Source organism: Cinclus cinclus, chromosome 1 (genome assembly GCF_963662255.1).
Source record: "Cinclus cinclus chromosome 1, bCinCin1.1, whole genome shotgun sequence".
NCBI classification, from domain to species: domain Eukaryota; kingdom Metazoa; phylum Chordata; class Aves; order Passeriformes; family Cinclidae; genus Cinclus; species Cinclus cinclus.
Window position 1 is genome coordinate 144,828,530 of NC_085046.1, and position 144,179 is coordinate 144,972,708.

The 144,179-nt window shown below is 39.0% G+C and overlaps 1 protein-coding gene across 1 annotated transcript; it reads right to left on the bottom strand.

The window, feature by feature from the left end:
* Positions 1-10,742: 10,742 nt before the first annotated feature.
* ZFAT (zinc finger and AT-hook domain containing) lies at positions 10,743-88,181 on the bottom strand. The gene is made up of 16 exons (XM_062491874.1): positions 87,725-88,181; positions 77,194-77,364; positions 71,232-71,492; positions 62,000-62,173; positions 54,419-54,569; positions 52,670-54,138; positions 51,166-51,398; positions 44,965-45,052; positions 41,057-41,206; positions 39,069-39,242; positions 35,841-35,929; positions 33,347-33,485; positions 26,915-27,033; positions 25,383-25,509; positions 23,076-23,206; positions 10,743-11,958 (listed from the first exon to the last, which is right to left on the bottom strand). The coding sequence occupies exons 1-16, from the start codon at positions 87,741-87,743 to the stop codon at positions 11,719-11,721; spliced, it is 3,735 nt and encodes a 1,244-aa protein (XP_062347858.1). The 5' UTR covers positions 87,744-88,181; the 3' UTR covers positions 10,743-11,718.
* Positions 88,182-144,179: the final 55,998 nt, after the last annotated feature.

Here is a 144,179-nt window from a genome sequence, read left to right on the forward strand (position 1 = left end):
GTCTTTTCTACATCTTGTTTACCTCTGTAGAATGATTGAAATAAACTGCCACCTGTGCTCAGCAGGAAGGCTACAAGAATGTTGTCAAGAGAGCTCCAGTTCTGGGCCACTTGCCTGAAGCAGTCACAGCTCTGCCAGTGGCCCTGTCCATCTGAAGGTCACACAAAAATGGGTAAGTTTCACATCAAGGGATGCCTTCCCTGTTTCTCTTAAAACCAGATAAGATAATAGCAGCACTCAGAGTGATTATCATCATTCTGTTAGTGACAGCCATGGAATAAAGACTCCACCTCAATGAGCTCTGACATGGAAATAGACTTTGCAAAAAGATACACACAAAAAAACCCCCAAAACAATAAATGGGAGAATGTGAAACCCAAATCCAAAAGTTATTTACTGTAGTGATGTGTGGACTGTGTAATCCTAAAGCAAAGTGGAGTTCAAGCCTGTAAAGAGAGATTTCTGCCACATGAATATGGCTGGTGCATCCCCAGCACATGAGGCTGTGTCCACCAGACCTGCTGCCCTCCCATCAGCAGAATGGCTCCACCTCGGGTTCACTTCACAGGATGGTCAATTAAATCAAGCTGATGAAGCAGGCAAATCCAGCCAAAGGACAAATTAAACTGCACAGAATGTCTCGTTGCCAAGGCAGAAATGTAACCCAGGGAACAGATGCAGAGGGGTTGCTGGACTCCCAGCACCAGGAAACACCACCAGGAATTAATGGCAATGTGGTTTCTGTGCTGAACAGGAAAGCCATGCCCTGAGAGGCATGATCCAAACACTGTGGCTGATAAAAACAATAATTAGAGAGAGAGATTATTCAAATAATGGTCCACCAGGTAAGAGTTTACCATCTTTTATGAAAAGTGGATCAATATAAGAATATTCCCAATGAGAGAATAAATTAATTGCAGTCAGTGTTGCTGGTGTATGAACAGAAAGGTCACCGAGGGTCTGGAGCAGGATCTGAACAGATTGAAGTTTGTATTACACAGTGTTCAACGGCAATGCAGAATAATTACTTTTGGAAGCTTGCAAAGGATTAAACTGATCTAAATGGGATGAATCTAGCTGCAGCCCACTCCATCAGCTGTGTGACAGGAATTAATATGCAGATTAGGAAAAAAAACCCAAAACCCAGACATTTACTCTGCACTAAGGCAACATCCTTCCTTCAAAACTTCAGTGACACCTCAGGCTTTACCACAATAGTGCCCAGATGTCTTCCAATGCACAAAGATATTAATGTACATATCAATTTTCAAGGCTTTTTTGAATGCTGAACAACTTAATTTGGGACTATAAATTGAAGTTGTAGTTTCAGACCACAGATTTTAGAATTATTTAGGAAAACAAAATTCAATTTACTTAAAAACATACATAATGTGATTCATAGAATCGTAGATTGGTTTGGGTTTGGAAATGGCCTTAAAGATCATCCAGTTCCAATGTTCCTGCTACGGGCAGGGACACCTTCCAGTAGACCATGTTGCTCAGAGCCCCTGCCCAGCCTGGCCTTGAACACATCCAGGGATGGGCCAGCCACAGCTTCTCTGGGAAGCCTTTGCCAGGGCCTTACCACCCTCACAGGGAAGAATTTTTTTCCTAAGATCCAATATAACCCCTTCATCTTTCAGCTCAGTGCCATTGTCCCTTGTCCTATCACCCCATGCTCTTTTAAAAAGTCCCTCTCCAGCTTTCTTACATCACCTTTAGGAACCTGAACATGCTATAAGGTATCCACAGAGCCTTCTCTTTTCCAGGTTGAACAATCTCAGTACTCTGAGCCTGTCTTCACAGAAAAGGTGCTCCAGCTCATTGATCATGTCTGTGGACTTGCTCCAACAGGTCCATGAATGACAAAGGATGGCAAGAATAACTCAGTAGGATTGTGACTCCATTTGCACTCAGCAGACAACTTCATTATAGACAGCCTCACGAGTTTTGTGTAGCCAGACGTAAGAGAGAATTGCAGCTAGGGAGAAATGCTTTATTAGTAGTTGTCCACTTCTGCTAGGATGAGCTATGTAGTGCAGGGTCAAGTTTTAAACTTGCAAAAATTTTACAACACCTGGATGTGCCTCTTTCTCTGGACTGCCTTCTTCAATGCTCCCCTGCTGCCTGCAACACCACAACCCAAGGGCTCTTGGCTCAGACACACCACAGTGGGCTGGGATCTTTGTGGGCCATTACCTGCCCAAAGAGTTGTTGCAATGCTCTGGTTTGTGCAAGTCAGACTTGACCTTTGGATGCCGTGGATTGCTGGTGCAGCTCTTGAGCAAGTCCTGAGCAACTCTTGTGTGCCTGATTTCACAGCAGTTTCATCTCCTGTTCCAGGTATTGCAGAAGTTCCCAGTGTGTCACCCCACCCAGCTCCCACCTCCATCCACATGCAGCTGGATGCTCATTTAGTGGCAATGAACTCCCAGCCATTAGCAGAGGAGAATTAGTTCTGTTGTTCGTCTTTTGATGCTTTATAATCTCTACATATGCACAGCTAATTTTGTTTTTAACTGTACATGCTGTTCCTCTCAATCTCTAAAACCTCCTGAGAAGTGCTATAATCCCATTGGTTCCCATTTCCATGACACATGCTCCTAAGCACATCCAATTACTGCATACATAATGGCCGGCTCACATAGGCTCAATTATTAGTTTCTAAATCATGTATTTAACTAACCCTTTTAAATCACTGGGAGCGTGATTTAAGCACAAATTCATATACCCTCGTGGTGTCAGGCTCAGTGAAATGGTTTGGGTTTGCAGTAAATCACACAGTATCCAAGTCTTAGTGCTTTCTGTTTTATAGGCAGGATCTAGAACAAGCACAATTCTCTAATACACATAATCCTGTTATGTTTCTGAAAATGGGGATAAGGCAAACTGCTTGAACAGCTGCAGAAAAATGGACCAACTAAAGCATTCAGCATAGCAAAGGAGAATGAAGGGATCTGAAAGCAGAGCGAGAGAGGCAAGGCATTCTTCTGAATATAGAGCATAAGGGAATAAGCATGAATGTCCAATTCAGATGGATCTGGGCTGCACTGGGGAATATGAAATTAAACAACAATCTGGCTTCATGCTGAACTGTGACATGGGACATCCTGACATCCCACCTAGAAACTTCAGTGGTGCCTCACAGCACCCAGCACCCTAAAGTCTTTGTGAACAAACATGAGCATAAAGTACAGACTCTAACAGCTGGTGAGCAAGGGTGTGGAAAGAGAGAGGAAAGTCAAAACCACAAGTTTGTAGCCTAATACAAAACTTTGTCTGCTTTTAGGTGTGGCCAGGAAGAAAGAAGTACTGGTGGCTTCCCTATTTATAAATATAGAATTTTGCTGATAAACACATTAATATTGTTAATTCAAGACAGACAAACCTCTAGTTGGAAGCACTACCAAATCAGACTTTTCAGGAATATCCTTGTGTGTGGTTTTGCTTGCGTCACACTGGTCCCTGCTAAAGCATCTACAAATGTCAGGGCTGGACAGCAGTTATTTGACAAGATACCAAAAATCAGTGTATCTACAGTTCAAAGCTGGTCCCATGCAGATTCCTACACTGAAAATACTAACCAAAACCATAACTGCTTGAAAAAGAGCATAATTGAAATCATACTGCCATCACTCACCCAGCATCTGTCCTTTTGTGCTTCCACTGCCAAGGAAATATCGGCTTCTAGAATTTCTGAAACTTTTTTTTTTTTTCAAGAGGAAAGACAACACAAAGCTACCTAGCTGGCTGTGTCACAGATTTGCAGCTACCCCCTACTCTAGTTCTCCATTTACACACATGAAAAATCCCTGTATTTTAAGAATTCATATCAATTCTACCTAGTTGGAGGTGAGAAAAATTAAGACCTTTGGGGTATGGATTTTTGTTGAGATTTTACAGCACCTTCTACAACCACTGACTAAATTTTGAATTCTATCACATACAAATAGTAAAATAAAAAGAACAGAATGTGACATAGCAAAATATTTATTTTTCTATAAATGTTTGTAAGAACTTCTGTTACACTTGGCTTTCTTCTGTAACAGTTTTTAAGGTGATGGTTAAAAAAACCCCATACCAAACCAACCAACCAACCAACCAAAAAAACCAAATTAAAAACAAACCAAAACAACAAAAAAATGCAAACCAAACCAATGAAAAATACCCAAAACCCTCAAACCCTTAATAAGCTTTATTCATAGTGCATCCTCCATTCTCCTAAGTATAAAATACCGTGGAGTGGATTCTATGCTGAGTTCCTGTTTCAAGTAAGACTACAGAAATATTAGGTTTACTCAAAAGTAACAGCAACTTTGCACAAAATTCTAAGGTTTACTTGCTTCCCTTGTTTTCTCACTTCAGACAGGGCTGTGGAAAGGCTCTGTAGTTAAAAAGCATCACATGGAAAGTTGGAAGTTCTTCAGGTAAAGTAAAAATAAAAATGATTAGACTAATCTCCAAAAGATGTAGCACAATCATTTTGGCAGTCCCTCTATTTTCTGCTAAAACACATAGAAATTTAAAATTTCTGTCAGCTTGTTGGTTGGGTTATATTTTCATTCTGACACAGGAAAATTAAAGCATGAGGGTGGCTAAAGCATACCATCTACAGCTTTGAGCATGTCTTCAATTTAAACACACCTTAAGAGGCAGAGAGAGAACTACAGCAGGCCACATTTCTAATGTAGATGTATTATGTTAGCAAAGACCTTTTGCCAGAAAAAAAAAAAAATCTACTCAGGCAAGTGGGAAAAGAATTTATTCTAAAGAAATATATTCAAGTAATACAAAATTAACACATAAAATCAGGATAGTCCCAGCATTAGCCATACCAGTGTAAGGAGTTTTTATCCTGTCACCACTATGGTTTTTTTTCCAAAGCTGTAAATTTTATATTGGCTGACATCAGTGAAGTCCCCAAAAATCTCAAGCTGTGTCCTTGAGCTTGCCCAAGCCCTCTCTGAGCAGAAGGCTCAGGTGAAACTCCTCACTATGCTTCAAGGGAAGTGTAGGGATTAAGTTAATGTTCCAGCTCCCTCGGGGTATATTAGGAAGCTCCTGCATGAGTTCTTGTTGTGGTTTGACCCTGACTGGACACCAGGAGTCCCCCAAAGCTGTTCTGTCACTTCCGAGATGGACGGGAGAGAGAAAATGTAACAAGAGGGCCACTGAGCTGAAACAAAGGCAGGGAAAGATCACTCACCACTTACTATCACAAACAGACCAAACTTGGGGAAATTAATTAAATTTATTACTGAAGGTAATGAGAAGTAAAACAAAACACCTCCTCTTTCATGTCTCCCTCCTTGCTGGCTCTACCTCCTCCCGCTCAGGGGGATGGGGAATGGGGGCTGAGGTGAGTTCATCACACCTGCTTTTGTCTCTGCTGCTGCTTCCTTCTCCAGCTCAGCCCCAGCACAGGGTCCCTCCCACGGAAAGTCTTCCATGGACTTCTATAGCCCGAGTCCCACCCATGGGCCACAGCCCTGCACAAACTGCTCCATCCTGGGCTCCTCTTTCCACAGAACACAGGTCCTGCCAGGACGGCTCTAGGCATGGCTTCCCGTGGGGTCACAGCCTCCTTTGGGCATCTCCCTGCTGTGGTGTGGGGTCCTGCAGGTGGATCTCTGCTCCCCCGTGGATCCCCATGGGCTGCACCAGGGCAATCTCAGCTCTGGCACTGGCACCCCTCCTCCCCCTCCTTCTTCACTGACCGTGGTGCCCGTAGAGGTTTCTCTTACATATTCTCACTCTTTCAGCCCGCAATTCCTTCTGCAATACAGAATAACTTTGTTTCCCCCTTATTAAATAGGTTGTCCCAGAGGAGTTACAGCCATCACTGCTGGGCTCAGCCTTGGCCAGCGCTGGGTCTGTCTTGGAGCTGGCTGGCACTGGTTCCATCAGACAGAGGGAGAAGTTCCTGGCAGCTTCTCTCAGAAGCCAAATAGTAGCTCCCCTGCTAGCAAAACCTGGCCAAGCAAACCCAACACACCCGTTCTGGCAAAGCTATTGAGTCAACGCTGCAAATGGAGAGAGCAGCTCCTGAGGACCACACAACCCTGGCAAACACTTCTGCGTTCAGAAGTGCACAACGTTGCTCTAGCACTTCAACAGGTAATTTTTGTAGCTTCATGTGTTCTCAGCTCACAAAACAGCACAATTTTGCCATGAGAATTTTTAAGTACTAGAGCTGGGAGTAAAAAGCTCTTGTGCTGTGGCACTACCCAGGAGTTCAGGTCAACACCCAGTGCACGGGAATCACCTGAACAGAAATGGAAAACATCTCCGTGTGAGCAGGAATACACTCTGAATAGACACGAGTCTTTAGAGACAAGGCTTCACGTGCAATTCATTTAAGGTTTGGAAAAGCAACCTGAATAGCTAAACCCAAACTCTAAATAGAATGTCACTGTCTAGACAAACTCTGTGGCAAGTGAAGGGTGGTTGTTGCTGCTGGAGAAACTTATTAGCCTTTGACCAAGAGGTAAGAGGTATGCACAAAGCATAGATTCTCTGATTTGGACCTTTTTTATCATATCTTGGATTTGAACTCTCTCACTCATTCAGCCACCATTAGATGAAAGGAATATTTGACTAATACTATCTGAACATGCATTTGAACAAGCAATCCATCCCTAAAAGATTCTGTACTCTACTTTTAATACCCAAGGTCCATTCAGCTCCCAGAATGTATTTCCAGTCCTAATGGCAGTAGCCAAATAAATGCTATAAAGGCTAATCACAAAGGGAAAGCATTTCCAGAACAAAGTGTAAAAACATTTCTGGCTCTGTAATCCACTGTGAAATTTTGTCCCTTATTTCACTGCATGCTCATAAAGACTATTACCAATGCAGAGCTTCTGTGGTCTCATTCTCATATATCTTTATGTGTTCCTGTAAAACACACTTGCAGTGTGTTTCATTTGGGTGCACAACACAAAATGATCCTTTATTTTCCAGAAGATAATATTCCTTGAACTGAAGAAAAACCCATAGCAAGGCTTGCTCTATAAATTCCCATTGCTTGTTTTCATTCCAAGACAGTGAAGACTTTTGGATCCCTTTTAATTTACCTAGACTGATAGTTATTTTCACTTTCAGGAAAATTTGCAACATTTCAAAAACCAAGAAGAGCTCTGTGCAACATATTGACTGTGATTTCTTTCTTTATCCCCCTTTAGCAAACAAGCCTGTAAAAAATACTTTTATAGGGAATAAAAAGATCACTTATAGTGTTGTCAGAGACATTTGTTTTCCTACTTTACTGGCAGCCACTACTCACTTCAAGCCTGGCACTGAACTTTTTATGAAGAATATGTGACATAAGAATAAGGAAATGTAAGTGATGATTTTGCTCTTATTTAACTTCCCATCAATGCCCATCCCATCAATTCCTTCAGAGTGGGATTGGACAAGCATCCTTGTTAGGTGTGGTTCTGAATATAAAAGTGGTCTTTTGTCACGTTGTCCTCTTTGGTTGCCACTAAATGCCCAAAAAACTGAGGTGTCAAAGAAACCTTTGAGGTCAGCTGCCTTGTTCTTCCCACTGGGCTCATTCCTAATGTCTGGCTGTATTTTACTCAGAGCAAAACCAGGCAACTCAAGATGAGCTTTAGCTTCTAAGCTAATAGAACTTCCCAACAGGATGTTACTTCTGTTTTTTGACCTAATACTTCTTTTCCTTGATGATTTTATTCCATGTTTTTGTTTCATACTGAGGTATTCTCCTTCTCCTTAAGTGAAATCCTTAAACATTGCAGATCAGGGTACACAGGGGATCCTTCATAGAATCCCAGAATGGGTCAGGTTGGAAAAGACCACATTGGGTTACCATTGGTTTATCCCAGCTCCAGCAGGGTCATCCCAGAGCACGTGGCATGGAATTGGACCAGACAGTATCCACACCTGGTATTAATCACAAACACAGCATTTTTGTCCATCAGTATTTATCAAGAGAGGAACATGTTGGTTTCCTTTCTCTGCTTCAGCCACCTCAAAGGTTGATGGAATGGGGAACACAATGGACTTGATCAGAGTACTTTGCTAGGCAGATATGGGAGATCTGAAACTTGCACTGTCCTTTCAAATGTGCAGCACTATCCTTAATCACTTAAAGTACAATATGGGCAAGTTGAGAATAGGAACACATAAAAGATCACCTTAATCAATTACCTGGTGGAACTATAGCAGGGATGGATATGATACTGCATATTTATGTTCTAATAGCAAGTGCGATCCTCAGGATGAGCTAAAACACATCTGTTAATGAGTGAACATGAAAGTCTTCCCAGATTAAAGGTTGCCCTCATTTCAAGGAAGAAAAAAAGACAAATGGAGTTGCTGCTATTGATGGAAATTATGTCTGCTATGAGGGGAAAACTGGAAATGCAAATTGAGAAGCTGTAAAGCCACGTGCAGCACCACTCAGTAACCTCACTGTCATTGTATCACAAAAGGGAACAGAACATCTGCAGTACACTGCAGCATTAGCATCACCTAAACAAGCCACACTTTTGTAAATGATGCCATCTGTAAATGAGCTCATGTCAGTCCCTGTTCAAACTTTCAGATACAGCTCAAACATACCTACAAATAGCAAAAACTGTAACCTGGTGTAAAGAAATCCAACTATAAACCACAAATCCAAATATAACCATCCATGAGCTATGACTTTGTGCACACCATCTGTTTCACAAAGCTCTGCGAGTGCTGATAGCAGTCATTCTTATTTACAAATCAAAAGAATCACAAAATAAAAACAAATCTTATTTTTATTCCATACTAGTAGCAGAGTCCTCAATTGCATCTCACTGCTCTTACATAAATACAACTCTATGTACAGGCAAGACAAGAGAGGCTTGCAGTTTTTTAGGGCATAAGATGGGTTGATAATTCTACCTCCATAAAAGATTAGGTGGGACTTAGGAAAGAAGTTATCCCTGAGTGATCAGTCTCAAACATTCAGTATGTTTTTATCCCAAGAGTTAAGATTTTCACAAGGGCCAGAAATATAAAGCTTCCTCACTGGGTCAATTTTCACATTTCCACTGACACTTCACTGAACCTTCTGTGATCAGACTCCTCCACAGGCAGTTGTGAAGAGTTCAAGTCAAAAATCAAGTCCTGATCATGCAAGGTGAACACAGCTCCAAAAGATTCACTCACATGCCAGATTTTCTACCCACTTGCATCTTCAATCATTTGAACAATTAAATATCTTGCAGTATGATTTTTGCTGCTTTCTTCCTTTCTCTACTAACAGTGCTAACAGGACTACTCATTCTTGAGATGCAAGAGGGTTTCTCATGTGTCCTGGCTTATTCTTTTTTTAAATTTGTAAAGCATATGTCCACGTTGTGAGCAAATGATTGGAATGTGAAATAATTTTCCTTTATTAATACTGAATGGTTGTAGTTCATATTCTATACATCAGTGCTAAGACGCTGTGCAGACTAAGAAATTGATAACTTTAGAAGAATTAAAAATACTAAAATGTTTTGAAAATCTGAATTGCATCAATGTCACTCCTGCAATCTTTTTGGAAAACATGTCATTAAAAGCAACAATTTCTGCTATTTAGGTCATGGCAGAGCTGGGGGAAAAAAAAAAAGAATTGAAAAATATTTAAAAAATAATAATACAAAAGGAAGCAGAAAATTCACATAAGTGTTTATAATTTAGTATAGGGAAAATGTGATATAATTAATCAATTATATATCGAGCCTTAAATTACATAGGTATGCATGGCTGTGATATACTGGAATTAAAACAAAACAAAACAAAATAAACAACAAACCCCCCCCCCCCCCCCCAAAAAAAAAAAAAAAAACTATTTGTCCAAATACAGCCACACCTCTTCCAGACAGAATTACTCAGTCTATCTGAAACAATGTACTTCAGAATTCTTGACTGATGCATAGAAACATATTTTTCTGTCCCTGTTTCAGGGAGGTTTTACACTAAGTTCACCTGTTATCACATGTGATCATGAGGCTCTTCCAAATGGCTTTAACAACAAACGGGCTTGTTCAGTAAATTTTTTGAGACTGCTTTCTTCTCTTCTAGGTAACAGAAAGCATTGCTCTTGTAAATAAACACTGAATTTCAACCAGTAATTACAAAACCACAGTTTCTTATGCAGAGCAATCATGCTGATACATTTGATCAGCTTCTATTGCATTACAAAGGTTACAAAACATTTCATGGCTCACTCTTGCCCAGTTCACTGAACACAACACAGAATCACCCTGACACTTGTGACCAGCTCCAGCCAGTGACACAAAATGGCAACAAGGTCTCCACCCTACAAACTTCACATCCCTGGGGCTCCTGGTGTTCTGCCAAGATGAAACCAGAGGAAACAAAGCTGCCACCCGAATGAAGCAATTCTCACTTCTTTTCCATTAAAAACTTTAAACTCTCCATTGCCACAGCTAAGGGAGGAACTGCCACTACAGGTTTGCACTCTGATTTTATCCAGCATCAAGAGAACCCAGCACACTCAAGATGCTGACAACCAACTCACTACATTACATCCACTTAGTCAAAAGCTTTTTTACCCAGGACACCCACAAATAAGTTCAATCACATAGAAAGGTCTGCCTTTATTTCATGGTGGTACTTTCTGGATAAGAGACTACTAACTGGAGGAAAAATTAATCAGAGTCAATGCACACCAGCATTTTTTTAATTAGCTATGAAAGGGAAACAAACACTTAAGAAATTAAAGCATTAGAAGAAAACCATACAGTTTTTTTATTAATTTATTAATAATTTTTATAGCTCAAATTTAAAAATATTAAGCAAGAAACAATTCAAGATTCATGAAGAAAAATCTGGAACTATATACATGCATAATTAAGAATATCTTGATTCTCGTCAATATTTACTTAAGCTTTTTGTACAAATTTTTTCACACAGTCATATTTACAAGCATGTCTGCTTAAAACATATTAACATACACCTCTTATAGCATTTAAAAATCTTTTGAATATATTTTTTCTTAAAAACAAAAGAATATTTCCTTGATTTGACAGTTTTGGTTTCACCTCATGATACCAGACAGGTATTATTCAGAGGGATAGAAACAGTTATCATTATTCAGATAGCTAAATAACAGTCATCCTACTGATACCCAGAATTATCACATATGGCTTTAAACACCTCCCAAACTCAAAGGATCATCTCACAGGTATAAACTACAGTCCATCTGTGGTGTGTTTCTAATTAAACTTAAGCCTTTGTTTGGATTAGATCCACAACCCGGCAGATACTTTCTAAGCATGTACTCAGAGCTAAGAGGCCCTTTTAATTATAGAAAAAACAACTTTGCTTCCAGCCAGGTCAAGAATATATGAAGCATGTATAAAAATGGGATGTATGGGCTTTTCCAGACACTCTAGCTAACTTTATAGATGGTTTTTATGATGGGATACCACAGTTTTGTGCAGACAATATTTGGGCGAATTTACAGGAATCAAGTGAGAGATCTTCTTAGAAGGGGAAGAATACCTTTTCCTTAGAAACATTTTTTAGAAACAAAAACATCTGAGAAGGTTTTCATATAATATGTCTCAGTTACTGATACAATCCAACCAGTCAGATCATAAATCAACTGCAAATCCATCAGCTTGATTGGTTTTGGTTGGGACAAAAAAAACCCCAAAACCTCTGGCTTTGGCAAATCAAGAAATCATCTCCTTTGAGCATTGCTCTCTAGAGCTCCTGCACCGATTCTTCCACAGTTTGCTCCTCCACAGGCTGCACAGCCTCCTGGACATACACGATGAATTCTGAAGCCTCCCCACCCTGGGTGTAGACGGTGACAGTCTCGATGCCCTCCACCTCATCCGAGGACACCACCAGGTGATGCTGCTCCGACAGCTCCACCGACGCCTGCTGCAGCGTCTCCTGGATCATCAGCGTGTGGTTGGCTGACTGCTCCTCTTCTTTCACCTGAGGAGACATTGCAGAGCTTACAGAAATTTCACCTGCCCGAGGAGTACCGGGCATTGCGGTGATTAATGGAAATACAGCAAGCAAATGAGCAATCACAGAGTTTTGAAAGAAAATGTCAGTTTTGCAAAAAATGCGAGCGCTATTGATTAATGAGTGTGTAGCTAGGCAGAATACTGAAAGCACCAACACAGCATCTCAGCTCCGTGCACAGAGAGCTGCAAAGTTTCAGGAACACTGGTCTTTAGAGACAGCTTTAACCTCTCAGCAGTCACTCATTCAAAACTGCTTTTATTTAAATAAATCTGAAATCAATTCCTCTAGTAGCACTGAGTTGAGAACCCATCCAAAACCATGTGAGAAAACATCTACTGTACCCACCTTTATTTTTCTCCCTAGTCAATGGCTGCTCACAGAAGTGGAAATTTCACAATAAACCTTAAGGGATTTTATTAGAAAAATGTGAAATATAAATATCACTGAAATAGGTTCCTAAGGTCTACTGTTTGTGAGGCAGCAATGTTTACATTATTGAAAGGAGAGTGACAGAAACAAGTGAAAAGACTTTTTACTATTTACTTTTTCTATTTCACTTCTTGTCAAAATTTTAAAAAGCAACATAATCTGGTATTGAATTCCAAATTCATACAGGTGCCTGTCAGTTACTGAAATACAGTACATACTAGAATGTAAAACCAAATCTTAATCCTCTACTAGACCCATATAAAATTCCTATGCAAAGTACTACAGACAAGTATAAATAAATCAGAAAACCGTAAGTCGTGTGAAAGAAATGCATTCTCTCAAGTGTTAGTTATAAAATGATCTACTTTTAAGGAGAGAATGGAACAGCAATTTTTTTCAGCATGGAAGCCATATACAAAAAGCATCAGTCAGGGGAAGGTGTCCCTACCCATGGCAGGAAGGTTAGAATGAGATGATCTTTACGATCCTTTCCAATCCAAACCATTCTAGAAATCTATGGATCTGTTTACTGGAGCACAGTGTGCTCTTGCAGCACAGAACTCTCAAGCAATCTTCAAAAGAAGAGGTCAGACATGGTAGATTCTACAAAATGCAGAATCTAAGTTACAAAAGTTAGAAAGGGCTACTTATTTTTTTTTTTTAATTAGAAACTGGCTCAAAAGTAAACTGCAGCAGCACAATCAAATTCAAGTAAATATAATTAAGATCATTAATGCTGTTTAAGAGGGGAGTGGGAACAGAAGGGAAGAACCAGAGTGAAGATTCCAAGGATGTGTTTGGTCCCTTAGTGATCAGCAAGGAGAAAATTAGGCCCTATATGTTTGTTTTCCTGATGCTCTTTTCTCATTTAATTTTTTTCCCCCTAAGCCACCATTCTCTTTGTTATACAGTGACTTTGCTTCTGACTTTTCTATTTTGTGTTTAAAATATCTGTCATAAGAAGATTTCAGAGATTCACAAGCCCCTTAGGACTTCACTTCTGAATGTTCACTCAATTAATAAGGCTATAGAAAGCTTTTTCTTGAACAGTAACAAGTATGGCCAGGTGTTAAATTATTCAGAGGGCCCCAAGTCAGTATGGCTGTAATATACTAATGAAATATAGGTGGATTTTATCTGGTGAAAGATTTAACATCTAAAGGGAATCTGGCCATTGTCACTGACCTTAATTGTAACACCAATGCCCACTCTGACTTCGTCACACAGGATTCAGTTTATAGGGATAAAAAATACAGGAATAGAATGAAATCCTTTTCACATTCTCTTTCTCTTATAAAACACATCTGAATGTTTTATTTGAAATATAATTTAAATATCTCTGATCAAGTTCAAGCTCAATACCCTACAAAAGTAGATGATGCTGGATGTTTTTCTTGACACAGTAGAATTTACAACCAGCCTCAGAAAAAACAATTTATGTTGTCTCAAAATGCTGGTATCATAAATCAACGAGTCACAGGCTCACAGAATGGTTTGGATTGACAGAGAACTTGGAGATGATCTAGTTCCAACCCCTCTGCCATGGGCAGGGACACCTCCCACTAGGCCCATCCAGCATGGCCTCCCAGGGATGGGGCATCCACAGCTTCTCTGGGCAATCTGTTCCCATGCCTCACTACCCTCTAAGTGAAGAATTTCTTCCTAACATCTTTGAGTTTTTAAACAATCCCCCTTGTCCTTTCCTTATCTGTCAAAAAAATCACTGCCTCTCTTGTTATAAGCCCCTTTCACCAACATACCCCTCATTAATGGAAGCTTGAGGCTCTCTTTGAAAAGCAAAAAGCTAAATCATGAAAAAAACCCCAAAAACATAGCACTGCAAACTTGTGTCTCTTGCTGCTCCTAATGGACCCTTTTTTCTTTTCTAATTATTAAAGATACCCTAAATCCTACTGAAAGCAACGTAGCTTTAGTGAATTCATACACCAAACCCCTTTTTTTTAAACTATCCTCTCCTATTTCCTGAGGATACTTGCTCCACTGTCAGCTCCTCTGTGGAAGTCAAGGACATACATAAGATCTACTAATGAATATTGCAACAGGCCATGAAAAGTCTAATCACCATTGAATTCAGATAGGAAGCTGCAGTTAAAAATGTTAGATAATTAGAATCTCACAGCTTGTTATGAATCAGCTCACAATTACAGCCCTTGATGCTACAGATGCTCAAACAAATACAGAAATAGGGGTGTATAAAATGTGGCCCTATAATTATGCAATATACTAATCCCTCTTGTTTTAGTGCACTACACATAACCCCCTGACAACATGCCTCAGGCCAGAAAAATTACACTACATTTGCTAAGAGCTGCAAGAATGCACAGCACAGTATGAGATGGATCTCACTGTTGTCACTCTAAATCAAAAGCCATAAATAATTTCAAATATAGCTTTGTGAATGTACATAAATAACGAAGAGAGGAAAATAAATAAAGCATAGTTGACACAAAAATGAAATTAAAGCAGAATCTCATTCAATTCAATAGAAGCAATCTAATACTTATTCAGTTTGATATCCTTTTGAAATGAAAATGGCCAATAGAGAAAGTTAATTTAAACTCCCAACCTGACTTTATCAATGTGGGTTTATTACCCTTGTCATGCAGGGTAAAGAAAACTAATGCCTTTATTTCTGGTGTTTCTAGCTTCCAGTATCTTTTTTTGGACAGCTATCTGTAATCCTTTTAGTTTGACAAATCACCACATTATTTGGGGTATTTACATTTCAAATCAATTCAATGTTTACATGCTTCTGCTTGGTTCCCATTAGATTGTTCCACAGGGAATAATCTCAGAATGTTAATTTACATCCCTCAAATTGATGAAACAGTGGGACAGCTGCCATCTGAATGAACGAAGTCACCACACTCAATTCTCTTTATTGGCTTCTGAAATCTTTTGAAGAGCAGCATCCAAGACCTCTTTTATGTTTGAGAGTCAGCTGAAAAGCATCTGTCTGCTTATCCTTCATTAAAGAATGACAGCAAGGAGCTGAAGCCACACACAGCTGGCACATAAAATCAAGTCAGTACCTGCATAAATATTCTTTATTGACTAAATCTGTCTCTTGCAAAAGCCAATAGGACTTCCACCACCATGTTTTCATAAGAAGCTCAACACCTCTAAATTCCAAATGTTCTTAATTTACATATCCACAGACCATCCAAATACATGGAACTGTTCATTGCAAATGCATCTGTCTTAGAGGAATCTCTTCCTCTCTAAACAAGAAAGTTTTTTAAAATTTGAAATAAATTAATTTAAGCCATTAAGGAAAATATACTTCTTACCTTTCCTGAAAAGGAGTAAAAAAAACCAAAACATTTGCAGTAAGATGCTAAAGCCTTTTCCTTACTCTACAGCTCATTTTGTGAAATACTGTGATATCTTCAATTTTATTCTAAGTCAGTAGGAGTTCCTGGTCCACTGTGCTTAAAACAGTTTTGGTGGGCCTGTCCCCAAATCCTCAGTGGAATCTCTCCCTTGATTTCAGATGAAATGCTGCTTTTCAATTTGCCATGAAGCAGAAAAGTTAATCACAGAGATCTTTCAGATTTTCAAAACCTTACACTAGGCTGCAGATGCTATCTATATCATAGAACATCAGTAAGAAAATACACAAAATATCTGCAGAAAGGATTAAAATGAAAGCACTTTAGATCACAGAGAGCACCTGGATATGTGATGTGTCAGTTTACATTCGTGCCTGCAAGTTTTGTTCAGTATCATTTGAATAATTTCAACACTTTCTCAGTTCTGGTTTACATACAGTTATATTATGTGCAAAGTACACACAGAAAACACTTGAATTTGATCATTTGAATCTCTATAATGAGCTACAAAACAAAGACAATCTGGTGCACAATGGTTTTGGAACAATAAGAGGGTTGAGTATGAAAGAGTTGCTTTGCATAAAATAAAAACAGCAAAGAGACAAACAAATCTTTGTACTGTTGCATATTTTAAAAAAGTTTTAGGAATTGTTTGGTTGAATATACCCTGACAAAGGGACTGTGGCTGGACATGGCACTCATCTGGCAAAATGCTGGATCACCCCACCTCCTTTAGAGACAGAAGGGCAACACTGCCATTGTTTGAGGAGCTCTACCAGGACAGTGATCTTGACTGAGATTTTATCTGTGTGTTACAGAGATGAGGAGAACCTCAAAGGCTGAGGAAACAGGGCCTCAGCCCTATCTGCCCCATTTAAAACTTTCCATTGCTGTTACTGTCACAAGAATCATCAGACTGCTGTGTTGAAAAGCAACTACAAAATTGACAATCAACATGTATATAAATCCATATACTGGTAAATTTTCTAGATTACCACCAGCACCCATCACCAGGTCAGGACCAATCCGAGTCAGACTGAAATACAAGGTGTGCTCCTGAAGTACAGTGCTCAGTACCCTCTGATGTGACAGACATGCTAATAATAGGTATTTATTTTTGAAGATGTACTACACTATAAAATTCTTTTCTGTGATCTGCTTAGAGCTGATGTAAAATCTTTGCTCTGCCTTCCTACTGCTGTCACTTTGAAAAAAGTGACTTCCCATGGTAGGTTTTTACTGGAGCCTGAAGAGATTACAGAATAAAAGGATGAAAGGAACTAAAATAAAGGGTGAAACACATGGAAATGAAATATTTTCTTGGTTATCTTCTGAAAAAGATCTGTTTAGTTATTGTAATAGCTGATACTCTCCAGAACACATTATGTCTAGGTTAAAAATAGGTTACTGTCCTTTTCAGGAATAGATTTAACCTTTCACTTCAGTCTAGAGAAATAGTAAAAGCATCAGTCCTGTCTCATCTTTGAGTGGAAGGAAAAGAAAGAGAATTCAGCAGCCAACTACTGCTCTTTACTGTTAATATTTATGCAGTGCTTTGGATCAGGACCTGGATTGTATCAGCTATGCTATATGAAAAGAGTAGTTCATGCCCCAAAGGACATATAATTTCACTATAATTTCAGCATAAAACAAGAGAAAGTAAGCAGACATAGAAAAAGGGAAGTGAGACAGTAAAACCTAAATGAGGAAGTGGTGGTTCAGTGTGACAGGCATTAGTGTCAATATTCAACAGTCTATATTCACAGATAACTGCTGTCATCATATTTTTGACAAGTGACTAAGAGGAGACCATGAGGTGCAAATTGCTCCTCATTAAAAATTTACACAACTAAGCACAATATGGAAAAAGGCATTAGAAACTTGTTTGAAAAAAGAAACTAAATCCTCATGGACTGAGCAAAGGTAGGAGACAAAATCTTACAGCCAATGAGAAATGGGACAGTTGGAAAGGAGTAAAAAAAAAAAACCCAGGAAAGGAAAACAAGATTTTGTTTAATGTAGCAAAAAAATGGGAATATCAAGTGAACAGAACAAGAGAGCGTGATGACAAGAAGAGGAGAAAAAGTGATCTTTGAGATTTTTTCTGAAAGAATACAGAAGGGATAAAACATAAACTGTGAATGTCAGAAAAAAGATTATCAGAGTTAACTGTAGCATAAAATAGCAATGGCTTGGGCAACCATTGTAACTAAAAGGTTGAAAGGAGAAACCATACAGGAATCATTATTCAGAACAAATTGTCACCACTTAGACATTCACCTGCAGGCAAATCCCAAGAATGGTCCTGAGGAGGAAATCAGTTTTCTGGCTTGAAAAACAGGAAAGACATCCCACAGAGTTGAGAAATAAAGTGGACTTCTGATGAACAACTGTGCAGAAAGGCTGATATAATCAGCTAGTGATTAATAATAATGACTTGAGATTAACACAAACTTCTCAGCCATCTTCAGAGTGAGCTAAAACTGATGGTTCTAGAGCACACAAACCCAGTGCAGTATCACAGGCCTAAAATAGCAAATCACCAGCAAATTTGCCCATCACATTCTAAATGAAAAGAAATCCTGAAAAATAGATAACATGCAACCAAATTTAACTGGTTACTATAGTGCACAACAATGTGAACCTTTGGTTTGCAATTAAAAAGTCTACTTTTATATGTATATATTTATAGTAGTATTTTGATGCAAAAATAAAAACTTGTATTTGGACAAAGAACACTACGTGCTTTCTACTCTGTGTCAAAGACATCTGATACAAGAAATAAACGACATTTATGAAAAAATAAATGAATTAAATCAGGCAGTAACTTTCTGCCATTAAACATTCCTACTAACAAACATTGGAAATGGAAAAGCAACAACTAGAAGAGAAACTATAGCTGATGGACACAGACCAAGAAGAGGAAACACTTCTGATGTTCTGCTCAACACAGTGAGAGACTCAGGAACTAAGCTTTCAAGGATGTTCTTTGTATATTGTGAAGCCAAAAACATGCACTTTTAATATTGTTTCCTTGGAGAGTTCCTTACAACACTATACACTGAAGGAATCTCTGCAAAAAATAACATATAAGGGGTGTTCATTTCTGAGGGTAATGTTTCCTCACAAGAAACTCAGAATTTAAATCAAACAAATGTTTAACTTGGAAGGAACTTTTTATGGAGCAATTAGTGCAATTAAATTAGCAATTAGCAATTATTTAGAGTGTACATTCTTGTTTGATGTACACTCTAACTGAAACAACTAAACATCAAGGCAGTGTGTAGTGAAACACTATCTCTGTTTGAGTTAATACACAGATTTTGTGTGAAAAACAAGTCTTTGAACACAGGCCTGCAGAGACTGTAAATCAGGGGTGTGTGTGATACTGGCCTGACTGTTTATGTTAGGCATGTGAGCCAGGAAAATAGTCCATCCCAATAAATAATGGATTGAGCAGCCTCTTCTAGCAAGATAAACAAAAAAAACTAATGAATCAATCTCCACCTTAAGGCACAAGGGCAAAAGTACATCTGTAATAGGACACAGAGAGTGGAATGTTCAGAATGGAAAGTGCCTTGTTTTACCCTTCCAGGCCCTTCATCCTCATGTGCTGAGGATGTGCTCCCCTCCCATGTGCTGTTCCCACAAAACTCTTTTCTCCCCAGTCTCTTGCCTATATTTACCATCCACTATGAAGAGTATTTCCTGCCTTTTCTAAGCATTTGGTAGTCTCTTTCCTAGTCGTTCTTCAAACTTAGCAATCTTTCCTCTCTCCTTTTTCCCACCTTGCTACTTTTTCCATCTTTAAGCAGAGCAGAACAACTCAAAGTGCCAAGCTATGAAGAAGTATCTTCATTAGCTCTTTTAAAAGAGATCCAGAGTGGACCCCTAGTAACTGAACAAGGATGGACTTCTGCTATGCTGTGATCAAAGCTTCAAAGGGGATTTTTGCCAGTCTCAGATCATATTGGTAAAACTTCACATAACTAACTTTTTTTTTCTCAGGCATTTGGTGAGAAATATATATTACACTACTTAGCAGCTGCATATTTTCAGAGCTCACACAACTGGATTTATCCCAAATTAGAAAAAAAGTAACTTTAGTAACAGACTAGTATACTGACTCACAGACAAGATTAAGATAATATCATTTCAGCCTCCAGACATAACCTTCTCAAAGAAAGGTCTCATACATGTGACAGTAACAGAGCCAAACAATGATTCCTATTTACCAAGCAGAATCCAAGTGAAGCAGGGCTAACTTTGTATTTTTGGGTTTAAAATCATAAGGTGAATTGTGTCTGGGATTGGTTAGTGCTATGTTGTCAAAAACTTTTCTTTAATATAATCATTAATATAAACAAGAAATATGAAGTTTCCTAAGTCAGAACTGAATTTTTTTTCTCAACCTGCCAATTCAGGAGCTGTGTAGAGACAATCTGATCTTGATTTCACCTCCACTATGTATACTTACAATTTAGCATACTTGCAGTAGGACTACAAGCTAAACAATAATTTAACAGAAGACCCCCCCCAAACACAGTATCCTTTATGTCCTGTGACCTAGTAGGAAACCATTTTAAAATTACACCAGTTAGATGTAATTAATACACCAGATATCTTCCAAGATGCTGAAAAGGACTTAGGGATAAATACAGAGTTTGTTTCTGGAAGCAAATTCTTGCATTAACCTGAAGCTCTACAAACACAGCACTCTGAAGGTATGTAAGCACACAGGTTAGGGAAGTGCTAAAGCATGAGCAGAGCAGCATTACTGATAGATACAGCTGGATTTAAACAAGATTTTAAGGATCAACTGTAAATGGGACTTTTATGAGTGAAAAGTAAAACAAGGGCAGCTGTGGGAGAAAGAAATTTCAAGGGAGGAAAGAGGAGACAAAAATAGGAACACTATAGTGTAATGTTTGCAGAAAAAAAATCCTTTAAAACATTCTATTAATTTAGAATTAGAAGAAATTTCTTGGTGCAGAGAGAGAAATATGAAGGAAACTTGCAAGGGCTAGCTAAAAATGAGATATGAAAGTAAGGATTGATATAAGAAATGGGTAACATATGTCCTTAGAGACAGAGAAAACAAGAAACAGCATAAAAATCAGGACAACTACAATAAATGTTGTTAAGGAAAAAAAAAAAAATGGACCCAAGCTGTGAAGCAAGGACTGGGTGAGGCCATTAAAGAACAGGAGTGGAAATTCAGTGACAGATGACATCGATATACTGCTGACACCCTGAATGAATTCTTTGTCTCACAATCCACAAGAGAAGCTGAAGGTCACAGAAGAAAGTGTGGAATATGTTTTCCAGTAGGAAAGTGAAATATGAACGTATCTAAAGGTCACTTCAAGGTCAACAATCAGGAACCTATTATAATTAAAACCCAACCAAGACATAGGTACAAATGAGGGATATCCCACAGAAAGCAACTTAGTATTAGTAGACAGTTTCTAATAGGGGAGGATTAAAGTCAAGTTAATAACATCTAAAGACTTTTTTCCCTCAGATTAAAATTGGGTGTGCTTGTAACTCAGGAGCAATATTCTGGTGAGAAGAAAAGAGCTGGAAAGTAACTACAGCTGTATAACAGAACAGACTATGATAAAAAAATTTCTAAAGAAAAATAGAAGAAAAAGAGAAAAATGAAAAGAAAAATTTTAAAAAGGTAAAATATTCTGAATGGAGGGGTAAAGGGGGCATTAATAGAAAAGCAGAAGAGATTCTGTGCTCTGAGAATTCAGTATTTCATTTGATATAGAAGTGGTGCTTGTAAGAGTTTGATATCAGACCAGTGAGAGTCATTGATGTATACAGGGAAAAAGAAGTGATTAAGGCTTGGCAGTCTGCAAAGTCAAAAGGCTAGAAATATGGATTGAAAAATGAAGACGAAAATTAATTTGGAATATAATTATTTACTTAGATAAAATTAATGGTAAATTCAGAGGGTCCAACAAGGAAGTTAAGAGATTTTATGATGACTCAGATATTGATCAGAGTTAACACCTGTATATTTAAAGTTTAACACTCAGATATCAAAACATTCTCTAGGGAGCTCTATTTCAGCAGCCACCTTCTCCTATACATTTAGTACAACAGCCTCAAAAAATTAATTTCTTTAGGGAAGAACTAATTTCAGTAACATTGACAAACACCAACTGCTAATACTGCATTCAACCCCTAAACAGGTCACCTCTTTAGCACAGCATTCGTGTTGGCAGTGGCTACATCATAAAAGTAGTTTTGAAACTTGCACATAATTGGACCACACTGTCTCTTCTCTTTAATGATCAGATTTGTTTTCCAATTTGGATATGTTATTCTATAAAAAGCCCTAAACTCTTACATAGTTTCTAGTCAAAAACACCTGTTAAGTATTGCAAAGGAACACTTGAAAATACTCTGACTTCAAATTCTTCCTTGTCTTAGTGACATTTGAGCAGCAAGCTTTGGAATTATCCAAGTACTTCACAGACCATGAACTTCACACTTCTGTGGAGCACTCATGAATGTTCAAAATCAATGTTCAAAACACTACAAAAATGCTGAACTCAAAAGTTAGTTTTAGCACTCAGAATAATCAGTTCTGATTAATTTAAATAAAAGGAGTTGCTTAAACTCCTTGGGAAGTTAAAACTTATGTAGTTTCCTTCCCCCATCTGTCAACCACTGAGTGCAGAGACCCCAGTGAATCAGTGGGGAAAGGGATAAGCAAAGAGCTATGCTGAAAGAGAAGGAACAAGCAGAGTTTCTCCTTCTCACTGAGAGAAGAATGAAAAATGGCAGCAACAAAGTTAGCTGACACCTGTGAGGAGGAAATACTGAGCAAAAGTATTGAAGTTTGAACCCAGCAGGCACCTCAAATTGAAAATTATTTCCTTTTGGTTGCTGCATACCAAGGATCACCTGAACCTTTTAGATGACAATGGCATTAAGTATCTGCACAAAGTTTAAGTATGTTATTTTATAAAGCCTGAAAACACCTGCTAGAAAAAAAAGCTGTATTTTCGCACACATACAGGTCTATTTTATTCATTCATATTTTATATACATACAAAACTATATGCATTTTTAGATGTATAAAGATATATGTGTATATATGTATAAACATGTACATGTGTGGGCATGTAAACACACACACAATACCCAGTGAAAAATTAGGAAAATTTCTCTGTGTGTCTTGAATAATCATTTAAAATTTGTCCCTTGCAAAGTTAACACCTGTTTCACAATAAATGTATGAAAATTAACTGTGGCTGGTCTAGAGAGGAAAAGAGCTCTTACCTGCTTCACCACTGTCACTGTGCCAGGTGCCATGGTAACAACAGAAGCCACTGCAGTGGCATCATGGGATTCTGAACCCAACTCAATAATCTGCTGCAGGATGTTTACAGCTGTTGGATCCAGCCTTTCACCTTATTAGAAAGACAGCAACCATAAGATCATCACAGTAAAAAAAAAATTAAAAAGAAATAGAAAGTTCTGAAGCTATGTGAATCCAAATAGCATAGCCCTGACTCACAGCACTGTTGGTACAATTCAAAAATCTCAATAATGTCACTCTTTAATAACAGATCTATGGCAGGGAAGTAGTCACAAAACAAATATGCCCAGGGAATGCATGAATCAGCAAGTGAGGCCACACTGATCACTTCTATGCCTATTTGAAAGAGACCTACAAGAATACATTGAATAAAGAAACAACAGCCACAAGTCATAGCAGGAACTGCAAATTAGGAAGCTGCAAGACTTTACAAATCCAAATGTGTATTTACCAGACATTCATCTTCACAGAACCTGCCTGTATACCCATAACCATAACAGCCATTTGGTATTTTAGAAATCTGTGTTTACTATCTGTCTGGTCCTCTGCAATACCCCTCAATCTAAATTAAGTAGTTTAATCACTAACCTGCTGAAGGGAAAGGTTAATTGCTTGGGAAAATTCATACTGATCATTTTATAAACACTGGATCAGAACATGTCTGTCGTTTTTTAAAAATTCTCTGATGTGTGTATCCCTGCCAAAGGAAAGGGATGTTTACAAAAAAACCCAAACAAAACATTTATAGTTGTACTCTCACTTCTCACAAGGTGTGAAAGACCTGAATGCAGAAAAATGTTTTTTTTGCCATGCAGGAATACAAATTTTCAACAATGGCCCACCATTCCTACATGCCCATTGTCAGCATGAGGGAGATGTCAGAGAAACTGCCAGGGTCATGTAAAGCTGCCTTATATTTGCTTTAATCACTGTCAGAGATAGAAAAGAGACAGCAAATAGAATAAAACTAATTTCCTAACTTAAACTCTTTCAAACTGAGGTTGATATTGTGATAGTAGCCTAGGTCAAATAATTTAATTTCAAATAGAAATTAGTTATGTTTTGTTATTTATGTAAGAAACAAGTGTAGCTGAGTACTGAAAAAGGTTTGCTTGCTTTGAGGTGTTTTTTTTAAACTATAAACTGCCTTTAACAAGATACTACTGTTTTCATACTAAGACAGAATATGCTGGAAGACTATCTGAAGTTGGATGTTCTAAAAAGAAGATTACTCCAAAAACTATAGCCTCATGCTTAAAATGAAGACTGCTATGTACAGTGCATTCCATGACAATATTTATTTTAATTTAGATACACAGAAGTTTAAGAAAAGCTCTCGAGAAGTTTTTGCCTATTCAGAATTTTCACTCATTAACATAATATACAGAAACTGGTAGCAAGTTCATTGCAACATGTTTGGAAAATCCATAAAAACAGAGTTTTTGATATGTATCTATATTGTGAACTATAAAGACCATGATGGTAAACAACTGTAAAATGCTGTCTCTTCTGATAACCAGGGCATTTATTTATAGGTATTAAAAAAAACCCAAAAAACAAAACAAAACAAAAAAAAACCCAAACAAACAAAAAACCCCCAAAAAACAACAAAAAAACAAAACAAAACAAAAAAAACCCACCAAAAACACCATAGGAACCCTACTCTATTCTTTGGTGTTTTAACACTCTAAGAAATATGGGTATTTTTTCTTTTCTCCTGGCTTTTATTATCTCCCACTTAGCAGACATTATCTAATGCTACTCTTTTCCTCCTCAAACTGATACAGAATAGCTCACTTGGTTTTGGGCACCATCAAAATTGAGATTGTTAGTGCTGTCTTGGGAACGTGGTAAATGAGCTATTCCACCATGTAACTCCTGCAGTCTTGCTGACTAAAGCCAGAGAGGGAGAAAAATAATAGCCAGAGAATTGCCATTAGATACACACCATCTATTCTGCCAAGATAGCTAATTTCACAGTGTATTTGATAATAAAGGCAGGAAATTCCACAGAGCTAATAAAAACATACAAAACAGGCAGCGATAAGTATTAATGACTTCAGGATAGAGAAATTAATAATGAATTATAATTTCTCATTTATACCTAAAGAAAATATAACGCCCCACAATTAAGTTCTGAATGTCTTATTTCATCATTTTTAATAGGAGATCACAGGAGGTCATATACTGCCCAGTACACTCAAAAAAATTAGGTAGTTTGGAAAAAAAGGTGTATTTGTGTCCCAACCCAGAAAAAGGTAACTTACTGTTCTCAGAAGTGTATCTGAGGTTCTGTAATGCAGCCACAGCAGCCTGAGTGCCTTGAACATCTTCTCCAGCCTCTGTGATATGGAGATACTGAGTGGATGCTTCTTCAGAAACTTCAGCAGTTAACTTGGAAACAAAACCCAGCCAAGGCATGAACAATCTCATTTCAGTGATTTAACAACAATAAGGAATGAGTTTGGACAACAAATACTTTAACAAGAGCTATACTGGGTGAAACAGAATTCAAGAAGAGTATTATATAGGAGACAGGATAATCATCCCACAGTGTTCTTCTAGATTCTACTTCAAAAGTTGTTTTAAGGATGCTAAATCATCCTGACCTTATTTTTGTTGCACAGTTATCTTAGAACTAACAACAGACTTGTACCAGGATTTAGCAAAGACTTTAAAGCAAAATGGATTTATAATGCAGATCTGCTATAATACCTTGGAAGCTTGAAAAAAATGTCATTGTTTCAGAAAAGTTATCCTTTCTATAAACTATGCTATTTTTCAAGACAAGCTGTCAGTACATATTCCTGCTCTGATGGGACTCTGTAGCCAGTTCAGCAACAGAGACATTCTTGCATCCAGGATGTTCCCTTATTTTCAGCTTTGGGCAGCTACAGGGGAATACAGAGAATCATTTGGAATATGAATACAAGACTTTGAAGGGCTACATTTTAAAATAATTGTCCTGTCTTCTTTGAACAGCTGTCCAAACAGAACCTACTCCATTGTTTTTCAAGGGCTTATCCTTCTGTGTGTGGATACTCAATAAATGTTAGACAACACCTGCAGGTCAGCTCCTCCAAGTCAGGCATCAGATTTGTGATGGGGGCCAGACTGAAATTTAGCAGAAGTGGCCTAGAACTGTGGGGGGGTCAGCCAGCTGCAGATGACTCCTGGCTTTTCTGTCTCACTGGACCTCAGAGCCAGCCTGCTCAGGCAGTGGAAGACACTCTGCTGGCCAACCATAGTTTGTTAATAAAAGTGTCTAAATCTGTGGTTTTCCCATCGATTCTGCATCTCTAGGACTGAAGCCGAAAACATGGAACATATCGCAGAAGACTTACTCTGCATAACATTTTAATTTTTTCAGCAGATCAATTAAAAAAAAATATCAGTTTTCTAGATTCTAGCCTTCTCTGGATCAAGACATAAGCTTTTTTTCTGCAGCTTTGTTCATTTTACAGTTAACACCAGTGAATATTCAGCACATTACAAAATGCAGGAAGGTTTTCAATTTAACATTTTTTTGCTAAAGCTTTCACCCTTTCTGCTGCAAATAGAGGACTAGAAGCCTAAAATGCAAAAAAAGAAAAGCATTTACAAGGTTGTTAACATGGCCATATATTAAAATTTAACAGGCAGATAAGGCATGCATTCAAGCAAAGATAAGATCCCATGACCTTCTGATCTTTATATAAAGTCAGAACCACATTTTTTTGCACTTATTATTTTTATCCTTAATTTTCTCCCCAGAATTTTAAAAAATCTTTGGGTCAAAGCCCTTGTTATTTTGTTTTACCTCCCATTTGGTCTCCCCATCATTCTCCACTAACTTCATTCCATGCTTGTTTTTAAGATGTCTGTTGAACTCCCATTTTGTACCATACACGAAGCTGCAAACAGGACACTTAATGCCACCTACAAGAAAACCCAAATAAATTATTTGAGTTATTTTCATATAAATTCTTTTTGATGCAGTTTAATTTGACCCCATCTCAATCAAGCCATGTCACTGTAAAATGTTTTCCTTTAGCCATTTGTCCAACATGAAATATGTTAATATTTAACTTATACATCAATGGCATACTTTAGTAATATTTTTTAAAATGTGTATTCTCTAAGATAGGTGCTCTAGCATTCTCAAGTTTCAAAAGAATTTTTTTACATTAACAAAGTAAGCTAGGAAGAGTTAACAATATTATATGCTCTTCACCCAAATATCTTTGCTCTTGAGTTTTATGTTAACATGCAAACTGTAAATCAAGCTTTCTGTCTACAAAATTATGCACAGCATGAAGTCAGCACAATTTTTGATGTGTGAGTGTGCAGCATTACAGGTAAAAATCTAAGCATGATGAAATCATGAGAACCCAATTTTTCATATGAGATTAAAGAGCTTGAACTTCTTTTGATTATGAAGGTCATTTGGTCAAATGTCAAATCTCATTTGCTTGTAATTGTGCAAATAAGTGTTCCTGCTTTTTCCCTCTTTATTGACTAAAGAAAACAAGAACAACCTGCACGTGATAAATTGTTGCATTAGGTGACCAGAACTCACTGTAACAAATCTAGTGGCTGGGGAAGTGCCTTATGCCACTGCAGAACTGTGCTACCACACCTCTGACTCCACATCACCACGGCTAAAGATGATCCTCCCCCATCATGTTCAAGGGCTTCAAACAGACTCACAGAAGATGGGTATAAGCCAAGACCTGGTGGCACTGTCCTTTATGAGCAAGGCAATTAGAAAAAAACATCCCATTTCACATTAATGGAAAGCGACCACATGGTAACCAGGTGAAAAGAAACAAAATATTTATTTTGATAAAACAATGTAACTACACCCGGTCTCTAGGGTATTTCACTGGCACTTACTATTCCCATAGTAACCTTCCTCTTTGCCAAGTTTTTACCAAACTTCACTGTTAGAGCAGATGCTCAATATTCCATCTCTAAGCAAAAGTGAAGCAGTTTTACTAAGGGAAACCCAAACAGTTCTGACTAGAACAGATTAGATGAGATAATATTATCAGTTACAGAAAATGAAATTACTCATTAATTTCACACCAATCTGTAGTATTAGGAAAAATACATTGCTGTGAAACAGTGAACACTTTTCTGCATTACTTTGATATCAAAACTATTGTAAAAACACACCAGATCAATTAAATCTGCAACTTTTGTCATTATGACTTGAATTAAATAACAAGTAATAGAAGCATAGAATTTAACTGTTGATATATAACTCTATATCAGTGACTTGATCAGGAAACTCAGAAAAATTAATTTCTAGACAATTCTTTAGAGTAATGGGTAACATATAGAAAAAGGCAATGAATTCCACATCTTTACTGCTTTCAATAACAAAACTGAAGTTTGTAACAAAATACTCCAGGCAGATCTTAGATAGCTCCACAACTTTCTTCCACTAATATGTGCTCTTTTTTATTAATTGGCCTAAAACCTCCACAAGAGAATTGTCATTTTTGAATTAAACAAGCACATGCTGGCAGCTATAAAACAGAACCCAGAGGCCACAACTGGATCCTCATATATGGCCTGCACAAATAGCTGCACAAACACAAATGAAAATCTGTCTCAGACACATAAACAAAATGTTTATGCATGGGAGGGAGTATCAGTGAGGAGAAAATAAACAAATTTGGGAAAAATTGTATGTGACTTGCCCAGCACAAAGCAAATGAAACTAAAAAATAAGCCATCAAATGAGCACATAGACAGGGCTTGCAGAAAAACTAGTGGGTAATACATAATATTCTTGCCCCCTTTGCAGAATATATCAACTTCTTATGCTATTTATTTTCCTTTTTACTTTACAACAGTAAAATAAATGTCAGATCATAGGCTTCTACTTAAACAAAGAAACACACACACATACCCTGCAAAATCCCAAGCATTTCTCTATTTCAATTTCTACCACAAGCCCAGAAATTAAATACTGCTGTCTATCCTTGGCAATGCAGTTGCTCCAATGAACAGAGTCCCTCTTCTATGAATCATTCATTTATTTACAAGCTTATTCTAGGAATCTTGAGTATAGTCCAGCAGTCTACATTCATATAAGTATTTCCAATTAAGTTTATTTGCAGTTCCTGCAATGCAGTCAGAAACCAACTGAGAGCAGAGGAGATAAGTAAGCATGAGGCAATTCACTCTGGGCTCCTTGGGTAACCTAGAACAAGCTCAATACAATACAAATAGATATAGACAGCTTTTATTAGATATTAATCTTTGTTACTTTCCCCTCTCAATTTCTTTTCAAGCCTTTTTGCTTGCTGGTTACTCTCTCATTTTCATCTACAGCCCCTTCATTTCAAAGGATTTTTTTAGTATCAGACCTGAAAGGTCTTCTTCCTTTACATGAATACATGAATAATTTTCCAAAATTGCTTTTCAGATCTATGAATACAGTAAATTGAAACGAAATAGAAGCTAGTCAGACAGCAAGGTGCAACTTCTGGCCCAAGCAGCTCAGAAACACACAGAGTCATCCAAAGATCATCTAGTTCTGATCCCCCTGCCAATTGGCAGGGACAGCTTCCACCACTCCGGGTTGCTCAGAGCCCCATCCAACCTGGCCTTGGACGCTTCCAGGCATGGGGCATCCACAATTTACCTGGGTAACTTGTTCCAGTACCTCACAGTGAAGTATTTCTTCCTAACATCTATTACCTTGTATGACACCCAAGTGTCATATATCACAAATATGACTTACTTGTCATACTGCATAACGTGTCCACAGTAATCTGTTTGTGCTTTGTGACCCAAATACAGAAGGCATTCTGATTTCCACGTCAGGAAAACTTTTATTAACTTCAATAGGATTCATGTTTATCATTTCCAAATGCAGATATTTCCTACATAGAAAAATTCTTCCCCCAGTGAGATACCGAAGTACTGGGAAAAACGGATGTTTCTATAGCATGATAAGGAATTTCTGGTCTTATTTGTAGCCCAGGTGCAAGATCCATCTGATGCATCACAGATCAGGAAAATGAGCTGGCAAAGGAAGCTGTATGTGGGAAAACTATACCTATTAATACATCTTTCTTCATTACAGAGTCCTGAGAAGAGATGCTGACTTCATAACTCCTACATGGATTTGATGCCTCATTACTACCCTAAAATGTCTGACTTTTCCACAGGTGAATGTGGAAAACAGGCACAGCACTACTGTCAGCACAGGAAATATAAATTCTGTGTAAGGAGAGGAGAGGAGAGGAGAGGAGAGGAGAGGAGAGGAGAGGAGAGGAGAGGAGAGGAGAGGAGAGGAGAGGAGAGGAGAGGAGAGGAGAGGAGAGGAGAGGAGAGGAGAGGAGAGGAGAGGAGAGGAGAGGAGAGGAGAGGAGAGGAGAGGAGAGGAGAGGAGAGGAGAGGAGAGGAGAGGAGAGGAGAGGAGAGGAGAGGAGAGGAGAGGAGAGGAGAGGAGAGGAGAGGAGAGGAGAGGAGAGGAGAGGAGAGGAGAGGAGAGGAGAGGAGAGGAGAGGAGAGGAGAGGAGAGGAGAGGAGAGGAGAGGAGAGGAGAGGAGAGGAGAGGAGAGGAGAGGAGAGGAGAGGAGAGGAGAGGAGAAGAGAAGAGAAGAGAAGAGAAGAGAAGAGAAGAGAAGAGAAGAGAAGAGAAGAGAAGAGAAGAGAAGAGAAGAGAAGAGAAGAGAAGAGAAAAGAGAAGAGAAAAGAGAAGAGAAGAGAAGGATGCAAAGTCAGAGATGGAAAGAAGAGAACAGGCTGTTTCAGTTGTAAGGGACCTACCAGGACCATCCAGTCCAACTGCCTGACCAGTTCAGAAATGACCAAAGTTAAAGCTGCTGTTCAGGGCATTGCCCAAATGCCCCTTAAGCCCTGACAGCCTTCAGGCATCGATCAACTCTCTGGGAAGCCTGTTCCACTCTTTGATCTCCCTCTCAGTAAAGAAATGCTTCCAAATGGCCAGTCTAAACCTCCCAAGAGTGGTTTTGAACCATTCCAATGTGTTCTATCACTGGATCCCAAGGAGAAGAGCTCAGCACCTCCTTTTCCCCATCCCCTCTCAGGAAGCTGTTCTAGAGCAATGAGGTCACCTCTCAGCCTCCTCCTCTCCAAACCAGACAGACCCAGAGCCCTCAGGTGCTCCTCACAGGACATGACTTCCAGCCCCATCACCATCTTTGTTACCCTCTGGATACAGCCATGAGCCTTCACATCCTCACCTGGTGGGTCCCAGCCCTGCACTCGGGGCTCCAGCTCTGAGCACAGCAGGATAATCCTCTCTTTCTCCTGCAGCTCATGCTGTGTTTAATGCACCCCAGGATGGGATTTGCCCTCTGGGCTGCCAGGGCTCATTGCTTGATCCTGCAGAGCTGCTGCCAACCAGATCCCTGTCTGCTGGGCTGACCTCCCCACTTAGACTAATGCCAGACATTACTCCATCCCAGGGGCAGAATCTGACATTAGAACTTGTTAAATTTCATTGTGTCCAATGTTCCAGTGTGGAGAAAAAGAAGGATTTCCACCACAGAAGAAAGTTATACTCTTCTCTCTCATCTCACTCCAGTGTCTTCATTTTAAGGCTATTCTTGCATCTCAGCAACTTTACATTTCTTTGTTTCAGTGGAAAAGAATTTTTTCCAAAAGTGTGTTTATCTGGCTCCCAAGGGGAAAGGAAAGCCTAATCAGCATAAGATTAATGTTCTTTGTTCCAAACATTGCAAATATGATCCTTAATTTATACCAGGAGAATTCAATCTCTCATATCTATTCCTGAGTGGCTACAGACAAATAATTCTTTGCAGTGCTCAGATATTTGGCAAGTTAAACAAAGCTCCCCACAGTGAGGAGCTCTTCCTTCACCTGGGTGAGTACAAAATAGAGGCTCTGAGTACTGACCGAGCAAATATTAAATATTACTTCCTTAAAACAACAGCAGGCTCCCCGTGGACTTGTACTTTCTGTGAAAATAATTGTAAAATTATGCTACATATTAATATCCTGTTATAGATATTTACTTTTAAAATTATTTGTTGGTTTTTTTGAAAGAAACAAAGAAATGTTACATACAACCAACACAGACTGAGATCACTTATTGTAGTTATACACTTTCCCCTTACAGAGCAAGTTTAAAGAGAGGGTCTCAGACTGAATTATCTTTCTCTGTGTCATGATTTCAGTATTTAACCATGGATTAATACCTTCAAAAGATAAATGTTGTGTTAGATGACTGATTTGGAAATAGCATTTAGAAACAATGTAACCTTAGTATAATTACATTTAATTCATTATCTAATACAACAGCATTATTTAGGTCTCTATTCCTCTTCTACACAATCAGAAATGGAAGATTCCAAAACACGAAACTCTTGGTAGTTTCTATTAAAAAACTGGAAAAACATTCTAAAATTATGAGTAACAAAGAAGGAAACTTAATTTTACCAAGAATTAAAATATTTTCCACAAAATTTAATACTTAATCTGGCTTTCTTCTCTTCCTGCTCCACATTCCTCACACCAGGCACCAGAACTGAAGGAGCGTTACAGCCAAAAATGTACCTGATTGTATAATCAGTTGTTTGCTTTAGTTCATCAACCCAGTGTGTAACAGCAAAACTACTTATGGGAGTCAGACAAATCTTAAATTAGACTGTTAAGATTTCTGTTATACTACTAACAAATTCTTGACTTACTTACACAGAACAAGGTGTGCTTCCTTTGCCCATAAACAAGATTCTTCACATAACAATTCCTAACCTGTTTCACCTGTACTCTTGTTTTCTCACCAAATTTTTCCAGTGGGGGAATAATTTGCTACTATCTACTCTTCAGTCTATTTCCTTATGTTTGCTCAATCTTACCTTGAGTTCAACCTTGCAGAATTGTCACAGAAATTTATCACCAGAATGGTAGAAATCTATCATTCATTTCAACATACAGTGATACATGTCTTGCAAAAAGACAAACAGGTGTAAATGATAAATGTATGCAACAACAAATAGTACAAGCAAGGTCAAACAAAACTTTGGTTCCCACACCCTTAAAAACCAAGAACAAAGGACACTGAATGAAGGGTAAAAGGTGGCCATTTCAGAATTACTAAGAAGGAATAATGATTTCTCAAATAACACCCAATAAACTGGAGAATAACACAGCACACAAATGTTTATCTTCACACCAAGTTTGCTTCAGGAAAAAAAAAACAAAAACAAAAAAACCCAACAAATTTTATATGGTGGAGATGTACCTTGCTGGATAAGAGCTTCAGCTGCAGGTTCCCCAGACCCTGCATTGACATACTCTTCATTAGGATGCTTCCTGTTGTAATGCCTCTTCAGGGAACCAGATATATTGCAGGAATAGTGGCAATGTGCACAGCGGAAGGGCTGGGAGCAAAAAGGAAAATGTTGGACTATATTTCCTCACCTCTTCAGGATACAGGTCTAAGCTGCAATTTTTTGATCCCAAGAAACCATTACTGGCCTGGGCATCTTTCAAGGAAAGCCTCAAAAATTCAAAATATATTGAAGTTGTAACTAAACATTACCTAAATTTGGTGCTTTTTATTATGTTCAAGACAACAAGTATTCTCACTATTTTAAGATTATTATCCAGTTTCTTTAATTCAGTAAGTTGTGTGTTTTCATAATTGATGGCAACCGGTCTGACTATGTGGAGACTCTGTGCTATGAAATTACTCAGTTGCTGTGAGCTTTGGTCTGAAAAAGGACAGCAAGACAACTAAAATAACTGAAAGCACAACATGACTATACAGCCCATCTAATTCAAAAGGCTTCCTTTATTTTCCTTTTTTACTTTTCTTTCCTTTTTCCCTTTTTTTAATCTTTCCCTGGAATTTGCATTTCTCTCACCATTTGGTGAGCTGATTTTGGCAACAAAATTAATTTTTTTTGTCTCTCTTCAACTGACAAAGAGACAAGTTCCTAAAGAAAAAAAAACAGTAAAACAAATATTTGAGCCTAAAGTTAATGTTTGATAATAACTTTCTGACTGAGATATATGACAGTTATAGGATGCTTGACACAACCATTAGGTACTGTAAAAGCATGCAGACGTTGACCTAAGTCCTCAGGGAAAAGTCAAGTACCCCAGAATAGGATGGAAAATGTTCAATGCACAGCAGCCCCATCTAAAGCTCCTCAGCAGAAAATGGCTGGTACAGAAATGTTCATCTGGGAGCTGAATTTAAAGCAGGGAAATGTCTGCAGTCAGGGTACATTGATTAGAACACTCTCCTAAGCTCACTGCTCATGATCTTCCTTCAGGCTCCAAACAGCAAAAATAAGGAAGAAAAGTGATATTCAGGCTCCCTTAACCTTATGCTTCAGAGGGTACTGTAACATTCAGCTACTCAATATTTCAGAGATGGGTATTCTCTTTCTATTGCTGAAACTGTCATTTTTTAGAGAAGATAATCCAGACTGCTGTGCTCCTGTCACACTCACTTGTGCAAGTCATGACTGCTGCCTGCTACTGGATAGCAGGATTGCAAACTCATGGAGCTAGATACGATGGATTAAAGGATCATTAGGTCACATAAGTAGTGACATCTCCCTGAGTCTGATAAGCATGCAAACAACTGTCACAGAAGGAGGCAAACATTTTTTGAACTCCTTTAAACAAATACTCCTGACTGATCTAATCCAGTGTTTGGTTCTCTTGGGCAGATCCCAAGGTCAGAACCAGCTACATTTCAAGAACTGCACTGTGAATACATTCATCACTTTAGCCATCAACGAGGAAAAAAAAAATGTATTTTTATTTGCAAAAAATCTTTTAAAAATTTAAGTCCAGAGCAAAACCACACACTTAAGACAGAAAAATTATTTGTTCAAAGTGTATCATCTCTTTAAATGACTTGTTTTGTCTTCCAAAACTTAAACCATCACTGAAAAGACAATGCTTGCCTTGCTGCTTTATGGTACTTGTTAAGAATGCTAGCAGTGTACTCTTTATAGAAGAAAAATTATCTGTTAGATAATGAAAGATGTTACATATGAAAATAGTATGATGTTTTCAATAAGAAATACGCTCACTGTTAAGATAAAGCCTCACATTAACATGAACATCTTCATAAATAAAAAATACCATCTTTTCTGGAAAAGGAACCAGTATAATTCCTATTTACAGAATGTAACTTTTCACAATACATTACAGTAGGACCTATCACACTGAGAATTAATGTGAAATTTAGAAATAAAAACATACCACTATTTATTGACATAAACTCTATAATCTAAATACTTCATAGAAACAGTAACAATTTTCAAAATTCTTTCCGATGCATGCTTCAGGTAAATGGGGTGTTTTAAAATTAATTATCTTCTGATTTCTTGAAGTATATGAACTCATCTACAGTACAAGAGACTGGCAAATTTCAGGGAAAATTAAGGTGGGCAATGAACACTGATATACAGGATTTGCTTTCATACCTTCCTAGGACATTTTAGGATTCAGTCACTCAAGGATTGACAATCAAACCAAATAAATTTGTTTCATATTGCAACATACAGATATTTTTGTCAAGTAAAACTACTAATTACAAATTAGTCATGAACAGAATAACCGTCTCAAAAGTCTGAGTATAAAGTCAAAATTTCCAGATTATTAAAATGTTTGTATACTGTTAATTGTCATCAAACAAGGAAACGTGCCAGTTTTATACTGTTGTCTAAAGTTCTATTTCCTAGTAACTTTAAGCATGATTTATGTTATCTTACCTTGAAAGAGACGTGTTGCTCCATATGTCGTAGGAGCTGTGGTTTCTGGGCAGCTGTATAATCACATACTGTGCATTTAAACTGCTTTCCTGCAATGGGAATAGGAAATGAAATATTTTTTTCTATTTAAGTACAGAAAACTACTGATTCTATTTCCTTATACAGACAAATTCCAAAATGCCAAGAATGAACAATGAACAATATGAGAAGTCCAGCACCTGCTCTGCAAAATTTTGGTTAAATAGAATGAAAAGAACAATAAGGGAGGAAAAAAGGCTCAAGTGTAGTCTTTAAATTTATAAACAATAAATGCTGTGGATTCTTTTGGGACAGTCACTTGGAGAAGAAGAAAAAGAATTGTTATAGTGCATTCTAAATGGAAGAAGGAAATCCATTATTTACAACTGCAGGCACAGCTACTTTGCTAATTGTAAAGCACACTTGGAAATCCTTAAAACACCCATGTTTGATCATGTTCACATGGGTTTAGTTATTTCTGTCCCAAGCACTGAATTGCTGTGATTCAAATACATTTTCCCCTGGAAGCAGTCTCTCTCACTAATCTATTTTTTCCCTTATTATTTACATGAACACAATTTCCTTCCTTTTATTCTCTGGGTTTCACACTCTTTTTCTCCTTATTTTGCCTCTAAGATTCTATCAGTCCTTCTGCCTCCAGCCAAATTACAAGGTATATTAAATGCAGAAGGACTTCATTCCTGAATTAAATGTGCACAGCTGACAAATTGTATTTGACTGATGTGGAGTAAGGATACACTAAAAACTACTCCAAAAGTAAAAGAACTAAAAGGCAATGTAGAAGTCGAATAGATAATATTCTGTATTATCACAAAGAGATTGGGTTTCTTTAGATTCCATACAGTGATGAAAAAGGTAAAAGCATTTTATACTAAGTGTGAAAGTTTCTATAAAACATGACTAAGAAGAACCTTCTGGTATCTAAATAAAATAATGAAAATCAGGCTGTGTGGTTTACTTCTAACCACAAACAGTAATGACCCTGCACTACAGAATTGCTTTCTATCATGTCACTCTTGAGAAATCTGTCTTCTGGAAAAGAAAAAAATCAGACACAAAACTACTTTATATTCCACGACTTAAACTGACCTTGCAGGGCTCTGATATTTGAACAAAAATTGCTTGGATTCATAAGTCAGGAAGACAAGACTCAAAAACAGCTTTCAAATTCACTTATTTGTGAAATAACTGAAGAACACTAGATGTGTACTGCTAAGAACTTCTGCAGTGCTGTCACTATAGGAAGGGACACTGGGCAAAGAGAAACTGTCACTCAAGAGGATGAAAGTGCCTTGACAAACCACATTCCTGATGACAAATGTCCTCTTATTAGTTCACAGGTGTTTGAAATGCATAAAAAGTTTGTTGGGGTTGACATAGTGAGGAAAATTAATTAAGAGTCCACAGACTCTTAAGACTCTCACAGTGAGATCCTGCTTCTGCTGGATCCAGTGGTAAAACTCACCTTCCAAAGGTAGTGGGAATTTCCTAGAACAGTTTTGGAAGTGTGAAATGCAAGGCAAAAGACCCAAGTCTTGGATTTATTTGTACCAGTCAAAAATAGAGGTTCACCAAAAAGGAACACACAGTCATGGAATGATTTGGGTTGTAAGGGACCATAAAGGTCATCTTGTTCCAACCCCCATCACCCCTGTGATGGACTGAGACAGCTTCCACTAGAAATGACTATTCCAGAAACTGATGAGTTTAAACCAGATAAAGAAGGATCCTGGTAATAACAATGCCTCTAGAGCCAAGGTTTCAGCCTGACCTAACAGTAACTTAAAAAAGAACACAGTTCCTCACAAGAATTGAAATGTTTAAAGCTAACTTTATGCTTTTAAACCCAATCCAGACATGGCAAGATCCTGCTCAACTATAGTGCTATTCTTAACAACACCAAATTTCAAAGCAGCCTCAGATGAATTGCAGTAATGACTTACACACATATAGATTTGTTCAAGAAATCTAACACACAGGTGAAAACAAATACAACTTTCATTACTGAATTTCACTATTTGATCATGACAGATGATGGAAACAAAACAGAAAGGTTTTGAAATGGAACACCATGAAGTGATTATTTTTTCTTACAAGGCCATAGAAAGAGGCCTTTTCATTTTTCTTTATAGACTGGTCATCCTTGAAATTTTTTTTGCATTCAAACACAACGACTTGCCTCCTTCTCCTAGCCAGGAATCAGCTGAGGTTTGCATTTGGTTAAGTAAAATCTTGATTCTTGCACGTGAAGTTTAGATGCACGTGGCAGACCTACTTATTACTGATCAAGTTAGTTCAAAATACTGGAAAGAACTTTTTGAATGACAAGTGATTTACTACCAACTATAATCTTCCTGTAAGATGTAGCATATTGATGTAAAAGGAATTGTCTCTTTCACTTGAACATACAGATATAAGCATTAAAAATATCTCTGACACAAAAACTTCAAATATATCCTAAAAATATATCAGCATTGTCTGCTTTCTCTGAAGATGTAATTCGAAAAGAAAAAAAAGAATTAAAATGAAATGGTAAATAAAAAGTGGAATGAGGTTTCACACAATTGCATGAGTAACAAAGGTCAAGCTACTAAGTCATAATGAAGGTCTGTACTACTTATCCTGCTAAATAATGTACTTCATTATGAAAATCTCAGAATAATAAAGTATTGTTGTGCTCTAAACTTTGATATAAAATGGGATGCTTTTCTGGATGTGCATCTTGCTTTTTTCAGCTAACATCACAGAAATATTAAAATTGCAGGGCAAATGAGGTGCTGCATGTGAGACTGTAGAGCTTAAATGCCCAGGTTTGCCACTGGTTGATTAAGATCCTCAGGATCCTCATAATATTCTCACAGATTAAAACAGTAAGATACTTATATTTAAGAAACTTAAAGAACCATTGGCAGTTTCAAATTTCTATTGAGATAAACCACTTTCTGTAAGAACAAAGAAGGCATACAAAGCCAATACAAATTTCAGAGAAATCTAGTATTTCAGAGACAGCTGTCTTTCACAGAAATTAATTTCACAAAGTTCTGAATTATTTCCTGAACGGTGTCTCCTGGGAAGAAACAAAATCTGTAAATCACACTTAAGCACTCAACTGAAAAGCATTTGTTAATAAAACCTATAGTACAGACTATATTTATTGTCCTAAAATAGATTTAATAAACATGCACTTACCATCAGCAGTATGAAGGAGTTTATGGCTCTTCAAAGTGCCTTTTGATTTGAACTTTTTCCCACACATATCACAAAGGTGGGTTTTCTCTGTGCTGTGACGATTCATGTGAGCTTTCAAGTTGCTCTTGCTGCGAGTGGCGTACTCACAGAGGGAACATTTGAAGGGTTTGACACCTTAACATAAAAAATATACCATGAAACTATCAGGCTCTGCCTTTCCATGAGAGGGTGGACACTTGATTGAAAGAAATTTCAGATCACACGAGCAACATGGACAAAGAGAAACACTTCAAAATTTGGAGCTCTACAAATAAGAAATTTCATCTCTAGCTTCTGTGTAAATGATGCTAAGCTCATGATTGTATCATTTAACTTGCTAAGAGAAAGAAGTGCTTTCACAATTGAATATTGCCCTACTGAAGCTAGGTACTGAGTTTAGCCAGGAAAATACTGATATATGGGCCTTGCTATGCCTACCCTCCATTTAGAAGTAAAGTCCAGACTGCCTACATTGATGTGAAGCTGGTGGACATGTCTCCCCCTAGAAGTCCTCAGGTTCAAACCATTCTCCATTTACTACAATCATCAATGAGGAAACTTGTTGTAAGGAGGACTACTTCGTTATGCAGCTAACATGGAAGCATAAGTTAAATGTGCAAGCTGTGTTTTATTGTTAATTAGTGTCAGATTTGTTAATGGTTCAGGCAGGTACAAGTGCTTAAAACTTCACTTCCCTCAAACTGTCCAAAGCGCACAGAGAGATAGAAACCCAGTGCATCATCTAACAGAAGTCTATAAGAACAAAGTAAAGCCTTCAAAGAAAAACTGAATAAATCAGAACTGGCAGAGTAGGTCAACAGTCTCATGAGGGTGTGCACATTTTAGATTGATACTCGTGACCTTAAAATTAGATTTACAATCATGAGGAATTACAGTCTGCTTTAAGCAGACTTGATTGCACACTTTGATTTGGGAAAAAATTTTGCCTCTTTCTCCTGGTAGTTAGATGACACAGGCTCCCAGTTCCACTCAGAAGAACTCTGTCTATGGAATATACAAGGAATTTCTCTAACCTACATTCTGCCTTACCTAAACACCTTAATGGAGGAAAGGCCACTGGAGAGGAGCCCTGCTCTGCTACACAGGCAGGAAAGCTCACAGAGCACTCAAACAAAAATGCTGAACCACCTAAACAGGAACACTTTGGAAACAAGATTCCAGTTTAAGAGCACCAAATCCCATTATCCACTTTATGCAGAGGGATGGCTAAAGAACCTAAAATCATAGGCAAGATGTCTTAGATCTTTTATAAATATACACCAACTGGATAGACAGAAGATTGTACTTTCTAGAGATTTTTAACTCAACGCATTTTTAATCTATTTTTTAACCTATGTGTTGCCATATTACTGGAATTTCTCCCTAAAAAAATCATAAATATGATGAGCATTATCTTAGGGTATTTTGATCAATGTCTGTGTCTGTGGGAGCTAGCTGCCAAGCTCTGCAGGATTTAACTAAAATACTCACAGAATTCATATGTATGCATCAAAGCAATTGGAATTTAAACTGGTTTACTAACAGATTTCTAGACCAAGGATACTTGGACAAAAGTAAAAGGAGCAGCAGAAACTCATAGGAAGATACAGAAAAATCACTTGTTTTAAAATACTGAGCATGTATTTAATTCACTGCTCCTTACTCGCACAGAATACTTTATAAAAGTTTATGAATGAGTTTTGGAAAATAATTGCATTAGAATTTTATTATTTTTTTATAAAACATTTAAACTGTCTGTTCAAGTTGTGAGTGTGAAGTTCCATATGTGATCCAGAATCCATTAAACCAATTAATTAAGCTACATAACCTCTTATGTAGCTTAAAGTTTTGCATTAGAGTATAGAACTAAATTTGAATCTGTTTTTTTATGTCAGCAAAGCTCAAGTGAGACTCATTATATGCCCAAAAGCTTAAAACCAAAGTTTTACCTTCATGAGCCCAAATATGACGTTGAAGGTCTGATCCATTCTTCATAAAATAAAAATCACAGTGGGGACATTTCACAGCTCGTTTTCCAATAAGTCCTTTCAGCTGAACTCTTCTGCCAAGAATCTCAGAAATAGTAGTCATTGAAACCTCTGAGAGAAATACAAAAGGTAGTAAGAACCAGAACAACATGAGGGAATTTATTTTGTAAGTAATATTGAAGACCTAGATCCTGATTCAATCCAACTTTTTAAAATCTGTATTTCTCCTAGTCCCACTCAAAACTGACTTGAGCAAAGAGCACAAGGACCTTTTTTATCTTTAGGCCTTCTAGGATGCTCTGTCCATTGTCTCCTGATCCGTGAGCTCACTGTACTCACTACCTGTTTAACAAAATAAAAACATTTTCCATATTAAAAAAATTGGTTGGGTCACTGGCACAGAATATAATTTTATTACTGTGACCCTACCCCATAAGGTAAATTGGCACTTTTTATAATCAATATTTTCAAAAGCTTCATTCAAGATTTCACCCCAGATGTCAAGGATCTGAAGACAATTCACTTCAGCCACAGCTACAATGGTCAGAATGCTGATAATCAGGCACTTTAAAGGAAAAAAAAGGCTCATGGAATAAATGTGACTGGCAGGGACCTCTAAGGTCACCTACTCCAAGCAGGATCAACTTTACAGTTCTATTTTTAAAGTTACATCAAGTTGCTTGGGGTCATATCCAGTCCTGTTCTGAACATATCCAAGAATGCAGATTCTACAGCCTCTCTTGGCCCATTCCAGTGCTTAACCATCTTTACAGTCAAAACTATTTTCCTAGTTCTAGACAGAAACTCCTTGTTTCAGCTGACATCCCTTCACTGTACAGCTCCAAGAAAAATCTCACTCTGTCTTCTTTTTAATTAGATTGCTGAAGACAGCAATTAAGATTCCTCTCCTGGCCTTTTCTTATTCAAGCTAGACACACTCAATTCTGTGTATTTCCTTCATATGAGGTAATGTTTTGGTTGTCACAGTGAAAAAGTTCAAAATAATGAAGTTTAAATTAAAGTGGCCCAGACACAAAATGAAAACATTGCCAGATGCTTTTAAAAATAAATCAAATTGCTCAATGCACGTCAGATGAATGAAATGCTATCTCTTGACTTAATGCAAGTACAACACTCATGAAATCTAAACCTTAAGACATGAAAGCTGGTGATGTATTAAACCCCAAATGTTATAAATTTGAAAGTTCCTGTCTAAACTCAGATATTTACCAAAATCACCTTGTCTCCTGATGATCAGTCCCAGAATGGAATCACAAAAATCCTGCCTGAACTCATGTGCACAGGGAAAATAACCTCTAGCTATAAAAGCCCATGAACTGAGCATAGAGAAGTTCAAAGGTACCAAAAAAAGAAAAACACAGCCATAAGTCTGAACCCTCATCTGCTTTTCATGGCTTAGATTCTTCATTCATGACTGCAGGCCAGGATGTCTGCTCAGTGGGCAGCTATGGAAGCTGATGCCTCTCACGCTTCAGAACTATTAAGAAATATCATATTAAATAACCCGGTGGATGAAAGGTAGATAATTCTGAGAGCTGGGACCAGAACCCAAGACTCCTCCTTCACTCCTGAGTACAAAAATCATTGGGCAATCAAACCAAGCTCCCTTACTCTTTGATTCCAAATACTGCTCTGCCAAAGACTACGGAGATTTCTGTCTCACTGACTTCACCGGACCAAAATTCAACTCCTCTGCAAATACAGAAGAGGAAGGAGTACTTTTTGATTTCACAGAAGAGACAAAGGGTGGGGCATGCTGAATAATACTAAGAAAGGAAGGAAAGAGGAAGTTCTAGAAATAAATATGAAAGTGTTTCAGTTTAAATTAATTTTGATATGCCATTTTAAAATTAAATTCCTGTTAACAGTACCTGTCTTTCCTTTCATCTTCATTCATTTTCATTTACGTTTTTGAAAACAACTGCACTCATGCCACTGCAGTATTCAATAGCTTATACCATCAGACCCTTCACACTTATTTGGCTTGTAATTAAGTATGGTGTACAAATAAAGGATTTCTTCCTAATTGCAAGGAGGAAATTCACAGAAATTAAAAAAAAAAAGTGCATTAATTCTCCTCCATATATTAAAACAGGGTTGTTGTATAACTATTGCACAGGCATATCTTAGATGTAGTATTTCTTTACTACCACTGAGCTACATCTAATAAATCTGCTACTCTGCCTTTAAGCTCTATGTGCCTGTGATACATTAATGAAAAATGAAAACACAAAATAACAGCACAGATTTTCTTTTTTCATCTTACTTCTATTGTAAGAGTTTAAAAGACCCACCTGAATAAAAAAAGAATTACACTACACTTTTTTTAGAGGGATTAAGATACCAAATGAATTGTCCAGGAGTAAGTCCATGAGTTTAGTACTTTAGGGCTCCAGAGTTAACTGGTATTGCTGGACTCAGGCACAGCAAACACTGATCATTCAGCAGTCACTGGACCAGTCCAGGCTAATGGCAACATGTTAGGGCACAGAACATCATGTCCTGCCAGCTCACAGGTCCTGTTATTTAGGGAAGCCTCCTATGCTCCCTGCCTGAGGAAGCAGGAAGGCTTTAAAGGCACATTTATTGAGATTCAATTTCTATGCTTACAGGTGTTATACCTCCTGACTACAGTATAGCTCAGAAGCCTTTGCTCATCTCAATTTCCTGCATCAGACATGTCCTCTGACGTACGACAAGCCCTCCAACCACACTGCTCTGGAGTGGTCTGCAAATAAAGAGGTTTAGTAACTAAAGAGCTGAAGTGGGAGTTAAGGATGAAATTAAAGCGAAGGAAAATGTTTAAAACACGGGTCTAGCACTATCTAGTGGCAATAGGAAGATAAACTGCTGCTTTACCTATTATGCTGTACATCTGACAAGAAAGACAAGGAAAGTTACATTATTTTAATTGGATTTTTCTTCCTCAGACTTAGTCTGAGCATGACCAGTGTTTTCCTTCTTTGTATCCAATTATGTCGGGTGATAAGGAGCACTGTAGATGAATTAATGAAAGTGTCACCTCTCCCTCCTGTGCTGTAGCAGGAAGGCTTTCTATCCAATGTAACACCAATCCTGAGAAGCAGGAAATCAGGGATACACCAGTGTGGCTCTGCTGAGTTCACATCAGTGAGGTTTAAATCGTCCCCACACCAGCATTTTGGCATCAAATTCCCAAGAACTGAGAAAGGAATGTTTACTCAAGCACAGCACATTGACTCACTGCATTCCTATTATCTTGTACTTGCCCTGATAAATCAGGGCACCACAATGCAAGGTATAAACAGAGTTGGGAGCAGTTTGCTGTATCCAGCCAGGCTTGCCAGCTCCATTAGTACTGGCCATACCACATCCCAGCTGGTCCTAGCAGGAGCCCTGCTGCAGACTCCAGCTGGTCCTGGGGGTCCAGCCCAGCCCACAGGACCTGGGCACACACAGGGTCAGCTCTGCATTCATATCAGCCACCCAGAGAGAAATCACAAGCCCTAGATGCATTCCTGTCAGTTCATGCAAGGCCAGTGGGAATTTTACATCTCCTGGGGCAGCTACAGGATGCCTATATGCCTGATCCCAATCTTTCCAGTTTTTAATTTGAATTCACCCTTTGCCAGATGAAGACAGATTTCTTAGCACAATTACTTGACATACTCCACAACATACATGATCAAACAGTAAGACTTTTCACTCTAAATTCTAACATCTACAAAACCAACACAGTTCTTACTCTAAAGCAGTTGAATTAGAAATAGACTCTTTCTTAGGAATATAACCACATTACACTGCTCATTCTAAACCCTTATCCATTTATTGAAACAGACTGAGAAATCTTCCTTGATTTTTTTTCTTACCAGGGTGATTTGTCTTGATGTGAGATTTTATAAGTCGATCTTCAGAAAATGACTTCTCACACACAGGACAGGAATAACTCTTTTTATCCTTAAGTGAGAAAGAGATTGCATTTTCAGTCTACTGGTATAATCACTGCAGTCATTATTCAGTAATACATGGTTCTCAACAAAGTTATAATTCAAGGTTCGGTTTTTATGGAAAAAATTAATGTATTTATAGTGAAATAAGTGAAGGAGAAATATTAAAAGACTCTAAGCACATCATTAATCCTCATGAATACAGGGCTCCAAGTTACAGCAGATGAGAATATGCACAATAAATGTAAGCACTATCTTCTGAGTGACTCTGTAGAAAATCAGGAGTCAAAAGATCAAGTCATGTAACAGAAGAATATGTATTTGATGTAAGCAGTAATATTTAGGGTTTTTTCTTCATTTTTTTTCCACAAGTCCACCCTTCTGAAACCTAAGGATTAGATCTTACCCTTCTGAAGACAACCACCATGTGGATTTATAAAATGGCCTGAAATTAAGCAGCAGAGTTAACAATGACAGATGCCATTACTTATTCAGTGTCTACATTTCTAATGATTTTATAAATATTCAGCAATTTATGCATTACCGATAAAGTCTTATTCTACTATTTTGATTTAAAGATTTACAGACTACTGTTGATTTTCTCAGTGTCACTGATGTTATAACAGATTTAACACTACCAATTAAGTTCAACTGGAGAGTTTTGATGTAATTTCTTCCTATATGCAATTTTAGTCTAATTGCAATTTTCATGTTTTTACAAATGCATCTAACTTTGTGTAAAAATGTAGGAATTTTCTCCATTACACTTCAAATTAAACCTTGACAGTCATAATATTGCAGAGTTTGATCTTTCCAGAAGTAACTGATGGCACTGGATGCTCATTTAAATGAGTGGGGTGATAGTCACCGCTGCATTGAGTAGAATAATTTATGAGTGGATTATCAAAACCACAGATGGAGCGAGTCTAGTTAGTCCTGACAGCTGGGCAGGTGCTCAGGTAACACATGACCTGGTTGGAGAGGTGCAGCTGCCCACCTACTAGAGACCTCTGAAAAGGTGAGCTGAAGCCACAGAACAGACACTTCACTACTTATTCCAGGAGGACAGAAATACTTCCTGAAGAGTATGGAAGGAAAATTATTGATCAAAATGAGACAAAGCCCTGTGTTATGAGTGAGAAATTGTGAGATCACAGGAGGCTAAGGGTCCTAGACTCCCTACCAGTTTCTGACCTTTGACCAAAAAGCACCTCTGAATAGAGAGGAGGGCTGTACAAGGAGGCCATTATTGTTCAGATGCTGCAGTTGTACAGCTGTAAATGGACACCTCTCTTGAAAGGAAAGCAAAAATTGATGGGTTTTCATGGCAGACAGGTTTTGGCATATGATGCAGCATTTGCAATCAGTCCCATGTACCTCTGGGAAACAAATCCCTGTGTTGAAGTACCTACAAGTTAAAAGCAGCAGTAGCCCTAGAACATCTGGGCTGAAATAACAATAAATATTCCCACAGCTGTAGGATATGGAGCTGTCACTGCCATGGCAGTGACACAAGGAGAATTCTGCCTGAGCTGACAGTCATTTGCTCCTGTGAGAACCTGCACCAGGGACTGGGGATGGCAGCTACACAAGGATTACCAACCCGAGGGCAGTTCCTTGCTATGAGGGAGTTGGGGCTGTCATCATTTTGAGCCATAAGATCATAAGAGAAAAAAAGGAACATCAGAGAATACTAGCTGAGTTTTGGAAGAGATTCAAGGAGCCTACAAAGCTGACGACACCTTGAAAAAGAGCTGTTAATTTGTGGAATTAGGGTATCTCAAATTATATAACTTAGATCTGCTACTGATGATTTTAGATTTCTACCTGAACACATTACTCCAACAAAGATTGGTAGATTAATTGATACAAAACTGTACAGCAATGTTTGCACCTTTTCAAAAATGTAGTGGCATGATCACATTCATAATCTGGCACATCTCAGAAAAACAGCACAAAATCATTTAGGGACTCTTGATCTGAAATGTGTTGACAGATCTCAATCTGTTCCTCAAACTTGCTATATATCTGATTTCAAAATATACAATAAATAAAGGAAAAAAATAGTATACTTTTAATGTACCCTTGGGTGTTGCTGGTCTCTAATACTCACTGAATTAAGTATTTCTCTGCATGACCAGAACATTGAGACAAATGTTAAATAAGAAAAAAAAAATTAACACTCCACAACACACACTACTTCAATTGAAGTACTGTTAACAGTGACAACTTTACATTCTCATTAATATTCTTGAGGAAGGCAAGGCTGTAAGCCTATGTATTAGAGGAAAAACCAAAATAATCAGTAAATGCATCAAGAGCTATAGAACAACATGAATGGATAGATGCTGAGAACACATCTTTCCACAGGACAACGATAACAATAATGAAATAATGCTAAAAGCTTTTTTCAAGCTGTTAGAAAGTTATCTATACCAAGTTCTGCAGAAGTGATCTTCAAAAGGGTTATCTTTTGTAGTCTAACAGTGTGCCTAGGAGCACTGAGTCCCTTCAAAGTGTGTCACAGAGAGCACCCAGCTGAAGCCAAGCTTTTCCTTGCTGGGTATCCAGGGCAGTGCCAGAGTACTTTAGCTTATACTGTCAGCTTGGAATGCTGAAGTGTTCTTCTGCTGCTGCCCTGAGAGCTTGTGCAAGTCCTTCAGTGCAATCCCATCACTCTCACAACAGCCTTCAAAAATCCTCTGTTGCAAATTTCAGTATTTCAGAGCACCCAGACCACAACACAGAGCCCCAGAGAAGGTCCTCTTCACCACAGTTCCAGCTCTTCATGTGGCCTGGCCATAGGTGGTGACAGAAACCCTTTGAAGGCTGAGGTTGCAATAATACCTGAATCACATTCTCAGCTTGCAAGCTTTCCTCTGCTAAGAATAAGTTATTTTTCCTATGCCTTATTGGAATACTTGCCTTTTAAATTCCCTTGAAGTTTTTTTTGAGGGACATGAACAGAAGCAAAGCATGGAGAGAACTGCATCTACCTCTGTTAGAGACCAGCTGCATAGTCCAATCAGCTATTTAAACTTCAAAGGCAATCATTTCCTGATATTTGCTCAGCATCCCTATTAGCTAATCTGAGAAAATATAAGAAACTTAAAATAATTCCTAAATAAACGTAGGTTTTTGTCTGAAAGTGTTGTTTACATTCCACAAAACAAGAATTCAATTAGGTATGTAAGTATTCTTAAACCTAGTAAAAATAAATTAGTATAATATCACAAATTTTCTTGTTTATGCTGTTTTGTTATTAAATAAGGCCACTTACATAATAAACACAATGCATTTCTCTTTATATAAATGAATTAAAATTGTGCTAAGAAAGCATCAGCTATATTGCATTATCCATTTACAGTGCTCTGAAGAGAATTTCATTTCTCTGAGGCATGTATTTCAAGATAATTCAAGGGGTAGGTAGACAAGTATACAGTCACAAAAAGAAAAATTGAAACCCTCTACTAAATATTGGCACTCACAGAACATTTCCAGGAAAAGTTCCCACAACTCAATTAACACAACATTTGATTGCATAATTGTGTAGAGGAATAGAGGGCCAAAGCCTGCTCCTACATTTATTCAGATCAACAGAAATTTAATTTCTAACATCCATGGGATCAGAATTAGACTCAAGAAGCAGAACTCAGCTCACAAAATGACAAGCACCTGCATGCAATACTTAAGCATTTTTTTGTGAAATTACTATTAGTAAAATCAAATGCCACGCTGACATTCATTATGGAAGTGAGACTAAGAACAAAAGCTGTTTTCCAAATGAGTGCCCAATCATTAGATCAGAGATGTTTTTGTTAATTGCTTCCCTTTGCAGTACCTTGCATTCTTGGCTACACAGAAGCACTGCTCCAGAGGCAGAGGTAACACAGCCAGACCAGTGACCATGTGAAAATTTACTCTTCTCAGGAAGGGCAAATAAGCAATCAGAGCTTGAGCATCTCACATCCTACCAACAGCTATGCTATTACAAGGAAGGTCAACAGCATAATGGAATTTCTAAGCACCCTTCCAAAGACAAGAATAATTTAATCCCAAAATGTGCATGAAAGCAGATGTAGGCACCTAATAATGAGCGGTGGTTCTGGGTCTGAACTGCAGTTTTAGAGAGGTGCTAATGTTGCAGTGTCAATTAAATACATAGACTTAAAATATTTTCAGAGACAAACCTCTCTATTATGTTCATCTGTTCAGCACAGTATGGGGAATGCCGCTGGGAGTTGTAAACAAACTCTGGTACCTACATCAGCATTGTTTAATTCCACACCCTGCCCTTTAATGTTACCGTGAGCTCATTCATAATATAAATTGTACAAATGCAATTTGAAACTGCCCAGCCCTTTCCTAGGTCCCATGACATTGAAGTGATCGGTCACGTCACAGTTTGAAATTTGGAAGAGCTCAATAAATGCCAATCAACATAAGAATCTACAATAAAAGCCCTAGGAGGAAAATATGAGTACTGACAATCAGAAAATATATACAAAGTTTTGGTTTTGAATCAAGCCACGCCTCAATTCCCAGGCTTCAAAAGTAAAAATCTTCCCTGTAACAACAATATGTAGCAAATAGAGAAGGCAAGAGGCAGCACATTCACACTCCCCATCATCATCTGGCAGTACAAGAACTGGGTGCTGCACACAGGTTAAGGGGGGTGCCTAGACAGATACATACCAGTATGAAGGGAAAACTGCTTTTTGATACCCATCATTTATCTTCTACAAATAATGCAGGGATCCAGCTGAAATGCAGCCAGCTATGAGGTGATGAAGGATATGCATCCACACAAAAAACTGAACTGAGATTTCAGTATCTTCTGTCTCCAGAGAAATTTTAATTTTAGTATTTATTAAGAATTGATTTTTCAAATTTAAACTAAAGTAGATTTCCACATATAACTGTGCCTAGATACATATTTGAAGTGGTCCTTTTCAGTGAGATATGCATGGAGTAAATATACCAAGCAGTAGGCACAAAGACCAATATGAGAATTGCCAAATTCAGTTACCAAGTAAATTCTAATACATTAATTTTCCAATCCATTTAAATAAATATATTTGACAGTAAGCATCAGTAAGCATGGTTCCAAAAGATCGTGCTGTCACAATGGTTTTAATGATGAAATCCATTTCTTCAGTTCTATTTAGAATTATGAAAATTATCTTCCTGGCGGGAGCTGTTGGACATTTATCACACTTGAAAAACAGGTACTTAGGAAGGATCTAGGAGAGTAATTGTAGACTCTTTTTTCTTAAGTGTTCTTAGACACCAATTACACAGATTTTTGCTATCAGATGGGCATTGTAAACATCATGAATTCCAAAACATCCAAAAATAATGCCTATTATGTGAATTTTCTGCACCTTTCAAAACAAATTCAGATTCCATTTCAAATATTTACAGAAGGGGAGGACACAAGGGGGGAAATTTTCTTTTTTGTGTCATCTCTTCTGTTTGGTCTTAAAGTTCTCCAGAAGTAACTGCTTAAGAAGAGTAGGAGGTTTTTCTGTTCCACATACCTTTAAAGTAAATTCAGCTGTTGGAAATACTGACCAATAGCCTACCAAGACCTGGTTTTAGCACATGGCACTCTGTGCTGGAGGGCTTTGTGAACAAGAAAGGAATCTTTAAAATGTGATCTGTCTTTGTCAACACAACAAAAAATGGTAGAGGTTCAACTGCAACTAGGTGGAGATACTAGGAAAAAAATCCTTTTCAACAACTTAAATATCTTTTGCCTGTAGTAATTAGGAAGAACATATTTTCATTTTACCCAAGTCATCTATTTATGAAGGTAGGGAATTCAGATTTACAGAACTAAGTAATGTGACAATACTACCAGCTTGATTCTACTCACTTAAACTCCAAAGGATCTGAAAATACTGGGAAAACCAAAGAGAGGAAATGGATACAGACATACTCTCCTAGAAACAGCTCTGAGAAGGTCCAAATATCCAGTTGTTCTAAGCCAGATATTCCCAGAAGAGTGCAGAGAACACATAAGTAAGAAGCCTGAACTACTTCTTGAAGTATTACCACAGAATTGCAAACAATGAAGAAGACACTGAATTCAGACAAACACATATTTGGTTTGCTACTCACCAGATCTGTGTGAACTTTAAGGTGTGCCTGGAGCTTGTATTTATCTGGAGTGGAGTAGTCACAGTGTTCTGTGGGACATTTCAGCAGAATATTGCTGTGTTTCTGAATGACGTGACGCTTAAGGCAGTTCTTGGTGATGGAAGAATAATTGCACTGGGAGCAGTAATATAAATGTTCTCGAGTGTGTGTACGGACATGCATGTCATAGTGCACCTGGTACCAAAACAACTTGCCTGAAAATTAAATTAGACATGAAGAAAGTAATTCTTAAACAATTGTTCATGAAAATTCAAAAAAATAACCAATTTTCTTTCAGGACAAAACAGAGTGTTTGAATACTGTCCCCCTTTTGTCTTTAATGAAAATTTGTCTAAAGACCCTTTGCTACTGAAAATATATTTAAAAATTCACCTTTGCCCAAAGAGATTATGTTATATATCCTGAAACAGCCTAACAAGAACAATTTGTTACCAACCATCATATCAATGATAACATATCAATGATCTTTTTCTTAAAGGAAAAGTCCTTTATATCTGTTCTCTTATGCAAAGAATCTGAATGCAACTGTACACCAAAAGAGACTGTCAAAATATTTTTTGTTACTTTCTTTCATGTTACTCCTTCTCAAAAGCCTTTTTGGCATAATGGCATCAAAAAGCTCAGAGCAATTAATCTAAATGTTATGGTGTTTCAAAAACGAGTTTTGACAAAACAAGTGTTTTCAGACTTTGATTCCTTTCTCTTTTCAAGAATGAAAACTACAAAATATATCCCAAACTGCTTCCTTTCTTACTTTTTTCTTCCTTTTACTTACATAAATACAAACATTTTCAGTTAGAACAAGTGGGAATGGTGTGTTATTCCCACTTCCATAAATTAAAAAACCCCAAACAATTACAATCAGGACAGTCTTGATCTGATAATGTACAAATAAAATTTTAATCTCAAAGAACCTGGCTCAGAACAAGACACAAAATTATGCCAGTATATATGTTTCTATTGTACAGAATGTATATTACTATACATTCCTCCATGTATTATACATTACTGTACATATCCTCGCACACTACATGAAAAGAAAAAAGAATTTTATACTAAGCTGATAATGAAGCTCAAGCATTAAAGCATGGACTGAAATAATGCTGATCACATGCCTAAATCTGCTGTGCTTGACCCCAGTGAAAGTTGTGACTTGAGGAGACGCATATAGACAGAAATAATCCAATTCTATTGAATTTCACATCAACAGAAAATTGAGCCTTGCAAGGCACTGCTTTGCTATATTCCACTAGTGGGTTTTTTTGAGGAGATTTGACTCATTTCACATTATTTGTACAGCAAAAAGTAAATCTCACTGGACCCCAGAATCCATAGTGAACTACAAAACTAATGCTGCTGCAAAGACACACAAATATTTCAAACACTGTAAACCAGAGGAGCAGGACAAAGATAGCTCAATGGGTAAGACTTAAAAAAACCCAAACGTAATTCCACTGCTCCTTACCGCAGTATTCACATTCCAGGTCTCCATAAACCTTCCTTATCCTCTCACGTAACTCAGTGCTCATTTGTCTCTTCTGCAAGCTGTCCAGGATCTGCATGAATGCAACAGATCCCTTCCCCCCGTTGGCTGTAGCTGTGTCAGAAGAGGCTGCCTGTGGGCTGGTGGCTGCACCAGCTTCTGCTGCTGCCAAAGGGTCTGTGGGTTCTGCCGAATTCTGAATGGGTGGATTGCTTGTTTCTGAGTCACCAGCAGGAACAGACTGGATTCTCTCTTCAAGGACTGGAAGGTTCTCAGTCATTGCATTGTTCTGACTCACATTTAAACTTTTGTCTTCAGATAGTAAAATATGAATTTCTTCACCCTGCTCATTTACAGGACTGCATTGATTAAGTTCCTCTTCACTTGGAGGAGAACCTTTTAACTCCTCAGGGCCAGCAGTACCATTTTTCAGCAGGAAGCAATCTGATGCTACACAGGGCTGAATGTCTGGGACTGCTACATCTGCTGTCTGACACAGCGTCTCTGCAACATTCTTCACCAGAGGGTTTTCCAATTCTAAGGAAAGGACTGCATCAATTTTTCCATCACCATTATGCTGACCATCACGGTTTAGATCTGCATCTGCTGATTCACCTTTAGAAGCAGATGGCTGTGGGGTGTTAACAGCACCAGTACTTGTGACAGTCGATTCACCTGCAGTTTGTGTCTGCTGCTCACCAAGAGCTTCTGGCTGGATGTCACCTCCTGGCTCCAGCAGGCAGAAGCTTTGGTTGATAGAACTGTTAAAAACGGAATCCTCCTGCAGATTCCCATGCACATCTTTGATGTGAGCACGGAGCCTCACAGAACTGACAAACTTCTTCAGGCACACAGAACACACGTATACAAAAGGGTGCTTTCGAACGTGAAGCTCAAGGGCCTGGTATTTAGTGGCTCCATGACCACAAAGCTCACAAGCAAAGGGTCTTTCATCACCATGAACAAGCATGTGACGGTCTCGGTCCAGCTCATTTTTGAATTTGCGCTCACAAATATGGCAGTCATAGAGAAGTTGTCTTTTGCCCTCTCGTGTCATCAAGCGAAGCTCATCAAAAACATCTTTCACCTTTTTATCTTGAAGGTCGTGAGTTTCCTTCATATGCTTGATCAAATTTTTAACATCTGAGTATTTCTTTTTGCAGAAACGACAGTGCTGCTTAATTTTCTTATGAACCCTTTCAATATGGACTTTGAGATGGCCTTTGCTAAGACAAGTGAAGGTGCAATAATCACAGCTGAACTTCTCCCCGGTGTGCTTCCGCAGGTGAACATTCAGGTTGGCTTTGATGGCACTGGCATAACTGCAGTAAGAACACTTGTAAGGCTTCTCATTTGTGTGAATCCTCAGATGTGCTTGGAGGGAGTGTTTAAATTTGAACACCTTGTTACAGTATTCACATGTAAAAATTTTCAGTTGAGTTGGACCCAACCTAAAAAAACCCAAGCAAACAGTTATATTTACAGTAGTGAATCTTGGTAAGATAATGTGTTGAAATTTCCCTAGACATTCATAATGGACAGAAATGCTTCACTTTTAAAAAAATATATGTATTCTCCAATGGCATTTTAAATTATACAACTTATTAACAGTTAATTTTCAGCTGTTCCTTTATTTAAAGGTCTCAGAAAAATACCCGTTTCATGAAAATGGATGAGGAAGCACTTCATTCATATTCTGCATGAATACAAATATAAGTACTTCAAAACTACCTGCTTGTTTTCATTGCCTGTTCATATGGGATTTGCTGAATGGCATATTCCTGATATCCTTTTCGTTGTGATGGGTCTTGGGCTGCAGTGTCTGGAGTTGTGGGTTCACTTTCATGAGGAGAAGCCTCAAGAGGAACAATTTTTCTGGCTCCTAAAGGAAGAATGAAAAGAATGCTCATTAAAAATCTCACACTAGAAATGTGTATTGTCTATAATACAAAAGTATAAATTAAACAATAATCTCTAATCATTAGTTTGACTGTTTTAGTTTCTGTTGTTGATGATGGATACACTTCCAGAAGCCATCAGTACTTACACCACAGTTCTGTTTAAATAACTTGCCAGGACTGATAGTTCAGAGCATTATTCATTGTGCTTGAAGCCTGCTACAAGGAGATCCTACATCCAAATATTTCCATCTTTAAAAGATTGTATATCCTCTAAATAAAATTTGAATTTTTCTGCTTTATACCACATCCTTTGAAAAACTGCACCAAGCTATTTAATCAGTTCCACAAATAAGGCTGGGGAAGAGTTTAGTATAAAAGACAGTTTAGTCTATATTTAAAACTCTGCACATTTTTTTTCTTAAACTCCTTATATTTTGGAGCATATTGCCATTCCTCAGAATAAAAGAATATGTTTGGAACAGGCTTCCCAGGGCAGTGGTCACAGCTCCAAGCCTGAAAGAGCTCAAAAAGTGTTTGGACAATGCTCTCAAGCACATTGTGTGATTGTTGGGGCCATTCTGTACTGGGACAGGAGCTGGACTCAATCTTTGTACAGCCTTTCCAACTCAGGATATAACTGATTCTATGTTCCTTGTGCACTTCTCAATCTCCACTGGGAGCAGAAGGGGCTCTACTGAATGCATTAAGCCCAGATTCCTGAAGATATTATTTATAAAATACAGGTAGTATTAATATTAACATAAAGTCTCTGAAATCATGCTGGGGGTTACCCAACAACAGGTGTGAAAGACTTAGTGACATTACTTGGAGGAAAGAAGTGCTGCAGACAACAAGGAGAAAACAGATTCTGTGGGTCCTTCAGAGTGATTTTAAGTGGGAAATTGAAATATTTTACAAAGAGGTGATTTGGGAGTATGTAAAGCTACTGAAGCTTTTCCTATCTGGCTGGACATCAGCCAGCTCTGTAAACAGAGCAACTAAACTGTAATAGCTCCGTTTCTCATTAAACTGGTTGAATCTAAAATCAGATTTTTTGCACTACTCTTATTTAATAATGCTTTCAGTTCTGTACTAAAGATTCTGCAGGTTCAACAGAACTGATCTTCCAAGTCTTCACCCTAAATGTCACCAGACCATCATAACTTCTATTTTTCCTGTTCCTCCCTCTCCCAGAAATGCCACGTTGTCCACAGGACTGCATCTCCCAAACTGCATTGTGGTAGCCCAGAGAGATGGGATCTTGTCATCACAGCACAGGAGCCATGGCACAGTCTGTGGCTCCAGTACAAAGGTAACAGAACAGACATCAGACACCAGGAAAAGTGTTCTAAAACTTAAAATAGAAGCAAATTCTATATTTAGAGTGACTCAATTAAAAGAAAATAGGTCTTAAACTGTTTTATATGCATGAGTGTCTCTTCCAGGCCTCCCATTTCCTGACTGTGAGACAAAGACCCTCATTAAATGCTCCACACTAACTCTCCTCTGTGTCCTTCTGCATTTCAGGATGTTTGAGCATTTCCTAAAAGGATTGCTGAACTGTTTAATAGACTTTTGTACTACCACTATAAAAATTTAATCACCTAAATTGGGTGAACTAAATATATACTCACTAGATAAATACTAACTCACCAGTATTTTGCATACTTTGAGTGGGCAGAATGCTCCAAGGTTATCCTCATGTTCCTGCCTCTAAATTACCTATGCAGTTCACTGAGAGAAGTCTTTAAAAACTTGAAGAGGGAGATTCACATTTTCAGATATGCTGATTAAGTACCTGCACACAAAAGGCAATCATGTCCCCTAGTGGGAGGTTCTGCTTCCCACCCTTAGAAGATGGGGAAGCATTAAGAAACTTTAGATGTCTCCATCCACTTGGCATGCTGACTGAGGGTGCCAACAGACCAGCAGCTACAGCTGCCACAACTAGATCAAACTGATGACTACAACATATGCCCAGGAAGTGAGAAAATTGGTTTCTAGGCTCTACCCAGCCTAATCCATTATGTCCCAAATGCCAAAAGAATTCCCTCAATATTCAGGCTAGGGAAATGCCTAACAAAAAGGCAAACACATACAAGGTCTTATTTTTCAATAAAAACATCACATGCCAGTAAAGAAGATAAAGGTTCTCCTGTTTCCCTAGGCAATCATTTCAAGAAGTCAAAGCATATAAATATCAGAGGAAGAAAAAGAAGTTTACTGTACTGATAATTTCTTTCAGAGAAATCCTTCCTCCAGCACTATCACATCTCTATTTTAAAGGCAGAATCTACTTTAGTTTACTAGATTTTATTTATGCCTTTTGCTTTCCTCTTTTCAGTCACTATCATCTAAGTAAATCTGCCTTCAGAAGAATGAGATTTGAGTTCTTCATGACATACTGACAGCAGCTTTTACAGATAAGCATGACCCAGTGAGCCTCATCTGTGGCTCAAACTCAGAGATGACCTCCAGTCTCTTACAGTGTGCCCCTTGGAAAAGCAGCCTGTCCTTCACTACAGAGCTCTCCAATACTCAACAACAGTCTAGCAGAATTAGACTATTAGTAAGAGAATTATTAGGAATGGATCACAAATTAACCAGGAAAGAACATCAGCCTAATTCCTATTAATTCAACTAAATTCTGCAGATGTCGTAAAGCTTCAAGTACACATCACAAAAAAAGGATAAGAAAGAACCAGTAAACAGTAACAAAGATAAAATCAGAACTATTTTGTTTGGAAGAGGGATACAGAATTCAGCTCGGAAAACAGGCAACTGAAAGTGAAATATCAGAAAAAAACTCTGTAATTAGTAATACTGTGAAAAAAAAAAGTGTGAATAATCATTACCTCACAACCCACAAAAAAGAGCTCAATACAAACATAAAACAAAATAAAAGAATATGCAATTTCACCCCACATGTAACTAAGATGCAGAACAATTACTGCCTAATGTCACAGAGACTTAAAATATAAATGTATTCAAGATGGGATTTAGACAAATTAAGTGATATATATTAAATATGCTAATCTAGATGCAAACAATTGTCAGAATCTACGAGACTTTACACAATAAGTGTCTTTTTTCTTTCCTTCAGAGATGCTGCAAGCTAGACCTTTAGACCAAGCTGCCTTTAGACCAACTTGTTTTGTTTTAAAAAAGGACTTTAACTAAAGTTTAAGTATGAAAAAATATCTTCATAATGCAGGTACTCTGGTCTGTAGAGTTAAAATAACATGTTATGGGTATGAAGTGAATATTTGTTTCTTACAATCTCTTTTTGAAGTAATGTGTTTTTCCAGCTTCCACAATACCCTGTGAAATGTGTTTCAAATGTGTGGGATCCATAGTAAGGCAGTTCTAAAAGTCAAATCATCAGAAACCAACCCTACCCATAATCCCAAAGCTCTCCATGCAAACCTATCTCTAACCCTCAAAATAAATTAAAAAAAAAAAAAAAAAGGAAAAGAACCATTTAATACTTGTGTAGGTTAGTTCACCCTGAGGTTGAACACATTTTAATTTAGACAAAAATAGAAACACAGACCCATGCATGGGAAGGTGAAGATTCCCCCTTTCACCAGAGCTGGAAGTTAGACTGGCTGAACTAAATCAATCTGTAAACCCACAATAACACAAACACCTGCTGACATTCAGAGGGAAAAGGTTTCATTTTCCTAAACTGGCTCAATTAAACATTTCCTTTAAGTCAGCATAGGGATGGCACCTTTGGCCCTCCATTCAACTACATGCTGAATGTACTACAGGTTGAATGAAAAGTACCAGCACAGGAGTTCATGAAGAGGATTAGAGAGGGGATTTGCCTAAATTCTGCATCATATCTCTCCTTCTAGAAATACATTATTAATTTTCTAGTGTGTTTTCCTTCAGAAGGCATCAACAGGCACAGTGATCCAAAGGACAGAAAGCTGGGGTTGGAGAACAGGACTGTCTTGTGACAAGAGTCTGTACTTACTGACCAAGATACCTTGAAAAGGGGTAGTCCCAGTCCTCCTCCTTTCCCCAGGAGGCTCATTTTGCCTGATATTAAATCCATTTAGATGTGTGATAAACCCACAACTGTCATTCCATGAGCTACAGAACAGAAATTATCTTAAACAAAAAAGACTATTATCAGTTTAAAAGACTGCCACCAGTTAAACTAAGTCAGTCCCAAAATAGTAAGTAAAATTACAAATAGTAAGCAAACTGACATTCTTTCACTCTTCCTCACTGCCCAAAAATTTCAATGGAAGAAGGAACTAAGTGTTCATAGATTACAGATAGAATCCTCTCACATAGTAGCATGAGAACTCAGCTGGACTTTTGTGGACAGTGGAAACCAGGGAGAGAAAAGCCTTCACAGTGTTGCATTAAGAATTTGTAGTTGAAAAAAATCCAACTCCTTTAGAAAACAAAAATTATTTATTCTCAAGAAAATGAGTACTATTACATGCTATTTTTGTATTCTTGAAAACAAAGTATCTACCACTGACCATCTTCATAGGAACTTAAAACGAATCTCCTCGTAACAAGCTGAGTCCTTAAAATATTTCAGAATTTACATAAAACAGTAATTTAAATGTTCACATCTCTCCTGAATCAAAGTAACTGAGCATGAATAATGAAGTGGTTTTGGACACCTTGATAACTTACAGAATTTAAACATGGGACATAAAATACATTCAAAAACCCAGAAGATGGAATATTCGACCAAGTTACTCACTTGTTCTTAAAAACAGACTGTGAAAAAAAGTGTCTGCCATTCAAAGCAATTTTCAGAAGTGCATATGATTGCAGTTATCCCCTCTCTTAATTGTGATGCTTACGAAAAACCGTCCTGAGTTTGATCTGATTCCTTGGTGTGCTCATTAACTCAGCCCTCCTTCTCTTCAAGTTCTCCACATCCCTCCAGTTACAGAACCATGGAATGGTTTGGGTAGGAAGGGACCTTAAAGGTCATCTAATTCCAACCTGTCTGCTGTGAGCAGAGCCACCTTCCACTAGGCCTGGTTGCTCAAAGCCCCATCCAACCTGGCCTTATCACTCCATGTCCAGGTGCAGGACCCTGTGCTTGGCCTTGCCCTGCAAGAGCTTTGCCCAGGCTCACCTCTCAAGCCTTCCAAAGAACTTCAAGACCTGCACTAAAAAAATCTACAACTTTTATTCAAACTGTATTTACTCTGTGGGTTAATGTCAGCTTTCATATTTCTATAGCTGTAAGTCTATTACCTTTTATATGCCAAGAAAACATTACAGAAAAGGAACCGGGGAAAATCCAAGTTGCCCAAATGTCCTTTCTGGGAAGATAAAAACTGACCAATCCTGTTTGTTCAAAGGGATATTGAAGACAGCAATTTAGTCATAAACTAAATGACATAAAGCATTGTCCCAAACCTCATTAGTGTTCAGCAAAGTTACAGCAAAGTGTTAATGCAATACTTCTAAAAGAATCTTTTATTTTCAGATGGGAAAAATACAGTCTAAGTAGTTCCTTAATACTGGGGATGAAATACAGCTAATTCTTAAGGCCTTCTCTATTTTTCGAATTTTTATCTGAAATCTTCCAACAGAATTTTATTGTAATAGACACAAAAAGGGATATTTCCACAAACCCTCAAAACTAGGCAACAGGTGGGTACAGACTGTTAATGCTTGCAGAGGAAGGACTAAGTTTATATAGTGCTTAAGGAATTTACACTTTATTTTCAATTTCACTTTACATATGGTCTAGTACACAGAAAGCAGAAGAGAAAGGAGAACTATTTTATCTATTTATATTCTTCATCAGAAGTCTACAGCAGCAACTCAACTCTTCAGCACATGATAAATCTCTAGAAAAATGACTATGAAAAAGACTGTGAAAGATCTTTATTAAAAACTCCAGACATTTAAGTATTACTGAGAAAGGGGAACTGTTTAAGAATTGCCAGTGTCATTAGGATATAGTTAGATTGTGGAAATTAATGGGAAGAAGGAAAATCAATGAAAAAAAAATCAAACCATAATTGCATTAAATATTTTTCTTTTGAATCTTTAGAGTTAATCACTTATATCATATCTTCTAGAAATTCCAAATTCTGAAAATTTGGATGACAATTCATAACTTTTTGAAGAGTACTGACTTTTTTATTGCACATAATTTAGGTGGGAACTTGAATGCAATAGGATTATTAATTGTCAGTCAAATAGATGACAGTACCTTCAAAAACTGCTGCAGATTCATACTTGACCATACATCCTTTTGGCTCATTAAAGCATTCTGAATATTTGATGTACTATGCCCAAGTACCTCCAAAGTTTAAGTTAATTTACTATTTTGAGTACCACAAAAAGCATATGTGCAAGAAACCCCAGCAACTAGGCTGTCCGAAGAAAAAATTTACTAGGTAATAATTAAGGCAACAATATCCACTAGATTTACATTTCCTCTCCTGCATTACATCCTTCCTACATGTGTTTCATCATCTATATTTACTATTACTTCATTTGCCTTTTAGGCCAGTTTTGTAAGGAAATGGATCCTTGATTGAATTATCCACCACACCTTTCCTTCACCTCTTGGAAATTATTCTAGTCCTTGACAGAAATGTTAAGATCTAAGATAAAAACTCTGACATGTGGCATAAAATTTAGCACCAGGAGGGGGCAATCTCCAGTTATGGCTCCTTCCAAAAGCCCTGAAGGGAGCTTTGTCTGTATCCATAAACTAACACCTAAAGGACCCCACTTACACCTCCATGAGCCCCTGAACCACAGGAGCATACCACAGATCTCAATATCAAAAGATATTAACAACACAAAGAATCCTGCTAACTTCCAACCCACAACAACAAAATGAAAACCTTAAAGTTGTTCTGACAGTTATAAGAAAAACAAATACTCAGAAATGTTAGCAATAATGGAGAACAATAAAATTGCAAAGCTGAAAATAATGCACAAAACTATTAAAAATGGATTCTGACAGTCAGTCAGAATAGCTAATGTTTTACAACCACTTAATGTTTTATATAAACTATCAAATGCAAATCTAGTTTTGACTAAATTGTTTGAAACCTCTAAACATTATGTAGAACTTGGTTTTCATATGCATTTACACTTTTCTCTAGTCAGTGTTTTATCATTTTCTTTTTTAAAACTATTCACAGACAAAACATAAGTGATGTTAATGAAGTAACTGAGGTTAACTACAGCCAGGTCCAGCACTTCTTGTACCTATGTAGAAATGTGAATGAAGTTCTACAATTACGTAGCTGCCAGATGTGGAGACTGTACCAAGATAATCAAATAATGCTAAATATTTTTCATACACTAAATATTCTAAGCAACTTCATCTTAGAGCAATGAATATTTTATACAGTGTCAGCATAATTAAAAAAATTGTAAAACTGGTGACTTTGAATACCTGGAATAGTTTCATGGGCTGTCAAAACGACACTTATAATAGGATTTTTAGTTCCTGAAACCTGTTCAGTCTCCTTAGTTGATGCTGTTTTCTCTGTTTTCTGAACTTTTGACCTCTTGGGAGTTTTTTCTCTCTCATCGTCCTTCCTGTCAAGGTCAACGTCAGAATCATTACCTAAAGAGCAAACATCAAAAAGAAGGTAACTATGTACAAAAGCAATGCAGGTAACAGAGTCACTAACACTGCAAAAACAAATGGGGAGAAAATTTATGATACAACAGAAAGAAAGATGTTACCAAAACAAGACATACTGCCTGATCCTTAAAGGGGAAGTTTCTCCCTTCTATTTAACAAAACTATTATGATTCTTATACAAACAAAAAAAAAAAAGAGAGAAAAAATAACAAAATTTAAAAAAATAACTCTCAGAAACCTGTGTTTTTCTAAATTCATTCACATTATTGTGAATTTCTGTGAAAATGCTACAAACTTCACCGAAGTTCTCATGATTTTGCAATTCATGAACAATGTATTTTTCTTTTCCACATTTAGCTGTTCTGATAATCTTAGGATTGTATTTTAGTACTGGTGTCATTATCAATCTTATTTAACGGAAAGTCTTTTGACAATCCCTTTGGATTAGGCATTATTCATCTCCTGTTATTGTAAATCAACAGCCAGAAACATAATTTTCTTTTTAGTGTTGATTCAAGAATAATTCAGGTTCAAAATAGTTCTTTGGTTCAACGTAACTCCCGACATGTTACTCCTCATTTTTAAGTCCTGTACTTCCAAATCATTCCCTGTTGCTGTTCAGAATGTTGCTGTTCAACCTCTTAAATTGGATACATTTTCAACCTGTTAACTAGAAAGCCACACAATTGCATGCAAAACACTCTTCTGAGATAAAAATGAATAGCCAGTAATCAGCTGATTTCTTTCTTAAAGCAAATAAGGAATTCCTTTATTGAAATTCTAAAAAATAAAAATAAGTAAAGAAAAAAAAAAAAACCCATCAAGTGTCTTTATAGATAAATAATTATTGGCATAGATAAAAAAATCAGAGAAGTCTTGAGTTTATACCAATAAAATTTCTTATATTGAATGAAGTGGTAGAAGAAGATGCAAGAAAAAACAAAGATGGCAAATTAAGGCATTATGCAAATGTTCCAGAGGCAACGAACAAGGAAAGAAGAAAATAACGGAAGAAGATTATAAATAAACCCAGGGAAATTTTCGTTTTTTTTTCCTCTCTCAATCTACATCAGATGATTCAATCTCCAGAGTAAGTAATTCCATGTATGTACAAAATATGCTGTAGCTACTGTAATGAGATAGGGAAGCAAAATATATATAAATAAATAAATAAATAAATAAAACCAGTAAGAGAAAAGCTGTAGTGTGTCCAGACTTGTTTCTGAAATGCAAACAGCAGGAGTGAAAAGATAAAAACCATGGAAGTGGCTGTTTTAATTCCAGTAATATTTTGTAAATACTCAGATGAGACTGAAACAAAGACTCTCTCTGTGGCCTGACTGTAATGGAACAAAGGTTAAAGTGTCCTGGCTGTTGCTTACAAAAATGAAGGACACAAGCAGAAGTCAAAGCAGCATGGGTAGGGCTGATCATGTAACCTGTATAAACCACAATTTCCTTACTAGACACAGAAGCAGAAGGAAACAAGTTGTGCAGGAAGATGTTTTGCTCTCTTGGGCATGCAGAGACAGAAATCTGTACAGTGACAACTGGCAGTGATTTAATACTAAACTGTAAGTCTGAAATTCATGTTTAGAATCTCCAGAATGAGGAACAACCAAAAAGCCAACTGAATTCAAATACAGCCAGACATGATTCTGCCCAGCTTCCAGCTCCTCTGCCCAGAGAGCCCCCAGCTTTTCAGCACCTACTAATGATTTCTTCAATTTCATTACAAAAATCCCTTGATCTATTCCTCTTCTCAACTAGGCTCTTCTCTGTGGACTTCTATAATTTTGGAAAATATTGCTGCATTATAGGTACAAAGAGTTTCATAATGTCCCCATTTAACTCCTTAATATAGTTGTAAATTATTTATTTATACTAAAAGCACATAGTTCTAACACTGATATTTTTCTGCAATACTTGAAAGGGATATTTGAAGATCAAGAAAAATCCTCTTCAAACAGAACCTGCTTGTGCACTGGTTTCTTCTGGTGTGCTGAGCAGGGGTGGAAGGAAAGAATCAGACTATCTTACAGGTCTTTTCCAACCTTAGTGATTCTGTGAAACAAACACATATTTTCACATTTGCTTCATTAAACAGCCTCTGTTAGTTTATTAGCAACAATAAAATGAATTATAACAAATTTTTCAGCAGGACTGGACTAACAACACAAGAAAGTGTTCTCATAAAGAATCAGAATACACAGAATCACAGAATAAACTGAGTTGGAAGGGACCCACAAGGATCATGGTGTCCAACTCTTGGCCCTGTACAGGACCATCCCCGTGAGCCACACCATGTCCCTGAGAAAGTAATCTGCTTATTGAACTGCTTTTCTGAGGGTACTTCACATACTGGGTTAACTACTGTGCTTTTGTTCAGTGGGCAGTAAGCAAAACTGAAAAGCATTAGAAAAAAGCTCCAAAAGACTTTACATAGCTATGGACAAAAGATACTTTAGCTAAGAAACCCAGAAATGTATATTGGAATGAAAGTTCTGGTGAGGAAAACAGAAGTTTCTCCACTTCACTAGGGATCATGCAGTTCCTAGTAGTTATACGAATAGAATCCAAGCACCTTACTCCTAAAGTCTCCTTTCTAACCATTAGAAATATTCTCACCATTAATCAGTTTAATGAGGAAGTAAAGTGGTTGAAGACAAATAGCAAAACCATTTATTACCTTTTCATGTTAATACACAACTCTATTAACTTTTGAGTACTGGAATTCTACTAAAAAAAGGAGAAGCACAGATTTGAGTTTGTTTTTTGATCCATGCTAGTGAATAGCTACAACCACAGTAATAAGCCAACAAATGTTTCACATTGTTTTTCTTCCCTGACATGCCTCTGTCAGGCAGATCAGTTTGGCAGTTCTTTCAGTCCAACAAAGGGCAAGGTGAAGAGCTGTATTACAATAAATATTGCTGTCTCCCTGCTTTCAAAACAGACCACAAATGCTATTTTAAAAGATTTAAAAGCAACATATAGAATTGCATTATAAAAATATTTCTTTGTTAAAATGGTGCTGTTTCATATGCATAGAATATTTTTGCACATATGCTAAGCACTGAAAATTATGGCCATACAAAAAAATTTTCATACAAAACCGAAAGCTGGTAAGTAATTCAAACAAAGAACTGACTCTCAACTGCCTATATGACTCAAACATCTCAACTTTCTCAGTATGAGCTGGGAACACTCAACCCCTAACAAAAGGACTACATTCAGCAAGAGCAAAGGTGTGAGGAAGCTATTGAGTGCTGTGCAATCTCAGTGAACACAAAAAAAAGCACACACATAGATTGGTGAGAAACAGCAGTGAGAATACTCCACTGCTTTCCAGATCATATATCTTCTACTCGTGCTGAGGATCTGTAAGAGCATTCTCACCATCACCTGTTGATGGCAGTACCCTATTCTAACCCTGTCTGAGAGGAAGAAACATTTTCCAGAAACAATTTGTTGATAAGGAGCTGGAGTGCACACATTGCCAAAACTTTTTGCCAAAAAGAGAACTATTTTGTGGTCTGCGTGTAACCTGAGACTTAAAAATCCTTCAAACCAACACTCCCTATCAAATTGCCAAATAAACAAACACCTTAACTCTCGGTAACAGCTGCTTTGTTCCTGAACTCCCTCTACACCAAAAAAACAACCTGAAGTGGAAGGTGTGCTTTGAGGAAAAGATTAAAAGGCAAACTAAACAAAAGTATGTTTTAAGTTTTAATTAAAAAGAGCTTCAACTTTGACCACAGGGCTCAAACAGCCTTTTTATAGTATGCGGCCATCTTGTCAGAATTTAGCTGCCTTCCTGGAAAAGTCCTTCACCGTTAGAATCATTGATTGGTGTGTCAAATAAATGCTTTGTCCATCTCAACTAGGAGAGTTCTGCTGTATAATAACTACCATGGGTTATAAAGGAACACCCTTGAATGATTTTAAGATGACTTGTGAGAAAATGGAGTATATGCCACTTGAATAGCTAAGCTGAGTTTCTCCAGGCAGCAAGAGTCTTTGCTTGCTCCTGAACAGGTTTGTTTAGACAAACTGTCTCACTCTGCACCTCCCTTGCTAAGCAGTGAGCTCAGCACTGTCAGCTGGCACCTGGGTCCAACACATGCACAAAGTGACCTCCCCTCCCCAGCATCAGGCGCTCCAGACGCCAGCTCGTGTTCGTGCAAAACACAACGCTGAGCTGCTCCTAACACAATAAAGAAATGGTCATGTCTGATGATCAGCAAAGCTACTGCCAGCTCGGAATTAATCAGGGCTTCCAGCATCCCAATGAACTGCATCGTTCATCTGTCCCATGGTTCTGCTGGAGTCACTAACTGGAGGGACTGCCCTCAACATTTGTAATTGGATGTACGGCATTTCACAGGCATAGCTATACAGCCTTAATTGGCATGTTTTTAAACTACTCTTCATTCAAATCACCATTTTTTAACCTCTAAAAGGTGGTATTTTGTAGCAGCAGGAGAGCAGCTTGGAAAAAAAGGAAGTGAACTGGCCATTTAAAATTAACACAGCCAATTGTTTCTCCTGCAGAGAATGACATCCTACTTGCAGGAAGAATTAATTTAAATTGGAATCCAGCTGATGGCAAAACCACTTTAAACTAACACCAAGAGTGACATCTTTAAGATACAAGCAGCCTCCCACTTCAGGAGGATTGAATGGCTCACTCCAGAGAAGGGACTGTAATCTGTCTTCCACCCAAATGCCATTCCTCAGCCATTAAATGTTCTCTCCTCTATCTTGCCAGACAGATCCAAACCATTAGCCATAACTTAACTTTGTTTAACCAAAAAGAAAGAGAAATAGGTGTACACATAGTTTGGTTTACAAAATAGCAACTTGCTTAGGCAAATAAGCTCTCTATGAAAAAATGTATTTGCTAAGCATGTGCATGGGGAAATTGAGAATACAGTGGACATTTTTCAACCCTGTGCTGTATTGGCTTTGTGTGGCCATGTTTTGGTAGCAGGAAGGGACTACACTTCATCTTCTCTGATGGAGATTTAGGTTTATTCCTTATTATCCTGCTCTGATTTGATTGGCAATAAATTAATTCCCCCAGGTTGTGTCTGTTTCTCCAATGATGATAACTGGTGAGTGATCTCTCCCCACAAAACTTTTGCTATATTTTCTCTTTCCAGTCCAGTTGAGGAGCTGCTTTCTGGACACCCTGGAGTCTAGGAAGGATCAACCCTCCGGATTTGAAAGAAATCAATTTTTTTCTCCTGTTTAAGTGAATGGACCCACAAGGTGAAGGCAATCATGCTTTAAAGGATCAAATTAGATGCACAGAGGATGTCAGTGACCAGTAAGGTCTGGTGACTCTGGACAGAGCAGGAGAACTATCAGTGAGTCACTGACCCCAGAGATCAATGCAGATCACTAACTACAGAAGCAAAGAAACAGCAGAGGCCCACTGCATTACCAGTTATTCCTCTGACCAATACATGTGCAGTTTCAATGAAGTTTCAACTCTAGTCTCAACAAGAGTTTTCTAGTGATTTATTTATTTTAAATGTCTGTTATGTTAGAGATTTCAACACTTTTCTTGTCGACCTATAAAAGCAAAACACTTTATTATTTGGAAACTTCTATGAATATTTAACCTCCAGCTCAAAACATGTATTAGATTTCTCTGAATAGAGAATATCACACAGAATAACTACATATATATATATTATACACACACACACACACACATTTTCAATATTTTCATGCTTAGCATATTTTAGCAATAGCCAAAATATTATTTTGGTCACAATTATAAAACATTGCATCATATGAACTGCTATGAAGAAAGTTAACTCCCTTGTAGCAGGACACAGTGCAAAGTGAAAACATGAAAACATCTGATTATTAACCAGATATCCATAGAGTGATAAGCTTTGCAAGAAATTAAAAACGTGAGAAAGTTATATAAACTTTAAAAGTATAGAAAAATCTCAGAAGCATTAAAAGATCAGATAAAAGTGATTTCAAGTTGGAAATTCACTAATTCATTAATAAAATTATAAGTTCTATATTGACTCTTAAGAGTACAAGAAAGATCTGTCTGTATTTCTAAATACTTCCCTGAAAACATAAGTTTAATAGTAAGCAGGAGGCAGAAAAATCAACTGTAATATTAAGGAAACATTAAGAAAAGAGCAGAATAGCAAAAAAACACTTCATGCCACAGTATGAACCAGGAGGGCTCTGCAGAGGGATCTGGGCAGGCTGGATCAATGGACTGAGGCCAACTGTGTGAGGTTCAACAAGGCAAAGTGCCAGGTCCTGCCCTTGGGTCACAACTGCCCCATGCTGTGCTCCAGGCTGGTGGCAGAGGGGCTGGAAAACTGCCTGGCAGAAAAGGATCTGGAGCTGTGGGTGAACAATAGCTGAACATGAGCCAGCAAGTGCCCAGGTGGGCAAGAAGGTAAAGGTTACCTTGGCTTTTATCAAAACTAATGTGGCCAGCAGGACCAGAGCAGAAACTGTCTCCCCTGTACTCAGCACTGGTGAGGTCACACCTCAAATCCTGTGCTCAGTTTTGGGCCCTTCACTACAAGAAGGACATTGAGGGGCTGGAGCGGGTCCAGAGAAGGGCAATGGAGCTGGGGAAGGGTCTGGAACACAAGATGAGGAGCAGCTGAGGAAGTTGGGGGTGTTCAGCCTGGAGAACAGGAGGCTCAGGGGGGAACCTTACCAGTCTCCACAGTTGCCTGAAAGGAGGCTGTAGCCAGGTGAGGGTCAGCTCCTATACCTCTTCTCCCATGTAACAAATGAGAGGATGAGAGGAAATGGCTTCCAATTGTGCCAGAGGAGGTTTAGATTGGATATTAGGAAAATCTCTTAGTTGAAAAGATGATCAACCATCAGAATAGGCTGTGCACAGAAGTGGTGGACTCAGCATCCCTGGAAGTATCCACAAGGTCTGTACAGGATGTGACACTTGGGGACATGGTTTAGTGGTGAACATGGTCATGCTGAGTTAACAGTTGGACTCTATGACCTTGGATGTCTTTTCCAAACTTAGTGACTCTGTGATTATGCCAATGTTTATGGAGAATATCATAGACACCATTATAGAGAACTCTAGACAGAGAACATAGTGTTCTTGCTCATTCCACAGAGTTTTGAGCTACTGACTACATCCACACTTTCTTAGAGGAAAATCATAATGCACATACTACTTTCATCTACATATTCTGAAACTGAAAAGTTGTCTCAAACCAGTTCATACGGTAAAGCCACAAGTGAAAAGTTTTCGTGTGATGGGACAGTAATCAGGAGACAACTGAAAACTGAATTTCCCAGATGTATTCCAAGGAAGAATTATGTCTTCAGGATAAAACCAGCCCCACATACCTTCGCAGTTTGCAGTCAAGATAGAAAGCTTCCAAAAAATGGAACCCCTTGTTTTGGTGACTTCAAGTCATTTATTGTTTGACTGTTTAACTTTGGCTTGACTGTTTTGCTCTTATTATGGAATAAGAAAAAAAAAAAAGTTTCACCTGCCCAAAACTGAGGCTATTTTCTTTATGAAGAAAGAAAATTTAGTTTGGAAAATCTGCCCAGTGTGTTTTGTAGACTAATGACAATAAGATTAAGAAGCTCTAATGAGCCAACAGGTCAAGAACAGGTAACTTGGGTTTGACTCAAATACTTTTACCAGAGAATTTATTTTAAAAGGACATTAGAAAAGGTGACATTTCTAGAATAATGCAAATAGTAACATTGGACCTAGCAAACACAAACAGCAGAGGGCATGAACACTTGGGATGTCAAAGGTGAGACAGCTCTCACCTGAGGAGTAACTCTCATTTTGTGTAGCTGAAAATCTGTACCACTGATGACAGTAAAATATAACCAGGTACTTTATCAAAGCAAGAGTTTCTCTGCTCTGACAAAATACTCTATGTTTATTTTAATTAAGCTTTGCCACAGAAGTTGAACTCCACATTTCAATGAAAGTAAAATAGTCATACTAGTTGTGTATAATCACGACAGACTGGAAAGAGTAACAGAAAACTGGAAAAAAATCAATAGTATATTTTGTCTAGAAGCAGAATCCACAATATCATACTGAGCAACTGTAGCAAAAGCAAAACCTAAATTTTACCATCAACACAAAACTCACTTAAAGTTAAGGTAATTGGGACTGAGACATTGCTTTGTATGTATGTATGTGATACTCACCTTAGAGAAAAGTTAAATAGGCAGAAGAGATAGATTAGAGAATAGAAGAAGGGAGAGGATTACTGTACATGCCTTCAACTACTCTATTCTGAACAAATATTCCCTGTTGTTTTTTTTTAATTGACTGGGGTGCAATGCCCCAGGCCAATGAGGGTCTAGGAAACCATTTGGACAGTGTCCTTAGCAGCACCTTTAACTGCTAGTCAGTCCTGAACTGGTCAGGCAGTTGGATAAGATGGTCATTGTAGGTTCCTTACAACTGAAAATAACTCCATACTGCTCTGTTCTGTACTAAAAATTTGAGAGGCTGAATATATCCAAATCAAACTTAAAGCTGAATTTTAACACTGGACTCTCCTATGCCAAAGACTATCACTCACATAAAGCTTTGTTTATGAGTTTGACGTTATTTTTTACACAGGAAAAGAAGCCATCCAGAATAGCAAACTCTATCAAAAGAAGAGAACAGAATTCATGTCTGTCCAAGTCACAGGACAGAAACACTTGTAGAGGACTATCCTTCCTCATCTACATGGCTTATACCACTTCTCACTGAAAAACTCCAATCCACTTTGTGAGAAACAGAACAGTTGCTAATGCAAAACAGGCACACCTGGGAGTTGTAAGACAATCATTACTGCAATAAACATTTTGACCACTTCGAAAGAAGTTTAAATACCTCGTCTAAGTTCAGTTTTGCTTTCCTGTATTACAAGGAACAGACAACTCCACTCCATTTAAAGCCAGCACTGGGGATTCTGAGCCAGGTCTTGTGATGGGAACACACTGTCCTACAACCTGCTTCAGATATTTTTCCTGGATGTTTTCTTACCTCCATCTCCTTCTTCTTCTCCTTCATTTAGAACAATAATGCAGATGTGTTTAGTCAGCTGTCGTGTGTTGGAGAATTTCCTATTGCATTTCCTGCATTCCAGGCTGCCTGGTGAGACTTCAGAGGGTTCTGAGGCCTCTTCTGTCCCAGCTGGAGTCCCTTTGCTGGGAACAGGGTTATTTTCTGCCACATCTTCATCCACACAAAACTTTTTCGTGGACCCTTTTGGTCTACCCCTTTTCCTCTTCGCTATGAGAAGCTCTAGAAAAGAAAATTAAAGTTTAAAGTAAACTATAATTAAATTCCACGGCTAATTAGCTAACATTCCTCTGATCTTTGAAAAATAGGTGCCTTAAATGAAGTTTGAGGGGAGTTATCCCAAAAGCTTAAAAAAAGGTTAGCATCACACAAACTTATTTCAAGCAGTGGTATTTGTTGGCATTTCTGATAGCTGCAAAGCAGTAACTTTGTGTTACTGAGATCAGCAGATGTCAAAGTGCCACAGTTTTACTTAATTACACTGCAGTCTTCTAGACTACACTGTGACTCTATCAACACATGTATTCTACAAAATTGCTCTACTGTGTTTCAACACTACAAAAAGCCTTTTAAATTAAATAATTTTCAAATAAATTATCCAGGTATTAAGATGTAATCAGAGAAAACAATGGTTAAGAATGACAATCTCATTGTCCTTTTAATACAGGGAACATTTACTCCCTAATATTTTCTATGGTTCGTGATCACCAGCCCTTTCTAGTCAAAAGCTGGCATTAAAAACTGTTGGTAACAAATAAATTTCAGGAGTCATGCAAAAAAGTTTCCTTAATTAAAATCAGAAATAATCCACAACTCCTAATAAATACAATATAATTTTACATTTCCATAATTCTGTAGAGAAAATATTGATGAAACCCATGAACATGCAGTAACATGGATGTCACTGCACAGAAATGCATGACAACATAAATTGTATTTCCTGCTTAAGATTTCTCTCATCACTGCTGTAGAATTACAGATATTGATAAATTGAGACTGACAGTGTCTGAAAAACCATGAAAAGAGAGAATAGTAAAAAAAATCCAAACCACCAAAAATTTTTCAAGCACAGGTGCCGAAAGACCTTACTGAACTGGTTGACTTAGAGGATATGGAAAAATAAATTACTTAATGAATCTGAAAGGAAGATGATGCAGGAGAACAGAAGGTAGCATCATATTATTCCTATCTATTCATCATTTCCCTAAAACATACAGGCAAACAAAACTCTACATTCAGAGACGACAGCTTTAAGTTAAACATGTAGTTACTATCAAATGAAAAAGAAAGCATTCTGTCTTCTTACAGGAGTGGCTGAATACCTGTCTGCCTAAATAAATATAATAAAATTGCCAAAAAAATCTTACTGTAAATAGAAAAAATGGAACTGTTTCCCATAACCTTTTGCAACCATCCACCAGTGTCCTGAATTTTCATGCTAATCAAGAGCAAAAGTAGTTTGGTCAACTATCAGCCAAAAAGAAAAGGGTGGCTTCAGTGCTCTCAAAACTTGTCTTTGCTACCATTCATGTTATTTTGATATCCACCCACCACAGCAAACAGTACTTGAGTTGAAGAAATTAACAAACAGTTAAACCCAACAACAATTATCTATACATCAACCCATCAAAAGCCCACAGTTTGCTAACTCTCCAACATGAGGCATACAGATGTGGATGCTGTGGACACAGATTACTACAAAACAGTTAAATCCAAGAACTGGAAGAATGAATGAAACCACCATATTCTCTGTGTATGATATTCTCATTCCTTTACTATGTAATCATAAGATTACCCAACAAAAAGAAATGAAGAAAAATCAGGTCAAAGAGATGCTTCTTCCTGACTGTTTTAGTGCAGATTTAATGAAAAACAGAACAGCACTTCCACATTAGGACAGAAACAGAAACAAAATCTCTCATGTAAGTGGACATGTGAAAACTGCTCCTTTAATAGCTGGTGATAGAACCTCTGCTATGGCTTTAAACATTGTGGGTCTTAGCACCATGACTACTGATGGTGTGGCAAAGAAACAAAGAATGTGCAAATTTTAGAAATGCTTGTAAAGGTGTCTACCAGTAGGAGAGTTTACAGCAGCTCTCAACCATTTAAAAGGTTTGGTGGCAAGAGGCAGGCAGCAACAAACACAGGAACAGGAGGGCTCACATGAGCAAATGATACATCACCAGAACTTCCAAGGCTTATCACAATAATTTCTTTTCCTTGCTCCTTGGTTTCCTTTTTCTGGGACAGAACTTATGTCAAGCTACTTTGTGTTAACAATGTCAGAATTAAATTTTTAATGAGGCACATAACCACAAATTCCAGCTGTCTCTTTGCCCAGCTTGTCCCCAGTGAGCTCTTCACACTGCAGTATACAAATTCCAGCTCCAACCACCTCAGATCAACAGCACACAGTAATTCAACAGCAGAACATTGTCATTCATCTGCCAGTACATAACCAAGTTAATCAAATATTGCTTGTTAGAAAAAAGAATCTAAATGCTAAAAATAAAGTAGTATATTACATAAATAATAAAACTTCCTTGTCACTTATTTCAAGGATGCTTAGTCATAAATAGAATTTTTAAATTGGTCATTAAAAAGATTTTTAATTAAGATCTTGTTCCCTCAAGAACAACTTAGTTGTTTCTGGGGATTTTTCACTCATTACAGACTGACTGAAACCAATCTATACTGGCTGCGATTGGATGAACAATAGCAATATCCAGGGAAGACATTCTGTGCTATGCTCTATAATTATGTACTCAAAGACATAAAAAAGACACTTCAAAAAGAGAGCAATGAAGTAAACCATGTGTCTATTTTTATACCATTCCTTTACAGGAACTGCTCACATAAGCTTCTCCAAATCAATCTAATTAATACAAAAAGTTTGTCAGAAGTCACAAAATGCTTGTGCAAATGTGACTTAAAACTCCTGACTATATGTTAACAGGTTAAGGCATTATACAACATGAATCCTTCCTCAAATGTCAGTATAAAAAGTTTACATGTCATCAGTTACAATAGTACATGGCCATATTCAGAATCTTCTGCACACGGTGTCACACAAACGCATGCAATATACATCTCACCCCCAACCTTATTTTGTTACTGCTCTGTTTTTGTACCACCTCCTGTCCCTCAGGTGTGAATGCAGGCTCTGGCTGCACCCGGTGTTCAGGCAAGGATGAGGCTCATGCACACACACACTGTGGGTTTAACTGACCTTAATGAACTGCATTCCTTGGAGGAAATTATGACACTCAGACTGTAACCTCCTTCAAGATTTCATAACTGACAGACACACACATCCCATAATCCAGATACAGCCCAAAATAAACAACAATCCATCACGTAATAACAGTATGAACAGATGAAGCCAGTGCTGTCCCACAAATCCTCACCAATCTGGCTAAGCAGAAGCAAAAGAAAGCCGAGTTTTGACAAGCACCGTGAAGGAAATGGAGATCAGTGTGAAGAATTATAAAAAGCCTTAGGCTAAACTGGAGTATGAATGACTACAGTTACCAGGTAAATACCTGCCATTTCCCCAAACAATGATGTCACACTACAGTGCTGGACAAAATGTGACCTATGCACAGATGTATAATAGCAACATCTCCCTGGTACTCTTGGTTCCAGTTGATTAAAAAAAAAAAAAAAAAAAATTAACATCACTGTGCCAAAATATTTAGGAAAAATCAACTCTAAATAGATCATGGCTTAATGACGGGAAAGTGGCATGACTAAACAAAATTCAACAGAGAGCACTGTAAATAAAGTAACAGTAGAGTAATAAACACCTATTACATGCCTAGCACTTTACTTGTCCCCAGTACTTATAAAATCAGGCAGAACAAAGAGCTCCATTCACAACTCAGCATTCACTCTTCTATACCAATTGTGGGGTAGCTACAGTATTTACCAACACTTGGAAGAGAAATTACATTTCAAAGGACAAAAATATGTTCATCTGTTAGTCACCAAATACTAAAAGTTGCAATTTCTAAGACCATCATTCACCAATTACTTCTTCTTTCAGTGACAATGCTGAATTACTACAAAGACTGGTTCACTGACAAATAATTGTACACCACAAACTTTCTAAGTTTTATCTGCTGCAGATTCCATAGCAGGAGGGAATAATTGATGCTTTGAAAGAAGAACTCTTTCCAAATGCTATGTTGAACTATAGAACACCATGTATTTTTAAAGAGAACACAGAAAATAATTCAATGGGACTTCAGAACCCTCTTTTCCACTCAATCTGCCTGATGGGAAAGATGGAATGCTAAAGAATGCCTAGAATATTAATAGAGAACTATGGAAAAGTAATCTACCTTGACATTCTTACTGACAGCAAATGGCAAAGAGCTGGGCTACATAACCTGAAAAAGGTGGCACCACAGGAGCACATCAGATGAACAAAACTATTCACTGAGAATAATGAGAAAAGTTATATATTAATAATTTACCTAAGAATGTTGTAGTTTACATAAGATTTGCAGAGTTGTTTTCTAAAAGTCAATTATTTCTAATTTCTACTGCTTCAGATCATAATGGTAATTACAAACTATCCTCATAAATGCACAATGCATGCTGAACACATACAATACAGAAACTGCAGAAACTCCTGACAAAAACATCAGGAGAAGTTTACAGCAGAGCCTTTTTATTAAAATTAATAAAACAAGCTGCCAGTCTCACTGTGCTCAGAAACATATGCAGTGAAGGGATAACTGGAAAAAAGATTTGAAAAAGGAAAATGCATTCTGCATTTTCTGCATGTCCGAGGAATTAATTCTGTGCTGTGGAAAAAAAAAAAAATAAAGATTGGAATGACATTTTGAAAACTGATTTGAAATTTATTTATCATCTTCTGATACACTGGTAATTCTGGGCATTGTGTGAAATTATATTCTGGTGAGATTTTTTTCTCACCAGCCACATGAGAAGACAGCAGTTCTAGAGGAATACTACGTGACCATTATTAGAAATATATTCTTACGTTGATTAAGTTAATATAATTACTGAATTATATTATTATTATTACTGGTAAATAAGTGAAGAAACATCTCATATATATATATATATATATATATATATATATATATATATATATATATATGTTAAAACCAAAAAAATTCTTAGATGTATGACATTAAAGGGCAGTTGATCCATAAGCATATAGTTCTTAAAATCCAGAAATTATGATTGAAAAATCCTAGTGCTTGTGTTAAATATGAGGTTTGCCAACAATATAAATCTATTACTCAGTAAAGGCATAAAAGCAGATAAAAAGTCTCAATTATTTTGAACCCATTGCTAACATTCCAAAGAATGGCAATTATGATCAGTTAAAAATGGAATAGAATGAATGTAACTTCTTCCATTGCACAGTAAAATTTTTATGTGTAATTAATTCAACCTCTGATTGTTTTATTTACTAGCATCACTATCAAAACACAGTTAAAAATTATGAATTGTGTCACTTCCTTTTTGGAACAGAACTATTAAGATTACCTGAATCACAAGAAACAAGCTAGACAACTCAAAAAGGACACCTAAGCCTCAAGAGACACTCTCACCCATGGTGTCTTTTTCACTGCTGCTAGACAATCTTCCTACTGCTACTACAGAGCTCAAATTAAAGATGCAGGAAGCAAACTTAGCTAAACTTGACATTGAAAATTAATGAATCAGTGTCATCATTCCCTAAGACACACAGAGTTTATCCATATCTGTCATGCTACGTATTCCATGCTGAATGAAATTTGGGGTGGCAGTTGTGCACTGCATATTACAAAAACAAACTATGGAAACCATTCTACACACAACGTACAGTCATCACACCACAGGTTTTATTAAAAAAATATGACACACTGAAAATTACGTTCCTCTCAATTTATGAATGTACCTTCTCCATCCTTGCTTGTGTTTGTGGGTACTGTTAGAGGTTGGAGAGGAATAATGATGTCATCCACACTGGTCCCTTCTTCTGTGTGTTTCTCGGAGACATGGGACAACAGCTCGGACTTATTTGGTGAAAATAAGTTACAAAGCTTACACATGAAGATGGAAGCAATCCCTGAAAAAACAAGTTTAAAAACAAGGAATTAGTGTTTTCAAATGTAAGTCATTTATGTTACCATCAGTTACTGGAATTTTGGTTCAGTCAACATAGTAACTACAATTTACTTAAGACACACAACGGGCAGCAATGAGGTGAAACAACGAATGTTGTATCACCAAATGAACACATTCATAAAACATCCCCAAATGAATTAACTGAAGAAATGGGTAAACTCCTAGCTAGATCCACAAAGAGCAAAAAATTTCTTCTGGCTGAAATCTTAGAAATGTTTTAACACAACACAAAAGGAAGAACAACAAATTAAGACCTTTTTCCCTTTCCAGACTCAAACATCATTGTAATTTTATATATTTTCAAACACACGGTAAAATGATATGCAAGACATGACATCCTTATAAAGTTTCATGAGAAGTTCCCGCTGATTTAAGAAAAAACAAACAAACAAAAAACAAACCCCAAAACAAACTAAAAACCTTCAAAGCAGCAGGAGCAAATGAAGAATGCCATTAAAACTCCCTCTGGTCAATGCTTTAAACAGAAATTTGACACAACTTTTTAGGCAAAGCTTTATGTTTATTTTTAAGTCATAGGTACTTTAAGTGTGATGCGATAGCAAAGCCTCAATAAATTAAATTACAATAAAGAAAAATTAATATAATCCCAGATATTAAAAAAAGCTTAAAAATTTTGGCCAGAGAAATTCAGAGGACTTTATTTTCTAACACTTCAGTCTTTTAGTTTAGTGGTTGATTTTTGAAGAATCCCTACTCTCTTTAGGGTCCAATGAAACCAAAAAACAACCAGGAACCAATTTTAACAGCACACTTGTTCTCCACTGACATTTATAAAGTTCTGGCCCAGAGACTGGTTTCAACTGCTACTCTCCCTCCACCTCCCTATGAAAAATTAGGAACATAAACCCACTGACACCAAACTGGAACAAGCAGCACTTCTGAGGTACAAGTCAAACCACAGATCACTGGGTTAGTACAGAAATAAAGTGATAGTGAATTTTGGGATGAATATGGGGGTAAGAGAACAGGGAAGCTGTATTTTGGGAGCTATTTTTAAAACCAACTTAAGCACCCCCCTATTGAACATTATTCCACTTCCTTCACAACACACTATTTATACAGTTCACCCCACTGAAAAAATTCTTTAAATTATTTAAAGTGTCCTGAAAGTTAAGAAGAGCAGAGGTCTCTCTTTTAGAGGTGTTTCCACTTGAAACATAACAAAAGCAGAGCTCAAAACCTAACGGACAGGCTATGCCTTCATCTCTTTCAAAACATCTCTGAGAAAAACAACTCCAATACTGCTCCTGTTCGAAATATCCTTATTACACACAAGCAGCTACCTAAGTACAATCAACGTGTTCTCTCTCAGGAGCTCGGCTGGGTTCCTTCTCAGGCATTCTGCTGTCTTGAGCACACAGATATTTCTGTTTGGATTGCAGTATGTTGAAATGTTCCTTTGAACTAGTTCTGCTCTAGTTAGCATTATTAGTTTTTGGTTTTTTGGTTTTGTTTTTTTTTTTTTTTTTAAGGACATGAAGCCTGTTATTGACCCAGCAGATAACAACTCTTCTTTTTAAATGTAAATGCAAAATAAAACCTATGAACATTTACCTAGACATTTAACTGCACGATTTAGCTGACATTTCTGTTTTGAGGCTCTATTTGTCACTGTTTCCTGACATGCTGGCTGCTGTTTTCCCTAGAAGTTCAGGCTCAGTGTTTTGTCTCTTGTCTCCTCCCTCAGCTGCTGCAATCAGTACTCACACACCACTTTATCTCTCACTCCTCCCAGCGACGACTTGGGGAGGGGCAGAAGGGTAAGAAGAATGGGCAGAAGCTTCTGTGGGTGTTTGAAGTGTTACATTACCAAATCCAGATGTGAACAGCCCAGGTGGCAGAACACAGTGAGTGCCAGTGAAGGTGCAGGAAGCATCAGAACACACAGAAGATGCACGAGATTTACTCAGAGGTGAGATGGAAACCCAACAAAGTAAAGAAATTATTTTGGGAAGAATGACTGGAAAAGGAGGTCAGAGAGCAGAGGATAAACTCTGCTGATCACCAGACTAAACAAGTACGGAATAAGCAAACAATAATTGATTACACAGTAGCTAATTAGGCAGTGCAGCAATAAAGCAATGAATTATAGTCAATTAAGTGCAAAAATCAAATAAGGAATAAGTTAATTAACTATGCATGGAATCAATGACTAATTAGTGAACAATTAATTTATGTAGGAAATCAACGGAGCAATTAATTAGGCAGCAATTAAATATTCAGAGAAAGAAAGGAACAGTAATCAAGTATGCAGGTACACAAACATCAGGAAATTCAGCCAAAACCAATCTGGGACATTCTGTTCACTAAACATGCTTTGTGGCAATTCATTATCTCCAGTTTGCCCCTATAAACTGTGCTAAATATACACTGAAATAAATAATACCAATAATTTTCTCCTTGACTACGTGTAAAATTGAGTTAGAATGTAAGTAAAGCCTTTTTTTTTTCTAATTCTTCCAAAACCCTCAGCATATTGCTTAACTAGTAGGGTAACTTTTTTCACACTAACCACATCTACAGCAAAAGGAGTTCAGCAAATGGATTACTAAAACAAAGAGCAAGCTACAGACTAGGAAGCAGATTCCCTGATTCTCAATCCCCTTCACAAAGCATAAACCAGTATCTGTCCTGTTTTCCTTTTCACCTTTCTTTTCAAAGAAGCAAGAGTTAACTTCTGTAAGTGCCTTCGAAGTTCTGAAGGCATTAAAAAGAATTAGAACTCCACAATTAAATACAAAAATAAAAAGTCACTGGGTAGTTGTTGGCCTGTGGAAAAAAGTTGATGTGATCAATAATTATACATCTGGTCAACCTTCCTAAAATACACAGCAATGAAGTTCAGAATATGAATAATTACTTATTTCCTTCTAAACTTATTACACAACTGAAACAAACTTTGAGACCTCATCACCATCAAATTCTTAGCAGGAACTTTCTGCAATTAAAAATCTTATTCCTCAGACTGCAACTTGGTCTTGTTGGGCTTTTTGGGCTTTTTTTCCCTCTTTCTGCACAGGTATCAAGTACAATAAAAAGTGGGCACAACTATTCCAATCAAAAATTATTTGTTTTGTGAAAGAACTTTTCATATACAAATGTTGAGCATGTAAGATATTGAAGTGTATAAGAACAATAAACAAGACTTTTTCTGTTTAGGTAGAAGCAATGAAATGTGAGGTAGCAGTTAATATGAAAGCAGCATGTAAAAAGCCAGTAACTTTTGTTTAAGACAAGCAACGCTATTTCTTAGCAATGAAACAGTTTAAACTGAACATAAAAGAATGGGCAAATACAGTAGAAGAAATTATGACATCCTGTACTACTGTGAGATACTATCAAAATACTTTACTTGTAAGATTTTACTACTCCTCTGAGCATGTTACAGGCTTTTCATTTTCAAAGCCATCTCAGGCACCCAAAATTTTCACAAACATGTTACAGTGTATCTCTGATTTTTATTACTTCACCTCCAGGACACTTGTTTGCTGGTTTCCTGATTTTGGTATTTTTTTTTCTTTTTTTATTTTTTTTTCTCCTGTTGTTTACTTAAAATCTACTTTTTATAGACCACATAACATTTTAAGGACTATTTTAATAACGACGATTATAAACTGATTTTATTTCTCTTCATTTCTTAAGGAAAAAAATCAAATAAATCAATACTGGTTTCTGGCTATTTTTTGTATTTTGATTCATCAAGAAATTAATACCCAGTATTACAGCACAGCTCCAAATCAAAAGCATTATCTTTGATAAGTGTTAAAGGGAAAAAAAAGTATATAAAGTCTATAAAACAAACTCTTTGCTACCATTAGAACAACAGCACCACAAGACCCTGTGCTCAAAATTAACAAATTAACAGTACTAGAAGCAGCAGGTGGAGAATCAAAAACTATTTTAAGGCTTCCTTCATCTGAATTTGGGCAATTCCAAACAGTAAGCAACAGTTTGTTAATTCACCAGCACAAAATGACTGCTGAGACAAAACCAGCTGTGCAGAAAGCATTCAGTCAAAGAAAAGGTGCCCCTGACCATGACTGTTCTTGCTCTTAGCTGCTAACTAAAATCAGGACAATTTAATTATCATTAGTTAAGTACCACAACCTTTATTTTAACATTAAGGAACACCACTTCAGCAGTGTCAGAAGAGGATGCATTCCTGCAAACACTAAAAGATGATACTAAAATCAATACCATTTAATATGGTTTTATGGAAAACCCAGTCATAATACATCCACCATTTTTAATAGCCAGGCCATAAGTGAGTTTTACTCAATGATCTACATCTGTTGAGGCTCTCAGACATTGCGTACAAGACTAAATTGCAGTGATGTTTCTGAATGTTTATGAGTAAGAAATAATCTATTTTAAAATCTCTCTTTCCTGTGAGGGAGGTGAGACACTGGCATAGGTTGCCCAGAGAAGCTGTGGATGGCTCCATCCCTGGAAATGTTCAGGGTCAAGCTGGATGGGGCCCTGAGCAAACTGGTCTAGTGGAAGGTGTCCCTGCCCATGGGCAGTGGAACTGAGTGATGTTCAAGGTCCCTTCCTACCCTAACCACTCTGTGATTCTATGATCTATACAATACAAATATACTAGGACTGAAAAACAAACACACACTCATTAAGGTGCCTGGGGTATGAATTCAACACCATGCCATTGTGAGCAGAACGAAGCTGGCAGTTCTGTATATAACTATTAGAAAATTACAAGTTGAGAAATAAAAATGGAGGAGCATCAGGCTTTGCCTAAGCAAAAATTTAAAGAAGTATGAAAATGGTTTTAAAATTAGACTGAAGGGTAGGTAACAAGTGCAAAAGACCACAAAGATGAAGTTGATTCACCTTGCAACAGGAAAAATCAGAGACTACTTTCAAATGAAGGATAACACAGAAAATCGTATTTTTTGACAGGAAAGAACAAAACAATTTCTTAGGTTTGTTTTTCTAGTTGCTTTTTAAAAAATATAATTAACTACTACTATAGTAATGCAAGAAGCCTAATGAAATGGCAGAGTTGGAATGTCTAGTTGTAAACAAGGATTACTGACATTCATACACTCAACCAATTACCCATTGTTGTAATGCCAGTGGGTTACTACCACTACCAAAATATTGAGGACAAAGTAGGATATATTCCTTTTTTTAAAAAAAAATAAGGCCTTTCAGAAGCAGCTTAGGGTAAAATCTGATTAACAGGCTATTTTAACAACCTGAGGAATTTAAATACACTGCAGAGAAAAGTAAAGTGTAAGGACTACACACCAGCAACAATCTGACCACAGGGGTACCAATGACTACAGCACACTGGAGAGGATAAAAGACACAACAAAGAGAGAGACAATATATTGTAGGTTTTAATTAGCCTTGTGCAGAGTCATTAAATGTCAGGTCAGGACAGGATGCCAAGAGTAAATGGACACCATTTGGACACCATTAATGACTTTTTCACCATGCAAGAAGACAGGGAAACCATATGAGGAGAAACAGTTCTTGAATTTACCAGAAGTAAAACACAGGGCCCTTTTCAAAGTGACATTATTTGAGAGTTACTCTGTAACCATGATTAAAGTACTACTCAAAAGCCCTCTTAAAAGTGATAAAAGAGCCAAATATTTGTGTTTTAATTCAACAATGGAAACTATATAAAGATAAAAAGCATCTTTAACAAAACAAACCACAAAAAAAAATGTTCCAAGACAAGTTAAAGCCTTGAAAGCAGCATGAAGGCTATTTAAAGGCATCATATTTGATGCTAATCATCAAAGAAAGTTTTAGAAATGGGAAGGAAAAATCCAGCACAGCTAAATAGCAGTGAAATGAACTTTCAGTAGCAGAACACATCTTCATAGAAGTTTCGTAAAATGAGGAATGCAAAAGAAGATTTGAATTGTGTCAAATTTAATGTAAAAACACAGTGAGGTGGGTAATTAAGCAACATTTTAAAAGCATCTGAACAGTAACAGGCCTGTTCAAGAGCCTGTGTAATGAAAAGTAATCTATATAGGAAAAAGACCCTTCAAAGAAGGTAAGCCCATAGCAAAGTAAGTTTTTCAATTTGCTGTCATTTTATAATGGCTTGGAGAGGTTTTCTGAGAAAGATGTCACTTATAGCAAACATTTTAAAGACAGTCTCAAAACAAGGTTAGGAACTGTACTCCTCAGAAACAAAACCTTAGAGCTAAAACAGACAGACCTATAAAAGAGATGGTCCTACAATACAAAGGCCTATTAAAAATGAGAAAAGATCCATACTGGTCTTACATTTTGGATACTGTTCCTCTACTGAAATAATAATAATAATAATCACAATTGTTATAAATAACTATGTAGCTGCTGGCTTTCACTATTATGTATTGCTTTTGCAAATTATTATTAATCACAACAACTTTGATATAGTACAGTTTGTAATCACTTTTAACTGCTTTAATACAGTGTAATTTGTCAGGTTTTGTGACCAATGCCCTGGCCCTTTGTAGCATACATATTAATGTGATAAATATACATTATAACTTAAGCTTTCACAAAAATATTAAAATAGAGACTACGTGTTGTGCATTCTAATGTTAACCTTTGCAGAAATAGCTAATGCCTTTATTTTCATAACTGACCATGGTAAGAATAACTCAGGCAATTTTGTGAAATGGCTAATGTTGATTTAATGTACTTGTGGATTATCTTATGTATATGATAACATTGGAAAGAACCAGGTAAATAAACATCGAAGAAAGAATGCAAGGAGGAATTAACTACTGACCCTTCAGCTATCAAGAACTGTCAAACCACAGAACGGGGGGGTTTGTGAGGAAATAAAATACATAAATTCCATCTGTAGTATGACACAGACTTGCAGAAGACAGGTCAAGGGTTGAACCACGGAAAAGAATTCCTGGAACATGTAAACTCAAAGGAGTATTTCAATACGTATAAGCTTCACAAATATGCATTTGACCAATGTAATGAAAAATATATAAAAAAAATTGTTTTAAGTTGACTGGTGTGCCTCTGGTTCCAAAGCACCCAGTGCCGTTTACTGTCCCTTTTATCCCTTATTAAACTAGTAAAAATTTTAAAGGGCAAGTCTTGTTTCTCACAATAATTATTATCCTTAAAAAGCAGAGAAATAAGGAAGATCAACAGCACAGCAGAGTTCCATACATGAGCAGTTAAATAAATTCCAGGGGGAGGGGGGGGAAGTGGTTGTTTTGGTTGTTTTGTTTTTTTTGTTTTTTCCTGGAAGGATGTAACTGAAGACTGGAGAAAGGGCAAAGTGTAAAATTAAGAACTACCATACCAGGTGTCATGAAGGACATGACCTCTCTGAAACTACTTTCTGCCCTGCAGCTGATCTCTCCCTGCTGCTGCAACTCCAAGGTGGGTACACATCCACTTGGTGCCCAGAATTCTTAGAAGCTGCCCAGGAAGCACCAAGTTGACATTGACTGGTTGGGGCTCAGCAAAGCCCATAAGAACGGCTAAGTCCATATTGTGGACAAGTATCACTATGTGCATACCCTGTTCTTACACTTCTCTATTTAAACACCCACTGTGTGCTGTTAGGCACGTGAAATGTCAGAAGTGTAACAAAATTAGGATCCAAATAATTCAATAATTTCCAACATTATATTTTGCACCTCACAATACAAACACTGCATGGCGTAGACCTTAACATAGCTCAGTTGCTCCAGCATTCAAACATCATCATTTCCATGTGTGGGGTCCCAGAGGTGGGCACAGCACCATAGGTGGGGTCTCACCAGGGTAGAGCAGAGGGGCAGAATCCCCTCCCTCCACCTGCTTTGGATGCAGTCCAGGACACGTTTGGTTTCTGGGCTGCCAGAGCACATTGCTGGGTCATGTCCAGCTTCCCATCCACCAACATCCCAAGTCCTCGTCAGGGCTGCTCCAATCCATTCCCTGCCCAGTCTGTGTTTGTGCTTGGGACCGCCCCAGCCCAGGTGCAGGACCTGCAACTTGGCCTTGCTGAGCTCCCCAAGTTTCACCCAGGCCTTCACCCACCCTCACCTAAACCAAACACATTGTATTTAACCAGTCTGATACTTTATTTGTGTAAAGAAACTTGCATTTGAAACTACTGGAGTTTAACTGGTGGTAGTAAATAAAAGCACATAGATTCTTCTGTTTTATACACACCATCTTCACAAATGATCCTGGAAAAAATGTTAAATAGAGTTCTTTAAAAGAAGACAACTGTCTCCACATATTTATGTTGGCTAAAATATATAAAATTCATGAGTTGGATATAACATGGATTTAATAGGATATTCAAATAACTAGGAAACTATTTTCAGTTTAGAATAATCACTTTATCAAACATATCAACAGGATAGCTTTTCCATCGTTAAGGAAAAAAATAAAAGCCATAGTAAATATGTTTATGGCAAGACATTTTTCTTTTCATGTTCTAAGAACTCCCTCGTGTGGCTAAACACAACACTGCTTAAGGTTTCACTGAAATACACTAATGCACAATATCAAAATGTGTAAGGTACACTACCAGACATCAAAACCCCTCAGAACCCCCCACAGTAGAAGCATAAACTACATATCAGTCACCGATTTCAGGATGCACTGTATGAAACACTCTGAACCTGATTTTTTGAAGCAGTCATATTGGAAATCCATCTGGGGTCAGACACACCTCTGCAGCAGCAATACCAAAAATACTGAACACTCAACAGTTCTGGGTTCAACCACACTAAGAACGCATTTTATTAAGACAAATGTACTTGAATAAACATGACTTTATTAGTAGCACCAGTAGTAAGAGAATTATTTCTCAATGAAATTTGGATCCCAGAACATAAAGCAGTACTGGAATGTTTTAACAATAGTCTATAAGTAACACAGCACCTGTTAGCTATTATGATAATGCAATTCTCCTCGGCATAAAATCCTATTTCACAGAATAGATGAGGTTAGAAGGGCCCTCTGGAGATCACCTAGTCCAACCCTCCTGCCAAAGCTGGATCACCTGGAGCAGGGGACACAGGAATGCATCCAGGTGGGTTTTGAACGTCTCCAGAAAAGGAGACTCCACTGGGCAGCCTGTTCCAGTGCCACCCTCAACAAAAAGAGGTTCTTCTTCATGCTGCAGTTGAACTTTCTGGGTTTTAGAGTATGGCTATTACCCCTTAGTGGTGGTTTGAGTTGTAAACTATCCATCAACACCTCTAAGGACAGGTAGAAATAACTCAGGATTCTAAAATTTAAGGAGTCAACTCGGGCAATGACAACCAGAAGCCAAGTTTGTGTACACAGGGTAATGAACAGGCATTAAGTTACTGCAACATCACAAACTTGTACTGCAACAGCACACAAGGCTTGTGAAAGGCAGAAGGCACATAAACAGCACTCCTGAGGCTGCCATCACCGTGTAACTTCATTAACTGCTCCAATGAAAGCCAGACCAACACAAGGCACACCAAGGCCTGAGATGACAGTGCAGTGGAAACATCTTTTAACACATTTTAAACATCTGCCTTCTGCAGCTGAACTGTGGGGACCTTGAGCTGTTAACACTATTTAGATCAGCTGCCAGAGGAGCTCACCGGTGTTTCAAACCCAGGTGAGCATGTAATCACGGAATCAGAAGATGGAAAGGGGTGACCTCGAAGATCACCCATTCCCAACCTCCCTGCCGCGGCCAGGACAACTAGACCAGGTTGCTCAAGGCTTTATCCCGTCTGGTTTTGAACACTGCCAGGTTCGGGGCAGCCACAACTTTCCTCGTCAACCTGTTCCAGCGTCTCACCACCCTCACAGTAAAGAATTTCTTCCTAATATCCAGACTGAAATTTCCCTCTTTCAGTTCGCACCCATTCCTCCCGGTCCTATCACTACATTCCTGACGAAGAGTCCCTCTCCTGCTTCCCTGCAGGCCCCCTTCCCATCCTGTGAGGCTGCTATGGGGTCTCCACGCTTCCATTCGACGCCAGCAGCAGCTCCAGCTGCTCGTTCCCATCTGCTCCCGACTCGCTGCTAAAGCGGCGGTCCCGGGACGGGTAGCCGGGGCATAGCAGGACTCCCAGGCTCGGGCTGCCCGAGCCCTCCGGCGGCTTTCGGAGCCCCGCCCGACCCCGGAACCCCCGAGGCCGCCGGGCAGCGCGGGGCGACGGACGCTGGGACGGCCGCCACTGTGGGAACTACTTGTCGTGCGGAAGGAGCGTCACACACCCCTCCGGAACTAGTTCCCCCCTCCCGCCGCGCGGGGATCCGTGCGCGCTCCCCCGCCCGCCCGGCCCGGCCCCGCTCACCTGCAGCCGCCGGCTCCATCGCCGCGGGGGCTCAGCGGAACAGCGCGCCTGGGGCCGAGCGCAGCCCGCTTGGAAAACAGAGTGACGGAAAAGGAGGAAAAAAAAAAAAAAAAAAAAAAAAAAAAAAAAACAAACGCCGAAAATCAGGTCCCCGTGCGGCGCCTTATGGCGAATCTGCCGACACGGCAGTGGCAGCTCGGTTCGGCGGGGCGGGGCGGCGCCTGCGCAGTGGCGGCTGCGCGGGGCCGCGTCCCCTGAGGCGCCGCCCGCGGGCTGAGGGAGCGGCAGGAGGAGGATCGTGGGCCGGGGGACATCGTGACGGGAGACACCTAGGACAGCCCCGCCGCCAGCTCCCCGTGCCCCTCTGAGCACCCGCCGCCCGTCCCAGGACCCGGGAGGCCGGGGCTGCACAGCTCAGGCTGACACAGCCTCGGGATGTCAAAGGCGTTTTACTTCACCACCTGTGGGTAAAAAGTGTTTTAATGAGCTTGGTACTTTAGCACATACGAGATAGTCGAGATACAGAATTAAGTGGGTGGAAGGGACCTCAAAGACCATCTCATTCCAACCCCTTTAGCACGGGCAAGAAGACCTTCCACTAAACCAGGTTTTTCTGAGCCCCTTCCTGCCCGGCCTTGAGCACTTCCAGGAATGGGGCATCCACAGCTTCCCTGTGAATCTTGAGTTTAACTGACTCAATTTTATCTGCAGTCTTGCCACTTTCGCAGTAAAGGATTTCTTCCTAATTTAAACCTCGCCTTCGAGGTAAGAGCTGAGATCATGGTGACCCAGGCTGTGTGTCCGGTGTCCTCCGTGTCACCACAGGTAACTGGCAGGACTGTCTGAACAAAAACCTTTTGTGCTTATGGGCATGAAAAGGCAAGTGTGAGGAGGCAGGGTCATTTGTGTGTAAAAGTCACCTCTTCTCGCTGGTGTCACAACTTCTACCAGCTTTACACAGAGCTTTGCTCCACCAGTCCCTACAGGTGTAGGAAGACTAGTGAGGGCCAGGTGGGGCCCTAGCCCCCTGCAGACAGATTGGGCAGCTGTATTTCACCAGTGTTCACCCCATCAATGCTCCTCTTACTCAGAATTACTTGGGAGACAAAAAACATATTCTTTAGAATTTATGTCAGAGACCCAAGCAGAAGGCAGAAGGGAAAGACCAGACCTTTCCAGAGGCTGTGGTTGCTCCTCTGACCAGGTGGAAATAACAGAGCGGTATTACAGCAGAGTCATCACAGGGTGGTCTGACCTCCTGAGAAGCAACATTGGGAGCCTGTCTTAGCCTGCTGCCTCGACCTGCCCTCTTTACCTTCTGGACTCCTTGTGCCCATTTCTGCCCCTCCTCCCACCCACTGCACATATCTTCTGGAGAACATTTCATACTTCTAGGAGCAATAAAGATGAAAGCACACTTGTGCTCAGGCACACACTGCCCATGAAAGGAAGGGACTGTGCTCTTTTTTGGACACGAATAATATTCATCCTTACCTTGGCATTAAAAGAACATTCTCCGTTCCTTGAGTCACTGAGTCTCGCTACAGCAAGTAGGGTAGATTGTCCTGCCAAGAAAAGCACTTGTCTTCACACAGAACTTCTGGTTGAGCATCCATGCATTATTCTGTCACAATTTTAATAATAATAACAACAACATCTACCAACTGCTAGAGAATGCAAAGTTCAAATACAGAGCAAGTTCAGTATTGCACTGGGCTTCAGTCTGCATCTGGAGCTGGAATCCATGAACAGTGTGGATGCCCTTATTGAGGGCACAGCAGATGCTAACTTCTCCTTTTCCCAGTTATATGGTTTTATTCACAAATAGGAAAAGCACTTCACTGAAGATGTGTATTCCCAAGTGTGAAATGAGAGTGCAGCTTGCTTAGCTGTTCTATAAGAGCAGCCCAACAGAATTAAGGTGGTAAAATCAATCAAAAGTTAGAATTAGTACTGCTTTGTGCAGTTTTTCATTTGCATAAGCTATTTCTGGGAATCTTTTACATCTCACAGTCATACGCTGCATTTGTTTAGAATCTCTGACTCATTCAGCATTGCTTACGTACCTGACCTAGATATGAATGAGGGCTACACAGCACAGAGGCTCATCTGTAACACAAGACTCTGCTTCATTTGTTACAGAAGCTGAAAAACGTTGAGGAGTAAACATGAGGAGTAAACATGAGGTTTTATGAAGAGAAACTAGGAACAGATTTTTCTCTCAGAGTTAATTTATGACACAAAAACAGCATTCATTAATTGCATCTTCCTCCTTTCCTGCTTCCTCACTGTGGCATTTGCAGTGTGCTTTATCTGTTTCTTTAGTTGAAAATTTGAGCATCTGTGCTTAAATGTGATAATTACTTTTAAATCCCCTTATCCTAGATGTCTTAAATTTAAGCTATCCAGTTAGGGAAACTTTACCCTAAACTTCAGTGCGTCACTTTCCTTTTCCTGTGAGCATTTCAGAAAGTAAAGTCATTTCTGCTGAAATAGCAAATCAGTAACTGTGCCATAAACACCCAAAACAAAATGAGGCAAAGCTCTGTAGAGGGAAGATAACTGGCTAAATGAGGCAGTTGTCTGGTGAGAGAAAGCAGTAAATTGTGTGTTTGTGACCTAAGGATCTGCAACAAAAAATACCAAGAGAATAAAAGCAGACATATGCCAACAGCCCTGAATGAGTCACTTAATGACCTTCTGGTGCTTGAATTTCCAACCGGATTTTTATTGTAATACCAATATTTTAAGACAAAAATCCTTTAGCATTTTATGAAGAAGAGTGCATAAAGCATTCTAACAAGAGAGCAGAACTCATATGTATAACAAACTAAACTATTGTAAGAAACAGTGTAAATTAAAAATCTTCAACTTTGTGTGCACTTGCTATAGAAGGGAAAAAGCCCAAAACATCTGTCTGTACTTGCTTGTAAACAATTCCCTCGGCAGCTTGTTCCAGTGCCTGACAATCCTTTCTGTGAATATCCAATAATATATAACCTAAACTTTCCCTGGTTCAACTTGAGGCCTTCACCTCCTTGTTTCTTGGGAGGCCAGCTCTCATCTGGATACACCCTCCTTTCAGGCAGCTGTGGAGAGCAATTAAGTGCCCCCAAGCTTTCTTTTCTCCAGGCTGAACACTCCCAGCTCCCTCCGCTGCTCCTCATCAGACCTGTGCTCCAGCCCCTTCCACAGCTCCTACACATGGGTCACCATTCACCACCACTCTCTGGGCTCAGCCATTCAGCCAGTTTTTAAGCCAGCAAAGAGTGCACCTTCCCAAGCTATGGGAAGCCAGTTTCTCCAGGAGAATTCTGTGGGAAGAGGTGTCAAATGTTTTGCTGAAGTCCAGGTAGACAACATCCACAGCCTTTCCCTCATCCACTACATTGTCACCTGGTCATAGAAGGTCAGGTTGGTCAAGCAGGACCTGCCATTCATCATCCCATGGGGGCTGGGATGATCCCCTGGTTGTTCTGTATGTGGTGACACTCACACTGATTTGCACCATCATCAGGCTGTGGTTCCCCACATCCTCCTTCCAGCCCTTCACGTAGGTGGGTGTTGCATTTGCCGCCCTCAAGTCATCTGGGACCTCCCCAGTTAGCCAGGACTGCTGACAAAAATGGACAGTGGCAGGGTGAGCTCCTCTTCCATTCTGTCACTACCCTGGGCTGGATCCCATCCGGCCCTGTGGACGTACTGCATTATTTTTAAAAGAAAAGGGAGTATTGTTTAGTGAGAGCAGACACTAAACTTTGTGAAGTAATTAAGCAGCTCTTCCTGGGTTTTGTAAACTGTTTTTCCACTAAGGAAAAACTTGAGTCATATTTCCAGCTGTGGAGGTAATCAACAGTATCCATTTAATATAGATTCTGGGGAAGGACACAGAAGAGAGCATTCTCAAAAGCTGCACAGGTTTAAGATAACTTTTTAAAGCTAATTAGCACATATATTTTTATCACATTTTTATTTTCTCATTGATTCAAAAGGGAAAACAATTTGAGCTTATGCTCTGCACTTCTGGAAGTTCTACTTGAAAATCCAAAGATGAATGCTCAGAAATTATAGGGGGTTGTTTGGCAACCAGCTTTATGCTTAAGGAAGAAAAGTTGCCATTTCCTTCCTGTAAATGCTGTAAATTATTTTTTTCCCCACATTATCTATCTGCACTAACTGTATCTGCTTGTTATTTTTATCTGCCATGTTTAATGTTGAGTTCTTGTTTAGGACTGCATAATTGCTGTTTTCTTGTTACAGTACATTAACTTTATGCTTCCAGTAACAACTTTATAATGAAAATCCTAATAAAAATGGGGCAGTGCAAACTACACAGTTACAAATCTCTCCAGAACTTAGTATGAGGCATATCATAATTCCTGACATGTCAAGATTGTGTAGTCTACTGATACTGATTACACTGCACAGTTAATTTAAAAATTATCTCCTGCAGGCCTGAGAGAAAGGCAACAATTATAAATAACTTCAGCAATACATATACATACTGAAAATGCTTCTAATAAACATTCTGTTTTTCTCAGTGTAGCAATATAGTCACTGCAGGACTCAGAAACTACCCTGTATTAATCACATTTCTGCTTGCAGGTTGATATTGTATAATCCTATTACAACTGTACAGCATGCTTTTCCTTTGGTAGGTGATGTCAGACTAGTTGGAGACAGCAGCACAGGCTGGAACACTTGTGCAGGTTTAAGTGGCAGTTTTTCTTGTCCTTTTAAGTACTTTTGGACTGGGGGTTGTTTTTTTACACAGGGACCTATAAGAGAAGGAATTATATTAGAAAAATGAAAATCAAGAAATGCTATTATGTGTTGTTTCTTCAATCTAGTACAAAATGAACACTGTTCAGCTGGACTGAGATAGAAATCTGTGTGAGAAAGCAAAACTTTGCCTTAAGCTTTTCAAAATGTAGCACTGTCAAAACAGAAGATTATTTTTATTTGTGATTATGTAGAAAAGGTGCAGCACAGTATAAAACCAGTACCCTGATTTCATCCTCTTCACATTTACTGTAATTCAGGGCAAGAGGAAATATATATGTACACACCAAATACGAAAGGTAAATTCATAGTACAGATGGCATATTCTTCACATCACTAAGTGGTACTGGAAAAGGCACAAAGAGAGGCATAGAAGATAGACAACTTTGTTATCGTATTCCTGCTGGGAAAGTTGCCACTGCTGTCATGGAACAGGGAGCTATTTATAGGATAGTGGAACAGAGAGGAAAAAAAGCACCAGTCATGCTGGGTTTGATTTATTAACTCTACGGGAGGAATTTGACAACCATGATACACCCAAACAATACAAACTGACAGTTCCTCCATGACTTGTATGATGGTAATTTGATTAGACATTGCATCATATGTTTGACTTCAGCAAATTGCTGTACAATTCTCAATGTTCACCAATTTTCTACAAGCTTATCATGTCATTAAATACTTCATACCTTAAGCTCCCTCCCAGGAAAAAGAGAACCACCACCACCACTACCTACTGACATAATTTACCTGGATTTATGGAAAGCATATGAGACTGTCCCACACAACAACCTTGTCTCCAAATTGAAGAGACATGGATTGGATTGGATTGGATTGATGAAAACAGGAGGCTGGGAACTAGATGACCTTTAAGGTCCCTTCCAACCCAAACCCTTCTGTGATGCCATGATCTAGGCATATCTGCCTATAACTTCCAGAGGGCCACAGAAGCGTCCAGAATTCCCCACTGACTATAGGAAGAGGCTGATGGGACCACTGTGACCATATAAACAAGACTCTAAAGGAGCACATTCCTACTTATAAAAAAACCTAAGGGATCTGTATTATATTGATACCATTGATTAGTCTTTGCATTTTCCACAATTATCACAGCCTGATACTTCCCTCTTTGACATAATAAATAGTGATGATAGAGCATCTTTGACATAATAAATAGTGATGATAGAATGAAAATCCATTAACAGGGAAAAGCTGTAAATACGTCCTTTTTCAGAGTAATTGCTTGACTGACAACATTTTCAGTCACCACCTAGTCATTCTTTGCACCTTACAAGGAGGAAAACACATGCACTGCACAGTGTTTGTGGGTATTTAAACTAACCCCTCCTTCCCCTCTCTCTTACAGAGGAATTTTGAAAGTAGTACAGAGATTAGACAACAAAATTTTTTAAGGAACATTTACAGTTTTTCTAAAAATCACTAACACTGCTCATCTTTTGAATAACTCCAGCTACTGAAATGTGATGACAACAACACTCAACTGTATAGTCTACAGGCAGTCTGTGTAAGAGAAGGTAACTTCACTCTCTAAATACCATTTCCTAGGGCTGACAGAGGCTCCAGTTATACTCCTTAATTGGAGGAAACTGTTTGAATTTCTTTTTTTATTACTCCTCCAGTGTAAACTTGCATCCTCAGGTTTCATTGGGCAGTATCTCAAACCCAAGCAACTCTGTCCTCTGTCTGGCATTGTTCTCTTGGCCATGCAACAAGGTTTTTCCTCATTCAAAAAACAATTTATTATTCCTTTTCCCTTCCTTCTTGATAAAAATATACCGTGTATGCCTAATTTGTAATTCCGCTGCTCTAATGAGATAATTGTTCAAATTGGAGGGTACAAATACATTTTGTAGCTTGCACACCTGAATACTCTATTTTTGGAGTTTTCTTCAGTCATTTTCTGTGTCAAAAACAAGTGAAAGTTTAAGCATTAAAGGTTTAGCTAGACTTCTTTCTGCTTCACTTCTCTTTCTCTGGAAGAACAGCACAGTTGCATAATGTGAAATGCAGTCTCCAAAAACCATCTGCTCAGTCTCCTTTCGTTAGTACACCATGGCAAGGGTTTGGGTTTGTTTATTTCTGTAACACAGACACCACTACTTAAACATCCAGCAAAACTACATGAGTTCTGGTTTTATGTTCATACAAGGAAACTCTGCTGAGGAATTACTTATCCCTGTCACAGCTCAGCTGTCAATTTTGCAAAACTCATTTATGATTAAACCCATGTACGTACTGTGGACACTTCAAGTGCTTTACGACTGTTTACATTTGCTCATATTTATCTCCTGATGTATTCTGAACCATAATGTTGTAATGCCATGAAGCATTACATGTTGAAGCCTGATTATAATCTCATTCATATTAATGAAAGCCAGAAAAAAACACCTTAGAGATCAGTGAAGTCACTCAGATGTTATGGAATATAATGGAGTCAGAATCTGGCCTTCAGTCACAACAATTGTAGACAGATTACACGGTCCCACATCAGCAGCACTACTCTGCCAATAAAATAACCATCAAATGTATTTAATAGATGTGAGCTGTCACTGAGATCAAGCCCTTGGAAGCTGTTACTTTAGTGTGACCTTACTTACCTATTTTTCTAGCAGAAATTCTGCAGCTCAAACAAAAATTCAGGAAACTCTGATATTCTAGGATTTCCCAATATCTCATCTGGATACACTGGAGGACATCCAGCCAAGGACCAGCAGAACCTTCACATCCCTTGTGGCTCCCATGCATGCAGGCCATGTCTGCAAGAGCTCCAGAACCAGAGCTGCCAGTGAATGGTCAGAGCCTGGCACAGTACAATGCTCCACATGGTCACTGTCAAACAGCAGCACACATGGATGTTTAATTAAAACAGTGTTTGCATCAAAAAGGATGTTTTTGATGGAAGGAATTGCAGCTTTCATTTTGCATCTCACAATATTAACTATTGCCTTATCAGTTGAAGCATTAATAAGCAGACATTCTTATCAGCATTGTCCTGTGAAAAACTTCACTAGATCCTGATTGTTCTTACCATTACTATATATATATATATATGTATATATACACACACACACACAGAGTTTTTATGGTACAATATCTTAAATCTGCACTTTAAGCAGTCTAAATAAATAGAAAAAAAAACAGTTTTAAGATGAGCATCTTTATGGAGTTTATTTCTGATTGTTCAATATGCAATTGTTTTTTCTAGTATTAAAAAATATGAAAAACTATCAAAAGCTTTACTCTTACCATGAAACACCATCCAAGATAATTTAAATATTTATTTTCTCCTACTGAGCATGTGAAATAGCTAAATTTTCCGTTTCCTGAATTCACTGATTCCAAATAGGAAAAACTTTATGTAGCAAAACCTCAAAAAGTTCAGAAAGAAGAGATCTAGGAAATTTGTGCTCCAAAAACCTATAAAACACCCATCAATTTAGTTGACCAAGAAGCATCACAGCATAAAGAACATAGATAGAAGAGATTCCTCACAACTTCTTAACTTAGTTTTCACTAAGTTTTCTAATGTGAGGATGCCTGAGCTAAACACAGATATAAATACATTTACTAGTGGGAGATGTGACATCACTGTTCAAATTCCTGCAGAACAGAAAGAATCAACATACACACTAATACCTCTGATCTGAAAACTCTACTAAATTATCTTCCCTCTCCTTTTCCCCTCAAAGATTCCATCTTTTGATAAGATAGAGTTTGCATATTGCTTTCCTGCCTCTATCCTATAACAACTTTTTTCTAAGATTAATTTAAGCAGGAAGTGGTCAGGGGTATTTCTTTGTTTTATAGCAGAAACCAGATTTCGTTAACACTTCTCTGAAGGTACAAAGTTTGTGTCTCCAGCTGACAGAGACAGACCAATGTCTGCATCCAAGAAGTGCCTCTGCCTGGAGAACCAGAGCAGCTGTGACAGTGGAAATCCTGGGTATGTTATGTCTCCATTACAGGCAGGAAGCAGCCCACAGTAGCTATGGCAGACAGTTCACAGGATGAACAAGACTTCATGTCTAGTGGGACATCACACACAGTTAAAGAGCTTTTGTGGACTGCAGTCCAGGGTAGAGATTTGCTATCTTATAAATTCCTTAGAATAAGTGTGAAACACCTCCAGAAGAAGATGGTTAACAGATCTCATTTTCCATTAGATGGTAGTTAGTCAATTCAACTGATTTAATAATATGTGGGGGAATGTGTTTATTAAAAAATGCATTAAGCTATGCACTTAACGTATATGCTTTCAGCATGTTTTCCATAGCCTTAAGTAAACAGAGCTCAGTTCACAAAGCATCTTTCATCCCTGCCACTTCCCTTTTTCCTGTCAGACAAAGATAAGGCTTGTGTGAAGCTTGGAAAAATAATTTTTCGTTTTATTAAAATGACAGATTTTTCAGATAAAACCATATTGTTTACAGGAAATTACTTCCCTGCTGAGACAGTGATGTTATCAGACAACAAACAATTCTGACTGACATAGACTGCATTTCCTTTGCTCTGCTTCCAGGGCCCATGCACTGTTCCATGGATCAGGCTTTCCTTGGCTGCAAAGGGGAACAAGTGAGGGATCTGCTGTTCCTTAACAGAAAGAGAAAACCCAATGCCAGAGGTAAGACACTCACTACTCATACCCACCTACTATAAAATAATGTTTTAAGTTCAAGTTTTAAGCAGTTTTAACTTTGTCTGTATTCTCCCCAGACACAGAACCTCTATAAAACATGAATTAAGCTGGTCAGAACTGGCATAGCTGTTTAAAAGGAAGCGAGATGAATTTTGGAAGAGTCTTAGTGAACACAACAGACAAGTAAAGCAAATATCAATGAACAGCTATTGAAATACTTGTATTTTTAGCAGAAAGAAAAATCAAACATATGAATAAATGTATATTTTCAGAACTGCTGTGAAAAAAATCCACATTAAGTATACCTCTATATTTTTCAAGATAAATTTAATTTTTGACTGTTAAGTGACTTGCCATTGATGTCATATCTATAAAAAAAACTTCTAGACAATCTTATAAATCATTCACACTCTATCTTTGCCCAAAATATTTATCCCATCTAGGTTTAGGCCATCACTGGCACTATGGGATTATCACTGTTTATCTAAAAAGTACCAACAAAATGCAAGAAAAAAGTGAACTGCACTATTTAAAACAGTTTTGAATTCTGCAGGGTTATTTTATGCTTGGAATCCTCGAACACATATTCTAGAAGTTTAGTTTTAGTTTAGCACAAACCAGAATGCCAAACATTACCTCAACAAGGAGGAACAAAACCAAAATCAGTCTGTTTGATTCTCAAATGAAGATTTTCACAGAATTGAAAACATGTCAGCACTCACAACACGCAGAAGTGCAGCCAAGCCCATGGAAGGGTACACACAGGCATATTACTCATTCTCCTTTCAAATGCTGACTTAAAAAAAAAAAAAAACAAAAACAAACAATCCCTTCCCTCTGCCTCCACCCCCCCAAAAATATTGGTCCTGACATTCTTCAGTGTGTTTTCACCCTTAGAAGCCAAACTATTTGGAATTATTTGATACAGTATAATTATAACCTACTCTGCTGCCTATGTATCCAAGGAGCAGCCAAACAAAATCCCCAAATCTGGAACCACAAAGAACTCAAACTCTTGAAAACCCCAACTATTCAAATACTTACATTAATTAAAAGCTTCAACAGGTTCATTGGATTACTATATTTACATTTTACTCCTAATGAATTTTCAAGGGCTGTATCAAAAGCAGTAAGAACTGCTCTTTAATAAAACAGTGTCTAGTTGGATCACACTGGAGTTTCTGCAATACAAATTCTAGTTTTCAAATGCATTTAAAAAAAAAACAAAAAAAACCCCAAACCTGCTGAAACACCAAATATGCCTCCACATCTGATCTGCTAAGATTGTTTACTCACTGTCAGTGCTGCCAGTGAAATTAGCTCCACATAGAGGCACTGACTGAAAAGATGCATCTTAGACATTTTGGTTGGCAGTAATTGTTGACTTGGAGATTCCTTCTTGCCATCAATTTTTCTTTTCTTTTTTTGTCACAGCACTATGGCATAGCTTCACAAGTTTGTGGTGCACACAATACACCAAGCGAGGGCATGGATGGAGTCTGAGGAAGGACAGCAAGAGCATTTCATTGTTCCCCTGGCACCAGAGAGCTGTGCTGATTACAGAGTGTGTTCCTTCCTGTGAGCAAGGGCAGGAATCACAGTGGGATGGGTCAAGAGTGTGCATCAGCATTCACCATCACATAACAACTGACAGCAAAGCTGCAAGATGTTACAGCCGCACAGGGAAATACTTCTGTCTTAGCACTTTCCTCATCCTTCAGCACAGCTGTCAAAACCCAGCATTCCCAGAGCATGGCAACCCACAGCAGGATGGGTGAAGCAAAGAGCAGAATTTGAGAGAAGTTCTCTCAGGCAGAGTCAGGGACACCATGAGGCACCTGATTCTGGGTAATGGAATAGAACAGAACAGACAGACATGCAGATTGTTTCTGGAGATAAGCTTTCAATGTTTTTAATTACATCATCTCTCCCGAGGAAGAGAGCTTGCATCCCTCATACTTCCCTAGTTGATCCCAACTGGAGATCTGTGTTTTGTACCAGTTAAACAAATGCACTGAATAAAAATCTAAAAGAACAGTTTTGTACATGCAGAAGTGCACGCACAGCAAGCATGTGGCTGCTGTGTTCAACACAGACACGGGTGATCTTCAGATACAGAATTTGATGTGGTTTCTTCCATGCAGTAGCCTCCAGTACTATATATTGCATAACACCTGCCCACAAGGACTTCTACATATTAAAAAGAACTCAGTTTTTAAGCAAAAATAGAAGCACAACAAAAAGTTCATTTTTAGCAAAATGGGACCCATGTGTGTGAATTTAAATGAGGAAAAACCCTCTCACTAGTTTTTATAATGTATTTGGCCTTGTAAGTAGAAGATACTACATTTTAGAGTCTGAGCCTTTCAAATATTACCAAGGATACCAGATTGTAAAAGTGATCCTAAAGAAGCCAGTTTGTGCACTCTATAAAGATAAGGAATTCTATGTCCCCCATTCTTCAATTTGAATAAAAATATTCAAGTTATTTTAAAAATTTTTTTTTGGTACTTAATAATGCCCAAATGCTGAAGCCGTACATCCCAATTGGAATGTGATTCTAAGACATGATTGAAGAGCTGCTAGGAAAACAAGAGATGCTTGTCTTCTTTTTTCTCCTATCCAGATTACCCTTATCAATGATATTTGTCATTTTTTTTAAGATATAAGGGGCAACAAACATTGTTAAAGCTTAGTACTTTTACTACTTTAACGATCACTTGGTTTGGGAATTGTTTTTTGCAGTACCCTGTAAATCTAATCCTCCTTTGACAATGATTAAATAGATAATAAGCAATAAATCACTGCTGGAAGTGAGAACTGAACATTCAGTATAAGGTTTCAGATTATTTCTATCATAGGGTATGAGATGTTGATTTTCAAAGATATATTGTCACCGTTTATTTGCAATTAGAAAGATATAGATCCCATCAGTTAAAGTCTGTTTCCCAACAAACATGTAGGCCTTTATACAGCAAGAATCATGATTTGAGCATGAAGAAATATCTGGAAATACATATTGCTTCCACAGAAATTAGTGTTTACAATACTAAATACTACTAAAGAATAGGATTCCCTGCTTGCCAATGTTACTTGGTCATTGAGGAAAGCTGCCTTTCCAAGTCAGTTGAAGTAAACATCCACCCACCAGCCCCACCACTTGTTATAGCTGAGTATAGGATGTTTACAGGAACTAAAAATTAGCTGAACTATACAAATACAGCAGTGCCTTTCAAGATGTCAGTAAATCTGCACAGACATACTTTGGCACATTTGTACCACTCATACGGTACCTGCAACTCTTTTTAATCTTCAGTAACATTATGAAGTCAATGCATTTTACATTAAATCTTCTGAATATCAGACACAGCAATATCCATGAACAGTCCCTGATGTTGTGGAGGTCCAAAAGCAAAAATGTTTCTCTCACAGAGTCTCTGTAGAAGAGCATGCTATTGCATTTACCTGCCAAGGCCCTTGATGTTCAGTGCAGGCACCATCCAGAAATCCCAAACAGTTTTGAAAACTGAAACTCAATTCTAAAATAGATCTAGGAGATTAATGGGGTGGTACAAACCAAGAGTCCTCAAAAATGTCCATCTCAAATTATTTAAAAGAACAACCCTTTGTTTATATTCACAGACTTTCCTTAGTGTGCTAAGCTTTACAGCATTTGTAGCAATATTTGTACATCTTATTTTTATGTTCTTAAAATAATTCCTGTTTCTCCTCTAGAACTTTAAGGAACTTCCACTATTTCAACTATTTTCATTCTTATTTTCACCTCCAGTTTTGGCTACTCAGAAATACAAGTCATTATAATAGCAAAAGAGCAAAACCAGCCCTCAGCTTCAGCATCTTATCTTCTATTTTACAGGTGTGTTCAATTTCATGTCCAGCCCTGAACAAAAAAAATGCAGTGCAAGAAGAGAAAATGTCAATGAACCCAAATCAGTCAAGAGCCTGAGCCTCAGCCTTCTTGAAGCTCCTCTCTGAACAGGTGTTTGCAGCTTCAGTGGGTAAAAGGAATCACAGATGCAGATTATTTCAAGCATAGAGGAGAGGAGAAGCCCTCCAAATGTTTTAACAGGTGTTCTTTGTATGAAGGAAAACATGAGCTCAAGCAATTCTGCTGAACACAGCTGCGAGTTCCAAGCAAGGGAAGATGGTGCTTGACCAGGCCAGTGCAAAGTCACCCAGGACTTTGGGGTATTGCTCGTAAGTGGTCACAAGAAGTGTTCAGAGGAATACCACAGGCAAGCCAAACAGTGGACTTCACAGACACTCCACACTCCACCTGCTCAGCAAGGGTCAATCTGGTACTAATCACAACCTTTTATCACCAAAGGCAGCAGTACCTTGCACCTAGACATACATCTAATGCCAGCCACACAAAAGCAGTAGCTGTGTGGCCACTGTGGCACTCTGGGTCCCCAGCCTGCTTTTCATCCAGGTATTTCCCTCTGCTGCAAAACACCAGGACCTGATCCATGTCACACAAGCCATGGTCACTGGCTTCACATGAACAAGATGAGGTCATTTGCTTGCTGGGCATCAGGCTGACTTGTCAAATCTGCCTCTTCTGTTCCCAAACTTCACTGCTGTGTTTGTGAGCCTGTCCTGTGCCTTACTCTGCAACAGTTGCTTCAGCTCCTCATCCCCACCAGAACTGCACAGATACGATGCCAAATCTCCATCACCCCTTCCCAGATATCCCAGTACTGCAAGATCACCTGAGATTATGGCATAAATATATATTCAGACAACACTACAACACTCACATTCCTCAGCTGCAAACAATAGCCACATTTGAGCCATGTTAAGATGTTCAGGACTTGGTATTTCATGAATAGAGAAAGCAGATCCTTTCATTTCAAACACTTGGCCAAAAAAAAACCCCTCAAGCAAAAACAGAGTATGGATTTTAAAATTTATTTATTTCCTGCAGTTACAAGCCACTTGAAATTATTTTCATGTGTTGACATGTAACAGCTGTGTTTGAGTACATGAATTAGACACCAGCACAATATAAGGTATGCCAAGTTCAATTCCACAGGACTGGACTGACAAACTACATGCAAACTAAGCTTATACTGGAAAAAAAAAAAGGCAGCACTTATCTGGCATGTGAAATGGCTAAGATAGCACTAACCAAAATGAACACTAGATTAATTATAAGACATTTACTTTGAACAAAGAAGTTTGTTAACAAAAAACACTTCCTTTCTTCTAAGTCCAAATACTGTCTAGAACTATGAAATGCTAAATATTTACAGCAAAGCAGACTTGGAAAACAACTACCAGCTTTGTTTTTGTTTTTTTAAGAAATCAAGCTCTGTAGTTTCTGCATCAAAGTCCTTTTTATAAATATACAGCCATGATTTATCAAACCAAATAGACAGTTATTTTTAAAAAAGCAATTTTAACTGAGGTTGTATTAGGTGTGCAAGTTGCTTTAAAAATCTTTGTAGAGGTGCTAGCAATTAATTGGATCAGTAAATAAGGTCAAAACCTTCTATCACCACACATGCTCCTATGTCACTAGACAGAACTCAGGGTAATAAACAAAATGGTTACAGCAATGGGACCATCAAAGAATAATGGCTGTCCTTGGTTCACCTTTGGTCATTCACTGATAGCTTCAAAATCATCACCTTTCCAATACTTATTAGTCCAGCTTTCCCAGGACTAAGAAATCCTCCTAGTTTTATTTATGTTGAGGAGAAAATATTTTACTTATTAAAAGTACCTGTATTTTTGGTCATAATCACCTTTTACAGAAACACTACAGTCAAGCTGAACAAATAAATACCTAGGTTTGGTGTACTATCACTCACAGAGTCTTTCATTTAAGTGTCAGGGAATGAAAAAAAAAATGTGAGGCAAAATACTAGAGAGCTAAATTATTGGAAGAATATTTTTTGTATTAGCAGCAGTTACTCTCATTGGCCATTCATTTAGAAATAGAAGACTATAGTGAAACAAAAAAGGAAAGAAATCCTAGGCAAGATCCAGGCAACAGCACATATAGATCCCACTGAAGAAAAGTGGAAAGTTGAAGCTTTTCTGCAGATACTGTTCCTGATGGCATGACTGTTTTAAGTTGTTCAGGAACTGAAACAGTGAAGACTTACTTCTGAAGGAATACCTTCAAAAGCTGTTACTGCCATGAAAAGCAAACCACGGTCAGGGCTGCACAAACCACACCACAGACAAGGACATACACTGTGGATTGGGACAAAAGCAAAGACAGACTGGGCAATGTGTTTTTAACCTTTAATTTGGTCTTGGGTTATGCCCAACTAACAAACAATTAGGAGCACAACCTTCTCACAAGAAGACTCAGAGTACAGAACTCCAGAGAAAACAACAAAAAGCAAGGCACAGCAGATACACACAGAGGCCTGCTAAATATTTGCCAGTATTGATGATAATTTGTCCTCACAGCCCTAAGTAACATAAGCTTCTAAAACAGATAGTTCATAAAGCAATGAAGGGTTCATGGGTAACTTACAGAAGTTCATCACCACGTTTGTCATTCCAAGGAAGCCTAATCCTGTAGTGCATGCCACAAAGCAGCAAAGACCTTGGCTTTGAGCAACTCATGCACCAGCTTTGGATTTCCATTTCATACTAGATTTCAGGAGATCACACCTATCAGCCAGGACGATTCATGGGGAGGCAATTCATCTCTGTCTATAGAAACACTGCTTGACAAATATAAATGCACCTGTGTTCATGACAGCTCCTCCTCCTGCTGTTGTCCAAGCATAGCCAGGTGCAGCAAACATCTGACTGAAAGCTGGAGCTGGTACAGCTTCCAGTCGGGGATGTTTACAGCAACAGACTACAATACATCACTGCAAGGGCCTTGGTGCAGAGCAGCTGGTCACCTCTAGGAGAGGAAAATAAAAAAGGAAAGGATTTAAGATAAACTTCTGTAGCATCCCAGCCAATTAATGTTCAGCTAATACCAAAGAAATATTTCTACATTCAGTAGCAAAAATACAGTTTTAAATTCACACACAGCTTACATTAAATTGATATTTTGAAATGTAATAGCTATATTAAATTCTCAATTTCAATATACATTTTAAGATGTCTTTAGGTTCAAATAGATTCATTCTTATTTTTATATTATTTTATATTTATAAATATATATTTCATTTATACATTTAAAACAGACAAAAAAATAACTTATTTTAAAGAGACATTGACTTTACTTCTCTTTAGGCTCATTCCTGGAGCTCTCAAAAACCAACTTCCACTTTGAACTTTCCCATAAATTTTGAAAATGGCCATCCTCTGATAAATATTTATATTTTTAAATACAGCTCTATGCAAAAATTAAAGACAGAAGCAAAAACAATCCATTTTCATAATGAAGAAATACCAGAAACAGAAACTTGACAAAATTCTGAAAATATTTACCCTCAAGGCCAGAATCCTGCCTGATTCGTTTAAAGCTCTATTACAACCAACTGATTATAATAAACCCAAATCAAACCCACTCTCTTTGGGTAACCTCAACATGAACCATTTCACTCTCCATTTTCAAGTTTCTGTCAAAACTCCCACAAGACTTGCATTCAATTCTGCAACAATATTTTCTCTAAATGAAAAGAACCTTTATAATATTAAAATTTAGTATTTACACCGTAAAATACTGAAAGAGGAAATAGTGTACATTACACCAAAGTAATTTACTAAAAGCATTTCACCCAGTTAGTTGTTGCACTTTTTCCTAATGCTCTGATTTCATGCTGTGGAAATGGGAGCATTCAGCCATTCTGGCTTCATCATATTCACACACTTCTCAGAAGCCTTAATTTTGTAGTTTATAGCAGAATGTCTTCCTCCCACTAACAGAGCTGCAATCAGAATGATATATTCCCCATTTAGCCGTCTTTATCACTTCCAAATGAAAATAATTTTTCAAGTCACAAGTTTTCCAGTGCCAGATTATACGTAAACTTCAGCAATTTAAGGTTGCTTGTTCTCTGTTTAGACCTCCACAGCAACTCATACAACTAGAAATTATGGCACGGAGTTAAAAAGTGAAGAAAAACTACAGTATTCAAGGTTTCTCCAGTTACAAAAACCCAATCGCATCCAGTTTTCAAAGAAAGGTTTCCCTCTGCAACACAAGGAGTTGTTACTAGTAAGTGAATTTTGTTATTACAGCAGCATGCCAAGATTAACGAGGAAGCGGCATGCAGTCACTATGGATACCATGCTGACCTTCATTATTTTTGAGAATAAATAACTAAAAAGCCAGTGGTCATTTGCAACAAAGGCCTCTTCAGGCTGTTCCAAAACTGAAAATTCCTATTTTACATTGGAAAGAAATAGGCTATTTCATGCAGAGGTAGGCACATGGTATTTGACTAATTAGGCTGCTGAGCATTAAGTTGCAATGAGCCATTTCTTTGGCTGCTTTCCTTTAACATTTCTTAAGGAATAATGAAGGTTACTACAATGTCACCTGCCCAAAGAGAACAAACTCTCCACAACCTTGTTTTGTTTTACCACGTACATCATCACAAAACTGCCAATCCATATGACAGTGACATCTCTTGCTGCTTTATTGAATTCACTATCAACTATAAATACTTGCATAATATCTTACAAAGCAATTATATTTGTATAAAAGGAGTTGAAATTTTCATTTCCAAATGCGGTATTGAAGGCAGAGACATTACAGGTGACAATACAACCACATGCTTGAAAGACACCAATTTCTAGAAAATTTCAATTAAAACTGAAGCCGTACATTCATTAAGAAGCATCTTCAGCTATTTTCCCAACCACTTTCTTCTTTTCAAACAAAAAAGTAGACATCTTCCTTAATGGCACAGTACTCTTGTTTTTGTAAAGACTAAAAGCTTTGAAAACAACCAGGATTTATTCTAATGTCACCACAAGCTGAAGAACATTGTCTGCTGGCTTCCATTAATGCCTTTAATTTTTTTTTTCTTTGAGAACAGTAATAAAAGATACCATTCTTTGAAGTGGGAAGTCCCCTCCTAATTCAACATGCAGAGAGAACACACGGAATGATGCAGATCTTTAATGCTATTTGAAGGACTTGAAGTCCTTCTGACACCTGAAATTTACCTCTTTGTTATTAAAAGCAATGTTAAGATCACCTACCTAGGATCGTTCTTTAGCCATCATCACTCCAGAAAAACAAAACAAAACAAAAAGAATCCTTACTTAACCACCAGAAGATTTTGGATGCTGGCTGTTGACTTATTGACTTCCATTGTGAAGTTCTTCCTACTGTATTTACATTTGTGTGCAGTTCAAGAATCCCTTTAATAGTTAGAATTTAATGTTTAATTCTCAATTCTTTTCTGGTCAATATGCATGATTTAAAAAAAAAAAAAACCCTCATGGGATTTCCCTCATGGAAAAAATCAGGATTTAAAAGAGGTACCATTACAATACTGTTTGTGTTCCTTCACCAATTCCAAATCAAAGCCATGCAGATCACCAAGACTTACTGCAACTTTCCCAAGCCTCCATCATTAATTTACCAGTCACACTGAGCTTCTACTGCACATTTCAAGAGCACCCTGAGCAAAAAGTCCAGCAAGACAGGAAGGAGGAGAAAGGAAGAAGCTAAGGAGGCCAACACAAAGTACTTCCTCCTTCTCTTCCCCCACATCTTAAGACTTCTTCACTCTACAACCAGCATCACCACTGAAACTCGCTGTATTTGGGACCTCAGCTGCCACGTAAAAATAGCGAATTGTAAATGGAGCCCAAGGAGCCCGTCTGTGTCTGCATGCTTGTGTGTGTGTTTGGAGCCAGATCTTGTTAGTCAGTCCATCTGTCAGTCAATGCAACTTAGCCTCAGATTCCTGATACAAGCACAGAGTAATGAGAAATGACAGAGGCAGACAGATGCTCACTCTTGCTACGAGGGGTTTAAGTCATGCATATTGACCAGAAGAGAACTGAGAATTAAACATTAAAACCTAACTATTAAAGGGATCCTTGAACCACACACAAATTTAAATGCAGTAGGAAGAACTTCACAGTGGAAGTCAAGAGCTTCCACTGTGAACTGCAGTCAGCTTGTGACACCCACACAGAGTTCAAGCAGTACAAGTTAACAATATCCATCATGAGGAATTATAGTGAAGTAGGAAGTGTACATAAGCAGTTTTAACACTGCACTTCCTGTGTATTTTCAGAAAAACACATTCAGCTTCTTCTGATCACTAATACTTACACAGTGCAAGTAACAAATTCAGCACAAGAGGGAGAAAGACCTTTTAAACCGGGACACAAATTCTAACATAATGGAAGAGATTGAATCTAACATTACGAACTGTGAAGAAAGAGGGAAAAAAACGTGTCTTTTGTATTTTTAAAATGTCTGGGAAAGCATGGAAGTAGAACGTTACTAGCACACCTCAGATGGAATTTCAGTGAGGGCTGGATGCATACACCATATGTAATTAGTTCAGTAAAACAAACAACTGGAAGCCTGTGTGGTAAAGTAATTATTTTTATCTGATAAAAGGGAGTTCTGAGGAGGACAAACTACTGAAAAAGGATAACGGTGTAAGCCAAAATAAAGTTCGGATCTTGATTCATGATTGCCCTACATCTTAGTCTGAACAAAGTTCAAAAAAGTCATAAATGTAGTGTGCTCTGCCTAAGAATGATTGCAGCAATTAGATACCCCCTTCTTCACCACCAGAGTCTCACATTCCTCTGGCTGAGCAACACAGCTCAGCCTAAAGAAACCATATGTTTAATTATAGAACAGCATATTGGCTCTCCATTGGGTGGAGTACCATACCCAAGATGTTATTCAGCAAATTAAGTCTTTTTCTCAGGGAAGTTCTGCAGTAACTGGTAATCTCCACAGTCACCACAGGAGATGGGAAGTGGCTAATTCAAGGTCATTTTGCTTTAAAAATGAGCTAAAAAAATATTAAAACTAGTCTACTACACCAAAAAGTTATCAAAATTAATTACCCTCATATAGTTCCAACCAGCAGATTAACCTTCAATCAAGAACAGAAAAAAGAAGAAACAGTATTATCACCTTCACCTGTGTATCTCTTCCTCAGTACAGTCACCCAGCAGTTAATACTGCTGTGGAACACACAGCAACATGCACTGTAATTTTCACTTTCTAGATTTTAAATTCTTCCAGATCAGCCTCATCCCAATGCACAAGAGAAACCTGAAAAAGAACTACAAAATTAGGAGAAAAAGGAATACTATGAATGTATTAGGCCAGATTTCACATAAATATTCTATCCTTTCCCTCAAGTTTCCATTGAGGTATTCCTTCCTCAGTGTCAGCAAGAAATTTTGATTACACCTCAGTAGGTTTAACATTATAACTCATTACTGCTATCCATGGCATAGATCTAATTTCATAGTTTCAGCAATTCACTTCTTTTAGTCCTTCTTACAGGAAAAGAATTTTTGCATCGTTCCTGGTAAACACCTACAGGGAAACTAGATTGCTTGATGTGGGACAGATTCTTGCAGATATTTAATAACAAACTATTAAAAAAAAAATCACTAAGAATTTCCAGCTCCCTCTACATGATATATATCTCCACGTTATCCTGAAGTCTTCCAACTCCAAATATGAGCCCATAATATGTCTTTTCTTCTTCCAAGATAACCAATCTTGCTGATCTGAGATGACAAAGCTGGCTGTAAAAACTGGGCTCTTTCATTTTAAAAGGCATCTTTAAAGCACAATATTCAGAAGATCCTCCAATCTGAAAAAATACAAAAAAGTTCACACCACTGATCTGATTGGTCTAAGAGAGTGGAAGACAGAAGCTCAAGAACAAAAAACAACCTTAAACTTCACAAGAAATAGAAATTAAGAATGCACCTAATAGATGTTCATTGCAGTGCCTTCTAAAAAATAATCTAAATAACAGGAATGGTAAAGATTGAATTATTTGTACTATGTTCACTACTGAAGTCCTCCACACCTGCTGACTCAAAAATGGCTGAGCATGGGTGGAAAAACCTCCCTAAAAAGACAGAAATCAAAAGAATCTATATAATACATCATTTGTTAAGTAGGTTGTTGGCTGTTTGGGAATTCTTTTGAGTGGATATCAATTGAGTCTGGTGTCACAGACTCCAATCAATGACACATTTAGCATACTCCTTCACTTAATGACTTTTCACTCATATTTGCAATTATAATTCTCTGGTGGTATCAGCAGCCAACAATAGCTCTCTGTAACCCTGTGAGGGAACAAGTAGAGAACTGCAAGCAGACATTCAAAGTCCCTTTGCTTACCTTGCTTAACAAGGGCACATTTGGACAGTCTGCTAACAGCAGGGTCCAACAACTAAGTCTGCAGCAATTACTAAATTGCTGCAGAAGCTGGTAAGGGCCAGGGCACCAAGAAATCCACAGGGAATGTTCCCATTTTAAGGATAATCCTCTGTGAATGTATTCCAATCCTTCCAAATGAGTATAGCTGCAAATATGACAAGTTCCTGGCATCATCACACTGAATTTTGAAAGCATAGTCTGGAGGCTGCTGCTGCAGCCTGTAGATTCTGCTGAAAGTACAGTGTCACAACCACCTATTTTCCCTGCTGTATAAAGAGGGCTCAACTGCTCCACTGCAATTAAATCCTGAAGGATATCAGACTGAGAAGCAATCTATACACCAGTATCAATCCTAACCTTGCTCCCAAAGCATAAAATTACTTCAAAGAAAAGTATTTTTAAAATGTTTAAAATTACTTCTAAGTAATTTTAAAATTACTTCCAAGAAAATAAGCTCAACCCAGCAAGCCTGTAAGTCACAAACATCAGGTAAGTACACAGCACTTGGGTTTACAGAACATCTTTGTTCTAATGCACAAGTAGTGGTTTTTTTTAAAAGAAAGAAAGTCAATTACTTCTTCTGCAGTAATACCCAGGAGATCCATTCTTTTAAACATACTCGAAATCCTGCTTCCACAGAGGGAACAGTGCATGCCAGAACATCACAGTCATGGCATCCACTTCAGGATCAATCTCAAAACCAAAACTAAAATCAAAGAGCATGAAGTATTAAAAAACTTTCAACTACTTTCATACTGATTATCTCTATTTAAAATGCAGAATTCACCAAGTCCTTCTCAGAAAATAACTTTCAAGATTTACTGATAGCAATTGGAACCAGACAGTGCACTGGCCAAACAGCTCATTTTGAAAACATTAACTCCATATTAATGTATTAACAGAAACAATCTTACATTAGATCTGACATTATAGACTTGGAAAATTACTGCTTTCAGAGCCTCCCAAACACCATCTCCCCCAGAATCAAGCCACCTCCTAAAATAATTTATAACAAACAAGAATTTAAATAGACTTTCCTAGTTTGCAAATTTGCCAGGAGTATAACTGATAAATTTGAGTTATGTTTCCCTACTTGGAACAACGTAAGGGTTAAAACTTCATTACTGGACTCATACAATATGAGGAACACAACTTTTTGAAAAAGGCAGAAGTAACTTTTAGTAGGATTTTTTTCTAAATAATGAAAATAATTTTTGATTTTCATACTGACTTAAAAATTTTGCTTACTAACTGCTACATTAGTTGGGTTGTTTTCTGTGTGCTACACAAGATTCATCGAATCCTAGAATATGCTGAGTTGGAAGGGATCCATCAGGATCATGAAGTCCAACACCTGGCCCTGCACAGGACACCCATGAATCACACCATGTGCCTGTGAGTGCTGTCAACTACTAAAGCATCATGGCATGGCATTCACAGGAGGTTCTCATATTCTTGTGCCTAAGAACTCAAAAGTATAGAGTCCCATTAGCTTCTGGAAGGAACACTGAAAAAGTCCTGATGAAATTAATTTTGATAATCTTTAGGAATTCACTATTGATCATAGGCAGAGCTTACCCAGCTCCTGGGGGACTCTGATAAAAGTTGAATAGCCCAGAGAACATTCTCTGACTTCAGGACAACTTCCAGGACAGTCTCCCACCATAGACTCAACTGGAAGCTGAGGTGACCAGAGGTCCATGAACAGAAGGGAAGCTGCCCTGGAAAACTGGCCAGATCTCTGGGTCACACAGCTGCAACCAGCAGCTGAACACCTAGCTGCACCTAGGCCAGGCAGGAGTCCAGGGGCTGTCAGAGCTCCACACATTCACCAGCACCCAGGAAGCTGGGGCAGAGCACACCTCAGCAAACTGGCAGGGGATGGGAAAGTGGAGGGGAGCAGGGAAGAGAGGGCTCACACAGGAAATGGCAGCACTTCCATAAACATGGATAAGCCCAAGGATGGGGCCAAAACAAACCTAATCAAGCCCAGGGCAGGAAAGCAAAGCTGTGCCAGGGCAGAAGAGCCCCATACCCCCCAGCACAGGCTGGGGAGCACTGGCACTAGCAACAGCCCTGCAGGAAAGGGTCCAGGTGCTGGGGCAAACACCAGAGGGAACAGCAGCAGTAAGAAGGGGGTGATCCCTGCCTGGCCAGACACTCACAAGGCCTCTCTGCACACATCTGGTGCCCAGGTAGGGACCCCACTTCAGCAGGAGCCTTTAGAACCAAGGAGGCAGAGAGAGAAGGGCCTGTTTTCTCTGGCACACAGAAGGCTAAGATCATCTGAGAGCTGTCTACAGCTACACCAAGATGGGAGCTGTAAAGACAGTGCAGACAAACACTCTCAGCCCTGGCAGACAGGAAAAGGAAGAGCAATGACCACAAAAGGCACCATGGAATATTCAGGTTGGACACAATGATCATTCTTTTCACTCAGAGGGTAGTTTCAGGCACAGGTTTCACATGGAGGCTATGGGTTTGCTGTTCTTGGGGGTTTTCATGGCTTCAGGGGTCAAAGCCATGATTTACCTCACCTAGTGCTACTTTTATGCCTGCTTTGAGTGGTTGGACCAGAGACCCCCAGAAGCCTCTTCTGACCATTACACCTGCAACTCCATAATCTCATTAATTCCTATGATATACTTCCAGCAACTATAGCCTTGTTTATATAATTGTCCTCAGATATAATGAAGTCAATACTGGATATAGCACTATTAATATATCAGTACAGTATTTTCTAAAAATAACCAGGTGTTATCAATAGATTCCACTGCCAGCAGGTCCAACAATTCTGAAATCACAAATATTTGATGTTAACACTGTTTTTATCAGCTGATGCCACACATTTTAAAAAATAAAATACAGAGAAAATTGAAGTGGCATACCTAAGCCTACTGTATTTAAATATGCTGCCAAACGCTATCCCATGGTCATCTCTGTAGATGACTCAATATTCTTCCAGAAAAAGAACCCTTCAAGATTATAATTTTATGTCAATGTATTAAAGAAAAAGCAGTATATTTTACTTAGCTTGCATGCAGGAACTCCCTCAAATTTGAAAAAAGTCAGCAGAATGTTTCCTACAACACACTATTTTGAACATGAAAGCTCTGAAGCAGTACACAGGGATGCCTTACATTTAAGGACTGACTACTGATTTTCAGCCTCTATTTTTTCCCAGCAAATCTCATTTTTGTTTCCTCCCCTTAATCAAAATTAAACCATTTACAGTAAACAGTTTAGAAGTAACTTAGGAGCAGAAGGACCAGTTTCTACAACTTGTTCCTGTAGAGGAGATGAATCCCTCTGCAAACAGACCTGCAACAGCCCCCTGGAACCTCCTTTGAGATAAGAAAAACTACTGGCTTAGAATGACTCATGTTAGAAAAATGCAAGCTCTTCTTCTTATCTTTTTAGAATATTATTGGTTAGGTTTGGTTCTTTATAATTGGTTGTCCCAAACAAAGAAAGATAATGTAGTTGGCCAATATGTGTTAACCCTGTTTTCCATTGGTTTTCCTTTGGATTTGTAGCCAGGCCCCTTCACGGACAATAATAAAGCCTGTGGAAAAAGTCTGAGCTGCTCTCCCAGTCTTTTTATGCCTGATGGAAACTACAGTTTCTGTGAGAAACCATGAAGCTAAGTGCCTGAAAGGCCAGCACTCATAAACCCTGCAACTTTCCCCTGCCCGACAGCAACTGGGCAGGGGACACAACAAAAAGTTACATGTTCCCACAACAGTGATGAGGCAACAATTCAATGCAACCAACAAAATAGCTTGGTGAAGGGGAAACCTACATCATTACCTGACACTAAAATCCTCGGGGTTTTGGTACGTCTGGTGCAGCAAACCTGAAATTCCCATGCTGTCACCAAGTTTCAGACTAACAATGAGAGCTACTCAATTCTATCGAGATTAGTAGCTAAAATTAACTCTCTTCCTTGCACTGACAGATGCTTTTCACACCTTTTGGTTAACTAAAGCAGTCCTCTGAAAAAACAAACCCCAACTCTCTGCCCACATTAGTGGTTAGCATACTGCAGCAAGAGATCTGTAAAACCAGTTTGTGCTGCAGACAGTATTTAAACTACATGGACCCCAGGGTATCTCATTTCTGAACAGGCTCTAATCCTGCCTAAGATCTAAATATCCATAAATCAAACCAATCAGTGAAGTCTAGAGCACATGCTTCAATTCTGATTCTTCCAAAACATGACTTGCATGTTCAGAAGAATCAGCAGCAAAGAATGCCAGTATCCAGCCTACAGTGACAGGTATTCTGGAGATAACAACACACAGTTGTTCTCAAGTTAATCCTGAAGCAAATTTTATTAGCTCTGCAAAATACAGAGTAATACAAGAACATAACTACATGCAGCTGAATTCTGTGTTGTACCTCAAATAGAAAACAACTGCGCAACAAGAACATCATTTAATGCAACTTAATATTGCTTCATAATTATCTTCATGAGGGAGGCTGTTGCACAACGACTGTTCCAAAACCATGAAAAGAATACTCACAGCAGAGTCTGACTACTGGAACACTTTCAGGACGGTTTAAATTGAACATGGCAAAAGCACTGTGACAGAAGGGTACTCATGTTCTCTGTCTTCCAGCTGAGGGACACCTACTTCCTCTACTGCTCCAGGAACTTTTGGATTTCATGATACAAGTTACTTGGACAATCGCTATATTAGCTGCAAAATAATCCTGGGGAAAAAATAGAGAAAGAAAGGTCAGTTTTCTACAACAGCAGGCAGATGATCTCAATCACTAAAGAGCAGTTCAATCCTCAGCACTGACAGGAAGGTTCTGAATAGGCCAGGACTGCCTGTTTTGGTGGCAACACAGTGATAAACCAAGATAGGTGAATGGTTCAACCACAACAGAACCTTCCCTTCCCACCGCTCCCTAAAAAGAAGAAATACTTAAGACATTTGTACCAACATTTTGAGTGGGAAACATTAATGTGACCAAGATGTAGATCTCAGAAAAAGAACTAACAACAAAAAATTATTTGGGCAAAACCACACTTCCTTAAAAATAATATTAACTTTGCAACCATTTAGATGCAGCTTTAATACTTCCCTGCCTTCCAAGAGTAACCTCACATTTAAGGGGGGGGGGGAGGGGGAAGAAGAAATCGGCTGAGGAACATCAAGTTGGTTTTCACTCTCCGCATCAAACTTCACCCCCACTGCAAGTCTGAGCACTGTCCTTCAGCCTCTTTTGTTAACACTGCACATTAACATGGAGTTCTTCCCACAGGCTTCTGTGCCAAACACAGTCAGCAGACTCCACCTCCATGGAAATCAGCTGAGCAATTCCACAGCAATCACTTTTCCTAAATGCTGGAAGGAGTCCCAAGTCTGTTTTCTGTTCCCAATGCTCCACTTGCCAGTACTTGGTACAGCGCAGGTTAGTCCCGAAAGCACCCGGCCCTTGGGGAGGCCAAGGCAAACCAAAAGAACACAAGAATAAATAAAAACCTTTCTGAGTAGTCAGAAGCATCTTGAAGCACCTCAGGCAAAAATTCCCCTGAAGACTTTGCTGGTATAACTTGTTTCTGAATATTAATATTCCTGAAAAAATATCTGCGGAAAACCTCTACCAAAGGATGTGGTTCTATCCTCCTTCACTGATTGGAAATGACACACGTGCTGCTGACACATGAGCACCAGTTACTTCATTAGGTCAAGGGTACAGCTCTGCACAATTAGCATGAGTGATGCAATCCAAGCCCAAGAGTAGAGCTCCCACACAAAACTGTCATTAAACCTGGTGTTTCTGCTCTAAAGATTTTATTTTATGTATAAGTGCCTGAAATAAAAGCTCATTAAATCTAGGCATCAACCAATAACAAATCAGCCAAAAAAGAATTAAAGCTGCCCACCTCATTTCACCATATTTGCATATGAAAAAGGCTTACAAAAATAGAAAAATAAGCAAACATATGGCTTTTCATAGGAATCCTGCCATACTCAGCTCATGAACCAGATGATGTTCCCTGAAAGAGGACTGAAGTGCAAGGATGCTACAGTCCTTAAGATCTACTTCACCCATTGAAAGAGCTAAAAAGTTCAATCAACTTTCCACAAGTTACCATTTGCTTCACCTGCTTTTTAAAAAGGCAAACCAAGTAGGACAGTTAACTGAAGAAAACTTGCAAGGTGTGCAGACACTGACTAAACTCTGTAATCAGTTATCTTCCACAGCCTCTTCTGAGGCGTTTACCTGCGGGTGCAGGACAAGTTACTGAAAGCAATTTTCAGAGATACCTGTTCCTACAGGACCTGCTGTTCCTACTCTTTATCTGAGTGACCAATTCTCAGTCAGGAAGTTCAAGGCGAAGCTGGATGAGGCTTTGAGCAGCCTGCTGTAGTGGAAAGTGTCCCTCCCATGGCACAGGGCTACAACAAGATGGTCTGTCCCAGTACAAACCATTCTGAGGCTCTCTAACTATAGCACCTCAAGCAGAGTTCAATGAGGACCGTATTAGCTCAACAGAAATGCTGTAAAAACATTAAAAAAAAAAATCCCCTGAGCAATCAATTCCATTAAAAAAAAATCAATTTCATGTGCAGTTTGTAATCTTCTTTTAATGTGAAGCAGTCAAATAAAACTGGTGCTAGAGTAAAAAGCATCAGCAGTAGCATTTCTAGAACAAGTAGGTTTTGTGAAAATTGCTAAAAGTTAACCTGTACAATGGGATCTACAAAGGCACACTTAAGGAAATGCTGCAAACACAGGCTTCCAGTCATTTGTATACAATAAACTCAAGCACCAAAACTCACCACTCTTGCACAAAGCCAGTCAGCTGCCTTAGGCTCCACTTCAGCGCAAGAAACAGAGCATCCTAGTTGGCAAAATCTGTCAAGCTCTGTACACAAGTAAAATCTAATATTTAATCTTGCAAATACCAATTTAGCTAAAATATTACTTAAAAGTAAAACACCTCAAACTAATTATATTTTACAACTTAAACCAGTAGTTTGAAAGACAGGAAACACCAGAGTTACCAATAGCCTGTACACCACAGTGCTTCAGACTCCAACAACCTGCAAGTCCCATCTATGCAAAGAATAACCAGACAGCTAAAATAATGATTCTATAAAGGGAGAATAATTAACTGAAGCAAACAGCCACCAAGTTCAAGTTACCAACAGATTATAAACTGTCTAAACTATTAAGAAATAGATTTGTAGTGTACCAGTAAACTGACAGAAAACTAGTAGTCACCTTCTCATTTAAAGCAGACAACTTAAAACATTACCACTTCTCCTGTGGCGCCCACCCCCCCACGCCCCTGAAAAAAAAAAAAATTAACAGTCTTTGAAAATTGCAGCTGAGGTATGGTTTTACTGGGATGTCTGATACTCTCAGGAGAAATTTAAAAGCAGTATTACACATTACAGCAATTCAAGCTGTGCAAATAAAGGTCTTGTTTCTTAATTTCTATATAAGCAAGAAGTCAGGTATCATTAACTGCAACAAGAAGGAACTTCACACTGAAGTTCATGTTGTGAAAGAAGGAGCAACAAAACACACAAAACCTCTCCCTGATCTTGTAATATGCAACTTCACATTAACATACAGAATCACAGCTTCCATCAGTTTATTAGAACCAAAGAATATTTAAGTACACAGAGTCATTACACTTTGATGAGATTTTACTGCTTCTAGTTAATATTTGGCATAACCTGACTCTTAACTGAAACATCAGTTTAGCAGACCCTGATCTAACTAGTGTGTTTATCAAGGCAAGTCATTCAGTCACCATATTCAAAGCAAAAATCTCACAATAAAATTTTAATTAGGTTTCTGAACTCAAAGCAGTCATGCAAACTGAAATCAAATGAAGAATGCAAGACCAAACAATTATGCCTAATCACGTAATATCTGTGGATATCAACTACTACATTTATTCTGCAATTAATAATATCAAACACATTGGATTAGATGTGGCAACTCCTTTTTCAAGTTAGCGTAATCAAAAAAATAAAGGAAGTCAAAATGTAGAGAGGAGTAGTTTAAGAAAATATCACAGATTTCCTTGTAAAAAATAATCTGTCTTATATTACAGCTGAATCAAGTCTGCACACTGCAAGTTCTGTTCAGCTAGAGATATGCACACAAATCTTCATAAGGCCCTAGAAATCACCTTCACCTTCCTTAGCATTTCCTTGAAATACTCCCTTGATATATTCAGAACAGATGAGGGGCAGATTGCAGAAAAACTGTCTGCCCTGATACCAGAACATTCCCAATGTTCCAGTGACCTGAAAGTACCTGATCCTGTCAGCAGACAGCTTAGCTGTCCCACTGCAAAGGGCTGTGTGAAATTTGCCCTTGACCTACAGGGAGATCCAAGGGTTATGCTCATATAACCATGACCAAGAAAAACATTCCTGAACACTGCTTTTGTTGTATTGGGATAAAGTATACACCTGTCAGACTAATATTAAAAATTAGTTAGTTGTAGTATTTCTTATCTTAACCTAATTCGATAGGAAAAAATATGTTTACTTATCCTTCTACAAGTGAGTGAAATATTGATTGTTCTTAAGTTAAAGTTTTACTGGGTAAGTTTACTGAACAATAAGATAAGAAAAACTCCAAAAGAAGCAGACTAGGGAGAAAACAAGAAAGAAAGTTTACAAGCATAATCTGTGTATAATCAGATCATTTAGTTAAAACCCATCAGCAGGGCTAAAAATATATCCCATGAGGTCACTATAAAATGCTCAAGATACTCTCAGAAAACACAAAGTTAACAAAACACACGACATTAATCATATGAGCATATCGCAAGCATGTTCATAAAATACTGATGCATATCAAATGTGGACCAGCCAGACAGCAAAATGAATACAGACAGAATGAAAAGCAACTCTTTTGACACAAAGGTGCCCATCTCCAGCCAGAGCCCTAGTGAGGATGATGTAAAATAAAGGAATATGTGATTGAAAACTCAGCAGTTTTAACTTTGAGTACTTAAAGCTAACACTAATGAGAGACTATTACTCACCTGTCAGGCCCAATAGCAGAGACCTGCTTTAGAACTCTAGGTTAAAGAACCAGATGTGTCACTATGTGTTAAACCAGAACACAGGTTTCTGCATGTTCTATTTTTACCCCTTTGTTTCCCATTTCAATCTTATTAAATAAGTCTGCCTCCTGTTTTACCATTTCGTTTGCCTAGTACTGAGGATATAGGGAGAGCATGGTGAAGGTTGAAAAACCTGCTCTGTGCCAGCACCCCCAGGAACTACCCTGAGAGAGGTGCTTTGGAAGCTCACGCACTTAGGAACATTTTCTGCCAAGCGGCAGAGGGTCAGCAAAAACAAGAGCTGCCAAAAAACACTTTCCAGAAGCTACAAATCTGAGCCTTTTCTGGGAGTTATCAACAGTACACACCATAACTCCCCACTCACCCAAAACTGCAAACTCTCACTGTCATTTCTGCATGTAAAAGTGCCCATGAAAGTCAGAGCATGGCCACTCTGAGCAGGGAACAGAGAGTGTGGACAAGGGACAGACACCAGCTCAGTCTTCAGAACACTGCAAAACACTCTGAACATCTGCAGAATGACAACCCTGCATTTGGCTGAACCCTGCTCTATCTGCAGAGAGAACAATGAAGTACATGAATAAAGCCTCTGAGGCTCAGCTGGCAGTTTGATTTATTATACTCACGTTAAGCCTCCAACATTCATTCCCCGCATAGCTCGGATACAGCTAAGGATTTGGTTTGACTAACTTACTTTATTTCTATATTCTTTACACAAAATGCCTGTGGTCCTACAAATTTCACTAATGCCACTTTGATATCTAACATGTTGATTCAATGTGAAACATCACAATTAAACAGCCTTTTAGCTTCCTCATTCCCACAGGATGCATCATGCCCTCAGACATGAAACAATCTTTTCTAGGGCACTTCTTGTGAATATTTTAATCATTTTCCCTTTATCTTTCTAACCTTCACTTCTGCAGAAATGTAGACCACATTTGCTCTACCTTCTTGTGCTGTTAAACTCTTTACTGCTGTTGTTCAGACTGAGGCTTGCTAAGACAGCGTACAAGCAGCAAAGTGGTATTACTGCTAGCATGCAAAATTGTCTGTACTAAATAAATTTTAAACTGAAAGGTGTGTTGAGATCCTTCCATTCAAATGCCAGCTCAGACAAAGCAATGCCTCTTCCTTGGGAAGTAGGGCATTCTCCAGTTAGACCAGTTCACTACTGTTTTAACCCACGGAACTCACTGAAAAAGAAAAAAAACAGGAACATTTTGAAACAAACATAAATAAGTTACTACTGTACAACTGGATCTGAACACACTCTCATCCACATGTATACCTTATTATCATTACTATAAATTGATATAACCTTTTTCATGTAAGAATCAGTAGGGCAGGAGGGGTTTTTTTATTCTGTTTCTGGATTTGTTTTTTTCTATAATTCTTAGCATTGCATTAGGGGTTACAGGATCAATCATTCACCAGTGCAGCTATCCCTCCTGCTCTTCTTTCCTTTCCACACTCCAACAGAGCATCCACCCAACAATCTGGAAAAGACCACTGAGCAAGGCAATGAACAGTCAGGCCAGACAGCTATCCAAAGAGTTTTCCAATAAATTAGATAAAGTAATTTATGTAAACAATTTACCACAAATAAATCTTACTACCTTCCAGACCTTTTCAGAAAAAAATAATAAATCTATCATCACACAGGTGCAGGCACTAAGATTTTGGATCATTTTAGTATTATTCCATGTCATGCATGCCAAAGGTAGATCTGAATAAACTTGCAGACGAAGACTATAACAAAGTGAACAGATTTATTTAATGTTTTCCAGTCCTGATGGTTCTGAAAGCACTGACCTTTCCTTCATCCTAGAAGTTCCCTTGACTATTATGGGCATGCCTTCACCCTCATATATGCTTCTAGCATGAAGACTTCTACCTCTCTGGAGTATGGAACACTGATCACAACAGAAGAAAGTCCCCAGCACATTCACCAAACCCAAAATGCAGCAGCATGCAACCAGCGTACTGACAGTCTATTCAGCTTGTTCTCAATCTGATTATTCACGTGTTTTGTACTGCCTGCCATCTGCCCACTCCTCCTCCTGTCTGTCTCTGACACAGACTTTGTGGCATCTCACAGGCCTTTTATTTAGCACTTTTTCCTGCACACTTCCTTCAGGACACTTCTACACAGAGGGAATAAACTTCACTGTAAGATTGTTTCCTGGAGCTCCCCAGGCATCGCATTTCACATTAACTCCAATTTAGAAAAGGTTTTGCCATGTAACATTCAAAAAAGCCCTATGTACTTACCTTTTGCTTTTAAAACATTTATATATATATATATATATAAAATGCATGCAGATAAATTATACATATTAAATATATGTATAAATATATTTACATACATATTTAAGACAGGAGATAGATTCAAGACAAAGTCAGCCACTAGTCACACTCTTTTTTTTTCCCCATTTAAACTGCAATTTGAGCAGTAATCACCAGCAGTTACTTACCAGAGTAAGCACACAGGTATTTTTATTTTAGGCAAACAATCCACTGCTTCATAGGAGTTGACAGTTGTCTCTATTAACTCCATGGCTATTGTAGCCAAATCTTATCACGCACTGAGAAGGATGCTGGGATTAATTATGCAGCTCCAATCTGGCCCTTTTATTAGTACAAGGAATCTTCATACCCCGAGTTGTACATGACAGTCACTTAAAACTCCATCTGGCTTTTACATTTTACACCGGGAGCTTCCATGCTAAGAGTTTATAAATGTATTAATGGTACTGAGGGTTTTGGGGTTTTTTTCCCCCTCTCTTAAAAAGTTTGCAACAAACAGCCTAAGCAGGAAAAAAAACTGCAAATGCCTGTTAGCACTTGGAAATTTAGGAAGAAAGGAAGATTTTCTGCTTCTTTACACAGGGCTTGTTTGAAAAATTTAGAGAAAGAAACACAAAAGAGCCTTCTCTTTACTCTCTCTGCTGCTGACCTTTAGACCTGACACCCACTGCATCCGGTGGGAAACTTTTTCCAAGAGCCAGCCTTCTTATAAATATTTTAGCAGATTTAAGCATCCAAACCACATTTTATTTGCCCACATCTACTAAAAAAGCTACTGATTCAGGACAACATGTATGTGGACCCTTATATTCACGTATCTGTCACACAATAAAATATAATTAACAGAATCCTGAATATGCTACATGAAGGTATTTTTGAAGCTTGGGGCTTTTTTGGGGGAGTGTGCTTGGCTTGTTATTTAATGATATTTATTCTTCCAGCTGATACAAGTCTCTAAAATACAACTTCATTGCTGTGTGTTCTACTGTATATGGTTTTATCCTCCATAAATAACAAAAGCACTAGGAAAAGTCCATGCATCCCTATCTTTGGTCAATACAATTTTATACGAAGTTTGAATTGACAACTCAGTTTCCTTCTCAAAATAAAAATTCAAGTTTCTCTTAGATGTTTTGCCAATAAATGCCCTTAAACTTGCAAGAAGAGCTTACTTAAAGGAATCTGTTCAGCTTTCCAGCGTCTGAAGACTGCACCTGTTCCTTTTTAGATAACCAGCCCCCTTGTCAAGTCTTGCATTCTTCTTGTTACTGCACTACAATGAGAAACTGTTTGGTGCAGTATGGAGCAGATCACTCTGGAAAGTCATGGGAAAGATTTCCTTCCACAGGGAACATCAGCATTCCTTTCCAGGTGCACTTCTCCTCCGGGTCAACCCTTCTTCCCCCTGTAGTTGGTTCCCCTGCAGAGCTATAGCTCGCACAGTCTTGTACACAGCTGTGCCAGATCAGTGCTCATAAGGAAACTTTCCAGCTGCTCCAAACAAGCCATGGAGTCAGACAAGGACAACCACGTTCACCAAGACAGGTAATCAGGAATTTGGCTCCCTCACACTGCTACAGCACTAACAAAAGAGACTGAAGTATGAAACATTAGACACTGTTCAAAGAACGAGCTAAGTTTACTTAGAATTAGATTATGTTCATTGCTTTTACTGCAGGATTTTATGCCAACAAATTTCATCTAGATTTAGTAAGCAAGAAAAACAGAAGAAATGTTTGGCTTTAGTGCTTATAATGGAGAGTTTGTTTCAGTTTCACCGATCAAGTGGCAGTACTTTCATTACACACAAGCAAATGCTAACTGCAAGGACAAGTCTGAAGGATCAGTATCTGAAGACACAATTCCTCCCAAAGACCTTGTAACAAGAGGCATGCAGCGACAGTGTAATAAAAGCTTTTATTTTCCAGTCTTATCAAGGCTTCTGTTGACACTTAAGTCCCTTGGGTTTTATGGCTGTTTTATCACCAGCCATCAATTTTTTATCATTAGCCACGTAGTGGCCCATCTACATATGATAGAGATCAAGGCTTCAGTCCAGTAAAACCTGTCACATGACTCCACAGCAGTTACAGCTCTATTACCAAAAAGAAGAGGGGACAAGCTGTGTGTCACACCAAGTTATTCCTCAGATGTCTCCTAGGACACTGTTATGCTCCTGGCTCATAGGAAACTTTCACGCAGACATTTGAGACAAGCAGCAGCTCTCAGCCCCTCCCGTAAGATAACGCCAGTGAATTATCATGCATGAGAACAGCAGGACAGGATGTACAGTGTGAGCTTACATAAGACACAAGGCGCTGCTGGGAACCAGCACAAGTGAGCAGCATAAATGGCTCAGAAAAATGCTGATGTCACTCCTGTAGAAGTTTCTCTGAACCCAACACTGGCCTTTCTGGCTGTTTGTGAAACCTTGCAGCCTGCTCTGCTATAGCCAGATCTTGAAAAGGAACTTGTTTTTAAAAAACTGTGTTTCTTCCTAATGAGAGCTTTCTTTAAGATGAGCAAGAATCTAAAGAAAAACAGAAAATGTAATGGAGAACTGGAAAAAGCGTGTAATTGTGTACACAAACACTTGCTCCTAATACTTGCTGAGAAAACAGCTCAAGCACAACTTACCCATTTTAAAACATGACCTCTGCAAACCTACTAAGGTCAGTGAGACTTAGAGTAGTTACTCAGTGAGCCCTGCTTGCATAAATTAAAGATGCCTAAAGGCAGCTATGAAACCAGGTATTTGATTTTTTCAGGGCACCTACATATTAAGAATTAACAATGAATTGCCATTCTACCAGAGTAGCTTTCAGGTTCATTAAAAAAAAAAAAATAAATAAAAAACACAAAACCCAAACCCAACTGGGTTGTGCTTACCTCCTCCACGACACAAAAGCTTTCCTATTTAATGTTAATCCGATTATGGAAGGTTCATATTAAATTAAGTGGGTAAGTGAGAAACTATGTATCAAATTACTTTCAAAAAAATCCCCAAGTTATGAGGCAAACAACACTTCTTTCTGGTGTATCCTTCTACAATATATTTTAAAAAATAGAAAGATGAGTAATCTAGCTGCACAAGTCAGTATTAAGCAAAACTATAAAGAGAGAAAAGTTATTTCACTCAGGTCAGGATTTGCAGCAGCAACTCCCAGTTCTGTGCTTGGCTGCTTCCATTTGTTATTGCAGTGGCTGCACTTCAGAGCAGTGTGTCAACCATGACAGTCAATTCCTTCAGCTTCAGAACTCCTGCATTTAGGTTTTTGCCTATGAAATACTGGAAGTATTCCAATTTTCCACAGAGAGTATCCTATAAGGAGAGGGGAAAACTACAGCTCCTAAAACTGCCTTTTATTACAGGTATAATGAACTTATTGTCATTCTCTTTAGCATTTTCTTGCAAAAACACCATGTAGTTCAGAGATGTCAACTACCAGGGATAATCTGCTACATTAGAAATTCACAAGGTTTACTTAGCAGTGGAAGAGGACACCACACAGGTTTGTTCTAGGCAAAAAGAAGTGGGGAAAAAATCCAAAAAGTATTTGCAGTGTGGAACAGCAGCTTTTTGAAAGTACACACTATATCAAAATAGGAGGTGCAAGATGACCACAATGCAAATCACTATTAAGACATTATTAAATGTCTTTTTAAGCAAGCTCATTATTTCCATCAGTGTGGCTACTACAGTTCACATCCTGGCTAGAGCCTTTCTCCTTCTATAATAGAAACACTATCTACCCGTTATTAGTACAGCTGATAAGCATTTCACAGTCATTAGTATGTTTATCTACAGGACGTTTTTGGAAAGCACCGCTATTCCCGATTCATAAGCAAACAGGACTGACTGGTGCAGAAAGACTGATCCAAGGTCACAGAGAAAGTCTGTGGTAAAGTAAGAAACTTCACCTGGTTTTGCCTTTCTGCAACTAATCTTTCTATTAATGAGTCATTGCTGCTCTTCTAAATTATTCTTCTTAGCAGGAAGAGACAACAGACTGCCTGTGGCATTCAAATTCTACATGCTAATAGCAGCTCTGCTCCAGGGTTTGCTAAAAAAAAAAAAAAAAGAAAAAAATCACACCCAAGGGCCTTGTTCTGTACTATCCCAGAATCCTGCTTGTGCATTGGGCTGCTGTGGGGGGAAAAAGAAGCATACATGTGTGTGTGTGTATATATATATATATATATAAAATTAGGTAGGCCAGCTCTTTCCCTAGAGAAACAAAACCCAGTCCTTGAATAGTTTTACTCCCTCACGCCACAGACCACCGGGCAAGGGCAAAGTGCAGCAAGGAAGGGACAGTCAACGGGGAGACAAGTTATGCAAAGCTGGAGGCCGGAGCGGGGGGGCAGCGCTCCCTAAGCCCCATAGGAAAAAAAAAGAAAAAAACAAAAAAAAAGAAAAAAAACACAAAAAAACCCCCCAAAAAACCCAAAAAAAACCCAAAAAAAACCAAACCCACAAAAATCCCAACTTCTGTTGGCGGGTCACTGGGGTCACAGTGCCGGGGTCACAGCCCTGGGGGCTCCGCAGGGAAAGGAGCCCCGGCACGGGGAAGAACAGCGAGAGGGTGCGGGGCTCCCGTTCGACCCCGCACAGCGCAGGGAGCCCTCTCCCAGCTCCCCCACCGCCGGGGATGGCCGGCCGCGACCCCACACGCCGGGGTCCGGCAACGGGCGCTCCCCGACCCAGACCAGGCCCCCTCCTCGCCGCCCGTCACCCCGCCCCAAGCTCGGCCCCGGAGCGCCGCTCCTCCCGTACCTGTGCGGGGAGGCGGCGGGGACGGAGGGGCTGCCTCGCCCGACCGGCGGGTCCCGCGGAACCTCCCGGCCCGGCCGTGCCCCGCTGTCGCTGCTGCCGCCGCCGCGGCCCCGCCGCTCCCGCTGCCCTCGCCTCCAGTTTGACCTTTCCGTGTCTCCGCCGCCCGTCCCCGGCACCCTCTGACGTCACCGCCATGGCAACCAATCCCCGCCCTCCCCCGGCCCCGCCCTCCAACCCCGCGCGCGCGCGCACGCGCCCCCGGCGGGAGGGGGCGGGGCCGCGCGCTCCCCGCGGCCAATGAGCGCGCGCCGGGGGCGGCCTGGCCCCGCCCCCCCGGAGTCACCCGCGGGGCATAGCCCCGGTAACAATTGTGAAATATTGGTGCTATTTATATTATACATGTGTGTATATGTGTGTGTATATACATACTTATGTATGTACATGTGTGCTCCTTTTTTATCCCCACAGCAGCCCAGTGCACAAGCAGGATTCTGAGACGGTACAAAACAACGCACTTAGGGGTGATTATTTGTTTAATTTTTTTGGGTTTTTTTTTTTTAGCAAACCCCGGAGCAGAGTTGCTGTCGCCTGTATGGTTTGAATGCTAGGGGCAGCCTGGTGTCCCTATGGGCACCTGTACCTGGAAAGAGCACAAGATGTGGGAGCATGAGCACTCGGTCCTTCATGGAGTCAGTCCATCACGGAGTCAGTCCTTCATGGAGTCAGACCTGCATGGAGTCAGACCTGCATGGAGTCAGTCCTGCATGGAGTCAGACCTTCATGGAGTCAGACCTTCATGGAGTCAGACCTGCATGGAGTCAGACCTTCATGGAGTCAGACCTTCATGGAGTCAGACCTGCATGGAGTCAGACCTTCATGGAGTCAGTCCTTCATGGAGTCAGACCTTCCCTCCCTCTTCTCTGCAGGGAGAGAGGGAATGAGGGGTCTTGCATGATGGCAAGATGAATGTGAGTGACCTGGCAGCCAGGAGGGACATCCGTGTCCTGGGATGTCAGGGACAGCATGGCCAGCGAGCCAAGGAGATTGTCCTGCACTGCTCTGCACTGGGGCAGCCCCACCTCGAGTGCTGGTGGCAGTTTTGGGTGCCACAATATAAAGAGTTTTAAGCCATTAGAAAGTGTCCAAAGAAGAGCCATGAGGGTGGTGAAGGGTCTGGAGGGGAAGCCACATGAGACGTGGCTGAGGTCATCTGCTCTGTTCAGCCTGGAGGATACTGAGAGGAAACCTCACTGTGGCCTGCAGCTTCCTCACAAGGGGCAGCATTAATCTCTTCTCTCTGGGGACCAGTGACAAAGGAATGGCCTGGAGTTGTGTCAGGGGAGGTTTAGTTTTCATATCAGGAAAAGGTTCTTTGCCCAGAGGGTGGTGGGGCACTGGAACAGGCTTCCCAGGGAAGTGGTCACAGCACCAAGCCTGACAGAGTTCAATAAGATTTTGGACAACTCTCTCAGGCATGTGGTGTGATTCTTGAGGATTGTGCTGTGCAGGGCCAGGAGTTTGGCTCAGTGGTCCTTGGTGGTCCCTTCCAACTCAGGACATTCTCTTTGATTCTATCCCATTTGGTTCTGTGAGTTTAAATGCTGCCTTTTCTATGCACACATTTACACGAACCCAGCTTGTGCCATCAAAGTTTGCCTGTTCCTTTCCACCTCTGGTGTTCTTCCAGATCCCATGGCACTTAAGTATTCCCTGAGGATCAAGCTGCCTCTCCAGTGCCACAACTTACAGCACGTTCCCATTGTTTAGAGAACATATGTGTAATTGCTTTTTCTTTTCCCAAAATACTTGGCATAGCCATCATATATGTAATATGTATAACATATGGAAGGCTGCATATTTCAATGCCTCAGTGCACAATGTGTGCATAAATGTTTTATGTGTAAATGCTTTGCTTCAAACACTTGTCAGCTGTGAGCACATGCAGCTTGCACTGCGTGCAAGGTCACTGTGTTTGACTCTGGGTTTGTACTTTTTTTCATGAACAGTGTGTGCATTATCAGCATGTTACATATTTCAGGCTTTAAGTCAAGATAAGTATGCAGTCATGATATTTAAATACGCTATCGATTAGCAATTGCACTGCCTTTCATCTGCCCGATGTGCAGAACACACTGCATACTTTGTGTGTGCCACTTGCTGTCATTTTTGGAGCTCTGGCAAATTTCAAATCATTTTAACCAGAATATTCATTCAGAAATACAATCCTATATTCATCAGAAATACAAGCTGTGTTCATCAAACCTTTCCTGAAGGTGGATAAAAGGGCATGGATACAGTTTTCCTGCCTTTGAAATGCACAATACATTTTTTCCAGAGTATTAAAAAAACTGTTTAAATCCTATCACAGCATGACCAGGATCTGCAGTGTGAATTCATGGATTGTCTGAGTCTTGCTCATTTAAAGGCAGAGTGTTAATAAGGAAATCATTTTAAAGAGACATTTTTAGCTATCACTGAATTTGTGACATGGCTTATTTCTTATCAGCCCAAGTAGATGTAGTGTTGTATTCCTGGCTGATAATGCTGTGGTTGTGGGTTCAATACCTGCACGAGCCATTCACTTAAGAGCTGGACTTAGTGGTCCTTGTGGGTTCCTTACAACTCAGAACATTCTGTGATTCTGTGAAAACACTGCAACTGGCTGCTATTCAGAGCAGGAGTGTTTGGGTGGAAGGTGACTCTTGTGTGGTGGGCAGTGACGCCAGCCTGTCCCAGGAGGCCATGTGTGCATCTGCTGGCTTTGCACAATGGTTCTGGTAGGTGCAGCTCTGCTGGACTTTGCTTTTACATGGCTTCCTTTAATTCCAGTCTCCAAGCCATGAGCCTGACTGTGGCCAGCTTGCAGGGATGTGAAGGGGTTGAGTTTGGCCAGTCAGGAGCAGCCAGGAGTGACCTTAATTCTAAGGTACCAAACAACCATCTGGGCTGGATGTGCCTGTCAGACAGAATAAACTGCGTGTCAAGACACCAGGAGTTGGACCTTCGTTTGTAATGCTGGAAAGTGCAGTATCCATGTTACCAACCCCCAAACGAGGAGGAAGACTTTGAAAAGCAAGCTTTTAGGAAGGGGATAAATAACTGGGCCAGCACGGACATATCAATATGACCTCAGTGTTTCCTTTCTGCACATGTCCTCTTGCTCCCCAGTTCAGCAAGGAGAGCCCTTTCTTTTGTCGCTAGGGGTCAAGTGGTGTAATCAATGTTTGTGGAGGACATAAATACAGTCCTCAGCATGAGTAAATTCAAACGAAATACACTTCTTTGGCATTTTTATCTATGAAATCTTTTAAAAAGCCAAGATAAGCCCATAATGACTAATTTAATGTGATGAAAGGGGATGACACAACAATGTAGGTGAGGGAGGAGATGGAGAAATCAGTCCTGAGGAAAGATCTGGCAACCATAAGGCATGAGAGAGCCAGAGCTCATCAGTTCAAATATAATCTTCCAGAAAGGAGGGGGGCAAACACATACCAACCCACCAAGGTCTCTCTCTCATTCTTGCACAGAAATACCAGGCTCCTGCACCTGATTTCCATGAGAAAGGCCACTTCTGGCATTGACATTCTGCTGCATCAAGTCCCTGCCACAGACCTCCCCCTCAATGCAAGGCTGAAAGAGGAGGGGAGAAGTAACCTCTGCTTTCTGTAGGGGCTGGAGCTGCCAAAGAGGCCCATGGAAAGCCAATTGTGCAATGAGGGAAAACAGGGAGGGAGGATCCCTGCTCATAGACACAGTGAAACGCCTGTCGAAAATAAGTGGGAGAAGGGCTAAGAGGCATTTTGGTGCATTTATACAGATGTCGAGTGAGCACTGGTTTAAAGCAAAGTTGTTGACGAGGACACTGATGTGGGGTTGATTTTGAATGCTGAGGCGTGTTGCACTCAAGCCTTCCCTTCATATGCATAACATCCATAAGTGCTGCTGATTTCAAATCCCGGCTGTGACAGAGGTTTTTAAGCACTTCTCATTCTTTGATCCTGGAGCACTTCACAAAGACTGAGCTATAAATAAGATGGATGGGAAAGTGAGGAATTGAGAGAGGCTTTTAGAGGGCAATGGATTGTTTCTTTAAGGGTTTGTGTGGTTAAGAACTAGATAAGAACTGTCATTTTACTGAATATAAAATATTTTGCAGTGGCACACTGTGTCAAATTTTGTGCATAGATACTACTTGTGCATAGATATTTATATTATTAAGGCAAAATTTTGTCGTGCTGTGTCCAAATTGTCTCTAGCTAAGCTTTCGGAAAGTACGAAAAGAAAAGCACTTAATGTTAGATTTTAACATAGTGCATAGATGTTTTAGGCACTTTTAAATTGAACAGATCAAAACCTTTTATTCCTAAATGCCAGAAATCCAGTGATATTTATGTAACCATGTAATTTGACCTGTCTGTTTTACATGTTCCCCAAGGTTTATTATAGGCAGCTTTCAAATTAAGTGGGCTGGAACATTTGATGCTGTCTTCCCTGCTTTCCAAGGCTGTGCAAAGTCCACAGTATATAACAGTATGCTGTTAAAAGGGTAGTATTTTGGTTTTATCACAAGGTATGCAGAGAGGGAAAGGATAGCGCCCCGATCCTGATTCCAGCTCTGTGCTCCAAAGCAGACATTTAATTTCTGCCTTCTTTGTCTTCCCCCTCCGGGGGGTTGGGTACAATAGTTCCTTATTCTCCAAAGTGGCATGAAGCTTCATTGACCTTGAGAAAAGGAAGGGGTAAATTGCCAACAACAGGGAGAAGGTGGGAAAAGCCCCAGCACTGTAAGCATCTCTCAGTTCATACTTACCTGTCTGGTCACCTGTGTGGGACCATTTTACCACTGATGTTCCACTGCACCACAAACTTGGCAATTCTGGGAAAGCCTTAAACAGTTTCAGTACATTTGAAATAACATTATTATATAACCAGGAGGCAGCCACAGCCTGATGGCTCACCAATGTTTTATGCAGCAATCCTTTCACCCAAGGGTGACCTTGTAACTGAATAATCAAAGCCATGTTCTATTCACAATTGCACCTGTACTGCCACTATTTACATTGCAATAGCACCTGGAGGCCCCATTGTATAAGGCACAGCAAACCTGTCTGGGTTTGGAAGAGACTGGAAGTGGGAGGGGAAGCAGTAACAGACGCAAAATATTTGTCTCAAGATCATATTCCAGAAAAGTCACTCTTGCAGGCAAAGCTGATCAGGTGTCCCAAGTGCTACACCCCATGAACAAGAGCTTTTAGGGATAAAAGGACTTATTTACTTCTGGGAATGTAAATATAAAATACTCAAAGATCACAGTGTCTGCATCAGGATTTGTCTTTGTTCATTCTTCTTGCTGCCTGTAGAAGTGCTTGTTTGGTAGTTTGAGAGTTTGGCTTCTTTTTCTTAGACACTTTAATATTTAGGCAAATATTAAATTGCAATTTAATTATCAATGCCCTTATGAAAAGCATGATACTATCTGAAGTATGTTATTATTATTTTCCTAATAACAGACACAAAAGATCAACACTTTTATTTCAGATTTTTTTTTTTGGTTGGAAAAGTTAATTGTTCTTGAAGTGACGCTGCTTTTGTAGTGCTCTTTTATAGGGCATGAAACAATGAATCTTCAAGTCACACTCCCCATTTTCTACCCAGTGCGTTTCTCTGTCACTATCAGCTCTGCTTTGGTTTGATCTAACCAGATGGTATTTCACAAGATGCTAGACAGGAATATTTCATATGGTTTAGAAACTGTTTTTCCTCACTCTTTAGTGGTAAAATGTGTTGATTTAAGACTTTTCACAACTTGAGATACTTTCTGGCCTGGCGCCACGACTCAGGCCAAAGACAGCTGAGCATTGTTGTCATCTCACAATGTGGGAAGCAGAGGATGTTTTGAACTGCTGGAAAAATGGAGCTGAAATTTTCCACTAAAAGAAAAAAAAAAAAAGAATCATTGTTGAGACAGCAATCTTCCAGTCAAACTGTACTTAAGTTACATTTTTTTATTGGACATAAGTGGAAAGTCAGAGGCATTAGATTAATGCAATTTTTGATCCATTGAATCTGCAGCCAATTTCAAATCTCTGAGCCAGCAACACTTTGCTTTCATTCGAGGTTGGTTTTATTTCAGCTTAGTCCATTTCTAACACTACTTTCTTATTTACAGTATCAAAGTCTTCAGCCACTGTGTCCTGTGATAAAACTCAATTAACAGTCACCTTCGTTTCCCTCTGACTTTGCTTTTTGCTCCACTTTGGAGATTTGAGTGATTCCTTTTGATTTAGGTCAGTGTTGGTTTTAGTGGAAAATTGATATCAAGTTGCAAGTGCTGCACTGCAGCTCTGGAGCTTGCAAAACCAGTTTTTTTAGTTTCTTCAGTTTCTTCAGCTTCACATGAAAATTTTTATTTTAGCTTTTCAGCCACAATCCACTTCCAGATTAAGACATACACATCTTGATTCACTTGCCTGCATATAAAACTTCTGTGCCATTTTAGATGTCCTAGACAACTACAGCTCCTGCTTCAGATGGTCACAAGTCCACTGTAGGTCCTGTATAATTTCTAACAGTCCCATAAATGCATCTGAAATACCCTGTGGCATCTCCAGTGACTCCTGGCATGTGCATTTCAGCTGGTTAAATGAAAGTGGGCTGTGTGCAGGCATCTCCCTCTGAACTGGGTGTCTATATTCCCACTGGAGACAACAGACACCCAGCCAACAGAGCCTACAGGCCACCCAGCTGACCAGGCCTTAAGTGCCCACCTTAGGGTGTGGGATCATCTTGCTTGTCTGGTGGACATTCAGTTGACACATTTTATTGAGCAGAGTGTGTTTTGCTCTTTCATGTGCATGCTGAAATCTAATGTAAACAGTCTCTGCACACCAGAGGAGGAGCCAAATAGGAGAAGCTAAGTAGCAAAAGGTTTGAGGATCCAGGACTTTCTTTTCAGAAAGAGGCAGGCAAATTCCCAAGCAAAAAATCCTCCTTAACCCAGCTGTGGTGCTTCTCTGTACCCCAAAACAAGTCTTGCAATCTCCTGGAGTGGTGGATGTTCCATTCATAGAAATGAGGAGCTCAAGCCACACTTTATACTACAGAAGTACTTTAATGTACATCTGCTCTGGTTTAATTCATGTTCTGCATCGTATGATACTTCTGTTAGGCACACACTCCACATGGAATCTGTGAGATGTAGATCCCCGTGTATTATCGTTGGAAGTAAGAAGTATCAAATATCAACCCCTCTTCAGGAAGATGTGGGAGACAAGCAGTGGCAAGGGTGGAAGACGAGCTGGGAACTGAAATCAGAAATCCAGGATGATACAGAAGATCAAGCAGATGTAGCACAGGGCAGAAGAAAATAAAGGATGACAAATCAGATGGATTGGAGAACATGGAGGTAAAGGATAAAAGGGATTAGCATACTACTTGAAAGGCAGTGTCAGACAATGCTGGAAAAAAAACAGAAGATAAAGAGCAGAAGAAAGCATTGGTCCTTTGGCTGGACTAAGGTATCACCCCAGGACACCAGCAGGACAAAATGTTGAGATTAACAAGAAATCTGTGGAAGCAAAGGAAAGCAGTTAGGCTGTGTTTATCAAAGCACTTTAAAGAGCAGTGTAATTCTGCCCTGATGGCAGAACAGCATGGGGGTCTCAGCATCTCTGCCCTCTGACACACTAGCCCTGCAGGGCCAGAGGCAGAACAACTCCTGAGTGAGTGAGTCCCACTGTCTGCTATTACAAACACCCTCATGAGCAGGTTCAGACATGTCAAATTTTGTCACAAAAAGTAGTTTGGATGCCCCCCACTCTCAACATACTGCAGTAATTAGACCTCCTTGTTCAGTTGGTTACAAATCTGCACTAATTTTTTTCTGAGACAATTTATACCACCTGTTTCTGCACCAGAATTGGCTTTTCACTTAAATAGTTTTCCCCAGTGTTTCCCTCGTTGTATTTTTAGAAAGCAGTCATGTTCCCTTGCAGCCACTCTTCTGCCAGACTAAACAAGACTTCTTATGAAACAGGACATTATAAAATCATTCCTAAGGTCCTTCAAAAAGCCCTTCCTTTCACCTACTCCACACTGAGCTTGCCTTTTCTGATCTCATTCAATCAGATGTGGACACAGTTTTCAGAGAGGCTGGAGAGACAGAAGTGTTTGCTTGTGACCACAGCTGCACTCCAGAGGTTTCAGAGTTGTGCTTTCAGCCTTACCAGTCATTCCACATGGTCAGGATCCATAGCATGTCTCAGTCTGGTCCCTTACAGGCCATTTCTGCCCCTCCCAGTGGTGTACTTGAGGGGCTGTGGGCTTCCAGACTCGGCCATTTCCCTCGACAGGGCAGGACCATGCAGATCCTCTGGCTGCAGGTAACTTGCCTCCAGAAAGGCTGTGTGATTCCCCTCCTCCTCATTCCCACTAGTGTGGAAGCCCTTTGCATGAGATCAGTCAGATTCATACCTGTGTGTGAGATGGCAGCTCTCATCTGCTGCTTCATTTTGGATCCTCCACCTGTGTCCAAGCCCGAATGCTTGGAATACATAGGGGAGAGGTTCTGCCACACAGCACTTCTGCAGCTCTGTGTAGGATCCCAGTTCTACCATCCCTCCACCAACTGCAGGAACACAGCAGTTGTTGCCCAGCTATACTTTTCCTGCAAGGAGCACTGCCTGCTATGCTTCCCTTGAAAAGACAGCACAACACTTTTTTTTTTTTTTTTTTTTTACTAAAAATCAGAACAAAGCAAAATATATGTTGAAAATAAAGGAAGTTTTACCACCCCAAGGTCATCTATCTTTATGATCTCACTAACTTTCTTTATACCACCTTTATTGTAGTTTTTCCTCAGGAGGATTTAACCTTCAGACTCCTTATTCTAAGCATGGGAGTTCTTTTGCAGTGGCTGCAAATACTCTTCCTGAGTTATATTACTTTTCTTACTTTTCCAAACTAGTCCACCACATTTTTGTTTTAAAATCACAGTCATTAAAGTGATGGTCAGAAGAGACTTCTGGAGGTCTCTGGTCCAACCACTCACTTAAAGCAGGTATTGTACTAGCCCCTGCTGTGATAAGCCATGGCTTTGACCTTTAAAAATCCCCAGGAACAGCAAATCCACGACCTCTCTGTGGAAACCTGTGCCTGGACTTCATCACCCTCCAAGTGAAAAAAATTGTCATTTTGTCCAGCTTGAATTTTCCATTGTGCCTTTTGCTCTTCTTCTTATCCTGTCTGCCAGGGCTGAGAGTGTTTGTCTACATTGTCTTTGTATCTCTCATCTTGCTGTAGCTGTAGACAGCTCTCAGATGGTCCCAGACTTCACTCTGCTAGAGAAGACATGTCTGAAGGGTTGCCCTGGATGGAAGTGGAGTTTATGGTTACAGAATCATAGAATATCTCAAGTTGAAAAGGACCCATAAAGATCTTGGAGTCCAACTCCCTGCTCCTTGTAGGACATCCTACCAAAGAACCTGATGAGTAAGAGCATCATCTGGACATGCCTGCTTGCCTGAGGGGCTCAGATGTGGTGGGGCATTGGAGCTGGCTGGGATCAGCTGTGTCCAGCATGAGGAGCCCTGGCCTCTCCACTCTGCAGCACTGTGGCCTGCCCCTGAAAGTAGCCAAAACCTGCCAAATCACCAGGCTGACCAGGCCACCTCCCATTGGAGTTGTCCCCCCCATTGCTGAGGTCGCTGGAGCAAGATCTGGCCTTGAGAAGTTTTCATGGACTCTCATAAGTGAAGGACATATGGAGGTAAACTTCCTTGCAAAAACTTTAATACTGAAGTCTCTCAACCAGAACATCCAATTTTCTGTGTTTTAGAAATAGATTGTTCTAATTTGTCTTCTAATAAAAACAAACCCTTTATCATCAATTTTCTTTCTGTGGTCTGGTATGCTCACCCTGAGAACCATTCACATAAATGGGTCAGCACAATAGCTTTAGCTCTGCTTTAGTGCCATCACACAGTGTCAAACCTGTCATCACATCTTGCCCTTGTCCCACCTTGGCTTTTCTACCAGAAGGACTTTGCTGGAGATCATTGTTGTCTCTGCTCACTTCTGAGTCTCCTCCACAATAGAGGGTAATCCATCTCACAGAAAACTGTGGAAAAAAACCAGTTATTTCTTGCTTCAGACTGTAATTAGATTATCTTTAGTTATTATTCCACTCTCTCTGCTGAATAGATATGCTTTTACCTCTTCTCTTTTTAATTATATGGCTAGAAATCTTTTACAGTGATATATCTTTTGTCTTGCTGTGTTAACTATTCTCTCTAATGTTTCCCTAGACCAGAACAACATCTGTGTACACCATGGAGGCCACAGTTCCCATCAGGTTTTGATGAATGGATCTCCACCAACCTTCAGCATTCTTTGCAGAACGCCATGCACCGCTATTACCTAAAAATTAATTGGAAACATTATTGGAAACCTTGCTTAATGTAGCTCCAGAGACTGGCTGGGAATTAATGACTATGGCAATCTCTACCCCATCCAAAATTTCTTCAGAAAAACCTCAAATGCTAAGGACGAACTGGATGTAGAGTAGAGAGAGTGATTCAGCCCCAGCAACTGAAATGCAGTCCTGAAGGGTGATGCATGACGCTCTCTTTTACAGTGTGTCTTGGTTTGAAAGACAGGTGTCTGCTAAGGAAGGCAGGAGCCTCTCCTGAAATAGAAAATGCAACCCCCCCTCCCTCCAAATTATTATATTTTTGAAATTAAGAGGTTCTCAGGCAAAGATATGGAAATAGGAATAACAGTTATTTACTAAGAAGATTAAAATACAGTGATACAAAGCAACAAAACACTGACAGTCAGAATACAACCTGACACTCCATCAGTCATGGTGTTGATAGCAGTCCCATTAAAATGTGGCCGCAGTCCTGGAGTGACAGATGTAGTTCTGCTGAAGCAGTGATCCTGTAGAAGGGTGCAGTTTTCCTCTGAAGGTCCAGTGGTGATGGAGATGGGCCTGGTATTTCCCTGGGAATTTCATGGAAAAAGACTGCTTTGATGTTCTAAATCTCAGATTTTATTTAGGTAGGAAATGCTTGGCTCCTCCCCCTGGAGGGATGATGTGATTTTATCAGTCATGCAGTGGGACTCAATGGCCCATTAACAGAAGACACCTACCTGGAGGAAGGATGGGTTGTGAAAAAGACAAAGAGCACTGCCCCAGCTGGTTTTAACAGCTGGCCCATTAACAGAGGATATCCCCCCTGGAGTTATGAGGGATGGGTCATGGAAGAGATAAGGAACACTGCTCCACCTGGATTCAACAGATGGTGATAGAATACACTTCTGGTTACATCTCGCATTGCAACCTAAAACATGGTGTCAGACATCTGTTGATAGGGATATTTTAAACACACAGAAGTTTTTGGCATCAGCTATTTTACCAGAGTCCCTTTCTTTTGTAGTGGAAGAAGTGGATCATATTCCTTCATTTACCTACTTGTTTAATTATTTTAGATATCTGAAAAAATTCTGAAGATTGGGTTTTTTTTCTATATTGATCAGTGAGACAAAATTTCAAAAATAAACAAAACTGGAAAAATCCACAGAATAAGCAACAGTGGGGCCATTATCTTGCTCTGGGCTGACTGGCATACTTGGCTATAGCTATATTTTTAAATTTCTGCCATTCAAAACAGGATGGGCTCATGCAGATTCCACCAGCTCTTGCATCAGGAATTCTTTTGGATAACATCTCTTCTTGCAGTATAAAATAGGGAAAATTCAGTCCCAGTGCCCAGGAACTTTCCCTGCATTTTTCCATCTGTGTGGGTGTAACCTGCATGACAGGCCTGGTAATTTATATTAAAATAAATTATGTATTTAGAAAACAGGGGAGGGGAGGATCCACAACTGCAAACCAAACACTGCAGTTCTGATACTTGTAAAGATATTTGTAAAGAAATTAATTATTTGCTTTATCCCTATGAAAAGCTGCCAACATGTTGCTAAGAATAAAGCATATCCCATTAAACCAGTGTAGTTCTTTAGCCCAGTGGGTAAAGGCAAAGCAGTTTTGCCTTGGCTGTTATAAAAAATCTTGCCACTTGCCACATGTAGAAATGTCCTCTCTGACAGGCAAAGAGAACTGGTCTAGGTGGGCCCTGCTTAACCCAGCTGATACCCCACTTCAGCACATGTCAAATCCCCAAGGCCACTTTCTGTGATGAGACATGAGGATCTGGATGGAGGGAGGCAGAGCTAAAATGTCTGGCAAGGAGGAATATCCTTTACCAGAAGAAATCACTGTAAGGTGGAGAGTGCAACTGCCTGGAAAAGTTGTGCTTAAGGAGAAATTATAAACCACTCACTTTACATCAGCAAGGTCATTCGGGGCCAACAGGTCTGCCCCAGCACCAGAATGGCTGGATGTCATTGTTGCCAAGTTTCCTGGTGTTACAGAGCTTACTCAGACACAATTTCTGTAAGATAATGTTCTGGGAAAAGAGGCAAGTATTTGGAAGAGTGTTAGAATTCAAGTAATCATGATAACTTTGAGAAATAGCCTAGAACCAATAAAGCAAATTCAATAAAAGCAAGTGAAATTATTTTTGCCTGTGAAAGAAAAGATCAATATAAATCCAAAGTAGTCAATATTAGTCAATGCCCCAGTATATTAAAAAAAAAATAAATACAGGGCTGTATTAGAGCAGGGGCTGAATATAAGCCAGCAGATAAGATGCTGTTGAGCCATTCTTGTGCATGTCACATGTAAGAGATAAAGGCCATTATTCCACTCTATTTAGCAGGGGCAAGACCTTTCCTGGAGTGTGTGTCCCATTTTGGGCACACATGCTTTAGGAAGTGAGGGGTGTGTATGTACACACAGACATCTGTGTGCGCAAGGTAGAGCTCAGCAGAGCCACATCAGAGCTCAGAGATTTCTAGTATTACCCTATGGAGAAAGGGTGACCAAATCAGGGCTGTTGGTTTAATGAAAATGTGGATGTGAAAACAGGCTTCCAACAGGGAGCGGTCTGCCAAGGGGCAGTCACTGTTCCTTGCCAAGGCCAGGACTAAAGAGGCATTTGTTGCACACTAAAATCAGCTTTGCTTGGACAGTAGGAAACAATTAGCAGTGAGGAGGGTGGGGACGTGTTACTAGGAAGGCTGTGAAAGCCCAGGATGGGGTCAGCGGGCAACTTTGGAGGGTGTCAGCACCTTTCAGTCACCTGGTAATGAGGAGATGGTGTGATTTGAGTTTCCCTTCTGCACTGTAGTTCCTGAGAAGGGAGCTTCCCCATTCCTCTGCTTGCTTTCACCTCCAGAGCAGGGCAGGAGACATTTGTAGTGGCAACAAACAGGAGGTGGTTCTGCTTTTTCTGTTTGCAGTTCTCTCTTACTATCCCTTAGGATATTCTTAAACTTTGCATTGTATTCACATTGATAATGTTTTTGAAGTAAGAATTAAGAACTGCTATTTTTTTTTTCCACTCAATACAATTACAAGTTACTTTTTTTTTTTTTTGTGAACATAAATTAAGTATTCCACACCAGCATCACAGTAATGATATTACCTTCCTTGCTGGTTCCCACTGTAACAGTATGTCTTTATCTTCCAAAGTCTTTCTGCTTTTCCTTATCACCACATTCACTCTCTGGAAGCTGGCCAGACCAATGTCCTCTGGCCAAGGGGATCCAACAGGGTGAGAGAACAGAAAAGCAGTGTTCTCTCTGTAGCCCTAGGCTCTCAGGCAGGAGCAGCCAGGTCAGTAGCAGTTTCTCTGAGGAAGGCTCACAATCACAAAGCAACCTGTCAAGGCAGAGAGAGCACTGGAAAAGCAGAAGACCTGGAAGACAGATGCAGCTCACACTACTTCCCCATTGTAAAGAAAAGCCAATAAGAAGTAAATGCACAGCCTCTCTCTCAGTAATTCTAGATCTCTTCTGGTAGATGCATTATATTTTCCAGGTTTGCCTATTTCTGCGTTATATTTTTGAACATCTTTCATCAATGAGTGTGAAGAACATACGTGAATTGTAGAAGTACAGAAAAGCTTGGGCTGGGACGGACCTTAAAAATCACCTAATTCCAAGCCCCCCACCATGGTCAGGGACACCTTCTGCTAGAGCAGATTGCTAAAAGCCTCACCCAGCCTGGCCTTGAACTCTTCCAGGCATGGGGCATCCAAAGTTTCTCAGAGCAACCTGTTCTAGTGCCTCACCACCCTCACAGGAAACAGTCTCTTTCTGACATCTAATTTAAATCTCTCCTCTTTTAGTTTAAAACTATCCCCCACTTCTTCCTATCACTATCTGCCCATGTAAAATGTCTCATGAGAACAAGGGTGTAATCACAACAATATACAGAAGCAAGGGCAGCAATTTCTTCCTTCAGAACATTCTTTCTTAAGATCTCTCAGCTCCTCCACCCTCTCACTTTGATTAGCTGTTTTCTCCCACCCCTGAAACTGCATTAATTTGCTGGCACACTTTGGGGATGGTAAGTGTTGAAACTATGGTTTTAAAGCCAAGGAAAATCCTACCAACTCATGCCTGGAACTCAGGTGTAGTAAAAAAAAAAAAAAAAAAATTTGCTATTTTCTGAGCTGCCTCAATTTGCACCTTCCTATGTTTGTTTCCTCCTTGCCCTGCCAGAGAGGTGACCTGAGGCTGTGTTCAGCAGGCACACCACCTTCCCAACATGAGCTTTGTTTAGCCCTGAAGAGAAGGGAATGTGACCTTTTCTTGTCATTTGTGGCGCCTTGCAGTTGGCTTTAAGCTGTGGATGGGTTGTCCCAATCCCAGTTTATTCTGTCACAGCAGGCTGTGCACTCTGGGTTTGTGTGCCAGTGCTGCTCAGACCCAGTGCTGAGTGCTGAGACAGACACAGGCAGGCACAGATGCACCACGCTGGCAGATTGCAGAGATACATTTTCATTGTTCCAGGGACTGAAAACCAAGTCAACATCAGCTCAGCCAGTACAGAACTCTTTCCCATGGCAATGCACCCAAGGTTTGTCTCATCTAAAAAAGTTACGACAATTATTCCACCTGTGTTTTCCTTCCCATATGGACAAGCTGTACTGTATTGCATTGTGCTCTTCTCTTGCAGCCAAGCTGCTTTGTACACTTTATCTTACTGATGACTGGAGCTCATGAGGAGCAAAGAGGGAGGAATTTGCACTCCTTGAAGCAATTATCCAAAAACCTCTAGAAGATACCTTAAGCTTTGTGTAATTCAGAAACTAAAGGGGGGGGGGGGGGGGGGGGAGGGCGCTGCTGTGCAAATTCCAAATTGGGAAATTTTCAACTCTAATGATTGTTTAAAATTATTTTTAAAGTCAACATATCTGTATCTTAGCCAAAAAAGTCATAAACTTTCTGGGAATGCCTGCAAAGGATCCGGGAGTACAGAAAGGAGTGCTGAAGCTTGGAGGAACCTGGGCATGCCAGGAATGCTCATAGAAGAAAAGTCCTGGAGGATTCAGCTGTTGCCAATGAGTTTGTCCACTTGGCACGCAGGTTTAGATGACATACCCAGCTTGCTGACAGGTGGTTTTCTTCCTGAGCATTAGCTCTGTCAGCACAAACCCATTAATCTGTTTTAAATAAAAGTACACAACTTGGCCTGGCTCCGATGAAGTGCTAAGAGCCTCCATCCCTTTCTTCCTTGAAGCTGAAGTTGCAGGTGGTCTGTCCTTTCAAGAATTTGCTGCTCTTCTGTAAAGAAGTAAAAAGAAAATCTAAAAAGTTATAAAAAGCCCACGTATTCCCTAAAGATTATCTGGCCTTATGAAAGAAAAGGTATGGTTTCACTTCCCTTTTTTATCAGTATTTTAAAAGTAGTATTTAAATAGTATTTTCTCTCACACAACTCACAGGAAATATCAAAACTAAAATGATGCATATAAAATAGCCCCTATTTTCTTGTGACCTCTGTATCTCTGAAAAATACCCAAACCATCTAACTGGATGAAAAACACAAAGAAAACCAGGGCTGGTAGTCCATTGAATTAACAGTAAAAAAAAAAAATCAGACATACCTAGAAATTTCTTGTTATTTTCAGTGCTGGTCCATATGTCATTTTTGTGGAGCACTATGTTGTAGTGATGCCCTGCTGATGTGGTAACAGGAATGATCTATAAGTATTGCCATTATAAACCTCGTTTTTATAACCTGGATGTGAACATTTGCTGTTACTTGGTATCTGTTATAAAAAAATTCAATTTTCTTTTTAATGACTTGATAATTTTTCAAGTAGAAAAATATGAAAGGTTCCAAAAAGCAAAAAAAGAGAGGCAGTTTTAAAAAAGAGAGAAGAATCAACAAATGATAGGTTTATTCATTACTTTTAGTAGTAATAACTGTAAGTTGTATTTGTATTGCAGTGGTGCCTGTACACTCTGTAGAATTAGGTGCTGCACAAACACTTGATTTTTTTTTAATGGATTGAGTGGTGGCAGAAAGCATTGGACTGAAAGCTTTATGAATTCTTATTTATTGTTTTTTTGTCTCTGATAGTGCCCTAGTATCTGTCTGAGATTTGGCTTTTATTGTGATAGATGCTGTATATGTACTCAATTATCTCTGTGGTGAGAAGCACTTTAATGCATGCTCACTTTTAAGAGGGAGCTGAAACACTCTCTACGGAAAAGAGCATATCTGCAGAGCAGGGAGCAAGCCTCATCACATAAAGCACATATTTCTTGCAAAGCTACATTGTAGAGGTTCAGCAGAGGCATCTCAGCAGCCTCTGAATGTTCTGCTCTGCTTATGTGGCACTGAAGACCATGGCTGTTGGATTGGGTGCTGGAATTAGTGGGGCCATGTTGGGGCAAAGCTCTTCCCCCACTAATCCATAGGAATTCCGTGGAACCGCCTTGTTCCTTTTAATTGTTTAATTGGGCCTCCAAACTAGTGAGATCACAGAGCTGCCAGGCCCTAACTCAGTGAGGCCCTAATTGTGTTTTCTCTTTGTCTCTGTCTCGTACAGGGAGGATGGACTTCTGTTTCTACAACTACCTGAGGGGAGGGTCTGGAGATGTGGAGGTCTCTTCTCCCAGGTGACAAGTGACAGGACTAGAGGAAAGGGGCCATGGTGGTGTGAGGACTTAAAGAATGCAGCTACATGTCTCAAAATACTGTCCCCTAAGATAACCCACCACAATGGAGCATGAGATAAGCACAGGTGGCACAGAGCTGATTCTAGGCCTAATGGAGGTAGGGGTTTGGTTAGCATCCAGACAAGAATTCCCACCATGGCAAACTGTGGGAAAGGAAGCAAGTGCTTATGTACATGCCATCTCGAGTTATGGGAATGGTATCTACAGGACTTGGACTGTATAAAAGTGGAAGCTCCAGAAGGACTCTGGGACCTCCACCAGCAAGAAGCAGTGGGATGATGCAGGAATCCGCGTGGTGGTGATATCTTTTGCTTATCCTCTCTGCCTCTCACTCTCTTTTGTCCTCCCATTCCTATTATTTATATCCCTCTACCTTAAATTTACTGTTAAATAAAATCCATACTATTGACTCATCATATGGTCTCATTTTTACCTTAACCCAGGCAGAGGCATCTCTCATAATCAAATCATAACAGGTGGTTTAGGTTAGATATTAGGAAAAATTTCTCCACTGAAAGGGTGGTTCAGGCACTAAAGCAGGCTACAGAGGAAAGTGGTGGAATCACCATCCCTGGAAGTGTTGGAAAGCCATGTGGATGTGGCACTTTGGGATTTAGGTGTGAGCACAGCAGTGCTGTGTTAAGGGATGAACTCAATGATCTTAGAGGTCTTTCCCAGCCTTAATGATTCTATGAATTCCTACATATTGTGGCTGGGTTGGGCTGCTGGACCTGTGCAAAGCCCTTGTGGACTTTACCATCTCTGTGCTGCCTGATGAAGGAGTAGGTGTCCTACTGATCACCCGAAAAAGACAGAAGGAAAAGACAAAGAGCACTTTGCTCTCCATTTTGTGGAGACCAATGTTTGGATATTGGCACCCACTGAGTGGCATGTCCAGGATCACAGAGGGCTACACGGCACAGACACAGCTGGATCCCAGCATCATACGCACAACCATGTTTCTGACACAGTAGCTGATTCCAGACTCCTTCATTTATAATCCAGTGTCTTGCACGGGATTTGATTTGCCCAGAATCCCCCTTGGACAGGTGGCTTAGTGCAGTGTAATTGCTTTCTCCTGACCTTAACTAGGCTTGTCAGCAGAGTCAGCCTAGGTTGTGGTTGAAGATAAAAGAAAACAAAGGAATTGAGGCACGTCTAATTTTAGTAATATACAGTTCTTCTCACTAGTCCTGAGCATCATGCTCTCAAATTTGCTTTGGTTTTTACTTCACTTTTCTTAGATTAACCAATATGTTTCAGACCACATTTAATCAGACACATACTAATTCTTTGTTGGGTGCAGCATGCCCAGACAAAGCATACTGCACTCCTTTTTCATGGGAAGTCATGCACCCTGCTCATGAAGATTCACATTTAAGCCTCCCTGTCTCATGATGCATTGTGCTGACT

Excerpts from the sequence above, each read along its gene's own strand:
- ZFAT (XM_062491874.1), bottom strand. Across the intron at positions 62,174-71,231 it reads AGAAGAAGAAGGAGATGGAG|GTAATGATTCTGACGTTGAC; the intron begins GTAAGAAAACAT and ends TTTGCTCTTTAG. Across the intron at positions 33,486-35,840 it reads AGCAACACGTCTCTTTCAAG|CCCTTCCGCTGTGCACATTG; the intron begins GTAAGATAACAT and ends TTTTGCTCCCAG.